Source organism: Melanotaenia boesemani, chromosome 11, assembly GCF_017639745.1.
Source record: "Melanotaenia boesemani isolate fMelBoe1 chromosome 11, fMelBoe1.pri, whole genome shotgun sequence".
NCBI lineage: Eukaryota > Metazoa > Chordata > Actinopteri > Atheriniformes > Melanotaeniidae > Melanotaenia > Melanotaenia boesemani.
Genome location: NC_055692.1, coordinates 1688560 through 1811234, shown reverse-complemented (window position 1 = coordinate 1811234; position 122675 = coordinate 1688560). Strand labels below are relative to the sequence as shown.

Below are 122675 nucleotides of genomic sequence, written 5' to 3'. Positions count from 1 at the left end.
ACCCTCCCTCCCTCCAACCCACCCCCCATATCTTTGTTTGCTGCCCCATGATGGTTGTTGTTAGACAGCACCCCCCGCAACCCTCTCTGCCCCTCCACTCTCTCTTGTAAATTTGTGACCTCCGCCAGCATCCGATGGAAAAAAGAAGGAAGAGCTAGTGGGGGGAAAAATACTTGGCAATTGGTGGTGATGTGAGGAGGGAGGAGGAGGTGGAGGGGGGGAGTAAAAAGGCCAGACAATTGGTGTTGAGGGATGCACAAGAGAGGGATGAAGGGGGGAGAAAGAGGCCTTGAGAGGGCGATCAATGCGATGTTCACCTGCCGTCCGACTCCCCAATTTAAAGACAAGGAGCCCTAACGATTTCCCTGGCCGGCTCCTTCCGACTGATGGAGCCCGGGAGGAGATGCAGAGAAAGTAGAAAAATTAGGCTTTGGAGCAGCAATGCATATAAATTGGAGCGAGATTGTTGGAAAATTAGCTTCTAATGATGGAATGCGTATAGTTAAGACAGAAACAAAGGAGGAAAATGACTTTTAATATGTGTAAGCGAGAGAGGACTTTGAGGCAGAAAGAGGCTCTTAAAGAGGGGCTGCATACAGATGGGGTCAAAATTAATGCACAATTAGGTGTTAATGATGAAATGCATACAGAGAAAGGAATTTAAGTTTAACCCAAGGCGAAGAAAGACGAGCATTTAATGGAGAGCTGAATACAAACAGGAGAAAGGTTGCTGGAGAATAAATGCACATAAACAAGAAGAGATTAGCTTTTTCACCCAAATGTAAGAAACGCTGCGATAATCTGTGATTAAAAACATCCACAAACAGAACCAGAGAGATTATCTTACATTTTAAAGATAAATGAGCAGATTTTCTTTCCTGCTAATTGCTGGGAGGCTCCAGCTTCCCCGCAACCCTGAACTGGACTAAGAAAATTAATTAAGAAATTATTTTCTTCCAAAACTTTACCTTAAAAATTTGCTGTAAATGACACTTTAAAGTTTAACAGAAATGTAAACTCAGTGCAACACTACATTTATTTGTAATGGGCTCGACACTCAGGGGCGACCAGGCGAAACTCATCACCATCCAGGTGAGACCCAACACACAGGACGCAGCAGAAAAAAACACAAAAAGACAACTCTGGGTTCATCCTAGGTTACAAACTAGGAAACAGCATGGTGAACATCGTCATCTGATGGCGGACCTCAAGCCTGATCCAGATAATCGTGAATGAGCGCAACATTTCACATGCACGAATGTCGCCTGTCGCTTGGCTGGAGGAGGGCAGCCATTTTTGCCTCATCGCACAAGTGCCATAAAAAATGATGGAGAAGGAGCAACACCACCTCCTGTGTGTCTAGCACATTAGTTGACTGGTGTAATTTGTGTTGCATGAAAATGACCAGTCATAACCTCACCGTCCACCTTATCACTTCCACCTGCTCTACTTCCTGTTAGAACAAACATCCAACCAGCCAATCACATGGCGGCATGCACATGTGGTGAAGACAACCTGCTGAAGTTCAAAGAAAGAGGATTTAAGAGACTTTGAACGTGGTATGGTTGTTGGTCTGAGTATTTACTCAGATTCTCACCCACAACCATCTCCAGGGTTTCCAGAGATGGTCTGAAGAAGAGAAAACATCCAGAGCAGCAGTTGTCTGGACCAGGATGCAGCAGAAGACACACCGGGTGCCTCCTGCCAGCTAAGAACAGGAAACTGAGGCTACAATTCACACACACTCACCAACACTGGACAATAGAAGATGGAGAAACGTTGCTGGTCTGATGAGTCTCCATTTCAGCTCCACATTCAGATGCTCGGCTCAGAATCTGCTGGAAACATCATGAAAACATGGATCCATCCTGCCTTGGATCAACGCTTCAGGCTGCTGCTGGTGTAATGGTGGGGGGAGATTTTCTTGGCCCACTTTGGGCCCCTTAGTACCAACGTGTCCTGGTTTAACCAGCACAGCCTACCTGAGTATTGTTGCTGACCATGTCCATCCCTTTATGACCACAGTGGAGCATCTTCTGATGCTACTTCCAGCAGGATAATGCACCATGTCACAAAGCTCAGATCATCTCCACCTGCTTTCTAGAACATGACGATGAGTTCACTGGACTCCAACGGCCTCCACAGCCACCAGATCTCAGTCCAGTAGAGCAGCTTTGGGATGTGGTGGAACGGGAGGTTCTCATCATGGATGCAGCCGACAAACCTGCAGCAACTGTGTGATGCTGTCATGTTAATATGGAGAAAACCTCTGAGGAAGGTTTCCACCACCTGCTTCATCTATCACACCAGGATTAAAAAAGTCCGACCCGGTACTAGAAGGTGGACCTGATGAAGAGGACGACCCGGTACTAGAAGGTGGTCCTGATGAAGAGGACGACTCGGTACTAGAAGGTGGACCTGATGAAGAGGACGACCCGGTACTAGAAGGTGGTCCTGATGAAGAGGACGACTCGGTACTAGAAGGTGGACCTGATGAAGAGGACGACCCGGTACTAGAAGGCGGTCCTGATGAAGAGGACGACCCGGTACTAGAAGATGGTCCTGATGAAGAGGACGACCCGGTACTAGAAGGTGGTCCTGATGAAGAGGACGACCCGGTACTAGAAGGCGGTCCTGATGAAGAGGATGACCCGGTACTAGAAGGTGGTCCTGATGAAGAGGACGACCCGGTACTAGAAGGTGGTCCTGATGAAGAGGACGACTCGGTACTAGACGATAGACCTGATGAAGAGGACGACCCGGTACTAGAAGGTGGTCCTGATGAAGAGGACGACTCGGTACTAGAAGGCGGACCTGATGAAGAGGACGACCCGGTACTAGAAGGTGGTCCTGATGAAGAGGACGACCCGGTACTAGAAGGTGGTCCTGATGAAGAGGACGACTCGGTACTAGAAGGTGGTCCTGATGAAGAGGACGACTCGGTACTAGAAGATCGACCTGATGAAGAGGATGACCCGGTACTAGAAGGTGGTCCTGATGAAGAGGACGACCCGGTACTAGAAGGTGGTCCTGATGAAGAGGACGACTCGGTACTAGAAGGCGGACCTGATGAAGAGGACGACCCGGTACTAGAAGGCGGTCCTGATGAAGAGGATGACCCGGTACTAGAAGGTGGTCCTGATGAAGAGGACGACCCGGTACTAGAAGGTGGTCCTGATGAAGAGGACGACTCGGTACTAGAAGGCGGACCTGATGAAGAGGACGACCCGGTACTAGAAGGCGGTCCTGATGAAGAGGACGACCCGGTACTAGAAGGCGGTCCTGATGAAGAGGATGACCCGGTACTAGAAGGTGGTCCTGATGAAGAGGACGACCCGGTACTAGAAGGTGGTCCTGATGAAGAGGACGACTCGGTACTAGACAATAGACCTGATGAAGAGGACGACCCGGTACTAGAAGGTGGTCCTGATGAAGAGGACGACCCGGTACTAGAAGGTGGTCCTGATGAAGAGGACGACTCGGTACTAGACGATAGACCTGATGAAGAGGACGACCCGGTACTAGAAGGCGGTCCTGATGAAGAGGATGACTCGGTACTAGAAGGTTTACAGTGAATGTATTCTACAATTTTCACTTCCTAAACATTGTTAAAAATAAACACTGTAGATATTCACCTACCAGCTTTATTCCTACTTGGGACACAATCAGGCTGTGATGTACAAATTTAATTTTTCAATTTTTGTGTTATTCCAACTAAATACAGTTTAGTACAGTGGTGGCCTGATGGTCTCAGTGTGTACAGCTCCACAGTGTTTGACATCAATATGTCTGTGAAATGTCAACAGACTAATTGCGGGGCATTTATTGGAGCTGATGGCCCCAGTGATCCAGAATCTGAACTGACTCTGTATCATCGTCATATCATCAAATCTACAATAAGGCAAAGTGATACCTCTGCCTGCCGCGCCCCCCCCACTCTGCTTTGACAGATGTGACTATTCATGCTGCTGCTCTCCAGCCCCGACCTGTCAGGCCTGTCAATGTGATCATTCCTTCCTCTAATTGAAGTCAGAGATGAGGAGGAGGCACTAGGTGGGGATACAAGGAAAGGGAATGTGGTATTAACTGTTGTTTTGGAGGACTCGTGGATCAGGCAGGAATGGCACTGAGACGTAAGAACCTGAGTGATACGTTTCTTTATCTGGTCTTTATGAGGACTAGAGCTGCAACTTTCTACATTACTTGCAGTTTTTTTTGTGATTTTTCAGAGATACCTGTAAAACTCTATTACAGTGATCAAGATTACCTAAAACAGATTAATTTTTTTCTAAATCTTGCAGAGCCATCTGTCCCCGTATATTCTTCAAGAGGTAAAAGACTGATCTGGTTTCTGCTTTAATATGGCTGGTAAAATTTAGTTTAGAGTCCAAAATGACACAACATTTTTGGATTCATCCGTTGGTTTCATCTTTGGTTCCAAATGCAGTTATTTCATATGAAAGAAGAAGAAACTTCTGGAACATTCAAGTATTGATTTGAAGGAGACGCAAACAGAAACTTTGACTGGGACCAGAGTTCCCTGGTGAGACAAGAATATAGAGCTGAGTGTTGTCAGCATAATTATGATCAGATCATGGTTTGTTTCCATGATCTGAGCTGGTAGAAGCATGTAGATGCAACAGAAGTGGGCCCAACATGGAGCCTTGGGGAACTCCACATATCATCTTTAAGTAGATCTATAGTTACTATTTGATATAAAATAGTTCCTGTCCTTCAGGTCTGAATTTAACCAGTTCAGAACCAGACCGCAGATGTTCACCCAATTTTTCAGGTTATAACAGGTTGTTAAGGTTGACAGAAGCAAAACACACACGTCACCACCTCTCAGATTCTGTGGTATTTTTTTTATTAGGGCAGCATTGTTTGCATGTTTTAGTTTTTTTAAAAAATAGAAAACGTGGTTTTAGTTGATGAAAATTTGAGCAAGACAATCTGAAACCAACACCTCAATTTTACTGAGTTGTTGTGGACCGAAAGAAGTTGTCAGCCATTCATCTTTTATAGACAGAATTCAATTTAGAGGAACAGATATCTATAAACATCACAGACCTGAAATCTATAGCTAAATATCATCTGCATAACAGTGATAGAATACATTTAACCCTCAGGATCCTTTAAAAAAAATTAGATATTTGATCCGAAGGACCAAAAATGTCATTTCAAAAGAGTCAGTTATATCAGATCAATATGTGTAGTTTTTAACTCTTTAAAGGCCCATTTGTTGACACAACTCTACGATTTCTTATGAAAAACTAAACAAGAAAACTAAAACAAATTCCATATAATACATTTCAATGAATATTTGCTTATTATTAATAGGCCCTAGGATGGGTCAATGATTTGCAGCAACATTAATTTTCATGTGCTGTTATATTTGATAAAGTGTTGGTATAAAAAAATAAAAACTTGTGCATTTGATCCAAACTAAAAAGTCACTTTTGTAAAAACAGCTGTAATAAATTGTATGAATATTTACACGTTTTATAATGATTTTAAAATGTCCACTTTAGTATTTTCAATCAACTTCTGCCTGAAATCAAATAATTATTATAATTTGTAGTTTTTAAGCCTTTAAAGGCCAGGTAATTTACAAAACTCCATAGTTTTCATAGTAAAAAACTAGAATAATTCAGATAAAATGACCTTTCCTTTAAATATGAAATAAGTGGTGCAATCTTATAAACTAATATAGAAATTAAAAATAGAAGGCATGTAGTAAACTTATCCTAATATAAAGGAATGCATTTGTTTATTTATATTAAGAAATAAGGCATCAGAAATGTTTGTCCTCAAGATCAAATGTGTACATTTTTGTGCTGCTTAGCCTGGAAATTTCAGCTATATTCAGTCAGCAGAGCTGCAATGGCGTGGAAATTAAAATGTCTCTAGGATCTCTTCAGGTTTAAATGTGCTCATAAGATTAAATGTGAACAACCCTGGGCCCAGTACAGAACCTTGGGGAACTCCTGAGGACAAGGTCCAGACGATGACTTAAGAGCTCGGTTATCTGACCTCCCAGACCGACTTCACAAAAACCAGGCTTATGATTGGCTGATGGAGCGCCACCTTCTGGATCACAAGGCACTTACAGGCTGTAATTTCATAATTTGAGTGACTTACTTATGTTCATAGATTCTCCACGTTGAGGAAAAAGTGGCATCCCTAATTTGTCTTGCTGACTTCTTTGTACTTTTGGAAAGTTTAAAATCCCATCCAGGGAGCTGAGATAAATTACCAGAGTTTTACTTCTGCAAACGGGGAGGTAGTCTTGGTCACTGCAGCACAATGCTATTAATAATGACAGAGGAGAGGCCTAAGAGTAGAAGAAAAAGAGTTAGTGGTGGTAGAGTGGAGGCGCAGCCTTGCAGTTGTGTGTCGGCTGTGTTGTGGTGGTTTGGTTTGGGATTGTGTGCAGGTTAGCTGTTAGTTCTCAGGGCAACTCTCTCTGTCTGATGATGTTTGCTGCTGACCTTTAAACAACTCTGTCCCATCATCCTCTGCTTCTCCTGCAGAGGCCCACAGGGAGTGAACACACACACATTTACACACTGTTTCACAAAGAGTAAAAGAGAAACCATCTTCGAACTCACACACACTCGTGCATGTAAATAGGCCTCTGCAGGCATGCAAAAACACACTGTACACAGATCCAACTGTGCACACGCAAACACGGCAAACACACAGACGCATCACTGTCTGAGGTTTGGTGGTAATGAGGCCTGTCATCCCTCCACACAGCCTCTCTCCTTCCCTCTTCCTCCTCTTTCTCTTTCTTTCTTCTTTCATTGATCCACTAACAGATCCCCAATATAATAACTAGCATTCGCTGTGGGAGTCTCAGCCCACTCCTCCTCCTCCTCCATATCCTCCACACGCATCCCTCCAGACCATTTAAAAACCTACCAACCACTTTCTTCTCCTTTTCTCTGTCTCTTTATCTCCTTCTGTTTCTCTCTGTGCCCTCCATCTCCAGCGATCTGCTCTGTTACTGGGTTCAGACAGTCCCGTTAAGCCGGCTGCAAACAGAGAGGCTTTTCTGACATGAGCTGAGTGGAGGTGCTGGATGTTTAAGGCGGGAGTTTGTCCGTCTTTCCCTTCATTTCACCTGCTGGTCCGTAGGAAAAATAAAACGAGCAGAAGATATAGACTCAGCTGAGATGTTTCAGAGGCAGGTCAGGACATTTCTGAGGATTTCCATCATCCTGCGCTCCGACAGGCTGCAGCCGACTGGCTCCTTAAAGGGATCATATTAATGCACTTATATGTGTATAAATGCAAGATTAAAGCTGATTTAACCACATAAAACAGCAATATCAACAGAAAGAGGTTAAAATAAATAAAATAGAAAAAACAGAGGAAAAGTAAAAAATCAATAAATGTTGATCTCAGACCAGGAAAAGTACAGCAAAGTTTCCTGTTAGTTTCCTTGTTCGTCCAGATTATTTTCTTATTAACAAATAAAGAAATTAGCTTTTACATTTCTAATTTCTTTTAACGATGTTATTTCTAAGTGAAGAGATATTTTAGTTTTTATAGCGGCCTAAAGAAGGAAATCACTCCGCTCATTGGTATTCTTGGAATACCATCACAATAAAACTTTTCATCCAGCGTTCCATGTGAGAGATGATCAGACCAGCTGCTTGCATTCAGTCAGCATCCTGGACTTTCTACTGGTCGCTGTTTCATTAAACATTTATTATCTATTTTATTTGAGATTTTTTTTTTATTTTTATTTAAAAGTCCAATATTATGCAAACTTCCATTTCTAAAGGTTTTCTAACATTGTGTCCTCGTAGCCTGTATGAGGCCCAGAAATGGTCAAATTCTGTCTCCTCTCGCACTGCTTGCTCTTTTTTAGTGAATGTGCTCAAACAGGCGAGTCTGAGATCTTTCCCTTTGTGACCTCATGAAGGAAAATGACCACGCCCCCCGGTAGTGGATGCTGTCATTGACCTGCCCCCCGGCTAGCTGAGTCTGCTGTCTGAAATCACGAGCAGGCGCCAGCGAAAGCCAGATCTTGTCCCAGAGGGGCGTGGCCAGACGCCACTCATGACCAGTTGAAGGTTCAGACAGAAACAGCCGTTCTCAGCAGAGCTCTCTGCAGCCACGTCTGGAACGGCTGGGAGGAAGGACCAAGGCTGGATTTAGGGAAATCACTGCTGCTGTTCCCGCTGTGATGCTGTTAATGTTTTATGTGAAGCACTTTGAACTGGTCTGTACATGAAACGTGACGTAGAAATAAACTTGCCTCTCAGAGGACAAAAACCTGATCATTGTCTTGAGGAGGGTATCGGATTGTGATCAGACTGGATTTCGTTTGCTTTTTCTGACCCGTTTCTGGTTTTTCTGTTTAATTTTCACATCCTGAGGAACTTGACCACATCTCTGTGCTGTAAACGGTCTCTCAGGGACAAATGAAGTTTTCTGAATTTAATTAAAATGAGTATGTCTATTTGACTGCTTTCAGAGTAAAGGTAGACTGGTTAAGGTGTGTAAACATCGTTGGGGTGAAGAGTAAATGGGGAGGACAGGTGGAAACGTTTCTGGTTTACCTAAAATAAAAAACTTCCGGAGGAAGATGAATCTCTCTGGAGTGATGCAGCCGCCTGAGGAACAACAGAACTTGACCATATCACACGATAGATGTAAAAACCTGGTTTTATTTTTGCTGTGAGAACATGGAACATAAAGTTCAGAAGTATCAGTGATATTCTTCATTAGCTAGTTTTAAGGATTAACTTTTATCTACTCTGGTTTATTGTTGCACACAGTTTGTGTCCTTACATCTGTTATTAAATAAATTTATAAAATACATTTCATATATTTAAAATACATTTTGTGGACTTCATATATTAAATGTATTTTAATTGATTATATACCTATGTTTTATTTTTAGCTGGATAAAGAAGTTTTACCGTTTTTATTTACATTCATCGCTGCTTCCAGATTCCAGATATCTGGAAGTTAAAGTCCAGTATTCCACATGATGATGTGGAAATGTACATACATGTACATTTCCACATGTGTAGTAACCCTGACCACCTGAACGGACTCACCTCATCATACAAGCTGAGTCGCGTCTAGGAAGTCAGATAGATGGAAAACAAGAAGTTTTCCATCTTTTATTTTCCCTCGTCTGGTACCACTGCTGTAATACTGACCCTGGTACTACTGCTGTAATACTGACCCTGGTACTACTGCTGTAATACTGACCCTGGTACCACTGCTGTAATACTGACCCTGGTACTACTGCTGTAATACTGACCCTGGTGCTACTGCAGTAATACTGACCCTGGTACTACTGCAGTAATACTGACCCTGGTACTACTGCTGTAATACTGACCCTGGTACTACTGCTGTAATACTGACCCTGGTACCACTGCTGTAATACTGACCCTGGTACTACTGCTGTAATACTGACCCTGGTGCTACTGCAGTAATACTGACCCTGGTACTACTGCAGTAATACTGACCCTGGTACTACTGCTGTAATACTGACCCTGGTGCTACTGCAGTAATACTGACCCTGGTACTACTGCAGTAATACTGACCCTGGTACTACTGCTGTAATACTGACCCTGGTACTACTGCAGTAATACTGACCCTGCTGACCCTGGTACTACTGCTGTAATACTGACCCTGGTACTACTGCTGTAATACTGACCCTGGTGCTACTGCAGTAATACTGACCCTGGTACCACTGCTGTAATACTGACCCTGGTACTACTGCTGTAATACTGACCCTGGTACTACTGCTGTAATACTGACCCTGGTGCTACTGCTGTAATACTGACCCTGGTGCTACTGCAGTAATACTGACCCTGGTACTACTGCAGTAATACTGACCCTGGTACTACTGCTGTAATACTGACCCTGGTACTACTGCTGTAATACTGACCCTGGTAATAATGCAGTAATACTGACCCTGGTACTACTGCAGTAATACTGACCCTGGTACTACTGCAGTAATACTGACCCTGGTACTACTGCTGTAATACTGACCCTGGTAATAATGCAGTAATACTGACCCTGGTACTACTGCTGTAATACTGACCCTGGTACTACTGCTGTAATACTGACCCTGGTACTACTGCTGTAATACTGACCCTGGTAATAATGCAGTAATACTGACCCTGGTACTACTGCTGTAATACTGACCCTGGTACTACTGCTGTAATACTGACCCTGGTACTACTGCTGTAATACTGACCCTGGTAATAATGCAGTAATACTGACCCTGGTAATAATGCAGTAATACTGACCCTGGTACTACTGCTGTAATACTGACCCTGGTACTACTGCTGTAATACTGACCCTGGTAATAATGCTGTAATACTGACCCTGGTAATAATGCAGTAATACTGACCCTGGTACTACTGCAGTAATACTGACCCTGCTGACCCTGGTACTACTGCTGTAATACTGACCCTGGTAATAATGCAGTAATACTGACCCTGGTACTACTGCTGTAATACTGACCCTGGTACTACTGCTGTAATACTGACCCTGGTAATAATGCAGTAATACTGACCCTGGTACTACTGCTGAACCGACGAAGCTAAAACTGGAGAAACATGATCTCTGATGGTGGTCCTCATCAGAACCCTTGCCGCAGCATCTTGGATCAGATGGAAACTTTTAGAATAATCAGAAACTACAGTCGTCCAGGTTGGAAGGAACAGATCCAGGACCAGTTTTCCTGCAGGTCAGTATTTCAACCAGAGCATGTGACCTGGCGTCACCGCGAGCGGCCTACGTGCCAAGCGTGTGTGTATGTGTCGGGGTTTATAAGCTTCACTCTGCTCAGAAATCATTCATGTTTTCAGACGAATCACAGACAGCTGGTGTCGTCTGGCAGCATCTGTGCAACTGAAAGCAAACTGCTGGACAGCCTGCTGGAAGCAGGAAGCTGCTGGAAGATGTAAAAGCCCCCTGGATATAAAGCTCACCTCTTCGTTCCACTTCCCTCCAACGCAGAAAGGTGGCGTCCAAACCTGAAGGAGTAAAAGCCTGGGAGGCTCAGCAGCTCTGGGTGTCAGGAAGGACGAGTTTTTGCAGTTTAGTTGTGATTTTCGTTTCTATAATTGAACGGGTGGGCGACGGAACAGTTTTTCTTAGTTGGCAGCAGACAGTTAAACTGGCCCTAAAGCAGACGGTAAACAGTGCCGTTCAGACATCTGCAAGATAGAACCGACTCATCTGGTAGAGATGTGATGTTCATGAACGAATCGACTCTTTTAAATGAACGGTGAGAACCGAGTCGTAGTTGTGAGTCGCTGTGTTCCATCGTAGGAGTCTAAGAGTCCAACACACTTCATTCACCTGACCAGCTTATAGAATAATTCCCACCAACAGAGGATGTGCCTGTTTGAATTATTCTGATCTAAGTCTTATGATTGCTAGCAGTAGTTCTGTCCTTAATTAAAATGAGTTACCCTGATCGAATTCTAAATAAAAAGAAGTGTTTTAACTGGCTGTTTGAAAGGAACAGCTCCTCAGGATCCAGTTTCCTTCAAAGATCCATAAATCCCATCTCCTGTAGAGGTTCGCTGCACAATATTAAAAACAATAAATGAATAATACAGTTTAAATCCAATAAAAGCAACTCATATCTCTCATAAATTACAACGAAGTAAAAAAACATCCAGTTTTTTGTGACGATAATGAAAAACATCAGCATTGAAGAAAGTTGTATTTTTAAGGTGTGAAGTTGAGGGAGGACGAGCCGACAGCTGTGATATATTTCAGGGTTTTCCGTTGACTTCCTGTCTTCCTCCAGAGATTTCTGCCTGGCTCTGACCTTTGTGTTCGCTGATGTTTTCCTCTCATGTGTGTTTGTATCTGTTTATCTGCTGTAGAACAGAGGAAAACAAATCACCGCTGTAGTTCTCATTAGCAGCAGTTTCGTGTCAGCGCTGAGAGATCAGCTGTCAGCCTCTGCAGCCATAATTACACCGTTTAACAGCAGCACACACACCGCCTCAAATTAGAGACAGAAACTAGCTGCCTGCGTTATTCAGGGCGAGTGTGAAGATAAAAAAAACCTGCAGAAATCTGAGAAAAGCCAAATGACAACAGGCGTTAAATGAAACTACAAAAAAGGCAGAAAATATAAAAGAAATGTTTTTAATATCTTTATCATAACTTCACTGATTTAACTAAGTAAATGAAGACTTTTAAACTATGATCAAAACATGAATGAAAAGGCTGTTTCTCGTTCCCAATGGACCTGAAACTTATTAGATTAGGGAGACTGGGGATGGTTGTAACATGGGGAGTTGGAACGCCACTATTTTCACCAATCAAGAATGAGACAGGAGTCAGAAGATCATTCCAGTGTTTGCCCACTTCCTTCTCCATCTCACATGGCAGTGAACAAGGCTGAAAACACATGTATGCTGATTTTGGGGTAAGAAAGTTATTTTTTTTACCAACACTTAATTTAGTTTAGTACTTATGTAACTTAAAATAAAACCATATGACTTACAGTAAATGAAAAAGTTGTCTTTTAGGCAGAATGTGATGCATTCCCCCCTAATTTCAAATCACTCTGCTAACACAGCTACCTAAACATTGGCTGACAGGGTGGGTTAAACATTTATGTGAACAGTGTTAAACCATCCCCATCCATAAAATTAGGTTGTTTTTTTATTTTATTATTTTATGTCTAGGCAATAGAAAAAAGAAAGAGAGATGTGTGCCAGCTTTTTTTTTTTAAAAAAAGCATCTGATGAGGTCTCAAAGAAGGGAAAGTCATTCAGATCAGTTACAGGAATCTGTCATGTAACACTGAGCAGATCCTGCAGATCACTGCAGACGCTGAGAGACCAGCGATCCAGTCATCTTCCCAGAGTAAGCTACAATAGAATAAAGAAAAGCAGAAGAAGAAGCAGCAACACCACCCCCACCAATAAATAAATAAATACACACATGAAAAACAATGAAAGGCCATGCTGGAGATTCTGAGACCTTGGATGATGGGAATATTTGTATTATCTACATGGAGCCATCTTGCAGCTCAAGGCCAAAGGAAGTTTGGGGCCACCAAGCTCGTACTCCAGGGTTACCAACTTTCATTTGTCAATATTCTGATTCAGATTAAGAACATAGTCAAACAAAATATGTACAAACTAGCCCTGTTTTCTTTTTTCTTTGTTTTTTATATGCAAAAAGTATGTAAGCTCAATATCACACCTGAATCTTTTTACACAAGTGCAGAGTTATCATGAAGCAGCCATAGTCCTGTTATGGAAGCTTGTTCAAGTAGGCTTATTCACACACAAATTCACACACTTCTGAGTTAAACACTGAACTTTTGAGCTGTGGTCAGTTAAAGAGAGATTTTTTTTGGGATCTTTCTTTTCTTTTAAATAAATCCATTTTTGAAGCATATTATATGGTGTGGCATCTGTTTAGGCTTCTTTTGTCCAGTTGTTACAACCCTCCCCAGTAGTGGGGTAGGTTGTAACAAAGGACGACCATGTGTTTGACATTAACATACGACGTCTGTGATATTCTTGCAGAATTTTGAATTGGTGCATTTTTTAGTGAAGAAATGTGGGTATTTCATATAAAAGTTTGAGAACTGTAGCTCAAAAATTCAATGAGTTACAGGTGTTGCAGCAAAAAGTGTTACAACCATCCCCAGTCTCCCTATAGAATAAAAAACTTTTTTATTTACAAAGATTCTCTCAGGTGTCACCAGATTGTTGCTAACGTGGTTGCTATGGATGGTGCTACGTACATGTCACGTTCCAATCCTATTTTCTGCTGTCTGCATGGGCTTCGTTCCATTTCAAATTACTGTCACCATCCTCACCTACTGTCACTGAGGTAGCTGATGGTCCACGCCAGCCTTCTCCATCTTCCCCTGCAGCAGTAATGGCTGGATGGTGTTGAAAGCACTGAAGAAGTCAAAGAACATGACTCTCATAGAGCTCCCAGGCGACTCCAGGTGAAACAGGACCTGCAGCAGGCCATCATCCACCTCAACGCCAGGTCGGTAGATGAACTGCAACGGGTCGAAGCATAGAGCTCACCTGGGTAGGAAGATGGCCAAGGATGATCCTCTCCATGGTCTTCATCAGATAGTAGGTCAGGGTGATGGGTCTACAGTGGTTTAGTTCCCTAAAGTGGGCTTTTCTGGAAACTGGAACCACACAGGAGGTCTTCCACAAGACTGGGACTTTCTCCCAGCAGGCTCAAGGCGGATTTATGGTTGCGTTTGCGTCAGTGTAACCGCCGTAAGCTCGGCGTAGCTCTGCAGAGGCTCGACGCAAACTCCTCCAGACCAGACGTGCACCCCTGCTTCGCAGACGGCTACGCGGAGGTACTCCATTATGATTGGTCAGTTTGGGATCACATGTTGCCGGATATCGGCATCTTTTCGCTGAATTTGTGTGGTAACCACCGTTTTTAAAAACAATAACCTGTGGATCAAGTTCATGAGAGGCTGATCGAATTATTTCCTCATTTTCTTCCACAAGCTAATAAAGACACTGGACATACTGGACGCCATGTTTTAAAACCTATGGAACTGGAGGTTCGGGGGAGGAGCAGAGCTGACCATGATGAGCTGGGGTGCTGAGAGGAGATGAGTGGAGAGATGGGAGACCGATGGATGGGGACTGAGATCAGAGTCAAATCAGCTGAAAAACAGCTTGTTTGCCCTGAGGTCGTGGCCAGAGATTCAGACCTCTCCAGACATCGTTTTGTTCCTAGCGCTGCTCCAGTTTCTGCCTTTAGGCTGTTTTGCACCTCCTGATGTTGTACTAAAGTTCCCATTGTTCTCTCTGCAGCTCCTCCATGTCTCCTGAAATGAAAGCCATCTTATTCGTTCAGCAGAGCCTTCAGCTCAGGGGTCACCCAGGGCTTGTTTTTCATACTTACATCCTCATTGTTTCCAATCTTGGATTTTCTTCCCTTGGATTTTTCTCCAGGGACGTGGAGGTTTTAAGCCGACAGTAATTTCTGTTCAGGATCTTCAGCATGTTGCTCTTTTAGCTGGAAATCAAACAATCTGATGATAGCTTCCTGCTGGGTGTGGATCAGTACCGGAGAGGCAGCTAACAGGCTGAAGGTTCTGGTAAAGCTGGCTGTGATGCTCAGAGAACGTTGCCTGGATCATTTCTAAATGAACGTCTGCTGAAGGACTCAAATTTAAAGAACCTTCCCTGAACCACCGTTTCCCTTCTTTCTGTCTGGGTCCTCCGCAGCCGCTTCCACCGGATTGTAGAGCTTATTCCTTTAATTCTGTCAACATACAAGTTTCCCTCACTTGTAAGGACAAATATAAGTAAGGAAAAATAAATAAATTCAACTACTTGGTGGGTGTTTTATTTGATAAATAAACGCAGCCCTCATAGTCGGGTACCAGCAGTCAGGACAGGCCGGCTGGCCGAAGGCAGTGACCCTTTCCTGGCTGCATCTCTCAGCTCTTCCATGGTCAGTTTGGAGCATCATCTTCTCTATTAATTTCTTTATTGAGCCATTTTTAGATTTCTGTATTTATTTTTAATTTGGTAGTTTCGTCCATATTTAAGAGCTTTGTCACAGCGGTGACCCAAATTCACCAAAAACATTTTATTTCTGCAGATTGTGACCGTTTTCCAGCCTCACATGCAGAAGAAGCTGCAGGATGACCCATATATCACACATTAACCACTCAGTCGTTGCATCTGGCATTCTGGTCCACACCTCTTACCAGTGAGCTGTAATGGGGTTAGTACTCATACTGGTACTCGGTACTGGCAAGTATTCAAATATAAGTACTTGAAAAAAATGTGGTATCAGTGTATCCCAATTACAAACCCTTGGTAAGTTAAGACCTCTGAGATGTGAATGATGTATACCATTCCCAGCTACAATCATAACTGATAATCTGAATCTGCAGTCTATCTGCAACAAAAATGCTCCTGTTACATCAGCAAAGGTCCAGTAAAATTGTTGCTCCGAAACTAATCTTTGTCAACAAAAAGCCATTTTGGGAGGAAATATAGGATTTTAAGGGTTAACAGGTTGCAAACTGGAGATATTGTTGCTCCAGCTGCACAAAAATAAAGAACATTTGGCTAAAATGACACAATAAACAGGCTTTATTAATGTTGTTGCACAGCTCATTGTGCATGCTGTAGTACAGGATAAATACTGGGAATCTGGTCATCTGTGCTGAAAAAGCAAGGACTCATTAGAGCTGTGTAGTACTGGAAACCCTGGGTGGAGAACTTCAAAAAACTTCTATGAACTTAAATAACTCCCTAATTAAAATGTGGCATGCAAATGTATTAACATAAAAATAAGATTAAATGGATCAAATTTACAGCTGCTAGTCCTAATAAATAGGAATTCCTCTAAATGGGAGATGAGTTAAACCTTCAGTTTTAATAATTCCTGATGGTGCATGTGCTGGAAAATCATTACTCAGATCAACTGGTCATGACAAAAATATATAGCTGTAAAATTATTATAAATTAATATTATTCCACCTTTCAGTCTTCACTTCTAACCCAAAATAAATACCTATTCAATTACAAAAATCCACTAAAAATGATTTTTTCCCCGTAGAACACATTTTTGAGATTTTCTTTTTTTTCTTTTTTTAAAAAAAGGAGATTATAATTCTTTGTAAAACTCTTTTATTTAGCTGTTTGCTACCAAAGACGGCATTTAAATTCTCTGTCTTCCTTCCTCATGTCAATCAAGCGGCTCCAAAAATGGCGTCCTATCGCAGAAACTTGCGATCTCTCAGACCTACACAGCTGTCTGATGAGGTTTACTCTACCCTCCCTTCCCACTCAGACTTCTCCTTACTGTCTGTTAATGAGGCTACAGAAACACTCTGCTCTTCTCTCGCCTCCTCTCTGGACAAACTCTGTCCTCTGGTGTTAAATCCAGCCAGACAAAACCCTCCCAGTCCATGGTTCTAAGGGAGCACAGAGACCTGGACTCAGGGCTGCAGAAAGAAAGTGTCCAGCTCTTTGGCTCAACCAAGTACTGAAGAAGCTGTGTGCCCTATGCCAAAGTTGATATTGTGTGATGAAATCGTGATCCTGTATTTAAATAAAATGACTTAAAAAAAAAAAAAAAATGATATGCACTGCTTCTAGCACTACGTGACAGCACCTGGTCCAACTGGACTCAAAGCAGTCTGACTATCACTTAATTATGACGTCCATCTTGTTTGAATTCATGCTTGTGTTGTTCTTACTCTCAAATGTAAGTCGCTTTGGATAAAAGCGTCTGCTAAATGACTATAGAATAGAACTCTTTGTAAAAGGATTTTCGTCTCCTCCTGCATCTACTCATACCGCGCCATCTTTATTTGGAATGAACTGGTCATGTTACGTTACGTCCGGGACGTGTAAATGTGAAAAAAACTGTTCCTGTTACACTTTTCCAATATATTTCTATATCGACACGTCTGAAAAACCTCATGAGAGCGTAAAAACTTTAGTCATATTTGAGAGGTTTGTCAAAATGTAGGTGTTTCCATTACCAGTTGTTTATTGTGATATTTAGGTTTTGTGCAAGTCACGTGGTGATGGAAACGCAGCCAGTGTGAACCGTAGCCTCAGTTTCCTGTTCTTAGCTGGCAGGAGGCACCCGGTGTGTCTTTTGCTGCATCCTGGTCCAGACAGCTGCTGCTCGCTGGATATTTTCTCTTCTTCAGACTGCATGCATCTATTTAGGACGGAGTACTTTGTCCATCCTGTGGTGGATTTTTTCCTGCTCCCTCTTAATATAATGCATCAGATTTATAGCTTTCTGACACCAGGCAAAGTTGATGAAAATCACCTCAAGGCTGAAGAAAAAGGAAGCCAGAGAAAATGCACATTGGCTCAGATTGTTTTGCATCAGCAGATTTATTGCAGAAAATTCAAGTATATAAATGAAAATGGTAACAACAAAAATCCCAAAATGTCTGTTAAAGAAGTTTTAAATGCTTCACAAACGTTAATGACATCATGAAAGTCAGTTTTCTACATTAGAACACCAGCAAGGAGTAAATGCTAACAAGGTCACAGCAACAGAATACAACATTTAAAATCAGTAATGAGCAGAACTAACATCTACTTTTTAAACATGATTTGTGCTGATATTGTTGCTAAGATATGTTGCATAATGTGTTTGAATGTGCAACAAAAACTCTACATTTTCAGCTAAAAAGCTTCACAAGATAAAGTGGTCCCTGTCACTTGCTGAGTTTTGCATAAGAATATAAACATTCTTTAAACAGATATTTTACTCATTAGATCTGGTTTTGGTAAATAATGATTTGGCAACGTGAGCTACATCTGAAAGTGCAAGTTTCCATGATACACGTCATGTTTAGTTTCACAGCATCCGTCTCGGGTTATGAGCAGACAGAACAGGAAAACAAATGTTGGTAAATCCAACGACTTGTCTGTATATTTTGATGCAAACTGATGATGCTAACTAGCACATCCACTGAATATGATGTATGCTAACATATAAAAACTATTAGCTTGTTTTAAGCTAATGCGAGTTGCTGCCTGATGTGTGATACTCGTGTGCACATCCTGTCCAATTCACTACCAAAAATATTTCTCATGTTTACAATTAGCAAAGTTTAATAAACGAAAAGAATAAAGTGGGTTAAAGTTGAGTTCGGAGACCACGAGCCATATTCTTAAAGATTCTGAGAATCCTCTGAGAGAGCTCCAAACTTAACCTAAAACTTCCTAGCAAGGAGTCTTTAGCTGTGTCCTATTTTACGTCTACAAACTTCGAAGTGCAGGTTTGTCGGCTACAAACGTCACAGTGGCGCTAAGCCCTGTCCCATGTGGAAGGTGCCTCTGAACCCACCCGACGAACCGCACTACTTAGCCGGCAGCGAAGGCGATTGAGCAAAAATGCTCCGAAGTGAACGTTTTTCATTTACATCACTTTAGTAGAAATGTGACAAAACCAAATACATTAAAAATGTGTTTGTTAAACGGCGGCATCAAAATTGTGTAGTATTTTATTAATTTTTTTTTTTTAAATATCCAGTTAAAATTTAAGGTAGAACCAATTTGGTCTGTGTTAACGTTCACTAAGGTGTCCTATGATATGCAAACTTAGAGGTTTGAGTGATTCATATCCTACGTTGCTGCTATGAGAAATTCTTGTCGGCTTGGTAGGCTGTCTCATTTCACAAACAGTAAGCGGCATCGGAGTGCAAGCTACGTAGGATACTCCGTAGACTATGTAGGACACGCCGTAGATTATGAACGACACTCCGTGGACATAGGACACTCCATAGGTTACGAATGACACTACGTGGACTACATAGGACACTCCGTAGGTTACGAATGACACTATATGGACTACGTAGGACACTCCGTAGATTACGAATAACACTCCGTGGACTACGGAGGACACTCCGTAGACTATGTAGGACACGCCGTAGATTACGAATAACACTACGCAGACTATGTAGGACACTCCGTAGACTATGTAGGACACTCCATAGATTATGAACGACACTCCGTGGACATAGGACACTCCATAGGCTACGAATGACACTATGTGGACTACGTAGGACACTCTGTAGATTACGAATGACACTCCGTGGACTACGTAGGCCATTCCGTAGATTACGTAGGGCACTCTGTAGATTATGAACGACACTCCGTGGACTACATTGTCTGTGCACTCCGAAGTGTGCAGACCCTGAATTGGGACACAGCTTTAGCTTTGGACTGATTCCAGAACATTTTCAGGGACTTCTGAGCAAGAAATGGACAGACATCCTTTCTCAATGAGGAGGTGTGATCGACCCTGTTCTAGGTATGAGTCATCATTTCAAAGGCTGTGATTGGTTGATTCTAAAAGCCAGATAAAAATAGACCTTTGGAGATAACGGAGAATGGACTGTCAGATCAACAGACTTAATCACTGAATCTAATCTGTGTGATTCTAAATAATATTTTACATAAAAAAACTCTGTTAAATAAATAGAAATGACCCTACAGAACGTGTAGAAAGTTTATTTGCTTACATTTATTTACCAGGCTCTGTTTAGTATTAAAGAGGGTAAAATGGCTCAGCTTCTATCTGTCTGTGATTGCTAACCGGCCTATAGAAGCAGAGTTGGTCGGCATCGAGATCCTCCACCAACCAGTGAACAGACAAGAAGGAAACCCACCTGGCCGGAGGAGCAGTGTTTGCTCCTGGCTCAGGTGGTCAATGAGCATAAAAGTGTTAGAGGTAGATTTCATGAACAACCACAAACATGATTCCTTCACGATCCAATCTGTAGCGTGTAATTAATTCACTGTGGAGAATATGTCATGTGCTTCTTCTGTCCACCATTTTCTCCTCTGCTTAGGGAAGTGCTAAGCCTCTAAAAAGTCCTCTTCCCTGCTCTTAACACCCTGTCTGAGAAACTCTCTGAAGAGCTGAGATTCTTTAGGAATAGATTTTCTCTTTACTAGGATCTACTCTTCACTTTTGTTGCAGAAATTCTAAGAAAACATCATGATTCTAAGAATTTCCTTCGAATCGGACCACTAGGAGCAGCTCTTTGCATTGAGAATCTTCAGGAACACATGGCAACAGAAAACGTTCAACTGAGCATGTGCAGACCTGATTGCAGCATCTCATGTTGTTCAGAGACGCCATGAACCACAGCGAACCCGATCAATTCTGCGCCCAAAAAATGCAATCAATTTCATGATATCTCCAGGTTTTCATACAGTTTTATGATATCTATCTATCTATCTATCTATCTATCTATCTATCTATCTATCTATCTATCTATCTATATGCAAGCACACATCAAACACCAAACCACTTAATTTTTGCTTATATGTTTTAGTTTCTACTTCATAATAGAAGAATGATAAATTAATAAATTAACTTTACATACACATTTTTTAAATTGACCAATTTCCTGTTTGGCTTTCTAATAATAAAGAAAAATCTAACATATATTAGACTTGCTTCTGCATCCAGTAGAAATCAGACGTCATATACAGCTTTAGCTAGTTAACCCACCTCTGCTAACATTTGGAGCATGATAACATGCTAACATTATCTAGCAGGTCAGAGTGGTTATCTTTCTTTTTTTGGCACTGATATTGTAAGAAACCTGTTTTAAATTTGCACAACAGCCTAAATCCAGACTTTTTAAACCAAAATCACAATAAACCCATGCTAGCATTAGCATGTGAAAATGCTAAAGCCATAAAGTGAATATATAAATTTGGCACTATGAAAATGTGAGGTCTGATTGATCACTGGTCTATAAGAATTTAATTCTGTGTCCAGCCTTCCACCTCCACCACGAAGGGCTCTTTAACGGGGATCTTTCCGCTGTTGACGATCACACACTCGGTGTATGGCAGGTTTCTATCGTTGGTGTCCTGAAGCTCAATGGTGTGAACGACAGACTGCAACAGACACAACCAGACGTTATACAGGAAATGATTTATAACAACATGGATCTTTCTAGAACTGGACACTACCATCATATATTTGTCTTATTTTCATTTCTTCCTCACTACATTTGTTTAACACAAACTAATATACATTGTTTTAATAAGAACAAAATACCAATAAAGTAAGAAATGAAAGGTTTTGAACATTTCAGATATAAGGAATATTTTAGAATTTGTAGCTCAGATTTATCCTGAAACATGAAGCCATCATGAGAATGTTTGAAATCTAACTAACCTTAAATGAGCATATTTATTTCTTCATCAAACCACACCTCACAACCAGGTTTACCACCAGAACAAGCCCAGTCCCCAAAAAGTTGGGACGCTGTGTAAAATATAAATAAAACCAGAAGCTCATCAACACATTTTATTTCCAGTAGAAGATCAACAACATGTCCGAGGATGAAACTGAGACATTTCACCGTGTGATGGAAAATATGAGCTGATAGTGAATCTGATGCAGCAACACGTCTGAAAAAAGTAGTTCCAGGGTGATGTTCAGCACGGTGTAAAAAGTAGTTCCAGGGTGATGTTCAGCACGGTGTAAAAAGTAGTTCCAGGGTGATGTTCAGCATGGTGTAAAAAGTAGTTCCAGGGTGATGTTCGGCACAGTGTAAAAAGTAGTTCCAGGGTGATGTTCGGCACGGTGTAAAAAGTAGTTCCAGGGTGGTGTTCAGCACGGTGGAGAAAGTAGTTCCAGGGTGGTGTTCAGCACGGTGTAAAAAGTAGTTTCAGGGTGATGTTCTGCACGGTGTAAAAAGTAGTTCCAGGGTGATGTTCGGCACGGTGTAAAAAGTAGTTCCAGGGTGATGTTCAGCACGGTATAAAAAGTAGTTCCAGGGTGATGTTCAGCACGGTGTAAAAAGTAGTTCTAGGGTGATGTTCAGCACGGTGTAAAAAGTAGTTCCAGGGTGGTGTTCAGCACGGTGTAAAAAGTAGTTCCAGGGTGATGTTCAGCATGGTGTAAAAAGTAGTTCCAGAGTGTGTTCAGCACGGTGTAAAAAGTAGTTCCAGGGTGGTGTTCAGCACGGTGTAAAAAGTAGTTCCAGGGTGGTGTTCAGCATGGTGTAAAAAGTAGTTCCAGGGTGGTGTTCAGCATGGTGTAAAAAGTAGTTCCAGGGTGGTGTTCAGCACGGTGTAAAAAGTAGTTCCAGGGTGGTGTTCAGCACGGTGTAAAAAGTAGTTCCAGGGTGATGTTCAGCACGGTGTAAAAAGTAGTTCCAGGGTGGTGTTCAGCATGGTGTAAAAAGTAGTTCCATGGTGGTGTTCAGCATGGTGTAAAAAGTAGTTCCAGAGTGTGTTCAGCACGGTGTAAAAAGTAGTTCCAGGGTGGTGTTCAGCACGGTGTAAAAAGTAGTTCCAGGGTGGTGTTCAGCATGGTGTAAAAAGTAGTTCCAGGGTGGTGTTCAGCATGGTGTAAAAAGTAGTTCCAGGGTGGTGTTCAGCACGGTGTAAAAAGTAGTTCCAGGGTGGTGTTCAGCACGGTGTAAAAAGTAGTTCCAGGGTGATGTTCAGCACGGTGTAAAAAGTAGTTCCAGGGTGATGTTCAGCACGGTGTAAAAAGTAGTTCCAGGGTGATGTTCAGCACGGTGTAAAAAGTAGTTCCAGGGTGGTGTTCAGCATGGTGTAAAAAGTAGTTCCATGGTGGTGTTCAGCATGGTGTAAAAAGTAGTTCCAGGGTGGTGTTCAGCACGGTGTAAAAAGTAGTTCCAGGGTGGTGTTCAGCATGGTGTAAAAAGTAGTTCCAGGGTGATGTTCAGCATGGTGTAGCATCTCTTCTTCTAACATGTCTGGAAACATCTGGGAAGTGAGGAGACCAGGTGCTGGAGTTTTAGGAGAGGAATGTTCTCCCATTCTGGTCTGATGCAGGATTCTAGCTGCTCTACAGTCCTGGACCTTGGTTGCTGGATTTCTGCTTCCATGAAGCTCCAGATGTTGTGTACTGGTGAAAGGTCTGGACTGCAGGCAGGCCAGTTCAGCAGCCGGACTCTTCTCCTGTAAAGCCATGCTGCTGTGATGGATGCAGGATGTGGTTCAGCATCGTCTTGCTGAAATCTGCAAGGTCTTCCCTGAAAGAGACGTTGTCTGGATGGGAGCAGATGTTGCTCTAAAACCTCCATGTACTTTTCAGCATTGATGGAGCTTCACAGATGTGGAAGCTGCCCACGCCATAGGCACTAATGCAGCCCCATCCCATCAGAGATGCAGCTTTTCACCTGTCCACTGATAACAAGCTGGATGCTCCCTCTCCTCTTTAGTCTGCAGGACACGCTGTCCATGCTTTCCACAAACTAGTTCACATCTTCATCCAGGTTTCCACTTTGCCTCAGACCATTTTAAATGAGCTTTAGTCCAGAGAAGACGGAAGAAGCTGGTTCTGGATCCTGTTCACATCTGGCTTCTTCTCTGCATGATGGAGCTTTAACCTGCGTTTGTGGGTTTCAGGGTGAACTGTGTTCACAGACAGTGGTTTCTGGAAGTCTTCCTGAGTCCATGCAGTGGTTTCCAGTAGAGAATCATGTCTGCTTTTAATGCAGGAGATCACCAGCATCCAGCCTTGTCCCATGCACACAGAGATTCCTCCTGATTCTCTGAATCTTCTGATGATATTTTACACTGTAGATGGAGGATCTTTAAAGTCTGAGGAACATTTTTCTGAAATTTTTCCAGTTTTAGATCCAGTTTGTCTCAGATTGGTGAAGCTCTGTCCATCTTTCCATCTGAGAGACTCTGCCTCTCTGAAATGCTCCTTTTATACCAGTCATGTTACTGACCTGTTGCCAGGTAACCTGGTTAGTTGTCCAATGCTCCTCCAGGTGTTTCTGGTTTGTACCAGGTACTTTTCCAGCCTTTTGTTGCTCCTGTTCCAACTTTTTCCATCAGATTCACTATCAGCTCATATTTTCATCACATGGTGAAACGTCTCTGTTTCATCCTCTGATGTGTTGTTTATCTTCTACTGGGAATAAAATATGGATGAATGAGATTTAATAATCATTATATTCTGGTTTTATTTACATTTTACACAGAGACTCAACTGGTATTAGAGTTGTAAAATAACGACTTGTCTTTAAAGAGAGAATTTAATTGTTTTGAGTCTCAGGATCAGTTTTATTTCTCATAAGTATCACTTCTATAACAATCTTTGATGTCCAGTGTTTATTTGAGATGGTTTTGTAGGTATTTCTAGTAATTTTATTTGAATTAGTATTGTAAGTTTTGTGACGCGATTGTGGTTTTGCGTTCTTTATCTGAGCATCAGGGGTCATTTTTTATTCGAAACATTTAGCAACTTTTAGGAAAATGCCTGTAATTCCACCCACCATCCCGTCCAGGACTTTTCCAAAGACCACGTGTTTCCCGTCCAGCCACGGTGCTCTGGTAGCCAGGATGAAGAACTGAGACCCGTTGGTGTCTGTACCAGCGTTGGCCATGCTCACCTGGTGCACACAAATTTCACAATAATCAGGATAACTTGGATTCTTCAGTCAAAACTGAAACTATCAACAAAGTAGTAACCCTCACCCAGCTAGCTCCTACATGCTTCAGTTTGAAGTTTTCATCTGCAAACGTTGTGCCATAGATACTGTGACCTGGACAAGAATATTGTGGTTTTTGGGGGGGAAACATATTTTATTTCAACTCTAAAATCTCACCGAAGATGAGTGTACTGTTGTTATTTATTTGACAGACATAAATGCTGCTTGGAGGATATAACTGGCACCTATGTGGTGGATTGGAGAAATTTCTGTGGATTTTTAAAACACTTTTCTTTTAGGTCTGAATGGTAAAACATCGCTCTGAGTTTCCCTCTTACCTCCAGTCCCGTCTCCTGCTGTGAAGTCTCCTCCTTGGATCATAAAATCCTTGATGACTCTGTGAAACTTCGTTCCTTTGTAGCCGTAACCTTTCTGCAGACATCAAACGTTTAAATTAAGACAAAGCCACAACAGATTTCTGGTCAAATTAACAAAATATATCTATTTTTTTCACATTTCCTTGTGTAGAAATTTTTGCATTTAAAATATTATTTGCAGACAGAAATTATTGTAAACAACTTTACATTTAATTTTTTTAATATTTGAGTTAAATCCTGACCAACTGTAAGCTAGAAAATGTCCTAAACTTCTTGTTTAACCCAGCCAGTTTGTATAGAAATAATCGTTTTGAAGTGCTTTAGTCAGCATTCGGAGCACTGAAGTTTGATCTTCCAATGATCTTCTCATGACCTCAGATAACGGACTCCAGTCTGTCCTGGTCCTGCCGGATCTCAGAGCTGCATCCGTTACCGCAGGTCAGAACATTCTAGTTCAGAGGCTGGAACATGTTATTGGGATTAAAGGAACCAGATCAGGCTGGTTTATGTCATGTTTATGGATTCCAGCTTGTTCATGTAAATTAGTCTTCCTTACACAGTCATGGAGTTCCTCAGGGTTCTGTACTTGGACCGATAGTTTTCACGTTGTGCCTGCTTCCTTTCAGAAATATTATTAGATAGTATGGTATACATATTAACTGCTATGCAGATGACGCTCCAATATGATTCTAACTAAAGCCTGATGAAGCCAATTAGTCATAATCCTACCTCCCCTGTTGCCAGGGCAACAAAGTTATTCACAGTGAGAGGGACGACTTCTCCAAACAGACCAATCACGATCCTCCCCACCTCGTGACCCGCCACTGTGATGTCAAAAAACACCTGGATACAGAGATCATTATTATTTTAAAAAATAACATGAATGTCTGGGTCATAAAAGAAAAAGCTGTTCCCATTTTAAATACTGAATAAATGACTCAAGGATCAGATCAAAATCCAAATGACCCAGCTTTTCACCAGCACTTGAACACACCATGTTTTTGTGAAATTGAGTCTCAAAATTCCACATGCACATGCAAGCTGATCCGTGCACATGCATTTCTGATCAGTATACACTGATCAGAAAGAAGAAAGAGGAGCCCTCATTAACTTTTATTAAGGGTCATGAAATCGAGGTGGTTGAATCCTACACGTACTTTGTTGTTCTGGATGATAAATTAAAATTTAAAATGAACAAAGAGGTGGCTCAGATCGTTTAATGTGAGCAGAAACCTTATGTCTGTGTTTCATCAGGGAATTTTAGCCAGGGTTGTTTTCTATGCTGCGTTGTGTTGGGGAAGCAGCATTTGTGAGGATGACAAAAACAGGATTAACAAGTTGATGAAAAAAGCTGGGGCTGTGATCGGCATCACCCCTGACTCTCTGGACCTCACCCTGGCAAAAACAACTGGGTCCAAACTGAAAACAATTTTATTCTTTGAACACCATCCTCTACATGATGTTTTTAATCGTCTCAAAAGCTCTTTTAGTGACCGTCTTGTTATGCCTCAGTGTTCTACTGAACCCTTCGGAAGGTCTTTTGTTCCTGTAGCTGTCAGATTTTTTAATGAACACATGTAGATTTTTTAAAATTATTATGTCTTTAGTATTTTTTACATATTTAAGTTTTTTTTCGTGTTTCACGTTATTGTGTATGTATGAGATGTGTGGTGGCAAAGAAATTTCCCCTTTCAGGGGATAAATAAAGCTTAGCTTATCTTAACCGGCTAATGAAGGTAGGCGGGCTAAAGCTAAGACACGCTGTTAGCTGGCTAAAAACCGCGGTTGTGCTACACTCTCCCTTCTTGCTGCGGATATTGGAGACATGTCAATCAAAAGGACACGCTCCTAATTATGCTGAATTTCAAGATTAAATAACTAATTAAATAAATGGGAGTCTATGGGGATGTGCTCTGTTTTGGAGCAAGCCCCTAGTGGACAAGGGGGGAACTGCAATTTTTTGCTCTTCTGCATAGGCTTCACTTTTAACCGACAGAGGTTACCGCTTGGGTGGGAGGTGTGGGGTAATCAGGTGGTGGAGAGTGGGCGGGTCGGGATACACAGGTAGAAATGATTGACAGGCAGCAGCTCAGCTCACTGGCAAGATGCAAAGTGAGATTCGCAGCTACGCCACAGAGCATCTTTGAGGTGGAAGACTCCCCTCCTGAATCTGCTCAGCTCCACATGAACCAGGTGGTCCTGAACGTATCAGTGTGAGCCGTTAGCGCTGTTAGCTGTTAGCTGCCTGTCAGCAGCTCCAGCAGCTCTGGAAAGCTGTGGAGACTCGCGGCAGGTTGTGGCAGCTGCAGGAAGTTGCTGCTGCTACGATCTGAGCTGCTGTCTGTCGCCAGATGAGGATCAGCAGGTAAAGAATAAAGTCCGGTTTACTTTTACACCCTCAGAAGCACAAATCCGTCCCATCGCAGGAAGATTTCATCAGTAACTCTGTGGAAGAACAGAAGTCTGAAACTAGCAGATCTACACCAGAGAAGTTGTACGTTGGTGGGCGTGGCTTTCTATGCCTGCAAGGCGGGGGCCCGCCTACCTGCATCTGGAGGGAGGGGCTGCGGGTTTTAACATTTTCTCATGGGTAGATAACCTCTCTGTCGGGTTTTACCCTGTAGAGGGCGCTATGAGCCATTTTTAAAATAAATTTTAAAAATATAAATTTTATCAACAGTGTAGTTGGTTTTCATTACGATTAAGTAAAACTGATGGTACAACTCAAATAACACGTTGTTGGGTGTACTACCCCTTTAATGACATCTATCTTTATCTACTGGTGGTGCGTTCACTGTCCCTGCTATCAGGAACTCTGGGATGGAGTCGCCTCCTTTCCTTTCATGAAGGCCCGGCCCTGGTTTTGCTTTGTGGTTTCTTTAGAACAGAATCTGAGCTGGTGTTACCTGCCACACCGCTCGCATGGCCTCAGCTCGTCTACAGATATATTTATAGTTTATATTTCATCTTCAGTTTCTAAGTGAAAGCAGCTGTTCTGGCGCTTTGTTGTGCATCAAACATTCATTTCTTCACAGTTCACAGGAGGTCAGAGCCAACCTGTGTTTATGTGGACGGCCTGCAGGGTCTGAATGGACGACACGTGTACAGCTGTGCACGGCTGTGTGTGCGTGTTTCCTACATGATGGGAACAGTGTGGCTGCACTCCAGCTTAAAGGGACTTCCTGTGAATGTGTAGAAAAATTATTTATAATGGTTGAGACTTGGTTTTAGGGTCCGGATTAAAATTAGATCAGGGTCAGGATTAGAACCTCAGTTCAGGTCAGAATCTGGTCTAGGTCCAGGTTACAATCTGGTCTGGGACCAGGTTAGAATCTGGTCTGGGTCCAGGTCAGAATCAGGTCTAGTTCCAGGTCAGAATCTGGTCTGGGTCCGGATTAGAGATCCAGCTGTGATGGTTCAGGTCAGTCCTCACAATCATCACAAACCAGATGTGTGTGCGTGTCTGTGCGCGCGCGCGTGTGGGCTCTTCCACGTGTTCTGGAAGAATCTGCAGATGTGCACGCAGAGACAAGTGTGCACGCCCCCCTCCGCTAATATGAAGCGCGTGCGGATTTCCGTGTTCTTGCTCGCGCACGGTGTCTCGCTACGCACAGATACCCACGGAGAACGTGGAAAGCGGCCACGGAGAGCGGATTTGGATTAATGCAAATAAATGCGGCAGAAACGCGATCACCCACCTTCTCGGTGACTTTCGGCCCTCTCCGTGAAACCGCGCCGGTCACCGGCTGCAGCGAGGCGGCGGAGAGCACGAGGACAGCGGGCAGGATCGTCCGGAGCTCCATCTTTGTCCAGGAGGAGAGTCCTGCTGGAGGAGGACACGAGCCGAGGCGAGAAGACGGAACCACGGGGGAATCTCAGCTGGGAGGCGGGCCGGGAGACGGTGCTTCAAACCCGGCTACATCACAAGACCACCTCCCCTCTGGGCCGATCTGGATCAGAGACCGCCCACTGAGGAGGAAGAGGAGGAGGAGGAGGAGGAGGAGGAGGAGAGGAGAGGAGAGGAGAGGAGAGGAGAGGAAGGAACAGTTATGGAAGCACTAAAAATACAGAAATAAAATTCTAATGTTTTCTATTAAAAAAAATTACATTATAAAAGATCAGATTTTTCTAAAGTAACAAGATAAATTTTTATTGGAAGAAGTTTTCTAATTTCATTATAATCGACAAATAAATAATCATGAATAAATGATAAGTTACAGAAAGTAAAAGCTAAAAGGGAAAAAGTCATAAATTATACGGAAGTCGGTACAACGACTGAACTTTTTAGGATATAATTATAATAATAATGAAAATCATAATAAAATAATATTTAAATATAAATATTAACATATTTAATTAACTTAAATTTTCAATTTCATAATTATTGTTAATAATGTAATTTTATGTACATGGCAGTTAAAAATAAGTTTATTGCTTCTGTTAATGAAACCATGTGGCGTTGATGTGGTGATAAATAGTGTTAAAACATTCCTGTTGCAGGGTGGTGTGGTGGTGCTGCTCTTTTTCTCACAATCACAACCAAGTTAGCTAGAAAGTCCAGTTTCTACAACACTCCCATTAAAATGATGATTTCTCACCGGTTGTTAAACCGAATGAAAACCAGAGACCAGCATCGATCTGAACATCTTAAATTAGTGAAATAAGTCAAATGTAAATTTGTCAGAAGTCGGCACAGGAAAAATGAGGCTTCAGCTCAGAAGGTTTTAATTTTCCTCCCTGATTGGCAGAAAGCAGCGAACCTGCAGCTTCGTTCCGACATTAAATAGAAGAATGATGCAGCTCCGCTTCAGCTGCAGGAAGTAAAGCTGAAAAACAGAAAAGAATCCCTGCTGAATACACGCCTGTAGAGATGAATTATAATAGTCAGCCTGCCGTGACCTTAACACACACACACGTGCACGCGTGTGGTTATTGGCCTCCTGTCAAACCAGACGTCCATTTGTCTTTTCCTGCCACCATCTGCTGAATTAATTAAGCAGAAATGTAAACATTTTAATTGAATGTCAAAGCGGGGCCTTAACAACATGCTGCTATGTAAATGAATGTGACACGGCTTTAAAGCCGGGTATTTATATATACCAAGGTTACTGGAGCCTGTTCATGTATTTATGGATGTGTGTGTGCTGCTGAGTGTAAATGAACTGCAAATGTTTTAATTGAATTACCGTCACTTGTGCGCTAACTAACCCTCATGGATTTAAACCAATACGGCCTCAATTACCCTGCGCTGGAAATGAACCCTTTAAGCCTCCATAAACTTCCTCTTAACGGCTCCCCGGTTATTTATGACCACGTGGATTACAAAAAAATGAAACCATTTAAAGATTTTGACCTATAAATCTGGCATCTATGTGTTTATTAGCAGATCATAAATAAAAATGATCTCCAGCATCAGTATTTAACCACACTGACACTTAAATGAGACAAAAATCTAAAAGAATAAGAGTCTGTCAGGCTTTCTGCCGGCAGCAATAACCTCACAAATTAGCTGTTATTGACACTTTGAAAGTTTATCCAGATTTTATAATGTTTTTTCTGTGGAAGAACTCAACTCAAACCAGCTGCTGGTCTGGCTGCAATTAAACATTATTATTATTGATTGTCAGTGGAAAGGATGAGGATGATGACTATTGTTTTTATTATTTTTGTTACTACTATTATAAAAGTTGCTTTTATAGTTGTGGTTATTATAAAATTACTGTTTTTATTATGATAAGTCATTTTCGTGTTGTTATTCTGTTAATAGTCATGCTAACATTATAGTTATTATAATTACTGGTTATGCTAGTTTCAGTTATTCATTAAATTATAAGATGCAAAATGAGCCCGGACGAGTTCAGCTACACACATAACAAATTCAACTCATATTAATAATTGTTGTTTATTTATTTGGTTGTTTGTGTTCCTGTATATAACATGTATGTCTTATTTCCATACATTAAAAAAAAAAAACATTTTATAAATAAGCTGATTCTTGTGGCCAAACATCCTACATGTCCAATAGGTTGCTGAATAAATTATAGGTGAGAGGAGCCAGTATTCAGATAGTTCCAGCCCTCATGTAGACGTCATAATCTGATTTCATCATTTAACTGACATTATGAGAAATCGGACTAACACATAAATTTCTCCCCAACATGTCAACGTCTTTGTACATGTCAACCCGTACATCTGATCTATGCAGTTTTTTTTTTTACAATTTTACATCTTCTGTTAAAGACGCGCTAAAAAACGTTTGCTCATCTTCTGTTAAAGATGCACTAGCAAACATTAACGCATCTTCTGTTAAAGATGCGCTAACAAACGTTAGCTCGTCTTCTGTTAAAGACTGACTAGCGAATGTTAGTGCATCTTCTGTTAAAGACTGACTAGCGAATGTTAGTGCATCTTCTGTTAAAGACTGACTAGCGAATGTTAGTGCATCTTCTGTTAAAGACTGACTAGCGAATGTTAGTGCATCTTCTGTTAAAGACGCGCTAGCGAACGTTAGTACATCTTCTGTTAAAGACACGCTAGCAAACATTAGCGCATCTTCTGTTAAAGATGCGCTAGCGAACGTTTGCTCATCTTCTGTTAAAGACACGCTAGCAAACATTAGCGCATCTTCTGTTAAAGATGCGCTAACAAACGTTAGCTCATCTTCTGTTAAAGACTGACTAGCGAATGTTAGTGCATCTTCTGTTAAAGACTGACTAGCGAATGTTAGTGCATCTTCTGTTAAAGACTGACTAGCGAATGTTAGTGCATCTTCTGTTAAAGACTGACTAGCGAATGTTAGTGCATCTTCTGTTAAAGACGCGCTAGCGAACGTTAGTACATCTTCTGTTAAATGCATCTTGAAAAGTAGTGAGCATTGATGGTCACTAGACAGGTCAATGTAGACCACAATGCATTATGGGCAGAAGCTCAAAAGGGCGCAAGGATGCGAAAAACATTTTATCGAATAGATATGCAACAAAGAATAAAATACAACATAAGGAATAAAATAAAAATATTTACACACAACTTTGGATTGGATTTGGAACGACATCTTGATGCGTGTTGTGGTTGCTGTGGTGACGGCTGGTAGTCATGTGGTATGCGGTGAGGGAAAAAAAAGGCAGCTTTGTGTCCAAATTGCCAAAAGAATGAGTCACTATGTATTGTGCTATGTAGTGCAGCCCTATGTAGTGAACAAGGGGTTAGGGAGTAGGGTGGACATTCGGACACAGCCTGTGTCATCATGCGAATCCGGAACACAGAGTTTAAAGGTGGAAAAATTACTCAGGGCGTCTTTTAAGGATGGAAGCTGTTTCTGTCTTTCGTTTACACACACTTGGACCACACATTCTCTCGTTCCTACCCAATGGGTAGTAAGATTTATTAAGTTCAGGTCTCGTTAACATGTGCCCATACTCATTCCTATACACTTCCTGTGTCCGTCCTTTTACTCCGTTCCTCTAGCAACAAGAACACAAGTGGAACTCTGTTGTAGCTTCCATAAAACAATCCTATTGTTACAGAAGCTGTGTAGCCACAATGTGAAGGTGACACCTAAGAACAGGATGGTTAAACCATTCCACATTTCCACAGTCAGTCTGGTCAGGATGCAGTTTGGAGCATTTCTATAGACAGAAACTCTGACAGGTTCAAGAATATCCTGGACCCTTACGTTGGGGTTCTAATCTTACCGATCCGACCCTAAAGGGTGGAGCTTGGCAAGCTGCAGTCCAACAACCATGTCACGCTCAAAGTTGTTTCCACCATGACTACACACTGCCGTGTGATTGGCTGGATAGATATCTGTGTAAACAGGAAGTAGAACTGGTGGCGCTGATGAAGAGGACGGTGGGAGCAGAACTGTCCCGAGCTCTAAAACGAAGTAAATCCCAGGAAAAAGAGGATTGACCTGCCGTTTGACCAGATATTTTATTTTTATTAAGACGTCCTGAAATTCTGTCAACTTATCAGATGGACCTAGAGAGGAGATTATTTTATCAGCTTCATTTAAACAGATGTTGGTATTTTATGTTTAAGATTCATTTGTGGCTGTTTTCCAGCTTCTAAATTAAATTATTTCTGTGCTGCTGTTGACGGTGAAGCTGTAAACATCTGCTGTCCTCTCACATGCAGGAATTCACCGCTTTGCTAAATTAACTCTTGTTAATATAGTGTGTGTGTTTTTTTCTTTTCCTGCAGCCGTCTATATAATTAGCTTTTGTTGTAGAAAATGATGAATTTGGGCAGTTAATTTATTGATCGGCTGGCACCTTAGGATGTGCTTTGCTTTAGAAAGCCATTAATCAATGGATGAAAACTAATTCTAGTCCCGCTCTGCTTTTCTCTGTTCTCCTCGGTTTTCTGTCTGGACCAAAGATCCCTCCGACGGTCGGGAAAAAATGATAAAATGCACTGAAAAATGATGATGACAAATTAGAAAAAGAATTCAGAACAAAAAGGAGCACACGTCTTTGATTATCAGCCATGTTTCATTAAAGGTTTTTGAAGCATGACTGCAGCAGTTATAACATAAACATTAAAACATTAACTCCTGAAAAGGGATTTAAAAAGCTCATTTAATGACTTTCTCTGTCATCAAGTCCACATAAAAACCAAATAATCCAAATAAAATGTGATTGTTGCTCAGCTCACTCATTTTTCTGCAGATATTAAGCGGTGTGTTTTCACGAAATAAATTTGATATTTTTACTAAAATATTATAAATTTCTTCATTATGTCTGTTTAGAGTTGATAAAACAGACATTTTCATGTCTTTCCACCATATTTATTATATTTTTATTACACGTCATCATTTTTGAAAGCCCATCGCTGCCACCTGTAAATAAAATTGACACACACACACACACACACACACACACACACACATACATACATACATACATACATACATACATATATGGATGGATAGACATCCATCCATTTTCTTCTGCTTATCCGGAGTCGGGTTGCGGGGGCAGCTGCCTAAGCAGGAAAACTCAGACTTCCCTCTCCCCGGCCACATTCACCAGCTCATCCGGAGGAATCCCGAGGCGTTCCCAGGCCAGCCGAGAGATGTAGTCCGTCCAGCGTGTCCTGGGTCTTCCCCGGGGCCTCTTTCTGGTGGGACGTGCCTGGAACACCTCACCAGGGAGGCGTCCAGGAGGCATCCTAACCAGATGCCTGAGCCACCTCATCTGGCTCCTCTCGATGTGGAGGAGCAGTGACTCTACTCTGAGCCCCTCCCGGATCACCGAGCTTCTCACCCAATCTCTAAGGGAGAGCCCGGCCACCCTGCGGAGAAAACTCACTTCGGCCGCTTGTATTCGCGATCTCGTTTTTTCAGTCACTACCCACAGCTCGTGACCATAGGTGAGGGTAGGAACGTAGATCGACCGGTAAATCGAGAGCTTTGCCTTTTGGCTCAGCTCCTTCTTCACCACGACGGACCGATGCAGAGTCTGTATCACTGCAGACGCCGCACAGATCCGCCTGTCCATCTCCCGCTCCATCCTTCCATCACTCGTGAACAAGACCCCGAGATACATGAACTCCTCCACCTGGGACAGGACCCTGTTGCAGACCCGGAGAAGGCACTCCACCCTTTTCCGGCTGAGGACCATGGTCTTGGACTTGGAGGTGCTGATTCTCATCCCAGCCGCTTAACACTCGGATGCGAATCGCTCCAGTGAGAGCTGAAGATCACGTCCCGATGAAGCCAACAGAACCACATCATCCGCAAAGAGCAGAGACCCAATCCTGAGATCACCAAACCGGATCCCCTCAACACCTTGGCTGTGCCTAGAAATTCTGTCCATAAAAGTTATGAACAGAATCGGTGACAGAGGACACCTTTGGCAGAGTCCAACCAGCACTGGAAACGATTTTGATTTACTGCCGGCAATGCGGACCAAGCTCTGACACCGGTCGTACAGGGACCGGATAGCTTGTATAAGCGGGTCCGGCACTCCATACTCCCAGAGTACCCCCCACAGGAGTCCCTGGGCAACACTGTCGAAAGCCTTCTCCAAATCCACAAAACACATGTAGATTGGTTGGGCAAACTCCCATGCCCCTTCAAAGAACCTGAAGAGGGTGTAGAGCTGGTCCACTGTTCCAGGACCGGGACGAAAACCACACTGCTCCTCCTCAATCCGAGGTTCGACTATCCGACAGACACTCCTCTCCAGCACCCCTGAATAGACCTTACCGGGGAGGCTGAGGAGTTTGATCCCCCTGTAGTTGGAGCACACCCTCTGGTCCCCCTTTTTGAAGAGGGGGACCACCACCCCAGTCTGCCAGTCCAGGGGAACTGTCCCCAATGTCCACGCGATGCTGCAGAGGCGTGTCAGCCAAGACAGTCCTACAGCATCCAGAGCCTTAAGGAACTCTGGGCGGACCTCATCCACCCCCGAGGCCTTGCCACCGAGGAGCTTTTTAACCACCTCAGCGACCTCAGCCCCAGAGATGGGGGAGCCACCACCAGGGTCCCCAGACTGTGCTTCCTCATCGGAAGACGTGTTGGTGGTATTGAGAAGGTCTTCATTCCCTCCACCGCCTCACAACGTCCTGAGTCATCCCCATCCCCACTGTACACAGTGTTGACGGAGCACTGCTTTCCCCTCCTTAGCCGCCGGATGGTGGACCAGAATCTCCTCAAAGCCGTCCGGAAGTCATTCTCCATGGCCTCTCCAAACTCATCCCATGCCCGAGTTTTTGCCTTAGCGACCGTCGAAGCTGCGCTCCGCTTAGCCCACCGATACCCATCACAGATGTATATGTATATAGCAAGATAGTGAGATGAAGATATAAAGAGAAAGAACGAAGGACAGGAGTGAATGAATTCTTGATAGTTTATCTCTGTGTGGTGCTGATGTCCACAGTTCAGTGAAAAGCAGCAACTGGTTTTAATCGTCTTGTTTTAGTGGGTGAACTCATGTTTAAATCCTCCCTCTGATGGAAAAACGATGATGTGACGTAAAAGGTGCGACTGACGGTGCTTTTCTCATGGGTTGTCTGCTCCTCTGGAAAAAATAAATACTCAGAATTAGTGAAAAAGCAGAAAAGTGGGCTGAGGTGCCCTTTAACTTCTTGTTTAACCATCCGTGGTTAAGTGCAAATGTTTTTCCTCTCATGTTTGCATGTTTCCTCTGAGAGTGCTTAAACTAAATCCTTTTATAATTACAGCTGACACTCTTCAGATGAAATAAATCGGCCCTAAATTAGCTGCTGGTGGAGCCTGGATTTGAACCGGCAACCCTGTGCTCACACAGCTCATGCTGCTCCACATTCCTCTGCTGTGAAAAAGTTGCTTTAAGCTGACAAGAGTTCATTTTCAGACGCTTATGTTTGTGTTTTTGTTCGTTATCAATCCACCAGAGGTCCCAGGGATGACAAATGGGGCCTGTCAGGGCGACGCCAGTTATAACAACACACACAGCGAGGCATTTAGCTGATGTTCTTATCCACATCTCTCTCAGCTCACAATGACTGATGCACACACACTTATACTACGCCTGTGCACGGGGTGTGCACGCAGCAGACGGGTGGGAAATGTTGGGGTCGTGGATAACAAGTCAGACCCAAAACACAATGTGCTGGGCTGTAACTGTCTTATCTGCACACACACATTAAACACACACATTAAACACACTGAATGAAAGTGAGAACGAGGTGATTCAACAGGAGGAAAAACCCCTCCAATAATAAATGTTGTAACGGTGATAATCTTCAGGTTTACAGTGTCTGAACGAACCAGTGAGCTGCAGACATGAACTCGAACGTCTGTATGACACCGTTACATCTGGAGAAAGAATTTGTCTTTGTTTTTGTCTGAAAGATCCTGTCAAGGTTTTGACTATAAGCCCATTTACCCATCAAATCTGATAACCGGGAGTAATAGGAAGATTCTAATAATCGGATGTGGCGCCGCTACCTGAACGTCAACCAGATCTCCATTTTTCAGTCTATTATCTGATTTCTTCTTCCAGTCTTTGTTAAACATGGTGGTGCCCAGTCTTAGCAAAAGCTGGGCTAATGTGGAAGCAAATACGCTAATAAGAGATTATACTCCTTCTTCCTGCAGCTGCAAACCATCCTTGTTTTTCTTCTGTGTTGCGCTCACATTGGACTATGTCGCTTCCATCTTTTTGATTTCTTCTGTTAAGCTAGGATTCCTAAATAAATAAGATATACGGGTCTACATGCACGACGACATCAGAGTATTGGGGAAAATCTGGGTGTGTTAATCCCATTGCTCATAATCAGATTACTGTTATCTGACAAAGCATAATCAGATTATGATGTTTACATGTTCACCTGAATAATCCTGTTACTTCAGAAATCAGAAAATGATCAGATCTTTGGAGTCCATGGAAACAGACTGAATGGCATTAATCTGATTATGAGGAATCAGATGAACACACCTGGCTTTCTCCCCAATACTCTGGTGTGTTTGTGCATGTAGACTATTAAATCTGATTTATTTAGTTTTTTATATATATGCGCAGTTGCAACAACTACCATCGCAATGTGAATGAAGTAAAAAAACAAAATAAAACAGGATGTTGTGCAGCAGCAGGAAGTTGGAGTATAAACAAAGTAAAACGTTCTCATATAAGCTGTGTCCCAGTTCAGGGTCTACACACGTCGAAGTGAAGGTTCGTCGGCTACAAACGACACAGTGGCCTCAAGCCTTGTCCCACGTGGAAGGCTCCTCCAAACCCGCGCTCCCGTTGGCCTGTAGAAGGCTGCTGGTTCTGGATCCAGTTGACCAGTAGAAGGCTGCTGGTGGTGGATCCGGTTGGCCGGTAGAAGGCTGCTGGTTCTGGATCCGGTTGGTCCGTAGAAGGCTGCTGGTTCTGGATCCAGTTGGCCCGTAGAAGGCTGCTGGTGGTGGATCCGGTTGGCCGGTAGAAGGCTGCTGGTTCTGGATCCAGTTGACCAGTAGAAGGCTGCTGGTGGTGGATCCGGTTGGCCGGTAGAAGGCTGCTGGTTCTGGATCCGGTTGGTCCGTAGAAGGCTGCTGGTTCTGGATCCAGTTGACCAGTAGAAGGCTGCTGGTGGTGGATCCGGTTGGCTGGTAGAAGGCTGCTGGTGGTGGATCCGGTTGGTCCGTAGAAGGCTGCTGGTTCTGGATCCAGTTGACCAGTAGAAGGCTGCTGGTTCTGGATCCGGTTGGTCCGTAGAAGGCTGCTGGTGGTGGATTTTGCCTCAGAAAATACTTTATTTTTTTATGTATTTATGTTTTTTTACATCATTCAGATGGAACCAGCTCGGTCAGGGTGAACGTTCACTAAAGTGTCTCATGATGTGCAAAACTTAGGAATTTCAGAGGTTTAAGCAATTCAAAAGTTATTTATCCGTGATGAGTAACGTTAATGTATTTAGGAAGAATAATTTAATAGTTAATTAATAAAACAATAAGATTATTGTATAACTATCGTAAAATTAATATAATTTATTATAATAATTATAAATTTGTATAATTACAACACTGTATTCTAATTATCACATAATAATTTTATATAAATTTATTTTATTATTATTTGTTATTAAATAATTTAATGATTAAGTTAACCTTTTTAATAATAATTTATTAATTTATTATTTATGTAATGATGATTGACAGCTTTTGGTTTTCTGTAAACGTCCCACAAACCAGATTTATATCAGTGTGAAGAACTATTTTATAATTATTACACATATTTTTAAAGTCTTTCAAGGAATCACAATTTTAAAATTTTCAGGTCATTAATTCCAGTTTTACTCCTGTAACAGAAACACAGAGACTTTAATGTTTTAAACAGTGATGTAACGTAGCCGGTTTTATTTTATTTTATGTCTTCAGGGACCAAACGGCCGTTTTATAGAGTTTTCACTGGAGCCGTGTTTTCAGCCAATGTTGGTTGGAAGGAAGTTAACAAGCTCCCTCAGTGTGTGATGGGTGTACGGTGACATCAGCCGTTAGTTATCGTGTATAAATCCTCCAGTAAGAAGCTAAACAGAACCTTCCGTCACCGTTCTTCAGGTGTCTGAATGTCCCATTTCTGTTCCCTTTTTCAGTCAGAACCATCCTGCAGAAAATGGGAGACTTCCGCCCAACAAAGACTAAAACAACCTGAAGAAAATATATAAAGTATGTAAATCATTCTGCAGAATATCTTTTTCCTTTGCTTTTTGGCCAATAAAGATGTGTATATGGTTACCTCTGCCAGGGACTGCAGCTCGGCCCTGGTTGGACGAGGTGTTGGGACAGAGGCCATCCAGCATCCCCCATGACCGTAGCGTTAGCTTGTGGCCTTCTTCATAACAACAAATGAATTTCATTACAAGGGTCTTAACAGCAATATTTTTCATAGAAGTTAACGTTACCTGGACAGGTACGCTCTCAGCTCGAGGAGAGCTCGTCGGGGTCGCCTCCTCCACATGTTTCCGATTCAACTGGGAAGCAGCTGAAGTCTGTTTAACAGCTTATTAGCTCCACATTAGCAGCTAACTGCAGGCGTAGAGACGTCAGATCAGGTTATTAGAGTAATCTGATTACTCCCAGATGACAGATTTTGATGGTCACGTAACCGGGCTCAGGATATCAGACTACATGGTCACTTGAATAATCTGATTACTCCAGATTTGGAATCAGATTAAATGTGCTACACATCAGAAAAAGTGCCAGAATTACCAGCAGAAATCACTAAAGCATCTAAAGAATTTCTAAAAAAAGGTCAAAGAAAATCATAAATCACGCAGCATCACTGCAGCAGGTTGCTAACGGTGACGCAAATGATTCAAATTCACTGATGAGGCTTCAGAAAATGAAGGAAACTGATCACCACAGATAAATAAACAGCATAAGTTTTTATGCTGAGGTTTCTTTTAGTTTGTTTTTTCCTTTCTGAAAAACAGAATTTGCATGTCGAACCGGGATCCTCTGGCCCTCGATGGTCGGTGTCCTAGAAGTTTCTGACTCAGATCAGCGGATCATTAGACATCAAGCTCTGTAGGACACCGACCTTCGAGGACCAGGACTCAGGATCCCTGATATAGGGGGTAAATGGCACCAGTACAGGGAGGTCCAGGTCTGGTCCTTGAGGGTTGTGCAGAACCTGGTCTCAAGCTCTCCTTGCAGCAGGGAAACTTCCAAAACCTGCAGGACACCGACCCTGATAAAGATAAATGGGTCCTAACAGACCTGGACAATAAACGTTTGAGGCTCATTTAAAGTTAAATCGAGTGTGTTGAAGCATCTGTTTCTGCTTCTGGAGTGAAAAACTAAATTCATTCAAGAAACATACAAATATTCTCTTCATTTTTCTCCGGCTCGGACCGAGGCCACCGTTCATGTCTTCCTGCCACTGATGGGAATTTCTTCTGCCACCTGCTGACAATAATGGACACAAGTTTATTTGCTCCAGATGGAAATGAGCTGAGGAGCCTTTTCAAGAAGAATTCTCCGTCTGACAACAAAGAAAACTTTCATTGGACAGAATGAAATATATTCATTTTTCCCAATTACAAATAACTGGAGTGTTTTTTTTTTTTTTTACATTAAATCTTTGTAGAAATCTGACACCCAAAACATGTTTAGTATTTAAATCAGCGGTTTTTTCTGACATTTCACCTCCAACAGACTCTAACAGATCTGTGGGAAGGTTAGGTCATGTTGTCCCACGTGATTCTGTGTTTCTCTGATTTAAATGAGCCAGAATCTGCTGAAACTTTAAGAGATTTACCTGCAGCCACATCCGACCACATCTCCTTCTCACCTAATGACCAGAAGCACCATTTGGATGGGCGGATCTGGGATGGATGTGGAGGAAAGAGACAGAAAAGACAAAGAGGGGAGGAGAAAATCCGAGCAGAGAGAGTGACAACAAAAAGTTTTGTAGGGAAAAAAAGGGAAGGATGGAGAAAAGAGAGCGCGGAGAAAAAGAATACTGAGAGAGGAATGGTACGTTTGGGTTAAGAGGGGAGGGGTAGTAAGAGAGAGGAGGGGAGAGGGCACGTGAAAGAAGGAGCTGAGAGAGAGGCTCGCGCAGCAGCCGCTCCGCTAGTTTTGGCTTCAGAGACGCGCAGGACGCAGCGAACTGTCCCCTCACGGTCCAGAGGAGGTCCCAGCTTCCACCGCTGCGCGTGAGCCGACCGCAGCCGCGAGCCCGCTTCGCAGCAACTTTCACACAAGAGAGAGGAAAGAAAAACGTCACAGCAGCGGAGGCAGCCCGCTTCTCTGCCCGTCGACCGCAGCCTCTGCCCGGGGACGCGCAGCTCGCGGAGCGCCGGTCTTTCTGGGACTTACCGGATCACCCGCTCTCCCTTCAGATGAAACTTTTCCTCACCGACAGGTTCACACTGTAAACGACTCTAAAGAGTGCACGTGAGTGTGTGTGTGTGCACGTTTTAATGATTTTATTTGATGCGTTTGTTGCGCTCAGTTTGAAACCAAAAGAAACAGCTGAGCGGAGGAAAACAGGTCATTTATACCGAGGACCAGAGACCTGGTTCCAGCCTGGTTCCTGGTTCCAGCCTGGGATGAAGATTATTATTATTATTGTTATTATTATTATTATTGTTATTACTATTATTATTATTATTATTGTTATTATTGTTATTACTAATATTATTATTATTATTATTATTATTGTTATTATTATTATTATTATTATTATTATTAATAATTAGGTGAAAGCAGTAAATAAACTTAGAAGTCTGACTATTTCATGCTGTAGTTTAACAAGTCACATTCACCATTTTTATTTCTTAACTATGATTAAATAATAAAACAAATTTTCTGACTTTTTTTAAAAAGCAAATCAGGCTGTAAAAATGAAACTAAGGTTTGAACTCCAGGTCGCAGCTGGGTTTTGTGAGAAGCTGCGAGCTGCTGTCAGACTGAACGAACCGAGCACAAATCTCAGTGTGAAATAATCCGCGCGCGCCTGTTTTTAAAGTCGGTTTAAAGTCTGAAGAGTGAAAAACGGGAGAAAGTTCCAGATAAAAATGCGTTTAACAAAGTTTCATCCTGTCTGATTCATTCCTGAAACATTGACTCTTTTTCTGCTTCTGAAAGCTCAGATTTAACACAACTGACGTTTAAATTTCAAACATTTTCCTTCCAGAACTCAAAGAAATTGTGACAGAATATTTTGGGTTTCTGGTCGAGGCAACGTTTCTGTGCAGACCTGGTTCAGGGTGGACGTGTGAAAACATCTGGACCTTCAGCTCTGCTGTAACCCTGAAAACATGAAACTCGTCAGGCTGAAATGTGTCTTGAACCCGCTGGACGTGTGTTGTGTGTGGACATGATTGACACGTGTTCCTGTGGTGTGTCCCCCCCAGTGCGCGGGCAGCCATGCTGAAGCCAGGTGACCCGAGCGGCTCGGCCTTCCTGAAGGTGGACCCGTCCTACCTGCAGCACTGGCAGCAGCTCTTCCCTCAGGCCCAGCTGAAGGCTCCGCTGGCTCCACCACCTCCCCCTGAGCGCCTCGCCATTCCTGTGGACACCCTGCGCCCGTCCCGCTTGCACAGCCACCTCCTGGCCTCCACGCACTGCACATCCTCTTCATCCTCCTCTTCTTCTTGCACATCCTCCTCCTCAGCAGCTTCTTCCTCTGCAGCAGCAGCGGTGGCGGCAGCCCTCACCCCGTCCTCCTCCTCCGTCTCCATTTCTACCTCCGGGGGTCTCTCCCAGCTGCCCCTCCCACAACAGATCGCACTCTTTGGGCACTCATTGGCGCCGGTGTGCACCGGCCCTGTAGGACCTGCGGGAGGAGCAGGAGGCGCGGGAGACCTGGTGGTGGTGGTGGTTCCCCCAGAGAGCCAGCAGGGTCACAACCCAGCAGCGGGGCTCCTGCATCAGGCCAAAGAGCAGAGCTGTGGGGGGGTGGGGGTGGTGTCATCCAGCGTGAAGAGCGGCAGTGGGGGAGGTGACGAGGGGGGGGGTCAAAGGAGCCACGAGCAGGTTCAAGCTGACGTCGGAGGAGCTGGACTACTACCTGTACGGCCAGCAGAGGATGGAGATTATCCCGCTGAGCAACCACGCGGGAGAGCTCAACAACCGTACGTGCACGCACACACACACAATGCACGCACACATGCGGAGGTTCCCGCGTGTTCCTGTGATCGGGGGATCAGAATTTTAGGAAAGATGAAAAATATTTTCACATTTTTAATAAAAATAAATATTAAATTTATCTTTTACAGCGTTAGAGTTCTACTTTATTATAGAGATTCCAATAACTTTGATATTTTAAATACATTTTAATCATTGTTGTAATTATTTTAACTATATATATATATATATATATATATATAAACTTACTGTTGGGCCGTTTGGTGGAGAATTCTTTAGCGACTTTATTTTTTTAGACATTACTGGAAATAAACCTTCTACTAGTAAAGCCAAAATTAAATGTTTGTTTTACTGTTTCAAGATTTGACCATTTAACTATTAACTAATGTTAATAAAAAACATTGATTCTTTTATCGGTTTCCACAGGAAAAAAAGAAAAAAATTGCAGCATTTTTTTGCCTTTCTTTTTAATATAAACAGTTTAAAATATTAGAAATTAACTTTTAAAATTCAAATGAAAACATTTTCTGTTCTGTTTCTTTTCTGTTAAAATGAATGAGTATAAGAAGAAATAAAAGTAAGAAAATGCGGACATGCATTAAACTGATGCAGAGTTTAAACGCGCGTGAACAGCTGGGGGGGGAGGGGTCAAAGGTCAGACCCGGCAGGGTCCGAACCTGCGGACAGACGCGGTTCAGGTTTCAGCATCATTTCAGTCACAGCAGTAAATTCAGACCAAAAGAAATAAAAATCACATTTATGACTAATGAAGATGATTTTCTTAAGTAAAACTTTAAAATAAGTTTTTTCTTAAGTAATAAAAAAAATCTTTTAAATATTTCCAACACATGCACGCGCTGCCCGTCCCGTCCATCCAGTCTCGAGCAGAAGCTGAAACGCGCGCGGCGCGGGGGGGTCAATGTAAGTGCGTGTGTTAAAGCCCCCCCACCGACCCCTCCCCCAAAGATCAGGCTCAGATTATTTCTGTTTTTCCTCTCTGAGAGTTTTAGGATTTTTTTAAAAATTGAATTTCGATATTTTCTGTTTTGTTAAAAAATGTAATTTTTCTTATTTGATCTCATTTAATTTATTTTTATTTCTGCGTTTCTTCATTAAGTGCGCGTGTAGTGCTCAGATTATATCTGCATTTAAACATTATTATGCTGTAGCTTTTCAGTAAGTCATCCTTTTAATAATCTTGTAATATTAATGTTTTATTGGGCAGTTTTTCTGAATTTATCTGCTTTTAGTCTTTTTCTCTGACATCAAAATGACTTCAGATTATTTGTGTTTCATGTTAAATTAATTAAATTAGCTCTCTAATCGGCAGCTTTATGTCATTCTGTAATTTAAATTTTAATATCTGGAAGTGTGTGTGGAAACTCCGCTGTTGTCTTAGCGGAATCACGAGGCCTCTGTGCGCGCGCGTAAGACGCGCTGCGCATTCTGCCGCTGCAGCGGTGCTACCGCTTCTCTTGTTCCAGGATCGTCGCAGCTCCGCGCCGGCCCCGCTGCGTCGTACCTTCAGGCTTCTACATCGCTGCAGGTTTTATGGCCGCAAACCTTAAATACCATCGAGCGCGCGCGTGAGTGCACGCGCTCCTCGCTGTATATTCCGCGGTGATAAAACGGACCATCAGCAATAATCTGAGTCGATACGCGCCGGCAGGGCCGATGAGGGATGGAGGGACAAGCAGGAATTAATTGCTGTATATAGTTTTGTGTTTGTGGAGGAGGGGGAGGGGGGGGGGGGGGGATGGGGGAGGGGGATCGATCCACCGGCCTACCGGCCCGCTATTTATCATCCCAACACACCGTATTGAGGTCTCTGGTGTGTTTGTGGGTGTAGATAAAGCAGTCACATACACACTCTCACATGTCACAATCTGAACTCCAGTATTAATTACACACTTATTATTATTATTATATTATTATTATTATTATTATAATTAATATTATTAATAACAATAATAATTATTGTTATTATAGAGAAAGAGCTGTTTCTGTTTGTTTGGTTGATGTATTAATGACTTACCAATAATAAATTAAGTTTATTTTGACAACTGCAAGGCCAGTTTGCAGGGCCGCTGCTAGCCAGTGCCATGAGCTGGGCCTGCTCACCGGCGCCCTGTGCTGCCCGGTGCCCCTGCCCTACCGTGTCGGGGGGCTCTGGTCTGGGGGCCCCTCTGCTCTGGTCTGAGTGGCCACTGCTCTGTCTGCTTTGCCTGTCCTGGGCTTGGTGCTCTGTGGACCTGCTGGGCCTTTGGGGCCTCGGGCTCCCTCCATCCCCCCCGATGCTTCGGGGTGCAGCGTGGTCACGGCCCTCTTGCAAGCACACATTTCTTCCTTGTTGCATGGCCACACACGCACGTTCACACGTGCATGCTCACAAACGTGCTCGTCTCTCCATCTGCTTCTGACTGGATGTTGCTGATGTTTGTGTGTTGGTTCGTTTCTCTGCACGCACGTTTGTTGACTACGGTACTTTTTCATATCATTATCCTATTTTCTTTATGTATCATGTAGTACTGTGGTAGTTTATATTGTTTTTTTGTGGTGTGTTTTAGGCAGCCTAGACAACTGTTATTTCCACATTTTTAATCTTGTCCTTTTCTCCCTTTTTTCTCCCTCTTCCTCTATCTTCCTGTCAGGTTCGGCACTGACATATAAAGACTAAAGAAAATAAGATTACAATAAAAATAATAAAAATATCAAGTGCAGCCATGTATATAACATGTCTTCCTTGGTAGAGCAAATCTGTCAAGCAAAATATGGCACACAGACCACCGTTCTGTATGTTAGGATGCTGGACAGGACAGGGTTAATATATATTTATATGTGTGTGTGTGTGTGTGTGTATGGATACTGCCAAAAATTCTCTGCTAACTACTGCATGCGGCTTGTTTAACTAGAAACAGAGGCAGAAAGTTCTTTTACAACCAAAAAAGAGGCATAACTGTTAGATGTTTGTATGGACTCCCACAGCACACAACAAACAAACGATGCTGCTGTCCATGGTGCTGAAGGAAACCTGCGTCGTACGGAAGATTTAATTAAATAAATAAAAGAATAAACAAATTAATGACATTCTTATTTTACAAAACATCTTGAACTTTATGGGAAAATTAAATGTAACCTGAAGGTGGACATTTTTTTAGTATCAGCTAAATGTCTTTAGGGAGCTCCTTTGCTTTTCAGGGGAGCCGAGCTCCCCTCAGCTCCCTTACAGTTGTGAAGAGAGAAACTTTCCTACAGGTAGAATAACAGCCAGATTTAAAGAAAAAATTTACCTGAACAGACAAAAATGTCCACAGTGGTGCAATTTAATGTTCTCTCAGTTCCAGATGTAGCCCATGACCAGCAGCATCAGTATCACACGATCACCCCATAGAACTGGAAGGCAAGAAGATAAAATCTTAATAAATATATAAAAGCTACTATAGCATTAAAGGCTAAATAATTAGGATTTCTTCTGTAAAAATAATTTAAAATGTTCTCATTTGTTGCGAGGGATAAAAGGAAGCTTCCCTATAAACAATCTGTGTCCTACATCAGCAATTTCTTTGTCAAGTTTTTCTCCTTTCAAAATAAAAGTTACATGACAGAATAACTTCGGTGCACTGTGTTGCTCTTCCATACTTCCTGGTTCCTTAACCAATCGTATGCGTTAGCATCTTATGTTACAGCTGTTAGTGGCTGATGTTACAGCTGTCAGCATGTGATGTCACAGCTGTTAGCATCTAATGTTACAGCTGTTAGCATCTAATGTTTTAGCTCTTAGCATGTAATGTAGCAGCTGTTAGCGTCTAATGTTGCAGCTGATGTTGCAGCTGTTAGTGACTGATGTTACAGCTGTTAGTGTCTGATGTTACAGGTGTTAGTGTCTCATGTTACAGGTGTTAGTGTCTCATGTTGCAGCTGTTAGTGACTGATGTTACAGCTGTTAGTGTCTGATGTTACAGGTGTTAGTGTCTCATGTTACAGCTGTTAGTGTCTCATGTTACAGCTGTTAGTGTCTGATGTTACAGGTGTTAGTGTCTCATGTTGCAGCTGTTAGCGTCTAATGTTGCAGCTGTTAGCATCTGATGTTACAGCTGTTAGCGTATAATGTTACGGCTGTCAGTGTCTGATGTTGCAGCTGTTAGTGGCTGATGTTACATCTGTTAGTGGCTGATGTTACAGCTGTTAGTGTCTGATGTTGCAGCTGTTAGCATCTGATGTTGCAGCTGTTAGTGGCTGATGTTACATCTGTTAGTGTCTGATGTTACAGGTGTTAGTGTCTCATGTTGCAGCTGTTAGCATCTGATGTTACAGCTGTTAGCGTATAATGTTACGGCTGTCAGTGTCTGATGTTACAGCTGTTAGTGGCTGATGTTACAGCTGTTAGTGTCTGATGTTGCAGCTGTTAGCATCTGATGTTGCAGCTGTTAGTGGCTGATGTTACATCTGTTAGTGGCTGATGTTACAGCTGTTAGTGTCTGATGTTGCAGCTGTTAGCATCTGATGTTGCAGCTGTTAGTGGCTGATGTTACATCTGTTAGTGTCTGATGTTACAGGTGTTAGTGTCTCATGTTGCAGCTGTTAGCATCTGATGTTACAGCTGTTAGCGTATAATGTTACGGCTGTCAGTGTCTGATGTTACAGCTGTTAGCGTATAATGTTACGGCTGTCAGTGTCTGATGTTACAGCTGTTAGTGGCTGATGTTGCAGCTGTTAGCGTCTGCTGTTACAGCTGTTAGCGTATAATGTTACAGCTGTTAGTGGCTGATGTTACAGCTGTTAGTGGCTGATGTTACAGCTGTTAGTGTCTGATGTTACAGCTGTTAGCATCTAATGTTACAGCTGTTAGCGTATAATGTTACGGCTGTTAGCATCTGATGTTACAGCTGTTAGCGTATAATGTTACGGCTGTTAGCGTCTGCTGTTACAGCTGTTAGCGTATAATGTTACGTCTGTTAGTGTCTGATGTTAAAGCTGTTAGTGTCTGATGTTATAGCTGTTAGTGGCTGATGTTACAGCTGTTAGCGGCTGATGTTGCAGCTGTTAGCGTCTGATGTTACAGCTGTTAGTGTCTGATGTTGCGGCTGTTAGCGTCTGATATTACAGCTGTTAGCGGCTGATGTTGCAGCTGTTAGCGTCTGATGTTACAGCTGTTAGTGTCTGATGTTACAGGTGTTAGTGTCTCATGTTGCAGCTGTTAGCATCTGATGTTACAGCTGTTAGCGTATAATGTTACGGCTGTCAGTGTCTGATGTTACAGCTGTTAGTGGCTGCTGTTACAGCTGTTAGCGTATAATGTTACAGCTGTTAGTGGCTGATGTTACAGCTGTTAGTGGCTGATGTTACAGCTGTTAGTGGCTGATGTTACAGCTGTTAGTGTCTGATGTTACAGCTGTTAGCATCTAATGTTACAGCTGTTAGCGTATAATGTTACGGCTGTTAGCATCTGATGTTACAGCTGTTAGCGTATAATGTTACGGCTGTTAGCGTCTGCTGTTACAGCTGTTAGCGTATAATGTTACGTCTGTTAGTGTCTGATGTTAAAGCTGTTAGTGTCTGATGTTATAGCTGTTAGTGTCTGATGTTAAGGCTATTAGCGGCTGATGTTACAGCTGTTAGTGTCTGATGTTGCGGCTGTTAGCGTTTAAAATTGCAGCTCTTAGCTTCTAATGCTGCAGCTGTTAGTGTCTGATGTTGCAGCTGTTAGCGTCTGATATTACAGCTGTTAGTGTCTGATGTTAAGGCTATTAGCGGCTGATGTTACGGCTGTTAGCAGCTGATGTTACAGCTGTTGGTGTCTGATGTTACAGCTGTTGGTGTCTGATGTTACAGCTGTTAGTGTCTATGTTACAGCTGTTAGTGTCTGATGTCACAGGTGTTAGTGTCTCATGTTGCAGCTGTTAGCGTCTGATGTTATGGCTGTTAGTGGCTGATGTTACGGCTGTTAGCAGCTGATGTTGCAGTTGTTAGCGGCTGATGTTATGGCTGTTAGTGGCTGATGTTGCAGCTGTTAGCGTCTGATGTTACAGCTGTTAGTGTCTGATGTTACAGGTGTTAGTGTCTCATGTTGCAGCTGTTAGCATCTGATGTTACAGCTGTTAGCGTATAATGTTACGGCTGTCAGTGTCTGATGTTACAGCTGTTAGTGTCTGATGTTGCAGCTGTTAGCATCTGATGTTGCAGCTGTTAGTGGCTGATGTTACATCTGTTAGTGGCTGATGTTACAGCTGTTAGTGTCTGATGTTGCAGCTGTTAGCATCTGATGTTGCAGCTGTTAGTGGCTGATGTTACATCTGTTAGTGTCTGATGTTACAGGTGTTAGTGTCTCATGTTGCAGCTGTTAGCATCTGATGTTACAGCTGTTAGCGTATAATGTTACGGCTGTCAGTGTCTGATGTTACAGCTGTTAGCGTATAATGTTACGGCTGTCAGTGTCTGATGTTACAGCTGTTAGTGGCTGATGTTGCAGCTGTTAGCGTCTGCTGTTACAGCTGTTAGCGTATAATGTTACAGCTGTTAGTGGCTGATGTTACAGCTGTTAGTGGCTGATGTTACAGCTGTTAGTGTCTGATTTTACAGCTGTTAGCATCTAATGTTACAGCTGTTAGCGTATAATGTTACGGCTGTTAGCATCTGATGTTACAGCTGTTAGCGTATAATGTTACGGCTGTTAGCGTCTGCTGTTACAGCTGTTAGCGTATAATGTTACGTCTGTTAGTGTCTGATGTTAAAGCTGTTAGTGTCTGATGTTATAGCTGTTAGTGGCTGATGTTACAGCTGTTAGCGGCTGATGTTGCAGCTGTTAGCGTCTGATGTTACAGCTGTTAGTGTCTGATGTTGCGGCTGTTAGCGTCTGATATTACAGCTGTTAGTGTCTGATGTTAAGGCTATTAGCGGCTGATGTTACAGCTGTTAGTGTCTGATGTTGCGGCTGTTAGCGTTTAAAATTGCAGCTCTTAGCTTCTAATGCTGCAGCTGTTAGTGTCTGATGTTGCAGCTGTTAGCGTCTGATATTACAGCTGTTAGTGTCTGATGTTAAGGCTATTAGCGGCTGATGTTACGGCTGTTAGCAGCTGATGTTACAGCTGTTGGTGTCTGATGTTACAGCTGTTGGTGTCTGATGTTACAGCTGTTAGTGTCTATGTTACAGCTGTTAGTGTCTGATGTCACAGGTGTTAGTGTCTCATGTTGCAGCTGTTAGCGTCTGATGTTATGGCTGTTAGTGGCTGATGTTACGGCTGTTAGCAGCTGATGTTGCAGCTGTTAGCGGCTGATGTTATGGCTGTTAGTGGCTGATGTTGCAGCTGTTAGCGGCTGATGTTATGGCTGTTAGTGGCTGATGTTGCAGCTGTTAGCGTCTGATGTTATGGCTGTTAGCAGCTGATGTTGCAGCTGTTAGCGTCTGATGTTATGGCTGTTAGCGGCTGATGTTACAACTGTTAGTGGCTGATGTTACGTTGTTAAAGGCTGATGTTACGGCTGTCAGTGGCTGATGATTTTGTTTTTTTGTTTGTTTGTTGCATTCTCACATTGTTCTGTGTCTTCCTGTCAATAAACCATCACTGGATCACACTTTAATGTTCAGAAGTGAAATCTATAACTTTAAATATGCCGTGATTATAATTACGATCAAAAATTAGCCTGATATTTTAGCTGCCCCCCTGGAACTTGGTGCCGTATGCGCAGTGCATGATATGCATGTTGAATTTAATTTTTTATTCATAAGATAGTTGAACAACAAGCACAGCTTAGTCAAAAATATAAAACAAAGCTGGAAGTAAAATTAGTCAGTTTCAGAACCCCCATTATCAGGGGGTTGGGGTAACGGTTGGGGTGATCAGAGGGTGGGCGGGACAGGATACACAGGCAGAAATGATTGACAGACAGCAGCTCAGCTCACTGGCAAGATGCAAAGCGAGATTCACAAAGCAGCTAAGCCACAGAGCGCCTTTGAGGTGGAAGACTTTCCCTCCTGAATCTCCTCAGCTACACATGAACCAGGTGGTCCTGAAGCGTATCAGTCTGAGCCGTTAGCGCTGTTAGTTGCCTATCAGCAGCTCCAGCAGCTCTGGAAAGCTGTGGAGACTCGCGGCAGGTTGTGGCAGCAGCAGGAAGTGCTGCTGGGACAAGCTCCAGCTCACCTGCGACCCGAATTGGACTAGGCGGGTTAGAAAATGAAATTAAAAATTTAATGAAATTTTCTCTGATCCAGAACATAACCTGCTTCAGAGAAGGTTAGCCGTACGGTGTGAGTTACCATGGTGATTTACCTGGTAAGAAGTGAACCAGCATCACAGTACAGAAACCCTTAAGTTACCTGGATAAGAGAAAATCCAGCTTCCTGGTTCAGGTCCCTGATCTTCTTGATCTAACATTGCTCGTAGTTCTCGTCCAGATTTGTGCAGCAGACATCCCAACATCCTTCTGGATGCTCCAAATACAACAGGAGAAAAACAAGGCCTACTACAACATTATATGGATCAATTTAATTAGTTTCTCTACACTCTGCAGCAGACATGATCACATGACCGATCCACGTTTCCATCTAATGTTTACCTTCTTCTCCCTCTGGGTTGGTCTCCACCAACTCCTACAAAATATAACTTTCACCAAACATGACTTATTTTGTTTGAAAAAGAAGAATCGACAACTAAAAACCTTAAATCTGCCACAATTCGTTCTGGGGGGTTAAAGAGCGGGGTGGGGGGCTGCCTCGCTGTGTGGTCCCTCCTCATCTGGACACCCAGACGCTGCAGCGATGCTTGCACCGAGGAGACATCCACGCGTTTAATGAAGCCCAACCTTATTCCTGCTTAGAGCTGGTGATGAAAGCAGGTTGGGAAAAACTGCTTCACTCTGTAGTCGATCGTTCTGGATCAAAGTGCAAGTTTATGTTGGTTATGAAGTCAGTTAATGCCCAAGCTTAAACAATAATGTTTAATTTAGAACAGAAAAGCTAATTTGTTGTGGGAATAAATCTGTTAAAAAGCTGCAGAACTAAAATGTTTGAACTGGAAACGGCTCAAAGATTAAAGCAGAGCGGGTCTGTCTAAACACTGGAGACGGGTGTCAGAATATTGCGTCTGAATGATGGACAGCTTCACAGCCAGCTGGAAGAGAGGAAGAGGAGGCTTCCCGTACTGGAACAAGTGCGTCTCTGCAGCTGTACCGAGTCTATGTATACCAGTACCAGCACCAGTACCAGTACAACTACCAGTACCACTACCACTACCACTACCAGTACCAGTAGTGTACCAGTACCACTACCATTACCAGTACCACTACCAGTACCAGTACCACTTCCACTACCAATACCAGTACCAGTACCAGTACCACTACCAGTCCCAGTACCAGTAGTGTACCAGTACCTCTAGCAGTACCAGAACTAGTACCACTACCAGTACCACTACCAGTACCAGTACCACTACCACTACCAGGCATTTTTCCCAAGTCACTAAAGATAGCTGCTATTAAGCCTCCTAAAGAAAAGGACTCTAGACGCCTCTATAATGAACAACTATAGACCTGTCTCTAACCTCTTTTATTTCCAAGATTATTGAAAAAGTTGTATTTCACCAGCTTCATGACTTTTTAAATGAAAGTGGAAATCTTGATAAATTTCAGTCCGGCTTCCGACCTCATCACAGCCCTGAAACAGCTCTGGTCAAAGTGTTAAATGACATTAGGTTGAATACTGATTCTGGTCTAGTATCAGTCCTGGTTCTGGTCTAGTATCAGTCCTGGTTCTGTTGGATCTCAGTGTTGCGTTTGATACTGTAGATCACAGAATCCTGTTGCACAGGCTGGAAAACTGGGTTGGACTTTCTGGAGCGGTTCTTAACTGGTTCAGGTCCTATTTAGAAGGCCGGAGTTATTTTGTTACGATCAGCAGCTATGAATCCGAGCGAGTGGCCATGACTTGTGGAGTCCTCCAGGGGTCAGTCCTTGGACCTCTTCTGTTCAACTTGTATATGCTCCCTTTGGATAAAATATTACAGAACTATAGCATTAGTTATCAAAGTTATGCTGATGATACACAACTTTATGTCTCTCTGTCACCAGATGACTGCAGTCCAAAAGACTTATTGTGTCAGTGTCTGGAGCAAATAAACACCTGGATGAAGGAGAATTTCCTACAATTAAATGAAGATAAAACTGAGATTATTCTGTTTGGTAGCAAAGAGAAGAGGGTCAGCATTGGTAAACACCTGGAGACTCGGGCTCTTAAAATCACTGACCAAGTTCATAACCTGGGAGTGTTGATAGACTCAGATCTGACTTTCAGCAGCCACATCAAAGCTTCACTAAGAAGCTTTTTACCAGCTCAGAAACATCAACAGAATTAAAAGTTTAGTCTCCCAGAAAGACCAAGAGAAACTCATCCATGCATTCATCTCCAGTAGACTGGATTACTGTAATGGTCTTTTAACAGGACTTCCTAAAAAGAGCATTAAACATCTGCAGCTCATCCAGATGCTGCTGCTAGAGTTTTAACCAGGACTAAGAGATCTGAACACATCACACCAGTTTTGAAATCTTTATACTGGTTTCCTGTCAGTCACAGAATAGATTTTAAACCCTTCTGAATGTTTACAAATCCCAGAACGGTTTAGGCCCAGAATACATCTGTGATATGTTCAGAGATTATAAACCTAGCAGAACTCTTAGATCCAAAGACTCTGGTCAACTAGTCCAGACCAGAGTCCAGACCAGAGTCCAGACTAAACATGGAGAAGCAGCATTTAGCTGTTATGCTGCAAACAAGTGGAACAAACTGCCAGTGGAGATTAAACTTTCACTAAATGTAGACATTTTTAAATCCAGTTTAATAACATTTCTTTTCTCATGTCTATGCATGAAATCTGCACGTTAACTTTTTTAACTTATCTTGCTTTTAATCATTTTAATGTAATTTATCATTTTATTGTGATTATGTGTTGATGCCTTTTACTATTTCTAAATATCCGTAATGCCTTTGTTTTATGTAAAGCACTTTGAATTGTCCTGTACATGAAATGTGCTGTACAAATAAACTGCCTTGCCTTACCAATACCACTACCAGTACCAGTACCATTACCAGTACCACTACCAGTACCAGTAGTGTACCAGTACCACTACCAGTACCAGTACCATTACCAGTACCACTACCAGTACCAGTAGTGTACCAGTACCACTACCAGTGCCAGTACTACTAGCATTACCGGTACCAGTATCAGTATCAGTATCAGTACCACTACCAGTAGCAGTAGTGTACCGGTACCACTACCAGTACCAGTACCACTACCACTACCAGTACCAGTAGTGTACCAGTACCACTACCAGTGCCAGTACTACTAGCATTACCGGTACCAGTATCAGTATCAGTATCAGTACCACTACCAGTACCAGTAGTGTACCGGTACCACTACCTGTACCAGTACCACTACCAGTACCACTACCAGTACCAGTAGTGTACCAGTACCACTACCAGTGCCAGTACTACTACCATTACCAGTACCAGTATCAGTATCAGTATCAGTACCAGTACCAGTACTAGTAGTGTACCTGTACCACTTACACTACCATTACCATTACCAGTACCAGTACCAGTACCATATGAACTTATTTATGCGTACTTTTAGGATGTCGTGTGCGGCATAAAAACATGTTTATACGTGTTGCTCTTGTTCTGTTTGTTTTGAGGTTTATTTGATCTTTATTTCTACTTTTAACGTTTTTAACACGACTGTTTTCCTTATGGGGTCTTTCATGCTGACAGCTTTGCCTGCTCGGTCTGCAGGGTTGTTGCCATGGTGATCACACTTAGCTGAGTGGTTGGGGGTCCGCACTGCAGTGCTGGTCTGGGAGGCGGATACTGTGGTGACGCCCCTGGGGTGACCGGTGGGGGAATCCTGGTGTGGACGTGTCCCTAAGATGTTTATTTCCTTTTATATTTTTATTTTTTTATCTAGTTAAAGAGACCAGAACATGGGAGTGTGTGTGTTGTGTGTGTAGGAGTGTTAATAGTGCAAAAAATAGTTGTTTTATTATGTAAAGCACTTTGTGCTGCTTTTTTTGTAAGAAGTGCTTTATACATCAAATTTCTCTTTGCAAAGACCAAGTCTGAAGTGAAGCAGGATAAAATGGACGGTTTTCAGGAGGCGTCTCCGTTTGAGCCGTCAGATTTTTTTTTACACGGTGTCCCAACTTTTTTGGAACCATGGTTTTACAACTTTCTCCATCTACACCCGTTCTGACCCGGGATCTGAACCAGCGGTCCATGTGCAGGTCCAATCTGGTTAAATGTGGGAAAGCTGATGGAGCTCAGGCTCGGTCTTCAGACGGAGGAGCGACAGGCGGGGGTTCGATTCCCTCAGGGGATGGATATTAACACCTTCCAGTAAACGCTGCTGCCCTGCCGCCGTAAGTCAGACCTTCTGGATGACTACAATAATATAATGTGTTGGTTCATCTTTAGTCATAAAACAGCAAAAAGATTCACAGCAGCCTCATTTTCATCTGTTCTTTTGCTTCTTTGGGCATCTTGAGGTTCGCTCTTTATTTGCTTTTTGGTTGTTTAGCTTAATTTGGTCAGATTTTTTTTTCTTTGTCTAAATTTAGTCTTTTTCTTGTATTTGTAAGTTTTTTTTCTCCTTCTGGTATGTGTTTGATATTATTTCATTATTTATCTTATTTTCATGACACTTAAAGGTTTTCACTGATGTGAGTTTGTAGAAGTAAATTTAACTTTTATAAATGTGATTTATCTGAGTTTGCTGTTGGTTCAGGAGGTTGAAGAAACTTGATAAATTACAAGAGAAACTTCCCAAGACCTCATTATTTCCACCAGCACCATGGTTTGTAATGCATGGTAACTGAGCAGTCCCTCCAGGATTTCGTGTTTTGTTGGAACCTAAAATGTCTGATGATGTGGCAGCTTTTGTGAAACGTTGCTGTGGTTTTTCCTTACAAAAAACCCTCAAATTTATGTAAAATATTAGTTATTTAATTTCAGTTTTCCTTTCTGAAACAAGCAGATCGGCAGAGGTGTTCTCGCTGAAGCAGCGAGCGTCTGAAGCTGTGGATCTGGGGATGCAGACTCATGGTGATTTTTCTCATCTGGTCACATGATTCAAACCTTCTCTGGAGGAGTTGGCTACAGTCAGCTCCATCGTCCACAAAGTAAACCGCCTGGTCAGAGAAAGAAAGGTCACTCTTCAAACATGGTTGAGTCTCTTTTAGTTCTGGTTAACGCAGCGATGGCTGTGGCGTAGTTTTGATGAGCTTCTGTATTGATATATCCACTAAATATATTCTCTTTAAACCCATGTTTTAGTAGTTTACAGCGTGCATCTTCTGGAGCTGCTGTTATTTCTTAAATGAAAAAATTGTTAAATCATTTTTCATGTCATTTTTCTCAGTTTGTTTCCTTTCAGTTTGCAGTCGTGACTCATTTTATGTCTTTTCTTGTGTTTTGTGGATGTTTTGCATTTAATTTAGTTTCTCTTAACATTTTTTAACATCTCAGTTTGTGTCTTTAGCCTCATGATTGTGTTTTTTGTCTAATTTTTGTTGTTTTTTCATGATTTTCTGGCAGATTTGTCTCATTTTTGTCTTTTCATCATTATTCTCCTTGTAATCAAGAAGGATCTTGATTTTATCTTGATTAAATCTTTTATATGATGGATTTCTGTCTTGCTCCAAATCAGCTGTAAAGATTTTCGAAGACGCCGCTTCGTCTCTGAGCCACCGTTCTGCATCATGGCATCACTTTCTTTATTACATTTTATTTTTAATACAGACAGTTTATTCACTCATATATATTTTTTGATTATAAATGAATAAAAGGATTAATGGTTGATTCAAAGGTAGAAATTAGACCAGTGCTGAGTTATGATGACAAAGTGCTGCTCTGTCTTTCAGTTGTTTCCTTGAAGACTTTTTTTGTCTGATGTGGAACATTTTGTTGATCCTGTCTTCAGTTTTTCTGATGTTTCCTGTGAAATTCAGATGTTTGACACTCGGCTACTGGTTGACAAGTCAACCGGCAGCTGGTTGGATGAGAGGAAACAGGAAGCTACAGAAAGATGGAAACCATATTCAAGGGGGGGGGGGGGGGGGGGGGGGTTGGCCTGCTTTGACCTTCTCACGTTGGGGTACCTAAACATCTCACTTCTGGCTGTTCGGTTTACTTGTTCTTTCTGAATTTAATAAAATATGGCATCCCACAGGGGTCAGTTTTAGGACCGCTCATATTTATTTTTTTTACATGCTTTCTCTTGGACATGTTGCCAGACACATGGTGTTTATGTTCATTTCTATGCTGATGACATCCAGGTGTATCTACCTGTTAGAGCCTCTCATCCTGCTACGTGGCGCTTATGACAGCACTCAATTCAAAATGTTAAAAACCAGATTCTCAGGACTTTGTGCAACTCGTTTAAATAAAACTGAGATAGTTGGAATTGGTCTTCATCTTCCAGCTGCTGTTTCCCACAGGAAGACGTTGTAAAGAAGCTCTACACTGAGTTTTAGTGGAATATATATAAGAACTCAGCCATGTTTTTATTATCTAAGAAAATCTGTCTTTCAAAGCCACAATGAGCGTTTTACACACTTTAACGTCTTCACACCTCCACTGTTCCCACAGCCTTTTTATATCTCAGCAATTAATCTATTAATCATCTACAGATGGTTCAGAACTCAGCTGGACTTTTAACTAGAACAAAGAATCAATTATTTCTATATTTAATTTCATTTTAATTTATTTAAACTGTGAAACATAAATTATCACATGAAAACAATAATTGCCACAGATGGATTTAAATGACTATTATAAACTCAAGTCAATAAATTTCTATTAAAGAAATCTTGGAATTGGACGTACAGTGAACGTTTTCTACGATGGACAGGGGCTGCTCATCAGGACAATAAATTCTAACATTTTTTATTGCAGTAGCTTTTTTTTGTTCTATTTTTGTTCTTTAGTCAATTTCTCAGTTTTTAAAAACGTTTGCCAGTGTTTGTTGTTGCTGTGGTTTGCTGAGCTTTTCCTTTAGGCAACAAACTGAACAAGTTATTACTCGCACCATAAAAATCCGAATTCGGCCTTTTCTCAGCAAGAAAAGCTGATTTTGGGCGTGTAGGCGCCTAGTTACAGCAGCGAACCCAATCCAGTAAAAACCACTTTATCTTCCTTATTTATACTATCACACAGTAAATCAACGCCGGTATCGACATTATCAATTTTTGGATTGATCTGCTCACCACTAATTAATAAGTAATTCAGCAATAAACAAATGGAAAAAAAGAATACTTCAGTGTCAAAGGGACACAAAGCATCGTTTCCTCATATCCACAGAACTCCCTTCGGTAAATTTGTTTCCACGGCGACCAGACCACCTTTCTGCCGCGATGCTGGACAGGACGGGCTGGAGAAAGAAAAGCACCATACAAATATATCATTATTCTTTTATATTTGGGCTACAGATGCCGGGTTTGTGGACGCCTGGGGGTCCCCCAGCTGGTGACCATTGTTGGCTTGTCCTAGAAACCATGCTTCAGAGGTGTTTGGTTGCCTTGTGCTGCCCCTGTCTTCCTGACAGATATTCCCTTCATGTCCAAACATTTGCTGCTGCAGCAGGTTACAAACTCCTGATGTTTCTGCTTGTTGCTCCAGCTTTCTGTTGACAGGGCGTGTTGCTGAGTTGCCGTCATGTATCTTAGACGTTTGTCCCACAGCTGAAATAAAAACAACCTTTTTGTTGCTTTGTTTTAACAAAGTTGAGGAACTTTTTCCATTTACTCGACCGAGAACCTGCATTGTGTGGTCAGTAAATGACCATAATATGATTTGATTAACTTTGATCAATCATGGTGTAAAAGCAGCTGTCAGTCTTTTCAATGACAGATGGATGATTTTGGGAAAAATGGGAAACAGAAGAAAAAACCTGAACATTAACATCATGTTCTTCTGGGTCTCTGTGGGAGTTTTCTGCCCAGATAATAATCTCTCATTATGTTGCTCCAGTCAATTAACATCCATTACTGTCAGACTGCATCTCTGAGTAAATGTTGACACTCGCTAATTCCCAGCATTACGCTGCTCACCACATTTAGTCTGGAAAAACACAGCAGAGGACTTTTTCCCTCATTTGGACTTCATCCTGGAAACTGGACCAGTTTTTCACTCGGACACAGGGAACAAGCGCCTAGATGATTATTTAAATAACAATTCAGATTTATGATTTAAAACTTCAGTCATGAGACAAAACTAGAAACTTTTTACTATGAAAATAAGAACTGACGCGACAACCACAAAAATATAACAATAAACCCGAAAATGAAGAACAAACAAAAACTGACAGATGCAGCGTTTTGTTAGAAAATTAACAAAAACCTGCAAATAAGCACAAAATTATGACAATAATTTTACCAAATAAACAAAGCAAACATTTCACACAAACACTCAAAAGCAAACTAAATTACAATCCAACACAACGAATAATAGAATTTCATATAGTATATTATATTTTTGTAAAATATTTAATTTGTTTGCGTTTGTTTGAAGTTTTAATATGTTTCTAAAATGCTCTAAATGTTTTACTTTTTTGTGTCTTTTCAGAAACATTTAGGTTTTTCTTGCTTTTACATAAAAATACATTTATTTGTTGGTTTTAACTCTTTATTTGTATAAAGTCTTTTTCCTGTAAATCAACCAGTGATGATGAAGGATGATGAAGGAGGCTTCAGTGTGGATTTGCAGCAGCGTCTGGATCAGAGGCCTTCAGATCAGGGCCAGCATAGATGGTTGAAAAAGTTATAGCCGGTTCAAACCATGAGGAGGTCTCGGTTTGTAAAACATCGGTCACCTCCCCGCAGGTCTGCTTCTACAGAACAAAACATGAACGTTTTAAAACAACAGAAAACCCATTAAAAGCTGCGTTCACAGCAGTCCTTCTGAACCCTAGTTCGTTTACTCAGATTGTCTGGTTCGTTTGGGGAGATGTGAATGTGCAAACGAACTTTTGTGCATCAGAGAAGCGAACTCTAGTCCGCCTAAAAACGTAGGTTTGGGTTTGCTTCAAGTGAACCAAATAGAAAAAGTTTAAATTGATGGCTCAGACAGAGAAGTTGTCCTGCATTAACCAAGAGATGAGCCAGTTTTCTTGGTTGTCTTGTCTACAGTAACTCATGATGCAGCGCCCCCGCTGGAGAGGAGGGAAAAACGTTCATTTCACTCGGTGCAGTGTGTAAGAAAACTAGCAGACTGCTGGATATGAAAACAATCTTAGTCTTCAGGTGCTTTTTTATTTAAAAGATCTTCTGAGGTTCAGAATTTCAGCATTAACTTTATTGTTTTATTAAGTAAGAAATTATATTTTACAAAACAGCAAAATGTCTGTTTTATATGGACGAACAATGTTGTTCCTTCACTTTAACTGAAACTTGGAGATCAAACTCGATTATTTATACAACAAGCCCTCCCTGGTTCTGGTCCTGATGGAGGTTTTCCTTCGTGGTTCTGGTTCTGATGGAGGTTTTCCTTCCTGTTTCTGGTTCTGATGGAGGTTTCCCTCCCTGGTTCTGGTTCTGATGGAGGTTTTCCTTCCTGGTTCTGGTCCTGATGGAGGTTTTCCTTCGTGGTTCTGGTTCTGATGGAGGTTTTCCTTCCTGTTTCTGGTTCTGATGGAGGTTTCCCTCCCTGGTTCTGGTTCTGATGGAGGTTTTCCTTCCTGGTTCTGGTCCTGATGGAGGTTTTCCTTCATGGTTCTGGTTCTGATGGAGGTTTTCCTCCCTGGTTCTGGTTCTGATGGAGGTTTTCCTTCCTGGTTCTGGTCCTGATGGAGGTTTTCCTTCGTGGTTCTGGTTCTGATGGAGGTTTTCCTTCCTGTTTCTGGTTCTGATGGAGGTTTCCCTCCCTGGTTCTGGTTCTGATGGAGGTTTTCCTTCCTGGTTCTGGTCCTGATGGAGGTTTTCCTTCATGGTTCTGGTTCTGATGGAGGTTTTCCTTCCTGGTTCTGGTCCTGATGGAGGTTTCCCTCCCTGGTTCTGGTTCTGATGGAGGTTTCCCTCCCTGGTTCTGGTTCTGATGGAGATTTTCCTTCCTGGTTCTGGTCCTGATGGAGGTTTTCCTTCCTGGTTCTGGTTCTGATGGAGGTTTTCCTTCCTGGTTCTGGTCCTGATGCAGGTTTTCCTTCATGGTTCTGGTTCTGATGGAGGTTTTCCTTTCTGGTTCTGGTCCTGATGGAGATTTTCCTTCGTGGTTCTGGTTCTGATGGAGGTTTTCCTTCCTGGTTCTGGTCCTGATGGAGGTTTTCCTTCCTGGTTCTGGTCCTGATGGAGGTTTTCCTTCGTGGTTCTGGTCCTGATGGAGGTTTTCCTTCCTGTTTCTGGTTCTGATGGAGGTTTCCCTCCCTGGTTCTGGTTCTGATGGAGATTTTCCTTCCTGGTTCTGGTCCTGATGGAGGTTTTCCTTCATGGTTCTGGTTCTGATGGAGGTTTTCCTTCCTGGTTCTGGTCCTGATGGAGGTTTTCCTTCATGGTTCTGGTTCTGATGGAGGTTTTCCTTCCTGGTTCTGGTCCTGATGGAGGTTTTCCTTCATGGTTCTGGTTCTGATGGAGGTTTTCCTTCCTGGTTCTGGTTTTGATGGAGGTTTTCCTTCCTGGTTCTGGTCCTGATGGAGGTTTTCCTTCATGGTTCTGGTTCTGATGGAGGTTTTCCTTCCTGGTTCTGGTTCTGATGGAGGTTTTCCTTCATGGTTCTGGTCCTGATGGAGGTTTTCCTTCATGGTTCTGGTTCTGATGGAGGTTTTCCTTCATGGTTCTGGTCCTGATGGAGGTTTTCCTTCCTGGTTCTGGTTCTGATGGAGGTTTCCCTCCCTGGTTCTGGTTCTGATGGAGGTTTTCCTTCCTGGTTCTGGTCCTGGTGGAGGTTTTCCTTCCTGGTTCTGGTTCTGATGTGGATCATATATTGGATTTGTTTTAATAGGATCATAATTGGACAATAATGAGTTCGATGGATTTGGACTGTGTCTGTAAAAGTGTGTGTAGATGGATGTATAAATAAAGTTGAATTAAACAAAGTCTGAAATGAGCTCATTTTACAGTCAGGATTAATATTTATTAAGTTTACAGAAACACGATCAAACAGGAATAATTCATGAGAGCGCGTTTAAAGGCAGCAAGCGGAACATTGAACCTGAGAACAAACCTGAAACCAGACACAGAAGCATTTTTCCAGCGTGTGCGTGACTCCGCTGGTTGGGAGTCGGTTTGTGAGTCCTGTCTTCTGTTTGCTTCCAGGTTGCGACATGTGTGCCGACAACAGGAACGGAGAGTGTCCGATGCACGGCCCTCTGCACTCGTTACGCCGCCTCGTCGGAACCAGCAGCACGGCGACTCCCATCACTCTGCCGGACGTCCCTGATTGGCTGAGAGATCTGCCCAGAGAGGTGACTTCTCCCCTTTAGGGTGTTTGTCCTGTAAAAGGTGCAGTGTGTCAGATAGTGACATCTAGTGACGCAAATCCCAAACTGCAACCAACTTTCCTCAAGCAACAGTGGCAACAAAAACCACTGAGGTGGTGCATTTATTCTATTTACTCTAGTTTATGTTTCCAGCTTTACACATTTGGACTGATGTTAGAGTAAAATTACACACTACCTTTGGTTTGGAAAAATGATAAAATAAATGACAAACTCTAAAAACAGGACTGTTTGTAACTCACTGCTATGATTTGATCTGTGAAGGAACTAAAGAAATGATGCTGAAAATCTGTTTAGTTTTTGTTGCACATTTTTATCTTTCATTGGCTGCAGAGAGCAAAGTAAGAAAAATATTTCTGCTCTTTTTTATTTAAAAAAATCATCTGAAAATAGGAAAAGTGCTCTGAGTGCAGGCCGCTACCGGGACTCATGGTGGAATTCTTCAGCGTAGCACACAACCCACTTCTGACCTTTTTTTAATGCGTTTTTAATCTAACAATTCATTTTACTCATTTATTTGCTTTTATTCACTCGTATTAATGCATTTATGTTTATATTATTTATGTATTTTATTTATTGTTATTAATTTACTTAACATCTAATTGTACTTTCTTTTATTCCAGTCTTTTGGAATTTTTTTCAAAATTTTTCCCTTGTATTTATTTTCTTTTTATATAACTGTAAATAAATTCAGGCATGAAAAGGTTAAAAAGTGAAACAGACAGAAATGTAGATTCTAACATTTGTTTGACCTCCGTGTGTTGTCTTTGTTTGCAGGTGTGTCTGTGCACCAGTACCGTTCCTGGTCTGGGTTATGGGATCTGTGCCGCTCAAAGGATCCCTCAAGGAACCTGGATTGGCCCGTTTCAGGGAGTCCCCCTGATGGTGGATAAACTGCACTGTGGGGCTGTGAGGAATACCAGGCACCTGTGGGAGGTAAGGTGGGAGGGGGAGAGGATGATGAACTGGCTCATACCTTTGTTCATTCATGTCATTGGTGGTCTCATTGAGATCCAAACCCCCACTGCTGGTGTTGCAACTCTAGAACATCCTTAAAAAGTCATTTTGTTGTCATTGTGGTATGGGCTCAATATTAAGTCATAAAGATTTTGCAGTTGTAAATGAATGTTTGCAAATAATTTCAGTTTGCATCTGCAAATCAGCTGGTCACCCTGTGACTGAAAAACTCACGTTTGCAAAGAAAGGGATCTACTTGGCTGTAAAAACATTTGTATTTGTGAAAAAGTTCTTTTGTGAAAACCCTATTTGCAGATGCAAAGTGTCAAGCCCGGCTCGTGAGAGCTTGACATACAAGGAAGCGGGACAACGAGGGATGCCAATTAAAGTATAGTTTATTAAGAAAAGGTGACCAAAGTAAATAAACGAAGCGTAACAGTGTAGCCTATGTGTATAATCTGTAGCATCAGTAGTGTATGGGAGTGTTGGTTGTGGGGAGGTGTTGTGTGGGAAAACTAAAGTGAATAAACTAATGAGTGCACAAACAAAGGAAAAGGAGTGCTGCAGGGGAGCAGGCTGACGCGAGCAGAGAGCCCCGCAGGTGGAGAAGGCCTGGTATTTAAGCCCAAACGGGCCACGCCCCCGCCAGGTACCGCGGGAGAACCGGAGCAGCATACTGGCCACCTGAGAAACGGAGGACAGAGGCGGAGAGAAGGAGGAGGAGGCAGAACAAGAGACAGAGCTGGAAGCAACAAGTAAAGTCCCCAGAGACGGACAAAATACAGCCCGCTCTGGGGTTGTCACAAAAGCAACAGAACCACATCATCCGCAAAGAACAGAGATCCAATGGATTTTCTTAGGAAAACAAATATTTCCTCTACAAATCTGAACAGCTTACTAAATGCCGGACATGGAATGGACTCTTCATCCATCCATCCATCCTTCCATCCACCCACCCACCCTTCCATCCATCCATGCATCCATCCAAAATGATGTTGCTACTGGTTATAAATTATGTTGCTACTGGTTATAAATGATGTTGATACTGGTTTTAAATGATGTTGCTTTTTGTTGCTACTGGTTATAAATGATGTTGATACTGGTTGCTGCTGGTTATAAATGATGTTGATACTGGTTTTAAATGATGTTGCTTTTGGTTGCTACTGGTTATAAATAATGTTGATACTGGTTGCTACTGGTTATAAATGATGTTGCTACTGGTTATAAATGATGTTGATACTGGTTGCTACTGGTTATAAATGATGTTGCTACTGGTTATAAATGATGTTGCTACTGGTTATAAATGATGTTGATACTGGTTATAAATGATGTTGATACTGGTTGCTGCTGGTTATAAATGATGTTGATACTGGTTGCTACTGGTTATAAATGATGTTGATACTGGTTTTAAATTATGTTGCTTTTGGTTGCTACTGGTTATAAATGATGTTGATACTGGTTGCTGCTGGTTATAAATGATGTTGATACTGGTTTTAAATGATGTTGCTTTTGGTTGCTACTGGTTATAAATGATGTTGATACTGGTTGCTACTGGTTATAAATGATGTTGATACTGGTTGCTACTGGTTATAAATGATGTTGCTTTTGGTTGCTTCTGGTTATAAATGATGTTGATACTGGTTATAAATGATGTTGATACTGGTTTTAAATGTTGTTGCTTTTGGTTGCTACTGGTTATAAATGATGTTGATACTGGTTGCTACTGGTTATAAATGATGTTGATACTGGTTATAAATGATGTTGATACTGGTTATAAATGATGTTGATACTGGTTGCTGCTGGTTATAAATGATGTTGATACTGGTTATAAATGATGTTGATACTGGTTTTAAATGTTGTTGCTTTTGGTTGCTACTGGTTATAAATGATGTTGATACTGGTTGCTACTGGTTATAAATGATGTTGATACTGGTTGCTACTGGTTATAAATGATGTTGCTTTTGGTTGCTATTGGTTATAAATGATGTTGATACTGGTTATAAATGATGTTGATACTGGTTGCTGCTGGTTATAAATGATGTTGATACTGGTTTTAAATGATGTTGCTTTTGGTTGCTATTGGTTATAAATGATGTTGATACTGGTTATAAATGATGTTGATACTGGTTGCTGCTGGTTATAAATGATGTTGATACTGGTTGCTACTGGTTATAAATGATGTTGATACTGGTTGCCACTGGTTATAAATGATGTTGATACTGGTTGCTACTGGTTATAAATGATGTTGATACTGGTTGCTACTGGTTATAAATGATGTTGCTACTGGTTATAAATGATGTTGATACTGGTTATAAATGATGTTGCTACTGGCTATAAATGATGTTGCTACTGGTTATAAATGATGTTGCTACTGGTTATAAATGATGTTGCTACTGGCTATAAATGATGTTGCTACTGGTTATAAATGATGTTGCTACTGGTTATAAATGATGTTGATACTGGTTATAAATGATGTTGCTACTGGCTATAAATGATGTTGCTACTGGTTATAAATGATGTTGCTACTGGTTATAAATGATGTTGATACTGGTTATAAATGATGTTGCTACTGGCTATAAATGATGTTGATACTGGTTATAAATGATGTTGCTACTGGTTATAAATGATGTTGATACTGGTTATAAATGATGTTGATACTGATTATAAATGATGTTGCTACTGGCTATAAATGATGTTGCTACTGGTTATAAATGATGTTGATACTGGTTATAAATGATGTTGCTACTGGTTATAAATGATGTTGATACTGGTTGCTACTGGTTATAAATGATGTTGATACTGGCTATAAATGATGTTGCTACTGGTTATAAATGATGTTGCTACTGGTTATAAATGATGTTGATACTGATTATAAATGATGTTGATACTGGTTATAAATGATGTTGATACTGATTATAAATGATGTTGCTACTGGCTATAAATGATGTTGCTACTGGTTATAAATGATGTTGATACTGGTTATAAATGATGTTGATACTGGTTATAAATGATGTTGCTACTGGCTATAAATGATGTTGCTACTGGTTATAAATGATGTTGATACTGGTTATAAATGATGTTGCTACTGGTTATAAATGATGTTGATACTGGTTATAAATGATGTTGCTACTGGTTATAAATGATGTTGATACTGGTTGCTACTGGCTATAAATGATGTTGCTACTGGTTATAAATGATGTTGCTACTGGTTATAAATGATGTTGATACTGGTTATAAATGATGTTGCTACTGGTTATAAATGATGTTGATACTGGTTATAAATGATGTTGCTACTGGTTATAAATGATGTTGATACTGGTTATAAATGATGTTGATACTGGTTATAAATGATGTTGATACTGGTTATAAATGATGTTGCTACTGGTTATAAATGATGTTGCTACTGGTTATAAATGATGTTGCTACTGGTTATAAATGATGTTGATACTGGTTATAAATGATGTTGATACTGGTTATAAATGATGTTGCTACTGGCTATAAATGATGTTGCTACTGGTTATAAATGATGTTGATACTGGTTATAAATGATGTTGATACTGGTTGCTACTGGTTATAAATGATGTTGATACTGGTTGCTACTGGTTATAAATGATGTTGCTACTGGTTATAAATGATGTTGATACTGGTTATAAATGATGTTGCTACTGGCTATAAATGATGTTGCTACTGGTTATAAATGATGTTGCTACTGGTTATAAATGATGTTGCTACTGGCTATAAATGATGTTGCTACTGGTTATAAATGATGTTGCTACTGGTTATAAATGATGTTGATACTGGTTATAAATGATGTTGCTACTGGCTATAAATGATGTTGCTACTGGTTATAAATGATGTTGCTACTGGTTATAAATGATGTTGATACTGGTTATAAATGATGTTGCTACTGGCTATAAATGATGTTGATACTGGTTATAAATGATGTTGCTACTGGTTATAAATGATGTTGATACTGGTTATAAATGATGTTGATACTGATTATAAATGATGTTGCTACTGGCTATAAATGATGTTGCTACTGGTTATAAATGATGTTGATACTGGTTATAAATGATGTTGCTACTGGTTATAAATGATGTTGATACTGGTTGCTACTGGTTATAAATGATGTTGATACTGGCTATAAATGATGTTGATACTGGTTTTAAATGTTGTTGCTTTTGGTTGCTACTGGTTATAAATGATGTTGATACTGGTTGCTACTGGTTATAAATGATGTTGATACTGGTTGCTACTGGTTATAAATGATGTTGCTTTTGGTTGCTATTGGTTATAAATGATGTTGATACTGGTTATAAATGATGTTGATACTGGTTGCTGCTGGTTATAAATGATGTTGATACTGGTTTTAAATGATGTTGCTTTTGGTTGCTATTGGTTATAAATGATGTTGATACTGGTTATAAATGATGTTGATACTGGTTGCTGCTGGTTATAAATGATGTTGATACTGGTTGCTACTGGTTATAAATGATGTTGATACTGGTTGCTGCTGGTTATAAATGATGTTGATACTGGCTATAAATGATGTTGATACTGGTTTTAAATGTTGTTGCTTTTGGTTGCTACTGGTTATAAATGATGTTGATACTGGTTGCTACTGGTTATAAATGATGTTGATACTGGTTGCTACTGGTTATAAATGATGTTGCTTTTGGTTGCTATTGGTTATAAATGATGTTGATACTGGTTATAAATGATGTTGATACTGGTTGCTGCTGGTTATAAATGATGTTGATACTGGTTTTAAATGATGTTGCTTTTGGTTGCTATTGGTTATAAATGATGTTGATACTGGTTATAAATGATGTTGATACTGGTTGCTGCTGGTTATAAATGATGTTGATACTGGTTGCTACTGGTTATAAATGATGTTGATACTGGTTGCCACTGGTTATAAATGATGTTGATACTGGTTGCTACTGGTTATAAATGATGTTGATACTGGTTGCTACTGGTTATAAATGATGTTGCTACTGGTTATAAATGATGTTGATACTGGTTATAAATGATGTTGCTACTGGCTATAAATGATGTTGCTACTGGTTATAAATGATGTTGCTACTGGTTATAAATGATGTTGCTACTGGCTATAAATGATGTTGCTACTGGTTATAAATGATGTTGCTACTGGTTATAAATGATGTTGATACTGGTTATAAATGATGTTGCTACTGGCTATAAATGATGTTGCTACTGGTTATAAATGATGTTGCTACTGGTTATAAATGATGTTGATACTGGTTATAAATGATGTTGCTACTGGCTATAAATGATGTTGATACTGGTTATAAATGATGTTGCTACTGGTTATAAATGATGTTGATACTGGTTATAAATGATGTTGATACTGATTATAAATGATGTTGCTACTGGCTATAAATGATGTTGCTACTGGTTATAAATGATGTTGATACTGGTTATAAATGATGTTGCTACTGGTTATAAATGATGTTGATACTGGTTGCTACTGGTTATAAATGATGTTGATACTGGCTATAAATGATGTTGCTACTGGTTATAAATGATGTTGCTACTGGTTATAAATGATGTTGATACTGATTATAAATGATGTTGATACTGGTTATAAATGATGTTGATACTGATTATAAATGATGTTGATACTGGTTATAAATGATGTTGATACTGATTATAAATGATGTTGCTACTGGCTATAAATGATGTTGCTACTGGTTATAAATGATGTTGATACTGGTTATAAATGATGTTGATACTGGTTATAAATGATGTTGCTACTGGCTATAAATGATGTTGCTACTGGTTATAAATGATGTTGATACTGGTTATAAATGATGTTGCTACTGGTTATAAATGATGTTGATACTGGTTATAAATGATGTTGCTACTGGTTATAAATGATGTTGATACTGGTTGCTACTGGCTATAAATGATGTTGCTACTGGTTATAAATGATGTTGCTACTGGTTATAAATGATGTTGATACTGGTTATAAATGATGTTGCTACTGGTTATAAATGATGTTGATACTGGTTATAAATGATGTTGCTACTGGTTATAAATGATGTTGATACTGGTTATAAATGATGTTGATACTGGTTATAAATGATGTTGATACTGGTTATAAATGATGTTGCTACTGGTTATAAATGATGTTGCTACTGGTTATAAATGATGTTGCTACTGGTTATAAATGATGTTGATACTGGTTATAAATGATGTTGATACTGGTTATAAATGATGTTGCTACTGGCTATAAATGATGTTGCTACTGGTTATAAATGATGTTGATACTGGTTATAAATGATGTTGATACTGGTTGCTACTGGTTATAAATGATGTTGATACTGGTTGCTACTGGTTATAAATGATGTTGCTACTGGTTATAAATGATGTTGATACTGGTTATAAATGATGTTGCTACTGGCTATAAATGATGTTGCTACTGGTTATAAATGATGTTGCTACTGGTTATAAATGATGTTGCTACTGGCTATAAATGATGTTGCTACTGGTTATAAATGATGTTGCTACTGGTTATAAATGATGTTGATACTGGTTATAAATGATGTTGCTACTGGCTATAAATGATGTTGCTACTGGTTATAAATGATGTTGCTACTGGCTATAAATGATGTTGCTACTGGTTATAAATGATGTTGATACTGGTTATAAATGATGTTGATACTGGTTATAAATGATGTTGATACTGGTTATAAATAATGTTGCTACTGGTTAGAAAACTTGAACGGAGCTCCAGCTGTTCTGTGACGTATGCATGTGCTTCATGTTCATGCTGCGTGCTCAGCGTCGTGTCAGCCCTCGGCTCATTGATCAGAGACGACTGTATTTACATACAGTGGCAGGAGAAGTCAGTGTGGCAGTTATAAACAGCTGCATTAGCATTGGTAGGAGGGATGCTGGGAGGCAGACAGAGAGATAGATGAGTCACTTGTGGCTGAGCCAGTAAAGGTCAGTCAGACGTCGGTTGACCGGACATCAGTCCCTCTGCTGTTGACCACAGCGGGATGAAGAGGAAGACGGGAGTCCTGCAGAGGACACTGAAGACATCAGGGGGTCTCAGCCATGTGAAAAGATAGACTTTCATTGATTAGGAACCATGACTGAAAAGTCTCCATCACCTCCAGGCCTGGATCTAAGAACGCCCAAGAGTAGCTGATACCTAAAGATCAGCGCTCTGGAGGCAGTAAAACTATAAAACCAGGCAGGTAAGGTGGCACCATTCCCTTCAGGCTCTCAAAGGCAAGTAATGGAATTTTAAACTGGATCCTGTAACGGACTGGAAACCAGTACAGGTGGGATGTAACCACACCGCTTTTTTCCTGTTAGTAAATCCACTGCTGCAGCCTGGAGGCCACAAAGTGACGACTGATCATCAACAACATTACAGCCCTAGTTCCCAAAAACGTTGGGACGCTGTGCTGAATAAAAGCAGAATCTCATCATCCACATTTTATCCCCAGCAGGAGATCAACATCAATCACAGACATTTTACCATCTGATGGAAAATATGAGCTGATAGTGAATCTGATGGCAGATCCTCCGTCTACAGTGTAGAATATCATCAGAAAATTCAGAGAATCAGGAGGAATCTCTGTGTGCATGGGACTGTGTGCATCTTCTGCATTAAAAGTCTGTGAACACAATTCACCCTGAAACCCACAAATGCAGGTTAAAGCTCCATCATGCAGAGAAGAAGCCAGATGTGAAAGGGAGGCTGAAGAGTGTGATCACCTGTGGCTGGAACACGTCCTCCTCCCCTTACTAAAAAAAGCAAAAAACAAATACTGTACATGTTTATGTTGATCTAAAACTGTGTGGACTTTTATGTGGTTTTATTTGTTATATTCCAAGTTCACTTTCACTGAGGACCACGAGGGACATGATGAAATAGTTGATGTCTGCTGAAAGAACATCATCATTTCTCATAAAAAGAAAAATGTGATCAGTGTGTTTTATGGTGTATTTAAGAAGAAAACATTAGTTTAAATAAAGATGTTTAAATCTAGACTGTGGAGCCGTTATCTGAAATACAACCAGAAAGGTGGCTGGAAAAGGCTGGAAAACTATTTCTGTACCTCAGTGTTTTGAAGGTGGAGCTACAACTTCTTCTTCTCTCTGCAGAGATTCCTTTCCACCCTCTGTGGGTTTCAAACCAGCCTCCTCTGCCCTGGGGAAACGGCGATCCCTTAACCGGCCTCTAACCGTCGGCAGGTTATCGGCTACTGGGCAGAAAGTAGTCATTAGGCCTATTGATAAAGGAACGTTACACACAGATCCCATTACCAGTCACTGGCTGTTAAACTCGCTTATTGATGCTCCCCAAAACAGGAAGAGATGTTTGTCCTATAGCCAATCAGGGAGCTTGTGTCATGTTGTCTATGGCGTCCAGGAAGGGCCAGTTTTAATTAAGACGCTTGCAGATACGTGTGGGTGGAACGACGAAGGATTTTCTGCTGCTGCAGTATTTTAAAGCTCGACAAATTGATCCGCTCTGAGGCAGAATTCAATGGCTGAGTTTATGGAGGAATAATTCTTTCTCTGTCCGACCTGCAGCTCAGCACGACACAACTTTCCTTTCTCTTGTTTTTGGTTTTGGTTTAGTCCATGGATGAATGTATTAGTTTATTTAGCTATTTTTTAAAGAATGATTTGGGGCTGATTAAAACAACAGACTTTCCCTTTAGTTTCAATTTATTTTATAACTTTTTTACTTCACTTTGAAACTACAGTTTAATCAAATTAATTATATATTTTTCTTATTCAATAAATTTATGAAGATAAAAATAAAATAAAAATAAAAAAAAGTTCATTTTTATTTGGATAAAACATTGAGTGCTTTTACGCCTGGTGTCACATGTTTGCAGCACACCACCTCTGGCCTTTATTTTACTTAATTTCTTTTATATTTTCATTTAAATAAATTTAATTTTATTAAAAAAATAAATTAAAATCTAAATAATTTATTTTATTCATTTAATTGCTTTTATTCTGTCTTACTTATGTATTTATTTTTTATATTTATATTTGTTTTTACTTACTGTTATTAATTTCTAAATAAATTTTATCTAATTTTATTCCAGTCTTTTTTTATTTTGTTATATTTTTCCTTTTTCATACTATTTTGTTTTTATGTGTTTTAAAGACCTATTTAAAGGCTGTTTTCTACTACATGCATGGCTGTGGGTGGTATGTTTATAAATTGGCCACTTCACTGGACATCACCGAGCCTGTTTAGACGCACATCAAAAATCTGATCAATACTTTCTAATTCAAATAATTCAAGTGCTCATGTTGGGGTGGATGTTGTAGAGGGATGGGGGCGAAGACATCATTATTGTGGATGAAAAAGGGGCCCTGAAGAAAGAGTTTGGAAGCCACTGAAATAAAAAAAATCACCAATAAACTATTTATAAGCTTATTACCTCCCACATTAGCAGCTAATGCTAAGACCATGGGCTCTCATTATAATAATGGATTAAACTTCTACAGCGTTTTTCAAGGCACCAAAAGCCGAAAGCACTTTACATTGTAAACCCTTGAGCTCCCAGACTTCTGGTAGAGGACCCGAGTTTGGATGGATGAGTGACCGCCCACAGAGGGCGAGGGGACAATTTATTTATATATATATATATATATATATATATATAAACACATTATAATTACCAAGTTTGCATCAGTGATGAACAGGAAAAGAAAATTATTCAACTATATTTTCATAGAATATTTATATGAATCTTACAACATATTTATGTGTATATCATTGAGTAGATAAAAATAAATAAGTCACATATGATCAATGAATTAAAAGCATTATTGTACATGTCTGTAGAGGTAAAATATTGTATGTGAAAAATGTGGCTCTCATGTTAGCCACCAGGCCGAGCACCACGTGGACCTGACGAGAGCGGTGGGACAAAAAGAAAAGAGCGAGTTAACAGAAGAGAAACAGAGAGTAGAGAGAAGAGGAAGAGACAAGGATCCGCCAGATAAAAAGGGTAAACAGGAAAAACCAGACAACACCTGCAACATCTGCAAGAAAAACAGAGCTGACAATCATCAGGAGCACCTATAACATGCCTAAAACATGACAATAAAAACATGAACATAAGTGTAGTTGTTGGTGATTAAACCCACAGGATGACACAGTAACTGGATCAGCAGCTTAGTGGATGTGGAATGAACATCAGGAATGAACAGTGATCAATGATCAGTGATGAGTGTGATTGTGCAAATGTGACCAGGCCTCAGCAAAGATCAGAGGAAGATCAGGTGGTTTTAATGTTATGGCTGATGCAATACAACCATCTATGACCACTCCATCCTGTTGGCTCCTGGATCCTGAATGATAAAGATACTAACCCTGTTATCCTGGTTGTTGCTGTTTGTTTCTCTGCTGCAGCAGGTGTTGAATGACTTCCCAGTCAGCTGCAGAAGTCCTGGTTGTCTCGGCCAGTTAGTCCTCCTCCGCTTCCTTTACCCAGACAGCTTCTCATCGTCCTGGTGCTCCGGACCTGGAGGCCGTCCTGATTGAAAAGAATGTGCAGTAAAAACAGGCGGGCCGACCCGATGCTGGCCGCTCTGACCTCGTCCTGCAGCGTTTTACTGGAGTTTTCTTTCAGACACATCAGTCGGGCTGTCAGAGCAGAGAAAACAGCAGAAAACATGAAAAGAGCTGCTGGAGGAAAATATTTAGTCAGTGTGGGATGTTGATGGGACACCGGTGGATTGAGAAAATTCCAAAGCGCCTGTTGGTATGTCGGCTTGTTCTGCATCATAAACTATTTTCTTTGAGTGTGTGTGAGTGTGTCCGTCATTGAGCTCCCTGCAGATTTCCCTCCGACTTTCTGTTTGGTTTGTGGTCACAGTGTCCAGTCAAGGCTCTGCTATGTTTTCTTGACTTATGTCATTATTTAATGTTTGTGTGTTCTGGGTTTTATTAAAGGCCCGATCGGCTTTGACATCATTACTCTGGTTACATAATCATAAATGGTTTATGTCAAATGACATGAGCTGGTCTTCTTGTTGCTTGGATTTCAGTCAGGCGAACATGTTTTTATCGGTGGAGTTTATGAGGAAAGCAGTAATGATATGATGTAATGCGTCTGAAAAGAGAGAAGTTCAGTTAACAATGCTGGACAGGCTGTTTTTGTCCTTCACTGACTAGAAAACCAACACGTAAAATAAAAAGTTAAAAGACTCAATGAAAGAATGATAAAAGACATGAAATGGATTTAGATAAATTAAAAGGGTTCAGTTTCTGCAGCAGGTGGATAAACAGTGTTTTTATCATATGTGAGACTGGAATCAGTGTTGTGTCCGAGTATCTGTAGGTATCCACAGTTTCAACCTTTTCTCTGTTGAAACTGGCATCAAACTTTAAAGGCTTTTTTTTCTGAGGTCATTAAAAATTTCTTGATTTCTTGATCCTGATATTTGTCTCCACATCATGTGACAGATTGAGACAGAGCTCTGCCATGGCCTGATGCCCTGACGAAGCGGCCGGGTACCTCCTGGCTGGCTCGCCAGGTGTCCGTGCAGCCGAGGCGGGAGAACGCAGCCCTGCGGCGAGCCTGAGCTGGAGGTGACGCCGTCAGACGGACGGCCATTCACTCAAACCTGCTGAACTCTGACAGCTAAAAATGTAAAAGCAACAATAAAATCTGCTCAGAGGTTAAAACAAGATGCTAAACGTTCAGTAAAAATATGTGGCTGCATCTTATTAAAGACAGAACAGAAATCAGAAAAAGAATTCTGACATGGGACCGGGGGTTTGTCCGGGATCAATTTAATCCAACATTAAGATCTTGGCGTCATCCCTCCCTTTCCCGCCTGGTCAAGCTTGCAGTCAATGAGGCCGGCATCATTTCTTTAAGGACTTTCATTACCAGGGATGTGAGGGCTTTGAGCCTGAATTCATTCCGTTCTTTTGGCCTTTTAGATTTAGGAAAGGGAATAATGTCGGAGGTTTATTATCCAAACTGAATCAGTTTTGTGAACGCTCCTCTGAACTGTTCAGCAGAAAGAAATGGAAACAGCTGATCTGGTGAAACCCGCTGTCAGTGATGATTTTATAAAATCCACCTTGTGAAAGAAACTTTCTTTCACATCCAAGGTCTCGGGTTCATTTTATTGTGGTAAATTGTGTATGAAAAGGTCGTTGTGGGTCCCAGGAGGCGAAGCAACCTGCGGGTCAGGCTGCAGGGAAACCAGCAGCCGGCCTGGTTGGGTTCCGTTAAACCCTCTCAGTCACTCTGGTTTCCAGCTCCCTGTGGGCATGGTAACCACGGGGGTCTGAGAACAAAGCCCGGGATTTTCCACCCGGACCTGCATGTCAGAATAACAAGGTTGTGCCCTCTTCATAATCCAGCAGCATGTTTCCTCTTCTTCGTTGGTTTCTGCAGCAGCTCCACCTGCTGCGATGAGCTTTGATAAAGCTGCAGAGGACGACTTTTAACTCTTTAGTCTGTTAAACTGGGAACTGTGTGGAAACTGGAAGCATGTCTCACCGGAGACGCTGATAAAAACAGGTGAGATGATGCACTGATTCGTGTTAACGATGATTTGAAGTGGTCAGACGTCGGGGCGGGTCTGGGAGACAGCTGCTGAAGGGTGGAAAGACGCAAGCAAAGCAAACTATTGATCCAGCTCTTTTCAAAGCAGCCGTACTGAGCAGGAAGAAGGAGGAAGGAATGAAAACACCGGAGAGGAGGAACGCTGAAAAACACCAAGTGTGAAAACGTAGGATGAAGGTAAAGATAATAAATGATGTTGAACATGTGAAGAAGCAGTTCTGCCCATTCCCTCCATCCAGCAAACGGCTAGAAGACTTTTAGAAGAAGTGAAACTGGAAACCAGTGCTGGGCTGATCTGGTCTGCAGAGCTGCACACAGTCAACATGCTCACTCAGATCATCGTATCTTCATGGAGCTGGAATATAACAACATTCCCATCTCACAACACGGCCAAAGAGCAGAAACGCAGTCAGTTTATAATGAGGAATTTTCTCCGTTCTCCACCCAGAAAGTCACACATGAAGAAAGAAAGGATTCATTAATACACGAATAAAATAAATCTCTAATGAATGAATACACAAACAAATAATAACCTGAATGAATGAATAATAAATATTTATTACATTTATATGAAATAAAACATATTTTGGTGTATTCGTTAAAATTAGTGAAATCACAGAGACAAAATAAATTATTCTTTTACTACATCAGGCTCGTTTTCTATTTTCATATCCAGCTTTATTTATACCGCTTCACTGGAAAAAAGAAATGGTAGCGGGAATGATGCTGGGAATAATGCTGGGAATAATGCTGGGAATGGTAGAGGGAATGATGGTATGAAGGATGCTGGGAATGATGCTGGGAATGATGCTGGGAATGGTGCTGGGAATGATTCCGGGAAATGATGCTGGGAATTGTGCTGGGAATGATTCCGGGAAATGATGCTGGGAATGATGCTGGGAATGGTGCTGGAAATGGTGCTGGGAATGATGCTGGGAATGGTGCTGGGAATGATTCTGGGAAATGATGCTGGGAATTGTGCTGGGAATGATTCCGGGAAATGATGCTGGGAATGATGCTGGGAATGGTGCTGGAAATGGTGCTGGGAATGATGCTGGGAATTGTGCTGGGAATGATTCCGGGAAATGATGCTGGGAATGATGCTGGAAATGGTGCTGGGAATGATGCTGGGAATGGTGCTGGGAATGATTCCGGGAAATGATGCTGGGAATTGTGCTGGGAATGATTCCGGGAAATTATGCTGGGAATGGTGCTGGAAATGGTGCTGGAAATGGAGGTGGGAATGATGCTGGGAATGGTGCTGGGAATGATTCCGGGTAATGATGCTGGGAATGGTGCTAGAAATGGTGGTGGGAATGATGCTGGGAATGATGTTGGAAATGGTGGTGGGAATGATGCTGGGAATGGTGCTGGGAATGATGCTGGGAATGGTGCTGCGAATGGTGCTGGTAATAAACATGGGAACGTGTTTTCTAAAGGTGGAGGTTCTGTTTGGTTCTGTCCTCCAGCTGCTGATACGTCCTCATGTTTCTTTCTTTTCTTTTCTCCTGACGGAGATTCTCTTTGATCTCAGATCTCCTGCTGTCTGTTCTCTCTGTAGAGTTTATTGATTTATTTTCGTTTATTAAACTCAGAGCAGGGTTGGGTCCTGGAGGGCTCCTGGCCTGGAGGTTTTAGATGTTTCCCTGCTCCAACACACGTGATTAAAATGAAATGGATTAGACCCCTTCTCATCAAATTCTGCACAAGGACCCACTAATTTGAATCAGGTGTGTTGAAGCAGAGAAACATCTACAACCTGCAGGACAGCAGCCTCCTGGATGGGAGTTTATGTGTAAAACTTTCCTCCTGATAAAGGTTAACTGAACCTGAATGAAAGTAAACGGAGATGTTTGGATGGAAATTTCTTCTTTTTTCTTCTGGACCTGCTCCAGTTTACTTACAGTCAGGGGAGTACGGATGACACAGTATAACTCACCTGACTTACGCATGTTGAAGATCCCAGGGCTTCTGCTTAATATTAGCTCTGCTTTTAACACATCTGTCCTCAGATCTGCTTTTACAGTAACTGACCCAGATGACTGTCAGTCCTTTTATTATTAAATGGTTTTTAACAGGCAGAATTCAACATGCCAGGATTATTAACGCTCTACAGGTTTGGATCTATCAGTACAAGCGTGGCAACATTTCTATGAAAATTTAAAATAATTTCCACCGGTTGCTGTTCTGGGAGGCGGTGCCACCGTCACGGGGCGGGTGGTGTTCGGGGGTCACGCTCTGCTGCTCCTCACTGTTGTGTGAGAAAGCAGCAGCTCTGCCTCCAGACGGGAACGTTGAGGTGAATCAGGGTCGGTTATCCAAATATTACCCGTTTCTCTGAATGATTATTACTCTGATTTATGAGTCAGCTCGGACGGCCGCTAAAAAAAAAAGTTTCAGACGGCGCAGCAGCTCCAGCTCCATGTGGAGGCCTCCACTGTTGCTTTTGGGCATGACAGAAGCGATGGTGATGGCAGCGATGGTGACAAGGTTTATAAGGCTTGCTGCTGAAAAATGAAGCCCTCAGTGATGTATTGTGTTTAGAAAAACTGGATGATTTGATGGACTAAATACCAACGTGTCAGACTGAATGAATGAGGAGTTTTGTGGCTTTATTTAGCTTTTATTTGACCTTCATTTCAATGCAGCTGGCAAGCCCAGCAATGCTGTGGTTCCAGAAGATTTAACACGTGGAGTGACAACGATGAGAACAGTCAGATGCTGTGTGTGAACGTTGGGGTTACTTCTCAATATAATAAACAAACTGAAGAAGAGGATGGAAAGGTGAAAACAAGAAGGAGACATAGCTGTTCTGGAACGTTTCCTCAGTGGTCTGCAAAATTGCTGCTATTAAATTCACATTACGAGAAAGACTGGAGCCACTGAGAATAAAACAAGCACGAAATGTGCTTTAAAACCAAAACCAGGATCTAAAAAAGGCTGAAAATCATTCTGAAGGAGTTCCATGACAGTAGAAAGATCTGTTGACAGAGGAGGTTGTAGAAGGACCCTCGGATAGAGCAACAGCTGGAAGCGACTGTTTTAACAATGGAGAAACAACAACAACAAAACAACCATTAATTCAAATAAATAAACTGTTAAAAACCAGAAAGAGATTAAAACTGACTGTGAAAGCCGCGGGAACACATTCACTGATGATGAATCATTAATACAAACTGAAATTATTGTAAAATTGTCCAACTTCTGGAGCTTCTGGAGGTTTGTAACCTCAAAACTGACAATATGGTGCATTATCCTTCTGGAAGTAGCATCAGAAGATGCTCCACTGTGGTCATAAAGGGATGGACATGGTCAGCAACAATACTCAGGTAGGCTGTGCTGGTTAAACCAGGACACGTTGGTACTAAGGGGCCCAAAGTGGACCAAGAAAATCTCCCCCCACCATCACACCAGCAGCAGCCTGAAGCGTTGATCCAAGGCAGGATGGATCCATGTTTACATGATGTTTCCAGCAGATTCTGAGCCGAGCATCTGAATGTGGAGCTGAAATGGAGACTCATCAGACCAGCAACGTTTCTCCATCTTCTATTGTCCAGTGTTGGTGAGTGTGTGTGAATTGTAGCCTCAGTTTCCTGTTCTTAGCTAGCAGGAGGCACCCAGTGTGTCTTCTGCTGCATCCTGGTCCAGACAACTGCTGCTCTGGATATTTTCTCTTCTTCAGACCATCTCTGGAAACCCTGGATATGGTTGTGGCTGAAAATCCCAGTAAATACTTAGACCAGCAACCATCCTACGTTCAAAGTCTCCTAAATCCTCTTTCTTCCTCATCCTGATGCACAGTTTGAACTTCAGGAAGTCATTTTCACCACGTCTACAGGTTGCCGTGTGATTGGCTGGTTGGATACTTGTGTTAACAGGAAGTTGAACAGATGGAGCTGATGTAGTGGAAGGTGGGTTTATGTTGGTGGAAGAACAGCCTCTTCTCTGTATCTGCACCACAGAAACTGCAGGAGATCAACCATCTTTTTCCTGCAGGATTGTGAATCCCTCTTCCCTCTCCATCTTCCCAGTCTCCAGCAGATTGTTTCAAATGATGTTTTAGGTAAAAAAAAATTCAAATGTATTCAGGGAACTGGTGATGGAGGGCGTGCCTGACAGGTGGGTCCTGGCAGAGTGTTCCTTTCTCTAACACTGGTGTTATAACTGTGGTCACATCAGAGAGACATGAGAAATAAAACGGGTTTACATTAATGATCTGGATCATCACGCAGAAATGTTTTACACAAGTTGCAAAATGTCCATAGAAGGTAAGTTGGTTGTTTTGGGGTGAAGTATGTGGAGTTTAATGTGGTAGTAGGGGGATCAGTTCTGATTTATTGTCTGACAGGACAGGAAGTCTATGTAAAGTTCTGAGTACTGGAGTTCTAGGGTCTACTTTCCTGGTCTTAGTGAGGACTGGAGTTCTAGGATCTACTTATCTGGTCTTAGTGATGACTGGAGGTCTAAGATCTACGTTCCTGGTCTTAGTGATGACTGGAGGTCTAGGATCTACCTTCCTGATCTTAGTGAGGACTTGAGTTCTAGGATCTACTTTCCTGGTCTTAGTGATGACTGGAGGTCTAGGATCTACTTTCCTGGTCTTAGTGATGACTGGAGTTCTAGGATCTACGTTCCTGGTCTTAGTGAGGACTGGAGTTCTAGGGTCTACTTTCCTGGTCTTAGTGATGACTGGAGGTCTAGGATCTACCTTCCTGGTCTTAGTAAGGACTGGAGGTCTAGGATCTACTTTCCTGGTCTTAGTGAGGACTGGCGCAGCAGCGTTCTGGACTACCTGCAGCTGTCTAATGGCCTTTAGAAAGACCTGTAAGGACAGGGTTCCAGTAGTCTAGTCTACTAAAGATAAAAGTAGAAATCCTCCTGAGTTGTCAGTCCTTAAATCCACCATCCTGATGTGATGCTGAAATTCAGGTCTGAGTCCAGGACGACTCACTTGCTTGTTGGTTTTTAACTTAGTTGTTTGATGCTGACTTTTAATCCAAAAACTATTATTTCAGTTTAGTCTTCATTTAACTGAAGGAAGTTCTGGAACATCCGATCTTTATTCTGATCCATGCAGGTGATCAGAGTCTGGATCAGACTGTAGTCTCCTGGTGAGATGGTTATGTAGATGTGTGTATCATCAGCGTAACTGTGGTAACAGGTTTAGTTGTTTCCATAATGTGAGCGAGTGGCAGCATGTAGATGTTGAACAGCAGTGGCTCCAGGATGGAGCCTTGGGGAACTCCACAGGTTATTTTGGTTCGCTCAGATTTATAGTTACCTTTAGACACAAAGTAGTCCCTGTCTTTTAAACAGGACTCAAACCAGTTAACTGCAGAGCCAGAAAGTCCGACCCAGTTTTCCAGCCGGTCTAGTGAGATGTTCTGGTGGATCCAGTAGTACCAGGACTGAAATGTTTATCTGTGCTGAAGCAGATGATATTGATGACCTTAACTAGAGCAGTCTCACTGCTGTGGTGTGAATGAAAACCTGACTGGCCAACAACAAAACAGTTATTTTCATCAGGTTTGCATCAGCCTTACATAGCATTAGTAGTTGTTCCTGCAGAGGGACTAAATCTCTTTGAGAAATGTTGCCACATGGCAATGTCTTTAAATGATTAATAATTAGGAAACTACTTTAATATTTACTTCAAACTGGTGTAATGAGTGTCCAAAGACATGCATTTTTGGTTACCCCCCCCCCCCCCCCCCAGCTCCACCCCTGAAATGCTTTGATTAAAAATCACTTGTGGCAAAAATGACTCATTTAGACTCTTTGTCTCTTTGTTATCGTCTCGTGTTAGACAGTCAGACTAGATGAAGGAGGCGAAGGGAGGCGTAACGTGGAGGAGACATGGTGAGATGAGGAGGAGGTAGATGAAGAGGGCAGATAACTGTGGAATTAGTAGAGTTACATTGATTAGCTGTAGAAATGAAGCGTGTGAGCATTGATCAGTTCTCAGGAGCAGTTTTACTGATTTGGACTGAAAAAGGAAAGCAGGAAGAAGAATAAAATGGTGGGTTTAGTGGAGCGAGAAGGCGGCCAACAACTCAGCTTTTCCGACCGGATGTTCAGTCTGACGAGCTGATAGAAGATGGATCAGTCTGAACGTCTTCTTCTAAAGAGGAAAACAGCTGATTAGATAATCCCTTGGAGACAATATGTAGTATCGTGGACCTGCAGGAACACGTTCCTTTCCAGAGTTCAAGACAGGAAGTGAGAGTCGGGGTATGGACCAACCCCACATTCCCTTCATCCATCACTTATGAACAAGGTCACAACCCAGATAACAAAAAGATGTTTGGCCCAAACCTGGTCTTGACTTATGGGGTTTTTGGCCCACAACATATTTGCCAGTGCTGTAACTGAGCCCCAGCAGGGGCCCGGATTCAGCCCAGACATGTCTGCTACCCTCTCATCTGGAGACCCGAGCAACGCTCATCAGCAAATCCACCACCAGTCTAACAGGATAAAGTCAGAAAGTGAAGCTGTTTGATTTACAAACCCTCACAGATCTGGATGGAAACTGGGAACCTGAGAGGAGAAAGTCCCAGTTAAATGTTGTAGAGCATGGGTGTCGAGGGCCGGTATCCTGCAGGTTTTCATTGTTTCCCTCATCCAACACACCTGACTGAAAGTAATGGGTTATTCTGAAGAAGCTAACAAGATCCATTTGATTTTATTCAGGTGTGTTGGAGCAAGGAAATAACTAAAACCTGCAGGATAGCGGCCCTTGAGGACCGGAGGACCGGATACCCCTGCTATAGATGGTCTTTCTAAGTTCAGAAGATTCTTTTTTTTTTTTTTTTTCAAACTGAAACAGAAAAATCAACAACTTTTTATTATCAGAATCAAAAATACTAAAGAACGTTAAACTTGATCTCTGCGGCCTTTGTCGCATTCACAAAATCATTTAATAATTCTTTGTTCTGACCCATTTGCACAGTTTTCCATCTTCAGAACTTACTCCTTTCCTACTACACATAAAAAAATGGAACCAGTTAGCTAGCTAAAAACTAAACTACAATAATTTTTAACGTATGTTTTTCTGACAAATTTTAAGACAAATTGTGATTTGGAAACATTTTTCTATCATTCAACACGTCAAAGTTTTAATAATCCAGACTGAAAAGTCCTGAGAAGATGATGTTTTATGTCATGTGAGGTAATCGATGAGAATGAGGCTGAATGACGGTGTGTTTTCGAACCCATATAAACCTGCATGTACCCTAAACTCCTCTAACTGTGACGGAGGTCCGGTACATTCCATCCCACCCATGTGAACAGCACGAAAACCTTCTTTCTTTTTGCTTTTTTTTTTTTGGCTGCTGTGAACAGATTTGCTTTTTGGATTTAAGATTCCTCATGAAAATCTGATTATTATTATTATTATTTGTTTTTGTTGTTTGTTTTTTTATTGTTTTTTATTGTTTTATTACTAAATGTACATAAAGTTGCTGGACAGGACAGTTTAAAAAGAATAAGGAGTGAACAGAAAAGGATGGAGGAGAGAAGAAAGAGGAGATAATGATACCACAGCTTCTCTACCTGTACAGAAACAGGAGATCTTACAGCTTTAGCAGGAAAACATGGATCACAGAAACCAAAGAACCAGGAAACCTAAACAAAAGCAGCTCTTTAAACCTCAGCGTCAGCATGCAAAGGATGAAGAATGGGGAGGGATCAGAGATGTGACCATGCCTCTATGGAGGATAGAGGCGGACTAGGGAGGTCCAGAGACCCGGGCCATCAGCAGCAATCCAGGGGTACCAACCAAAGCCCCCCCATGGCCATGGTGAACCTGGCTAGAAAAAAAATGCTTGTTCTTTTCTGATGGTGCAGCAAAGATTGTCAGGTATAAACCCAGCCTGAGGTAGGACGTTTCAACAGAATCCTGTAAATGTGCACTGTTAGCCTAGCAGCAGATTAGCATCCGTGCTCCCTCAGACTGCAAACTACAACAATACTTATATGATAACAACTTAGTCAAAAGCAGACTGCAGACCGGTCTGAGTAAATATCGTATGAAGTGCATGATTTAAAGTTCATGAGGTCAGTTTTAAAAACCCACACAGCATAAATATACAAACAGAGGTAGATGTAAACATACGTATGTGTAAACATGCCCCGCACATGTCTGTCTGTGTGTGTGTGTGTGTGTGTGTGTGTGTGTGTGTGTGTGAGATGGAGTGAGTGCTGAAACACCTTCAGACATGATAGCTCTCAGCTGCACGCTGATAAACACACACCAGCTCGTCACACACACATCGTTCTGTGACGGCGAAGTGGCCATTTACATGCCAGCGTGGGTCCAGAACTGGTTTTAACTGATAACTGGACCCATTCCTGTCTACGTGCACACACACACATCTAAAGCCTCAGCTCAGAGTCCAGACAAGAAGCAGATGTGCTGTCTGAACCAGGTCTAAAGGTCTGGTTGGTGTATCAGACGTACGTGCAGCCAGCCGTCTGCTGATGTCCGGCAGACTGGTGAGCTCTCAGAATAAAACGTGATTAATCAGCACAAACTTCACACGAGCGATTTTAGATTATCTGTATACCATTATGTCAGAAATGATCAGAATATTCTGAGTTAATTTTCCATCAATAAAAACACCAGGACTCCCCAGAGGTATTTAGTTTTATTTATCTCTGTCCTGTTCTGTGGATCCGTGGATCTCAGCTCAGTCTGGTCTCCAGTCTGGACCAGTTCAGTAACAGCATGGTAACCTAGAAATAATGAAAACTCCACATCTTCTCTTTCTTTCAGTAGAAAGGAGTACAAGACGGATGGATGGATGAATGGATAAATGGATGGATGGATGGATGGATGTTCATTTAAATGTACATTTGTGTACATTTCCAAATGTGTGTAGTAAGCCGGACTTAGTTCATCATACAACCTTAAGTGACATCTATGAAATCAGAAAGACGGAAAAGATGGAACAAGTTCTTTCTTTTTATGTGCTCATGGACTCCTGGAGTCTCTCCAAGTACCCCAACCGGCACCTGCACCCGCTTAAAAACACGGATCTAGAAAGTCGTGTTTATCATGATTTATTTTAAACCTACAAGGATTTGATTAATTAAATTAATTTGATTTCCATTTTCATATTCCACTAACTTTGTTATGAAAATTCTGTGTTATGTTTTTATTCGGGTCCCAGCTGGTCCTGATGGAGGATGGACTGAAGTGGAAACTGTCTCATGCATCATATGATCTGTGTTCATGAGCATGTAAACATGTAAGCTCTGTTTAATGGCAGTATTTTTTAAACACGTGGACAAAATTTTTGGTGCCCTTCGGTTAATGAAAGAAAAACTCACAATGGTCACAAAAATAACTTGATTTTGACAAAAGTAATAATAAATAAAAATTCTATGAAATTTAACCAATGAAAGTCAGATGTTGCTTTTCAACCATGTTTCAACAGAATTACTTGAAAAATAAACTCATGAAACAGGCCTGGACAAAAATGATGGTACCCTTAACTTAATATTTTCTTGCACAACCTTTTGAGGCAATCAAAGGAATCCTGTAACTGTCAATGAGACGTCTGCACCTCTCAGCAGGTATTTTGGTCCACTCCTCATAAGCAAACTGCTCCAGTTGTCTCAGGTTTGAAGGGAACCTTTTCCAGACGCCATGTTTCAGCTCCTTCCAAAGATGCTCAATAGGATTTAGGTCAGGGCTCATAGAAGCCACTTTAGAATAGTCCATGTTTTCCTCTTAGCCATTCTTGGTGTTTTTAGATGTGTTTTGGGTCTTTGTCCTGTTGCAAGACCCATGACCTGCGACTGAGACCAAGCTTTCTGACACTGGCAGCACATTTCTCTCTAGAATCCCTTGATAGTCTTGAGATTTCATTGTTCCTGCACAGATTCCAGACACCCTGTACCAGATGCAGCAAAGCAGCCCAGAACATAACAAAGCCTCCTCCATGTTCCACAGTAGGGACGGTGTTCTTTTCTTCATATGCTTCATTTTTCCATCTGTAAACATAGAGCTGATGTGCCTTGGTAAAAAAGTTCCATTTGTGTCTCATCTGTCCATAGGACATTCTCCCAGAAGCTTTGTGGCTGATCAACATGTAGTTTGGCTTTTTTATGATTTGTTTTCAACAATGGTGTCCTACTTGGTCGTCTCCTATTAAGTCCACTTAGGCTCAAACAACGACAGATGGTGCTATCTGACACTGATGTTCTTTGAGCTTGAAGTTCACCTTCAATCTCTTTGGAAGTTTTTCTGGGTTCTTTTGTTTCCGTTCGTATTATCCATCTCTTTGATTTGTCATCAGTTTTCCTCCTGTGACCACGTCTAGGGAGGTTGGCTACAGTCCCATGGATCTTAAATGTCTGAATAATATGTGCAACTGTAGTCACAGGAACATCAGTTAGAAACCAGTTAGAGACCTCATAGAAACCAGTTAGAAACTAGATAGAAACCAGTTAGAGACCTGATAAGAACCAGTTAGAGACCAGATAGAAACCAGATAGAAAACAGTTAGAAACCAGTTAGAAATCTGTTATAGACCAGTTAGAAATCAGTTAGAGGCCAGATAGAAACCAGTTAGACTCCAGTAAGAGACTAGTTAGAAAACAGTTAGAGGCCAGATAGAATCAAGATAGAAAGCAGTGATAAACCAGATTGAAACCAGTTACAAACCAGTTAGAGACCTGATAGAAATCAGTTAGAAACCTGTTGTAGATCAGATAGAAACCACTTAGAAACCACTTAGAAATCAGTTAGAAACCAGATAGAAAGCAGTTAGAAACCAGAGAGAAACCAGTTAGAGACCTGATAGAAACAAGATAGAAACCAATTGGAAATCAGATAGAAACCAGTTAGAGACCTAATAGAAACCAGTTAGAAATTAGTTAGAGGCCAGATAGAAACCAGTTAGAACCAGTTAGAGACCTGATAGAAAACAGTTAGAGACCAAATAGAAACCAATTAGAGGCCAGATAGAAACCAGTTCGAACCAGTTAGAGACCTAATAGAAACCAGTTAGAAATTAGTTAGAGGCCAGATAGAAACCAGATAGAAAGCAATGAGAAACCAGATAGAACCAGTCAGAAACCTTTTAGAAACCAGTTAGAGGCCAGATAGAAAACAGTTAGAGACCAAATAGAAACCAATTAGAAACCACTTGCAAATCAGTTAGAAACCAGAGAGAAACCAGTTAGAGACCTGATAGAAACCAGTTAGAAACCAGATAGAGACCTGATTTAAACCAGTTAGAGACCAAATAGAAACCAATTAGAAACCAATTAGAGGCCTGATAGAAGTCAGATAGAGACCTGATAGAAACCAGTTAGAGACCAAATAGAAACCAATTAGAAATCAGTTAGAGACCTCATAGAAACCAGTTAGAGACTTAATAGAAACCACAGAGACACCAGTTAGAGACCTAATAGAAACCAGTTAGAGAGCAAATAAAAACCAATTAGAAACCAGTTAGAGACCTGATAGAAACCAGTTAGAGACCAAATAGAAACCAATTAGAAACCAGTTAGAGACCTGATAGAAAGCAGTTAGAGACATAATAGAAACCAGAGAGAAACCAGTTAGAGACCTGATAGGAACCAGTTAGAGACCAAATAAAAACCAATTAGAAACCAGTTAGAAACCAGAGAGAAACCAGTTAGAGACCTAATAGAAACCAATTAGAGACTAGTTAGAGACCAAATAGAAACCAATTAAAAACCACTTGGAAATCAGTTACAAACCAGAGAGAAACCAGTTAGAGACCTGATAGGAACCAGTTAGAGACCAAATAAAAACCAGAGAGAAACCAGTTAGAGACCAAATAGAAACAAATTAGAAACCAGTTAGAGACCTGATAGAAACCAGTTAGAGACCAAATAGAAACCAATTAGAAACCAGTTAGAGACCTGATAGAAACCAGTTAGAGACTTAATAGAAACCAGAGACAAACCAGTTAGAGACATGATAGGAACCAGTTAGAGACCAAATAAAAACCAATTAGAAACCAGTTAGAAACCAGAGAGAAACCAGTTAGAGACCTAATAGAAACCAATTAGAGACTAGTTAGAGACCAAATAGAAATCAATTAAAAACCAGTTAGAGACCTGATAGAAACCAGTTAGAGACCAAATAGAAACCAATTAGAAACCAGTTAGAGACCTGATAGAAACCAGTTAGAGACTTAATAGAAACCAGAGACAAACCAGTTAGAGACATGATAGGAACCAGTTAGAGACCAAATAAAAACCAATTAGAAACCAGTTAGAAACCAGAGAGAAACCAGTTAGAGACCTAATAGAAACCAATTAGAGACTAGTTAGAGACCAAATAGAAATCAATTAAAAACCACTTGGAAATCAGTTACAAACCAGAGAGAAACCAGTTAGAGACCTGATAGAAACCAGATAGAAACCAATTAGAGACCTGATTTGAACCAGTTAGAGACCAGATAGAAACCAGTTAGAGACCTGATGGAAAGCAGTTAGAAACCAGTTAGACACCAAATAACAACCAATTACAAACCAGTTAGAGACCTGATAGAAACCAGTTAGAGACCAAATAGAAACCAATTCGAAACCAGTTAGAGACCTGATAGAAACCAGTTAGAGACTTAATAGAAACCAGAGAGAAACCAGTTAGAGACCTGATAGAAACCAGTTAGAGACCAAATAAAAACCAATTAGAAACCAGTTAGAAACCAGAGAGAAACCAGTTAGAGACCTAATAGAAACAAATTAGAGACTAGTTAGAGACCAAATAGAAATCAATTAAAAACCACTTGGAAATCAGTTAGAAACCAGAGAGAAACCAGTTAGAGACCAGATAGAAACCAGTTAGAGACCTGATAGAAACCAGTTAGAGACCAGTTAGAAACCACTTAGAGACCTGATAGAAACGAGTTAGTGACTTAATAGAAACAAGTTAGAAACCAGTTAGATACCTGATAGAAACCAGTTAGAAATTAGTTAGAGGCCAGATAGAAAGCAATGAGAAACCAGATAGAACTAGTCAGAAACCTTTTAGAAACCAGTTAGAGGCCAGATAGAAAACAGTTAGAACCAGTTAGAGACCTGATAGAAACCAGTTAGAGACCAAATAGAAACCAATTAGAAACCACTTGCAAATCAGTTAGAAACCAGAGAGAACCCAGTTTGAGACCTGATAGAAATCAGATAGAGACCTGATAGAAACCAGTTAGATACCAAATAGAAACCAATTAGAAACCAGTTAGAGACCTGATCGAAACCAGTTAGAGACTTAATAGAAACCAGAGCGAAACCAGTTAGAGACCTGATAGAAACCAGTTAGAGACCAAATAGAAACCAATTAGAAACCAGTTAGAAACCAGAGAGAAACCAGTTAGAGACCTAATAGAAACCAATTAGAGACTAGTTAGAGACCAAATAGAAACCAATTAAAAACCACTTGGAAATCAGTTAGAAACCAGAGAGAAACCAGTTAGAGACCTGATAGAAACCAGTTAGAGACTTAATAGAAACAAGGTAGAAACCAGTTAGAGACCTGATAGAAACCAGTTAGAAATAAGTTAGAGGCCAGATAGAAACCAGATAGAAAGCAATGAGAAACCAGAGAGAAACAGTCAGAAACCATTTAGGAACCAGTGAGAGGCCAGATAGAAACCAGTTAGAGATCTAATAGAAACCAATTAGAGACTAGTTAGAGACCAAATAAAAACCAATTAAAAACCACTTGGAAATCAGTTAGAAACCAGAGAGAAACCAGTTAGAGACCTGAGAGAAACCAGATAGAAACCAATTAGAGACCTGATTTGAACCAGTTAGAGACCAAATAGAAACCAGTTAGAGACCAGTTAGAGACCTGATAGAAACCAGTTAGAGACCAGTTAGAAACCAGTTAGAGACCTGATAGAAACCAGTTAGTGACTTAATAGAAACAAGTTAGAAACCAGTTAGAGACCTGATAGAAACCAGTTAGAAACCAGTTAGAGACCTGAAAGAAACCAGTTAGTGACTTAATAGAAACAAGTTATAAACCAGTTAGAGACATGATAGAAACCAGTTAGAAACCACTTGAAAATCAGATAGAAATCAGTTAGAAACCAGTTAGAGACTTGATTTAAACCAGTTAGAGACTAGATAGAAACCAGTTAGAGACCAAATAGAAACCAATTAGAAACCAGTTAGAGACCTGATAGAAACCAGAGAGAAACCAGTTAGAGACCTGATAGGAACCAGTTAGAGACCAAATAAAAACCAGAGAGAAACCAGTTAGAGACCAAATAGAAACAAATTAGAAACCAGTTAGAGACCTGATAGAAACCAGTTAGAGACCAAATAGAAACCAATTAGAAACCAGTTAGAGACCTGATATAAACCAGTTAGAGACTTAATAGAAACCAGAGAGAAACCAGTTAGAGACATGATAGGAACCAGTTAGAGACCAAATAAAAACCAATTAGAAACCAGTTAGAAACCAGAGAGAAACCAGTTAGAGACCTAATAGAAACCAATTAGAGACTAGTTAGAGACCAAATAGAAATCAATTAAAAACCACTTGGAAATCAGTTACAAACCAGAGAGAAACCAGTTAGAGACCTGATAGAAACCAGATAGAAACCAATTAGAGACCTGATTTGAACCAGTTAGAGACCAGTTAGAAACCAGTTAGAGACCTGATGGAAACCAGTTAGAAACCAGTTAGACACCAAATAAAAACCAATTACAAACCAGTTAGAGACCTGATAGAAACCAGTTAGAGACCAAATAGAAACCAATTCGAAACCAGTTAGAGACCTGATAGAAACCAGTTAGAGACTTAATAGAAACCAGAGAGAAACCAGTTAGAGACCAAATAAAAACCAATTAGAAACCAGTTAGAAACCAGAGAGAAACCAGTTAGAGACCTAATAGAAACAAATTAGAGACTAGTTAGAGACCAAATAGAAATCAATTAAAAACCACTTGGAAATCAGTTAGAAACCAGAGAGAAACCAGTTAGAGACCAGATAGAAACCAGTTAGAGACCTGATAGAAACCAGTTAGAGACCAGTTAGAAACCACTTAGAGACCTGATAGAAACGAGTTAGTGACTTAATAGAAACAAGTTAGAAACCAGTTAGAGAGCAGATATAAACCAGATAAAAACCAGTTAGAAACCAGATAAAAACCAGTTAGTGATCTTATAGAAACCAGTTAGAAACCAGTTGGAGACCTGATAGACACCAGTTAGAGACCTGATGTAAACCAGTTAGAGACCAGACAGAGACCAGATAGAGACCTGATAGAAGCCAGTTAGAAACCAGTCAGAGACCTGATAGAAACCAGTTAGAGAGTAGATATAAACCAGTTAGAAACCAGAGAGAAACCAGTTAGAAACCAGATAGAAACCAATTAGAGACATGATAGAAACCCGTTAGAAACCAGTTAGAAACCAGTTAGAGACCAGATAGAAACCAGTTAGAAACCACTTGGAAATCAGATAGAAATCAGTTAGAAACCAGTTAGAGACCTGATAGACACCAGTTAGAAACCAGATAGAAACCAGTTAGAGACCTGATGTAAACCAGTTAGAGACCAGACAGAAACCAGATAGAGACCTGATAGAAGCCAGTTAGAAACCAGTTAGAGACCTGATAGAAACCAGTTATAAACCAGTTAGAGACCTGATAGAAACCAGTTAGAGGCCTAATAGAAACAAGTTAGAAGCCAGTTAGAGACCTGATAGACGCCAGTTAGAGAGTAGATATAAACCAGTTAGAGACCTGATAGAAACCAGTAAGAGACCAAATAGAAACCAATTAGAAACCACTTGCAAATCAGTTAGAAACCAGAGAGAAACCAGTTAGAGTCCTGATAGAAATCAGATAGAGACCTGATAGAAACCAGTTAGATACCAAATAGAAACCAATTAGAAACCAGTTAGAGACCTGATAGAAACCAGTTAGAGACTTAATAGAAACCAGAGCGAAACCAGTTAGAGACCTGATGGAAACCAGTTAGAGACCAAATAGAAACCAATTAGAAACCAATTAGAAACCAGAGAGAAACCAGTTAGAGACCTAATAGAAACCAATTAGAGACTAGTTAGAGACCAAATAGAAACCAATTAAAAACCACTTGGAAATCAGTTAGAAACCAGAGAGAAACCAGTTAGAGACTTTATAGAAACAAGGTAGAAACCAGTTAGAGACCTGATAGAAACCAGTTAGAAATAAGTTAGAGGCCAGATAGAAACCAGATAGAAAGCAATGAGAAACCAGAGAGAAACAGTCAGAAACCATTTAGGAACCAGTTAGAGGCCAGATAGAAACCAGTTAGAGATCTAATAGAAACCAATTAGAGACTAGTTAGAGACCAAGTAAAAACCAATTAAAAACCACTTGGAAATCAGTTAGAAACCAGAGAGAAACCAGTTAGAGACCTGAGAGAAACCAGATAGAAACCAATTAGAGACCTGATTTGAACCAGTTAGAGACCAAATAGAAACCAGTTAGAGACCAGTTAGAGACCTGATAGAAACCAGTTAGAGACCAGTTAGAAACCAGTTAGAGACCTGATAGAAACCAGTTAGTGACTTAATAGAAACAAGTTAGAAACCAGTTAGAGACCTGATAGAAACCAGTTAGAAACCAGTTAGAGACCTGAAAGAAACCAGTTAGTGACTTAATAGAAACAAGTTATAAACCAGTTAGAGACATGATAGAAACCAGTTAGAAACCACTTGAAAATCAGATAGAAATCAGTTAGAAACCAGTTAGAGACTTGATTTAAACCAGTTAGAGACTAGATAGAAACCAGATAGAGACCTAATAGAAACAAGTTAGAAGGCAAGGCAAGGCAAGGCAAGGCAGTTTATTTGTATAGCACATTTCATGTACAGGACAATTCAAAGTGCTTTACATAAAACAAAGACATTACAGATATTTAGAATAGTAAAAGGCATCAACACATAATCAACACATAATCACAATAAAATAATAAATTACATTAAAATGATTAAAAGCAAGATAAGTTAAAAAAAAGTTACCGTGCAGATTTCATGCATAGGCGCATGAGAAAAGAAAAGTTTTTAACCTGGATTTAAAAATGTCTACATTTGGGGAAAGTTTAATCTCCACTGGCAGTTTGTTCCATTTGTTTGCAGCATAACAGCTAAATGCTGCTTCTCCATGTTTAGTCTGGACTCTGGCCTGGACTAGTTGACCAGAGTCTTTGGATCTAAGAGCTCTGCTAGGTTTATATTCTCTGAACATATCACAGATGTATTCTGGGCCTAAACCATTCTGGGATTTGTAAATGATCAGAAGGGTTTTAAAATCTATTCTGTGACTGACTGGAAGCCAGTGTAAAGATTTTAAAACTGGTGTGATGTGTTCAGATCTCTTAGTCCTGGTTAAAACTCTAGCAGCAGCGTTCTGGATGAGCTGCAGATGTTTAATGCTCTTTTTAGGAAGTCCTGTTAAAAGACCATTACAGTAATCCAGTCTACTGGAGATGAATGCATGGATGAGTTTCTCTTGGTCTTTCTGGGAGACTAAACTTTTAATTCTGTTGATGTTTCTGAGCTGGTAAAAAGCTGTCTTAGTGACAGCTTTGATATGGCTGCTGAAAGTCAGATCTGAGTCTATCAACACTCCCAGGTTACGAACTTGGTTGGTAATTTTAAGAGCCCGAGTCTCCAGGTGTTTGCCAATGCTGACCCTCTTCTCTTTGCTACCAAACAGAATAATCTCAGTTTTGTCTTCATTTAATTGTAGGAAATTCTCCCTCATCCAGGTGTTTATTTGCTCCAGACACTGACACATTAAGTCTATTGGACTGCAGTCATCTGGTGACAGAGACACATAAAGTTGTGTATCATCTGCATAACTTTGATAATTAATGCTATAGTTTTGTAATATTTTACCCAAAGGGAGCATATACAAGTTGAACAGAAGAGGTCCAAGGACTGACCCCTGGGGGACTCCACAAGTCATGGCCACTCGTTCGGATTCATAGCTGCCGATCGTAACAAAATAACTCCGGCCTTCTAAATAGGACCTGAACCAGTTAAGGACCGCTCCAGAAAGTCCAACCCAGTTTTCCAGCCTGTGCAACAGGATTCTGTGATCTACAGTATCAAACGCAGCACTGAGATCCAACAGAACCAGGACTGATACTTGACCAGAATCGGTATTCAACCTAATGTCATTTAACACTTTGACCAGAGCTGTTTCAGTGCTGTGATGAGGTCGGAAGCCGGACTGAAATTTATCAAGATTTCCACTTTCATTTAAAAAGTCATGAAGCTGGTGAAATACAACTTTTTCAATAATCTTGGAAATAAAAGAGAGGTTAGAGACAGGTCTATAGTTGTTCATTATAGAGGCGTCTAGAGTCCTTTTCTTTAGGAGTGGCTTAATAGCAGCTATCTTTAGTGACTTGGGAAAAATGCCTGATGCCAGCGAGCTGTTAACTATCAGTAGGAGATCACTTTCTACTGAGGTAAAAACTGTTTTTAAAAAGTCGGATGGTATCATGTCCAGAGTGCATGTTGTTGATTTCAAATGCCAAACTGTTTCTTGTAGGACTTTTAAATTCACCATTTTAAATTGCGACATGACATCAGAATTATTTCCGGGTTTTAGACACAGACTAATTTTCTTGTTTGACTGTGTGGAATTAATATTTTGCCTAATTGTTTTAATTTTTTGGCTAAAAAAGTTTGCAAATTGGTTGCATTTCTCAGTGGAAAGGAGCTCTGGGCTTATCTGTTTAGGAGGATTTGTAAGTTTTTCAATCATAGCAAACAGAGTGCGAGAATTGTTGACATTCCTGTTAATCATTTCAGATAAATGCAGCTCTCTGGCCTTGCACAACTCATTGTTATAGTTACGCAGGCTTTGTTTGTACAGCTCATAGTAAATTTGAAGTTTATTTTTCCGCCATTTCCGCTCAGTTTTTCTGCATTCTCTTTTTAGGCTGGTAACCACAGTGGTGTTTCTCCATGGTGTTTTCTGTTTGCTCAAGTTGCTCTTGATTCTTATCGGTGCAACAGCATCCATTACATTCAAGATTTTCAGATTGAAATTATCCAGGAGTCTATCAACTGACTCTGCACTGGTTGTTGGTAACACCACTATGGCCTCCACAAACTTAGCACTTGTTCTTTCATTAATGTACCTCTTCCTAACGGAGAAGCAGGTTGGTTGAACATTCTGAGTGATCAGTAAATCAAACAAAATACAAAAATGGTCAGACAAGGCCAAGTCAGTGACCGCAACAGAAGAAATATCAACACCCTTTGAAATAACCAGGTCCAGAATGTGACCTCGAATGTGGGTCGGTTCTTTTACATGTTGCCATAAACCAAACATGTCCAATATGGAACAAAATTCCTTGACATTACCATCCGTCATGTTATCTATGTGAATGTTAAAATCCCCAGTTAAGATGAAATGGTTAAAATCAGTAGAGATAACCGACAATAATTCAGAAAATTCATCAATAAAATTTACACAGTGTCCTGGACGTCTGTAGATGATTAGAAATAGGATTTTAGGAATGCCCCTTAAAATAAAACTAAGATATTCAAAAGAAGTAAAATCACCAAATGACATTTCTTTACACTGGAATGAATCTTTAAATAAGGCAGCTTCTCCTCCCCCTTTCCTCCCGTTTCGACATTTATTCATGAAACTAAAATGAGGGGGTGCTGTTTCATTAAGAACTGTAGCACTTGTGTCTTCTGTTAACCATGTTTCTGTCAGAAAAAGAAAATCTAAACTGTGAGAAATGATGAAGTCATTAACTAACAGTGACTTGTTGGACAGAGATCTAACATTTAGTACAGCTAGCTTTATGAAGTTTGCACTGGTCTCTGTTGTATTCTGAGTTATACAAGGTACAGTTAACAGATTAGATCGATTCACCCCACAAGCTGACCGTGTTCGATTCCTTATTTTACTAACTAACACAGGAATCCTACTGGGTCCAGGCTTGATCTCAGAACAGCTGTCAGTAGTAGCAAAACTACAGCAAGGACCCTGAACGCATCATGGCATGTTATCTTTGTTGTGAATTCTGCTGCTCTGGGAACCTCCTCCCATGCCCTGCTCGGTCAGGACAGATGATCTAATAGGAGGATGAGGAGGGGGAGCCCTGTATTTCTTGGTAGATGGTGGTCGCTGGGGTTCAGACCTGGATAGAGACATCCTTTTAAGACCTTGGGTGATGTGGAGAAGAGGGTCTGGTGAGGGGGGAGAGCTGGCAGTTGATCGCTTCTCTGCTGTGTCCTTCGCTCTTATCTGTACACTCATGTTTGGGTTTGCCGTCCCAACAGCATGACGCAAGTGTGCACCAAGTAATCTGCATCCAGTTAGATTTGGATGCACACCATCAGGTCTGAATCGCTCCTTACAGTTCCAAAAGATATTGAAGTTATCAATGAACTTCATCCCATGGGTGATACATGCGTTTGATAACCATGTGTTCAGGCCAAGAAGCCTACTGAAAAGTTCAATTCCTTTACCCGCTGTAGGAATGGGTCCTGAAATGTAAACATGGTGTGCTCCAAACTGACACAGTCTCTCCAACAGCAGAGAAAAGTCTTTTTTCAGGATCTCAGAGCCAATTTTCCTCCTCAGAATATCAAAAGACCCTGTGTGGACAATAATCTTCATACCATCTGGATGTGAAGACAGAATGGTCGGCAACATCTCTGTCAGTTCCCTGACTGATGTATCAAAAAGTGTTAGATTTTCCGTCTTTGCCATCCTCACATGCTGTGTTATAGAGTCCCCAATCAGAATTGTGTCTATTTGTTTTTGTGTGGAGGCGCCGATAGCTTCTCGAGTCCTCCTGTTTGTGGGATTTTGGCCTCTCCTCCTGGTCTGGTTAGCCCTGGGCTGAGTTTTAGGGCTATTTCTTGAATTTTGATAAATCCTTGCATTACATTCATCATCATTCATTTTAATATGACTCAACACATCATATTTATTATGCAGTGAGACTTCAGATGGTGGAGTGAGTGCTGGAGCTTTAAATTTCCTGCTGGATTTACCTCTGCGACGAACAACATCAGACCAGATTCTGGCCGGGGTTGATGACTTTGGTCTGGCACCAACAGTGTTCCAGAAGGAGAGATCAGTCTGATGGTCCGGTTTGGGATTTTCCTCAGCTATTCCAATGTCATTTGAACACATCCAGGGAAGTGTATCAGCCAGGTCTGTAGCGGGAGGCTCCACATTCGACATGCCTTCGCGTATGAAGATGTGACTCAATCCATTTGACAACTCAGTAGCTTGTACAGAAGCTACTACAGAGTCAATAAATTCTTCATTCACACGAATGTCTTGCAGTGTTTCAATCCTCTTCTCCAGCTGTGTTATCCTCAAAGAAAGTTGCTCACACTCAGTGCAGCTCACTGATACTGCAGGGTTAGGAGACATCGTTCCACTAGTTCTCCGATGGAAATCAACTAAATTTATCAAAAAATATATTCGTTCCAGTGATTTATAAGTGACCAGGAGTCCTTGTTCCTAAATTTCTTGCCGGTAAAGATAAGAAAAAAGAAGAAAAAAAGAAGAAAAATGCAAGCAGAAAGGAGAGCAGAGCAGGAAGCGTCCGCACGGCAGCAAAGCAGGAAGCTTTAACTCAAGAAGTCAGTTAGAGACCTGATAGAAACCAGTCAGAAACTATTTAGAAACCAGTTAGAGACCTAATAGAAACCAGTTAGAAACCAGATAAAAACCAGTTAGAGATCTTATCAAAACCAGTTAGAGACCTGATAGAAACCAGTTAGAAACCATTTAGAAACCAGTTAGAGACTTAACAGAAACCAGTTAGAAACCTAATAGAAACAAGTTAGAAACCAGTTAGAGACCTGATAGAAACCAGTTAGAGACCTTATAGAAACAAGTTAGAAGCCACTAAAAGACCTGATAGAAACCAGTTAGAAACCAATTAGAGACCTGATAGACGCCAGTTAGAGAGTAGATATAAACCAGTTAGAGACCTGATAGAAACCAGTAAGAGACCAAATAGAAACCAATTAGAAACCACTTGCAAATCAGTTAGAAACCAGAGAGAAACCAGTTAGAGTCCTGATAGAAATCAGATAGAGACCTGATAGAAACCAGTTAGATACCAAATAGAAACCAATTAGAAACCAGTTAGAGACCTGATAGAAACCAGTTAGAGACCTGATAGAAACCAGTTAGAGACTTTATAGAAACAAGGTAGAAACCAGTTAGAGACCTGATAGAAACCAGTTAGAAATAAGTTAGAGGCCAGATAGAAACCAGATAGAAAGCAATGAGAAACCAGAGAGAAACAGTCAGAAACCATTTAGGAACCAGTTAGAGGCCAGATAGAAACCAGTTAGAGATCTAATAGAAACCAATTAGAGACTAGTTAGAGACCAAGTAAAAACCAATTAAAAACCACTTGGAAATCAGTTAGAAACCAGAGAGAAACCAGTTAGAGACCTGAGAGAAACCAGATAGAAACCAATTAGAGACCTGATTTGAACCAGTTAGAGACCAAATAGAAACCAGTTAGAGACCAGTTAGAGACCTGATAGAAACCAGTTAGAGACCAGTTAGAAACCAGTTAGAGACCTGATAGAAACCAGTTAGTGACTTAATAGAAACAAGTTAGAAACCAGTTAGAGACCTGATAGAAACCAGAGAGAAACCAGTTAGAGACCTGATAGAAACCAGTTAGAGACTTTATAGAAACAAGGTAGAAACCAGTTAGAGACCTGATAGAAACCAGTTAGAAATAAGTTAGAGGCCAGATAGAAACCAGATAGAAAGCAATGAGAAACCAGAGAGAAACAGTCAGAAACCATTTAGGAACCAGTTAGAGGCCAGATAGAAACCAGTTAGAGATCTAATAGAAACCAATTAGAGACTAGTTAGAGACCAAGTAAAAACCAATTAAAAACCACTTGGAAATCAGTTAGAAACCAGAGAGAAACCAGTTAGAGACCTGAGAGAAACCAGATAGAAACCAATTAGAGACCTGATTTGAACCAGTTAGAGACCAAATAGAAACCAGTTAGAGACCAGTTAGAGACCTGATAGAAACCAGTTAGAGACCAGTTAGAAACCAGTTAGAGACATGATAGAAACCAGTTAGTGACTTAATAGAAACAAGTTAGAAACCAGTTAGAGACCTGATAGAAACCAGTTAGAAACCAGTTAGAGACCTGAAAGAAACCAGTTAGTGACTTAATAGAAACAAGTTATAAACCAGTTAGAGACATGATAGAAACCAGTTAGAAACCACTTGAAAATCAGATAGAAATCAGTTAGAAACCAGTTAGAGACTTGATTTAAACCAGTTAGAGACTAGATAGAAACCAGATAGAGACCTAATAGAAACAAGTTAGAAGTCAGTTAGAGACCTGATAGAAACCAGTCAGAAACTATTTAGAAACCAGTTAGAGACCTAATAGAAACCAGTTAGAAACCAGATAAAAACCAGTTAGAGATCTTATCGAAACCAGTTAGAGACCTGATAGAAACCAGTTAGAAACCATTTAGAAACCAGTTAGAGACTTAACAGAAACCAGTTAGAAACCTAATAGAAACAAGTTAGAAACCAGTTAGAGACCTGATAGAAACCAGTTAGAGACCTTATAGAAACAAGTTAGAAGCCACTAAAAGACCTGATAGAAACCAGTTAGAAACCAATTAGAGACCTGATAGAAAGCAGTCAGAAACCTTTTAGAAACCAGTTAGAAACCTAATAGAAACCAGTTAGAAACCAGTTAGAGAGCAGATATAAACCAGATAAAAACCAGTTAGAAACCAGATAAAAACCAGTTAGTGATCTTATAGAAACCAGTTAGAAACCAGTTGGAGACCTGATAGACACCAGTTAGAGACCTGATGTAAACCAGTTAGAGACCAGACAGAGACCAGATAGAGACCTGATAGAAGCCAGTTAGAAACCAGTCAGAGACCTGATAGAAACCAGTTAGAGAGTAGATATAAACCAGTTAGAAACCAGAGAGAAACCAGTTAGAAACCAGATAGAAACCAATTAGAGACATGATAGAAACCCGTTAGAAACCAGTTAGAAACCAGTTAGAGACCAGAGAGAAACCAGTTAGAAACCACTTGGAAATCAGATAGAAATCAGTTAGAAACCAGTTAGAGACCTGATAGACACCAGTTAGAAACCAGATAGAAACCAGTTAGAGACCTGATGTAAACCAGTTAGAGACCAGACAGAAACCAGATAGAGACCTGATAGAAGCCAGTTAAAAACCAGTTAGAGACCTGATAGAAACCAGTTATAAACCAGTTAGAGACCTGATAGAAACCAGTTAGAGGCCTAATAGAAAAAAGTTAGAAGCCAGTTAGAGACCTGATAGATGCCAGTTAGAGAGTAGATATAAACCAGTTAGAAACCAGAGAGAAACCAGTTAGAAACCAGTTTGAGACCAGTTAGAGACCTGATAGAAACCAATTAGAGACCAGATAAAAACCAGTTAGAAACCAGATGTTGGTTCTGGAGTCTGATTCTAGAGTCAATACACATTATTCATTTGATCCCATCCATCCATCAATCCACCCATCCACCCATCCATCCATCCATCCATACATCCAACTGTCCGTCCATCCATCCATCTATCCATCCATCCATCCATCCATCTTGCTTATCCATGGTTGGGCCATAGCAGCAGCAATGTCCCAGACTTCCCTCTCTCCAGCCACTTCTTCCAGCTCATCCTGCGGATCATGAAGCATTTCCATTCCAGCCAGGAGATCCCAAATTCAACCTCATACCATCAGAACCAGGTTTTTGGATCTGTTCCTAACAACAATATGGATGCTATTTTTGCTCCATTTCCCCTGGAAGATCTGGAATCCTGACAGGTCTGAGGTCCAGGTCTCCACTGTGTGATGGTCTATCCCAGACACCTCCGAGTCCAGAGAAGTGGACTCTGGGACTCTGGACCAGGTTAACATGCAGCTTCTTTTCTGCTCAGTAGTCTGAAATGACATCTGTGAACGTAACTCTGGATTGTAGAGCTGATGAATGTTTCCATGGCAACCCTTGATCATGTGGTTGATCAGTTGGTGATGATGACTTATTTTCTTTTTTTACGCTGCTCTGTACAGGTGCAAATTTAAATAGACAAAAGAAAAGACCAGTCAACACAAGTGGACCCAGACACCTCCATACAGCCTTGACTGCATTCTCCGGTTAATTCCTCAGTAAAAAGTGTGTTATGTTGTTGAAAGTGATGAAACAAACCTGCAGATGAAAGCTGGAGGGTCTGTGACGGTGACGGACGTTAAAGTGCTTACATCCAGAGAATAATAAATGAGGCCGTTTCCTCTGATTCTCACAGTCATTTACTGCATTGATTGTTTGTTGGCTGTATGGACAGCACTGAGGCCGGCTATTGGCTCAGGTCATCACCTTATAAACACACTCGACGCCTCCTCAATACAGACACACTGCATCGCCACGGAAGGATGGAGGAATGGATTCATTATGAACACACACACACAGGCTGATCGACTGCTTTTAACAGCTTATGATCACTATTATCTGTCGAGTCTTCAGCTTTCTGTTGATTTATTTCTTCTTTTCCTTTCGGCTTTTCCCTTTAGGGGTCGCCACAGCGAATCATCTGTTTCCATCTATCCCTATCCTCTGTATCCTCTTCTCTCACACCAGCTACCTTCATGTCTTCACCCACAACATCCATAAATCTCCTCTTTGGTCTTCCTCTAGGCCTCCTGTCTGGCAATTCAACCCTCAGCATCCTTCTACAGATATATTCACCATCCCTCCTCAGTACATGTCCAAAGCATCTCAGTCTGGTCTCTCTGGCTTTTTCTCCAAAACATCTAACATGTGCTGTCCCTCTGATGCACTCATTCCTGATCCTATCTATCCTCATCCCTCCCAAAGAGAACCTCAACATTTTAGTCTCTGCAACCTCCAGCTCTGGCTCCTGTCTGTTCTTTAGTGCTACGGTCTCTAAACCACCAACATCGCTGGCCTCACTACTGTCTTGTTTCCTTTCCTTTCATTCTAGGTGATACTCTTTTATGGCACTTCACACCGGACACTTTCCTCCACCCATTCCAACCTGCTTGTATTCGCTTCTTCACCTCTTTTCCACACTCTCCATTGCTCTGAACTGTTGATCCTAAGTACTTTAAATCATCCACCTTTTTTATCTCTACTCCCTGTAGCTTCACTGTTCCACTTGGTTCCCTCTCATTCACACACATGTATACTGTCTTGCTTCGGCTAACCTTCATTCCTCTCACTTCCAGCGGATACCTCCACCTCTCCAGCTTTTCCTCCACCTGCTCCCTGCTCTCACCACAGATCACAATGTCATCTGCAAACATCATAGTTCATGGGGATTCCTGTCTAACCTCATCTGTCAATCTATCCATCACCAGAGTGAACAAGAAGGAGCTCAGAGCCGACCCTTGATGCAGTCTCACCTCCACCCTGAACTCCTCTGTCGTACCTACAGCACACTTCACACTGTCTTACAGCTCTCATACATGTCCTGTACCACTCTAACATACTTCTCTGCCACTCCAGACTTCTCATACAGTACCACAGTTCTTCTCTCAGCACCCTGTCATATGCTTTCTCTAAATCCACAAAGACACAATGCAGCTCCCTCTGACCTTCTCTGTACTTCTCTATCAACAATCTCAAAGCAAATATTGCATCTGTAGTACTCTTTCTTGGCATGAAACCATACTGCTGCTCGCAAATGCTCACGTCTGTCCTCAGTCTAGCTTCCACTAGTCTTTCCCATAACTTCATTGTATGACTCATTAACTTTATATCTCTGTAGTGGCCACAACTCTGCACATCTCCCTTGTTCTTGAAACTTGGCACCACCACATTTCTCCTCCATTCCTTGGGCATCTTCTCACTCTCTAAGATCTTGTTAAACAACCTAGTCAGAAACTCTATGGCTACCTTCCCTAGACACCTCCATACCTCCACAGGTATATCATCAGGACCACCTGCCTTTCCACTCCTCATCCTCTTCAGTGTCCTCCTAACTTCATCCTTACTAATCTTTGCTACTTCCTGGTCCACAACAGTCACCTCTTCTACTCTTCATTCGCTCTCATTTTCCTCTTTCCTCCTTATCACACTTTCAGTATCTGTCAGTACATTTCCAACTCTATCCTTTATCACCCTAACTTGCTGCACATCTTTCCCATCCCTATCTCTCTGCCTTGCCAACCTGAACAACTCATCCTCTCCCTCATTACTGTCCAACCTAGCACACAAGTCATCATAAGCTCTTTGTTTGGCCCTTGCCACGTCTACCTTCACCTTACGCTGTATCTCCCTGTACTCCAGTCTACTCTCTTCAGTCCTCTCAGTATCCCACTTCCTTTTGGCTAACCTCTTCTTCTGTATACACTCCTGTACGTCCTCATTCCACCACCAAGTCTCCTTACCTACTTTCCTTCCAGAAGACACACCCAGTACTCTCCTACCTGTCTCCCTGATCACATTAGCTGTAGTTGTCCAGTCATCTGGAAGCACCTCTTGACCACCCAGAGCCTGTCTGTTCTCTAAAAGCCAAACAACACTCTTCCCTTTTCAGCTTCCACCACTTTGTCCTCTGTTCTGTCTTTGTCTTCTTCATCTTCCTCACCACCAGAGTCATCCTACACACCACTATTCTGTGCTGTCTGGCTACACTCTCACCTACCACTACTTTGCAGTCACTGATCTCCTTCAGGTTACATCGTCTATACAAGATGTAGTCTACCTGTGTGGTCCTACCTCCACTCTTATAAGTCACCCTGTGTTCCTGCCTCTTCTGGAAGAAAGTGTTCACTGTCCTTGTGACCATCTGTCCTTCTGCATTCCTGTCCTGGATACCAAACCTGCCCACCACCTGCTCATCACCTCTGTTACCTTCACCAACATGTCCATTGAAATCTGTACCAATCACCACTCTCTCACTTCTGGGAATATTCTGCTACGCTTCATCCAGCTCACTCCAAAATTTCTCCTTCTCTTCTAACTCACATCCTACCTGTGGAGCATAACCACTGACAACAATGAACATCACACCTTCAATCTGTAGCTTCAAACTCATCACTCTGAGACTCTTTTCACTTCCAGAACATTCTTAACAAAGTCCTCCTTTAAGATAACGCCTACTCCATTTCTCTCCCTATCTTCACCATGATAGAACAACTTGAACCTTGCTCCTATGCTTCTAGCCTTGCTACCTTTCCATCTGGTCTCCTGAACACACAGTATATCCACCTTCCTCCTTGGCACCATGTCAACCAACTCTTTATCTTTTCCTGTCATAGTCCCAACATTTAGAGTTCCTACTCTCAGTTCAAGGCTCTTGACTTTCCTCTTCTCTCTCTGCCTATGGACTCGTCTTCCTCCTCTTCTTCTTCTACCTACAGTAGCCCAATTTCCATCAGCGCCCTGTAGATTAACAGCGCTAATGGCGGACTTTGTTAACCCCGGCCACGGCCAGTCCGGTATGGAAGTCATAGGATGTATTTGCATGTTTTCTTTGGCACATGTTTTATGCCGGATACCCTTCCTGACCTTCTGCATTTATCCAGGCTTGGGACCAGCCCTCAGAGAACACTGGCTCGTGTCCCCCATGGGGCTGCATTTTTCTGTTGATTTATTTATTCTCTTTAATTGTATTGTCATTGTGTTGTTTCAGCAGCCTTTGATGATTTTAATGATCTAAATTTACTTTTAATGTTTTTGATTTTGCTGATTGATGTTTTTGAATGTATTACCTTTAATTCTTGTTTTTCTTGCTGTAAAGTGTCACTAGAGTGTCCTGAAAAGTGCTCTATAAATTACATTATTATTATTATTATTATTACATATTATTATTATTATTATTTATTATTATTATTATTATTATTATTATTATTATTATTACGTATTATTATTATTATTATTATTATTATTATTACGTATTATTATTATTATTATTGTAAAACCCAAGATTTTAACCTGGGCTGGCTGCTCTGACCAGAAGAAATTCAGCTAAAAGCTTCTACCGAGCACTGACACCCAAACGAAACACACTGAAACCACAAAAACTTAATAAAAACCCAAAAAGTCTGTCTTTTTACTGTTTTGTAAATATTCTAGTTGAGAAAATGTGAAGTCTACACCTTAGACTCTGTTTTGGGTAGAAATCACTCACAAATGTCAGATTCTTTACGTGAAGAAGAAACGGGTTTAAACTCGACGTCCTCCTGTAATAACTACCTTTGGGTCCTTCTGGAGCCTCATTGGTGTTTCTAAGGTGAATTTTGTAGCAAGCCCTCATTCTTCCTGACTCTGATTGGTCAATAGAAGTGTCAATTATGAAAATTGAACAATGGATTGCCAACGCCCCCAAGAACACCTCAACCCCTCTTTTTTATAAAAAACATTGCTCTCAGTGCCCCCCAGTAGTTTCTGAACGCTCCCTACTGATCACTTTTATTCACCTGAGCTTTGTGTCTTGTGTTTCCTGCCTGGGATCTGCTTTCTCTTTCTTTTTAACAGCGTGGGTTGTCTCTGCCTCCCACCTGTTAGCTCTCTGTGTGGATGTTATAAACTTTTAAAATCAGCTGGAGGTCTGTCTTTCTGTCTGAGCTCTTCGGTGCTGGTCCATAAATAAGGTCACACTGTTTCTCATCTCTAAATAAATGTATATTCTTGTTTCCTTTGCCATAAATATTCATGTTCTGCTTTGCAGTTGAACCCTTTAACCAGAATGTGTATGAATCCTCTGGAGTTACTGAGAGTTGTATATTCTCAGCTCATGGTTTAATATCTGCTCCTTCAATGAAAAAAAGTGTTTTAAGTGAAACTATGTTGACGGAGTAATTTATGAAAGAAATCAAAAGGGAAAAATGTGGGATTTAAATCTTGTTTTATTCTCTTCAGACTTTTTCTTACCTCCAGCTGTTTATCTTATTATCCATCTTTGTGTACGATGTTATCTTGTCTGCTGTCTATGACACCACATCCTTAAAGATGTGTGGTCATGGTTAAAGATTTTACGTCTTACTCCATATTTTGTGTCTTTCAGATCTATGATACCGAGGGGACGTTACAGCACTTTATTGATGGGAATGATCCCAGTAAATCCAGTTGGATGAGGTATATCCGCTGTGCCAGACATTGTGGAGAGCAGAACATGATGGTTGTCCAGTACAGGTAAGAACCTCACATTCTGGATACCACCATAAGTTGTTCAATGTTCTTTGGAGAAAACAATCAATTTACAGCTGTCCGTAGTTTGATTTGGATTGATAAGCACAGAGCTGTGATCTAACATGTAAATCCAGTATATGAGCCAGAACCAGAGCTTTATTCATCAACATGGTCTGAACCTGCTTAGACAAGTTTTCTGTTTAAGTAGTTTTCTGGAACAGTTCTCCAGGGTCCTTGAAGGTCTTTCATAAGTTCTTCTTTGGATGCTTCTGTCTTTGTTCAGTTCTCTGTCCAGATTATCCCACACTGCTTCAATAATGCAAAGGTCCAGGTTCTGGGAAGGATCCGTCCTCCATCAGACCTGTTGAAGTCTGGGTTCTGGGGAGGATCCTTCCTCCATCAGACCTGTTGAAGTCCGGGTTCTGGGGAGGATATGTCCCTCCATCAGACCTGTTGAAGTCCGGGTTCTGGGGAGGATCCGTCTTCCATCAGACCTGTTGAAGTCCGGGTTCTGGGGAGGATATGTTCCTCCATCAGACCTGTTGAAGTCCGGGTTCTGGGGAGGATCCGTCTTCCATCAGGCCCGTTGAAGTCTGGGTTCTGGGGAGGATCCATCCTCCATCAGACCTGTTGAAGTCTGGGTTCTGGGGAGGATATGTCCCTCCATCAGACCTGTTGAAGTCTGGGTTCTGGGGAGGATATGTCCCTCCATCAGACCTGTTGAAGTCTGGGTTCTGGGGAGGATATGTCCCTCCATCAGACCTGTTGAGATCTGATGGAGGCACACCGGATTATAAGGCGCAATATCAATGAACATGTCTATTTTCATACATAAAGCGCATTAAGCGAAACAAAAAAAAACTCAAATTTTATTTAACTTATTCACAATAACTCTCAACATTGTTCAGTTATAACACAAAATACAAAACTCATTTTTTTAACACTTTACTTTTTTTTTACACTTACCCCCTTTTTTTTAACACAGTATTTTTTCAGTCATTCCTCTACTACAACTCCATCAAATGCTTCATCTTCAGTGTCTGAGTTTAACAGCTTGGTGATTTCTGCATCAAGCATGCCAGTATCCTTCTCGTCATTATCCGAGTCAGTCTCATCACTGTTATTTAGCTGTTCAGTGATGATTCCGGCCTTTGTCAAAGCTCGGACGACACTTGAGACTGATACCTTAGCCCAGGCATCCACGATCCATTGGCAGATAGTGGCAAAACTCGCCTGCCGTTGCCTCCCTGTCCTTATACGTATACACACCATAATATTGTGTTGAAGCACAGTACGTATTGCACCGCGAGACTCCAGACTACTGTAGCCGTAATGCTTCGACAATCCATCAAGCGGTGCAGCTTTGTAGTTTACCAAAGTTGTACTAAAACATTTTGAAAATGGGTTCAAGGTCAGTAACCATAATTAATACATAAAGCGCACCGAATTATAAGGTGCACTGTTGATTTGCTCACCTTATAGTCTGAAAAATACTGTATAAACAGTTTAGTTTTTGTGATATGCTGTAAAAAAGTCAGTGGCTGATATTGCAAAAATTGACGCTCTGTTACAAACCATCCACAAAACGTTTTCCAAAGAGAACTCAGAATTTGAATTTTGAAAGATGCTTATTGAAATGTTGTTCTGTAAAGATTATAGATAACTAATGCTATATAATTAAGTGCAAAAGCTACAACTGGTGTTTCAGGAAGACAAAGGGGCAGAAAAGAGTTAGCATCACACTGCATCATGCTAACATTGGTTCCTGAATTAAAATAAATGAATAAACAAAAGAGTTAGCATCACACTGCATCATGCTAACATTGGTTTCTGAATTAAAATAAATAAATAAACAAAACAGTTAGCATCACAATGCATCATGCTAACATTGGTTCCTGAATTAAAATAAATGAATAAACAAAAGAGTTAGCATCCCACTGCATCATGCTAACATTGGTTTCTGAATTAAAATAAATAAATAAACAAAACAGTTAGCATCACAATGCATCATGCTAACATTGGTTCCTGAATTAAAATAAATGAATAAACAAAAGAGTTAGCATCACACTGCATCATGCTAACATTGGTTTCTGAATTAAAATAAATAAATAAACAAAACAGTTAGCATCACAATGCATCATGCTAACATTGGTTCCTGAATTAAAATAAATGAATAAACAAAAGAGTTAGCATCCCACTGCATCATGCTAACATTGGTTCCTGAATTAAAATAAATGAATAAACAAAAGAGTTAGCATCACACTGCATCATGCTAACATTGGTTCCTGAATTAAAATAAATGAATAAACAAAAGAGTTAGCATCACACTGCATTATGTTAACATTGGTTTCTGAATTAAAATAAATAAATAAACAGAAAAGAGTTAGCATCCCACTGCATTATGCTAACATTGGTTCCTGAATTAAAATAAATAAATAAACAAAAGAGTTAGCATCCCACTGCATTATGCTAACATTGGTTCCTGAATTAAAATAAATTAATAAACAGAAATTAGCTAGCATCACACTGCATCATGCTAACATTGGTTCCTGAATTAAAATAAATAAATAAACAAAAGAGTTAGCATCACACTGCATTATGCTAACATTGGTTCCTGAATTAAAATACATAAATTAATAAACAGAAATTAGCTAGCATCACACTGCATTATGCTAACATTGGTTCCTGAATTAAAATAAATAAATAAACAAAAGAGTTAGCATCACACTGCATCATGCTAACATTGGTTCCTGAATTAAAATAAATGAATAAACAAAAGAGTTAGCATCACACTGCATTATGTTAACATTGGTTCCTGAATTAAAATAAATAAATTAATAAACAGAAATTAGCTAGCATCACACTGCATTATGCTAACATTGGTTTCTGAATTAAAATAAATAAATAAACAGAAAAGAGTTAGCATCCCACTGCATTATGCTAACATTGGTTCCTGAATTAAAATAAATAAATAAACAAAAGAGTTAGCATCCCACTGCATCATGCTAACATTGGTTCCTGAATTAAAATAAATGAATAAACAAAAGAGTTAGCATCACACTGCATCATGCTAACATTGGTTTCTGAATTAAAATAAATGAATAAACAAAAGAGTTAGCATCACACTGCATCATGCTAACATTGGTTTCTGAATTAAAATAAATAAATAAACAGAAAAGAGTTAGCATCCCACTGCATTATGCTAACATTGGTTCCTGAATTAAAATAAATAAATTAATAAACAGAAATTAGCTAGCATCACACTGCATTATGCTAACATTGGTTTCTGAATTAAAATAAATAAATGAATAAACAGAAATTAGCTAGCATCACATGGTGTCATGCTAACATTGGTTCCTCAATTAAAATAAACAGAAATTAACTAGCATTACACTGCATAATACTAACATGTATTTATGAATCAAGAAAAAGAACAAAAATTAGCTAGCATTACACTGCATCAGTGAAACTTTTTTTCCTGAATGGGAAAAAAATAACAGAAATGAGCTAGAATCACATTATGCAATGTTCCTGATTTTAAAAAAGAGCAGAAATTAGCTAGCATTACACTGCATCGTGCTAACATTTGTTCCTTAATGAAGAAAAAAACTTAAATTAGCTAGCATTATGCTGCATTATCCTAACATTTGTTAACTGAAATTAGCTAACATTACTCTGCATTATGCTAACTTTTGTTCCTGAATGGAAAAAATAACAGAAATAAGATATGATCACACACTGCATTATGCTAACATGTGTTTGTGTTTATTCAATATTAGGCACGAGTGATCGGTCTTGTCCAAATGTCTTTCTGAGTTTTCCACAGAGCAGCATGTCATTAGCTTTGTGCTAACATAGTCAAATTGAAGGTTATCTGTGTAGCAGAAGCTCAGCTTGCTGTGTCTGATTAAGACAATCCCTCTGTCATTTACTAAATACCAATAAAAGTATGCGATAGTCACATTCACAGAGGGAGATATCGAAGATCACTCAGTTGTTCGATGATGTTGCTAACTTGCTAAACCAGCAGGATAACAATAACAAAGTTAGATGTAATCCAATCTGACATTTTTGAGATTATTATCTTTTCACTGTTCTGTTTGCACTCTAATGTTGTTGTCAGAGACTAATGGAGGCTGTTTAACCTAAACATTTTTAGTTTATCCTGCTGTGGACATTTTCATTTATTCTGAATCAAAAGTGAAACATTCTTTGTTAATATGACTCACACATAACAGAAGCTATTTATGAAATTTTAGTAAAGTAAGAATGGTTTCTGTGGATATATCATTTCACATGCTGTTTTATTAGGAGGCCTTCTTTCTCCTCGTCTATGGTTTTTCCCAGCGTTTTTGGAATTAGTTTTGTATGTTTTAACAAAGAATGTGGATTAGATCCTTTTGGGAGGCCTGAAATCTGCACAGATGAATCTAAGATAAATTTTGATGGTCAACTAAATTGGTTTTATCGTTCCAATTCAGTAATAATTGCACGTGATAAAAAGAGGATTTAATGTATATTACATTTTTATAATATATATAATGTAAAATATTCAAAAAAGGAGAAAAGAGTCTGTTCTGTCACCTCATACTTGCTTTATTTGTTTTATTACACACCTTTAATCAAGACCACCTATTTTCTAATAATTGAGTTCATACAACAAAGAAATCCTGCTGATCAGATAACCTTTTAAAAAAGCCGAAACAATTATGCAATATATAGATAATACACACAAAAAATGTTAATAGTGTTTATATTCTGCACTTAGACTAAGTCTTCATCAAACCTGACATTTGATTTCTAAATGTGTTAAATACAAAAGCTTTATGAAGGGAAAAATTAAACGTTTAAATAAAAATGTATTTCTCATATTTGCCCAAGCTTTACATCCATTACAGCCTTTATAGAAAAAACACATTTCACATGTGAACCACATATAAACTCTATGCGAAACATGTGAAACACATTTGTAAAATATATGATACACGTGACTTACATGTAAATCATGTGTCAACAATGCGTGATTCACATGTGAAACACATTAGCAAAACATGTCTACTATATGTTAAACACATGGTCCACATGTGTTTCATATGTTCTCACAAATGTTCCAAACTCAAATCATAGCAAATGTGGACCACATGCATGAACATGAGCTTGACATGTTCTTCACATGTTGGTCATATGAAACTGTTTCAAAACCACATATGTTCACATGTGCATATACATGTGAAGCACAGGTGGAGCGTACACAGAGCATGTATGGTTTTTCTGAAAAGAAAGGAAAGGAGTTAATATTTTTTATGTTTCGTCTTCTGCATGCTAACAGACGTGTCATATAACATGTAATTACTGGATTAATGTCGGTCCTGATGGAAGATGCGACCTTATAAAATGCTGCAGGACTTGTCCGAAACTTGCTCTGCAGATTCTGTGATCCAGTCGTTGACTTCTTCCTCGTGTTTAATCTGCAGCTGATTCATTTCCTTCTTCAGGTCTTCTTCACTCGTATCAGTGTGATTGTTCATCAGTTCGTTCATTTCTTCTTTTTGTCTCCTCTTCATTAGATCGAACTCTCTCTGGAGTTTTTTGTCCTTGAGCAGGTTTTTAAGCATCCACTCGTTCCTCTTTTGTTGGTTCTGCTTCATGTCTTCCATTTCTTTGTCATGCTTCTCTGTCAGAGCAGCAAAGTCTGCCATGTATTTCTGTCTGAACTCGTTGAATTCTTCAGCTTTCTTTCTGGCTTCTTCTTCGTTTTTCTTCATTTCTTCTTCCATTCTTTTTTTGTATTTTGCCTGTTCCTCTTTCCATTCTTTCTCCTCTTGTTCTCTTCTCATCACATCTTCTACTTTTCGTTTGTTTTCATACTCATTTCTGTCCAGCTCGTATTCTTCTTTGAGCTTTTGAAGCTGAGCTTGCTCCTGGTGCCTCTGCTGTTCCTCTCTCTCTCTTTTCTTCCACCATTCTTTCCGTTCTTTCTCCCAAGCCTCTCGTTCTCTTTTCATCTCTTCTCTGGTCATCATCAGTTTTCTGTCAGCCGTTGCATTTCTGTCACACTCAGATTCAATTTTCTTCTCTAAAGCTTCCAGCTTTTCTTCCATCTGCCGTCGGTGATGCTCTTCTTTCATTTTTCGATCTGTCTCCTCCTTTCCTCTCTCTTCCTCTTCCTTCTTTCTTTTCTCCTCCTCTTGTTTAATGTATTCTTCCTTTTCTTTAAATGCTTTGTCTTTTTCTGCTCTTTCCTGGTCAATTTTCTTCAACTTTGCCTGAATTTCTTCTTCATATTTTCTTTGCATTTCCTCCTTTTCTCTCTGCATCTCTGCCTCCTTCTCCTTCAGGATCCTCTTCACTTCATTCTGAATGGCTGCTTCGGCCTCTTGGAACATCTTTGAGGTGTAGCAGCCGCCACCATTCGACTTCACCATGGCATCCACCTTGTTCAGAAGCTCTTCGACTTGTGTACGATCAGTGTTTTCTCTGTTGTTGAAGGCGTGGTATCGTCGACCACAATCCTCAATCAGCTGCTTGACGAAGTCATCATTGTGTTCTTTGAGGTAACTGTCTATGTTCTGACCTTCGAGATCGTCTCCTCTGGTGAAAATAACGATGATAAAATCTTTTGACTCCTTGCCGAAGTATTTCTGGATTAGCTGCACGGTGTCTTTTTCCTCCTGGGTGAAGCGACCGATCTGGACCACCAATAAGAAGACGTGAGGACCGGGAGCCAACAGGCTGATGCATTTCACAAGCTCCTGCTTCACCTCATCGTTGGACAGACTCGTGTCGTACAAACCAGGCGTGTCGACCAACACAATGGACCGTCCATTGACGTCCCCTCTTTCCTTTTTGCAAATGGCTGTGACTGAACTTATGGAGGCTTTCGAGTCAAAGGCTTTTGTCCCCAGAATGGTGTTTCCAGTGGCGCTCTTCCCACAGCCGGTCTTCCCGATCATTACCATCCTCACAGACTTATCTTCTGATTCAGAACTTAGCTTTATAAATTTCTTTGCTCGTGGTTTCACAATCATTTGTCTTGTGAAGCACTGAGATCCCAGAGCTGTCATCTTCTCCACGTAGAGCAGGATTTCAGAAACCTGCTTTTTGTCTGTAACGTTGAAGATGACGTAACGTCCTCCACAGATCCGACATAGCCGCTGGATGTCCTGGTTTTCTTTGACTATCTTAACAACATCTGGATCTGTCGGATTGGAGTCCACCGTGAACAGAATTATGATGAAGTCGTTGACTTTAGAGCTGAATTTCTCCTGAATCATCTCCACTTCCTTCTCGTCTTGTTTGCTGAGTGAAGCCAGAGGTCGGACCAGGACGAAGGCGTGGACGCCTTCAGGGTTCCAGAGGGACATGCATCTTTGAGTCTCCCTCGTCGCTTCTTCTGAAGTTTTTCCAGACATGGCGGGCATCTCGATCAGAGACACCAAACGTCCAAACACTTCCACCTCATTCTTAACGCACTCCGAGTCTGCAGTTGGACTGAACTGTTGTTTTCCCAGGATGGCGTTGGATACTGCGGTTTTCCAGAGTCTCTGAGTCCCACACAAGACTAAGCTGAGAGGAGGTTTGAAGGTGTAGGACGGCGCCATGGGATCATGCACGTCTGAGAAGTTTAGATGGCCTAGTTTGTTGTCCCTCAGTAAGTTCTCCATGTTCTTGAAGAGTTCCTGGGGATCATGTTCTGACAGCTTATCAAAGCTGATCTTCTGGTGCCTTTTCCTGCAGTCCTGAATGAGTCGATCCACCGCTGAGTTTTTTCCCCCCTCGCTGTGGGTCAAGATGACGATTGCATAATTAAATGCATCTTGGCCGAAGAAACTCAGAGCGAACTTTAGCTTTTCTCTGTCGTCTGCAGTGAAATCAGAAGGCTTCACTAAGAGCAGCAGAACATTTGGTCCGGGAGGACAGGAAGCCACGCACCTCCTCATTTCATGTTTCACTTTGTCGTCAGGAAGACTGAAGGTGTCTGATGTGTTGATCACCGTTAAATTAGCTTTACCAGCACCTAGGAAGTGTTGGGTCACTTTGGGGAAAGGGAGATCTTTTTTCCCTTTCATGAAGTTGGATAGTTGAGCCTTCTTTGTCTGACTCTTTCCAAATAACAAAACCCGGAGTTCATATGCTGTAAAACACAACAGAAAGACATTTAAAAACATTTATTCCTCACAGGGTCAAATAGGGTCAAATTTATAACAAACTGCTATCACCTTCAAACTTTCATTATCAATATCATTTTTTATATGTTTTCTAACATTTTATCTTTTATTATGCTAATTAGGTATTATAGAGACAAAAATGCGTAAATTTGCATTAATTTGTAGGAAAAATCTTAACAGGATTAAACCAGATTCAAAGATCTTTTTGCATTTTGTTGATATATTAAAGTCAAAGATTTATACAGAAGGGATTTATAATATTTCTATTCATTGTTTAACAATTAAAAACACAAACAAAAAAATGTTTGCCTAAATCTAAATTCTTTTGGGATCAAATATTTTATAGGTCAGGCTGCGAATAAAAAAAATAACAAAAACCTGGAAATTCTTGGTGAGTGCACGTGATGCTGAAGTGGAGATTTTTGATCCAGAGTATGAGGAAAAATGTATATCTATATATCTTTGATCATCATAGCTAATCAGATTAATAAAGGCAACAAAACATTTATTTCACATCAAAGCTGATTAATGCACAACACAGCAACATTATTTATTTGTTTATTGTAAATTGAACACCTAAAATGTGTATTTTTGAAGACATGTTGAGGAAGAAAAAAATAAAAACAAAATCTCAAAATTATAAGAAGATAAAATAAAGTGCTGCCATGTCTCACTTTAATTCTCCGAACTAACCTCGGCTGATTTGGTGAGACACTAACGAATAACAGTATTTTGGGTCGAAGACTCACCTCGTGATGCTGCCATGACCGTACTGTAACAAGAGCTCTGTCAGGATAACTGAGAGAAATTTGTTGGTGTCTGTTGGATTGATGGAAAAACAAAGCAAATTTATTAACAATTTTATCCAAAGCATCAAGCTTTAAAAACTTTTATCTCTTATACGTAACCGGAATTGACAAGAATTTAAGACCTATTTGCTGTGTCAGATTATACACTGGTTACAGGTGCTCGTCATAAAATTAGAGTATCATGAAAAAGTTGATTTATTTCAGTAATTCCATTCAAAAAGTGAAACTTGTATAATGTAGACATTCATTCCTCAGAGACTGACATATTTCAAATGCTTATTTCTTTTCATTTTGATGATTATAAGTGACAACTAATGAAAGCCCCTAATTCAATATCCCAGAAAATTTGAATATTGTAGAAAGGTTCAATATTCTTCTCCTCCTTGAGCCGCCACCTTACCGTGGTGGAGGAGTTTGCACGTCCTGATGATCCTAGTAGCTATATTGTCAGGGGCTTTATGCCAAAGGGTGACCCTGATAACCAGTGGATGAGAGAGTAGCCTCCCTTCACCTTTAGGTGGGAGGACGGGTCTTGACTTAGAGTATCCACCCTTTTTGGAGTCCTTGGAAGGAGTGTTGGAGGGCACTCCTTCCGGAGATTCCCTCATTCTGCTGGGGGACTTCAGTGCCCACCTGGACAATTACAAAGTGACCTGGAGGGACATAATTGGAAGGAATGGCCCCCTTAATCTAAATCCAAGTGGTGTTTTGTTATTGGAATCATCATGGATTGTCCATAACGAACACCTTGTTCAGGCATAAGAGTGTCCACATGCGCGTCCGTCCAGAGTTCCTTAAGGCTCTGGATGCTGTAGGGCTGTCTTGGCTGACACGCCTCTGCAGCATCGCGTGGACATCGGGGACAGTTCCCCTGGACTGGTAGACTGGGGTGGTGGTCCCCCTCTTCAAAAAGAGGGACCAGAGGGTGTGCTCCAACTACTACTCACACTCCTCAGCCTCCCTGGTAAGGTCTATTCAGGGGTGCTGGAGAGGAGGGTCCGTCGGATCGTCGAACCTTGGATTGAGGAGGAGCAGTGTGGTTTTCGTCCCGGTTGTGGAACAGTGGACCAGCTCTACACCCTCTTCAGGGTCTTGGAGGGGACAAGGGAGTTTGTTCAACCAGTCTACATTTGCTTTGTGGACTTGGAGAAGGCATTCCACTGTGTGCCCCGGGGGTTTCTGTGGGGTGTACTTCTTGGAGTATGGAGTGCCGGACCCCCTTGTACGAGCTGTTTGGTCCCTGTACGATTGGTGTCAGAGCTTGGTCCGCATTGTTGGCAGTAAATCAGAATCATTTCCAGTGAGGGTTGGACCAAGACTGTCCTTAGTACCCAATTCTCTTCATAACTTTTATGGACAGAATTTCTAGGCGCAGCTGAGGTGTTCAGGGGATCCGGTTTGGTGGCCTCAGGATTGGGTCTCTGCTCTTTGCAGATGATGTGGTTCTGTTGGCTTCATCGGGCCGCGATCTTCAGCTGTCACTAGAGCGATTCACCACCAAGTGTGAAGCGGCTGGGATGAGAATCAGCACCTCCAAATCCAAGACCATGGTCCTCAGCAGGAAAAGGGTGGAGTGCTTTCTCCGGGTTGGGAATAAAGTCCTGCCTCAAATGGAGGAGTTCATGTATCTCTGGGTCTTGTTCACGAGTGAGGGAAAAATGGAGTGGGAGATCAACAGGTGGATCGGTGCGGCGTCTGCAGTGATGCGTACTCTGCATTGGTCTGTCGTGGTGAAAAAGGAGCTGAGCCAAAAGGCAAAGCTCTCGATTTACCGGTCGATCTACGTTCCTACCCTCACCTATTTTCACGAGCTGTGGGTAGTAACTGAAACAACAAGATCGCGAATACAAGCAGCCAAAATGAGGGGTGGCCGGACTCTCCCTTAGAGATAGGGTGAGAAACTCGGTGATCCGGGAGGGGCTCAGAGTAGAGTCGCTGTTCCTCCGCATTGAGAGGAACCAGATAAGGTGGCTCAGGCATCTGGTCAGGATGCCTCCTGGACGCCTTCCTGGTGAGGTGTTCCGGGCTCGTCCCACCAGAAGGAGGTCCCGGGGCAGACCCAGGACACGTTGGATGGACTACATCTCTCGGCTGGCCTGGGGATCCCCAGGATCCCCCCTGGATGAGCTGGTAAATATGGCCGAGGAGAGGGAAGTCTCTGTTTCCCTGCTTAGGCAGCTGGTGCCACACTCTAATCAGCTCATTAAATCAAATCACCTGCAAAGGCCTTTAAATGGTCTCTCAGTCTAGATCTGTTGGCTACACAATCATTGGGAAGACAGCTGACCTAACAGTTGTCCAAAAGACGACCATTGACACTTTGCTTAAGGAGGGAAGACACAAAAGATCATTGCTAAAGAGGCTGGCTGTTCACAGAGCTCTGTGTCCAAGCACATCAATAGAGAGGCGAAGGGAAGGAAAAGATGTGGTAGAAAAAAGTGTACAAGCAATAGGGATAACCGCACCCTGGAGAGGATTGTGGAACCAAACCCATTCAAAAATGTGGGGGAGATTCACAAAGGGTAGACTGCACCTGGAGTCAGTGCTTCAGGAACCACCACGCACAGACGTATGCAAGACATGGTTTCAGCTGTCGCATCCTTGTGTCAAGCCACTCTTGAACAAGAGACGATGTCAGAAGCTTCTTGCCTGGGCTAAAGACAAGAAGGACTGGACTGCTTCTGAGTGGTCCAAAGTTATGTTCTCTGATGAAAGTAAATGTTACATGTCCTTTGAAAATCAAGGTTCCAGAGACTAAGGGAGGAAAGGAGAGGCTAAGAATCCATGTTGCTTGAGGTGGAGTGTAAAGTTTCCAGTCAGTGATGGTGTGGGGTGCCATGTCATCTACTGGTGTTGGTCCACTGTGTTTTCTTTGGTCCACGGTCAACACAGCCGTCTACCAGGACGTTTTAGAGCACTTCATGCTTCCTGCCGCTGACCAACTTTTTGGAGATGCAAATTTCATTTTCCAACAGGACTTGGCACCTGCACACATTGCCAAAGCTACCAGGACCTGGTTTAAGGACCATGGTATCCCTGTTCTTAATTGGTCAGCAAAGCAGTCTGACCTTAACCCCGTAGAACAGGGCTACTCAATTCGGTCCTACGAGGGCCGCAATCCAGCAGGTTTTCCATGTATCCCTGCACCAACACACCTGAGTCGAATTAGGTGGCTCTGACAGCCACAAAGGTTCTACACAATGACTCATTAATTTGACTCAGGTGTGTTGGTGCAGGGATACATGGAAAACCTGCTGGATTGCGGCTCTCGTAGGACCGAATTGAGTAGCCCTGCCGTAGAACATCTATGGGGTATTGTGAAGAGGAAGATGCGATACGCTAGACCCAACAATGTAGAAGAGCTGAAGGCCACTATCAGAGCAACTTGAGCTCTCATAACACCTGAGCAGTGCCACAGGCTGATGGACTCCATGCCACACTGCATTGTTGCAGAAATTCAGGCAAAAGGAGCGCCAACTAAGTACTGAGTGCTGTACATGCTCATAGTTTTCAAATTCATACTTTTCAGTTGGCCAACATTTCTAGAAATCAGGGTTTTTTATTGGTCTTAAGTAATGTGAGGAATGAATGTCTGCATTTGTTCAAATTCTAGAAGGAGACAACGGTCAGATAGCAATGGATGGAGTTTGTTTCTGGGAACCAGCCACAGAGTTGCACCAGTGTTTGTGACCAGCCCATCACCGAAGGCTGCTGGATTAATAAGGGTTGGTACAAAGAGGGGTTTGCTACCAGGCTTTAGCTGAAAGGAGAATCTGTTCCTACAATCAAGAACTACGTTTCCAATCCTGAGCCACACGCTGTAAGCAAAACCAAAGAAGTTGTCTGTTTTGTTTTGATAGTTAGTGTGTGAGCAACGGTCAAACTAAAGGAATTAACCCACATTTACTTTACCTGATTGCTACCAACAGGTAACACACCTGTAATGATGACCAGAAAGCGATCAACAATGTAGATAGAAATACTACAAATGTAGCAACCAGGCTAAAACACATCCAGCTGATTAGCCACGTGGAACAATAGATGTACATGGAGTGGCTAGAAATACAGGTAACTAAAGTGTAACAATGCATGAAAGTGTTAGCTAATAGCATCATTAGCTTATCTATTTCTTGGCAGCAGATGTTTCTACCTCTGTTGGGATTGTGGTACATTTGGCACATTCACACCTGTTAACAGGGGCATGCCAAGTGGCAACCTCCGCCTGTAAAATGTGAAGCCTATGTGGAAGTGCAGTTCACCCTCACCCCTACCTCCGTTAGCTGGTTAGCTACCATTGCTCGAGGTCAACACAGTTAGCTCTTAGCTACAGGCAGCTCGGAATTTGATGGTTGTCGGTCATCTACCCCCACCTTCACAGTCCCCTCTTAGCTCCACCTTTTTGCTCATTTTTGTATTTTCCGGGAGCAACGGCAGACGTGACTCTGCCAAGATGGCGATGGTAGGAATGCCCAACGAGCTTCACTTTTGCTCTTTAGAAACGTACGAGTGACATCACGGAAGCTCTCTCTATCTTTTACAAGTCTATGGGACATGTACAGATATACAGTATAAGGTGAGTGAAGGACGGCAAACAGCATTATATTGGACTGTAGCTGGCAAGCAAAGTATTTCCCAGACAGGAATGTCTTGCTGCATTCTTTGCTACGAGTTGTCGAGTCACTGCGGGTTGCCAAGTTGCTGCGAGTTGCTGAGTTGTTAATGCTTGTTTTTGAGCTGTGATTTGAGGTTGAACGTACGGCTGTATGTTTTGTGCTGACATTGTTTACTGAGTATTTATATTCCTTCGGTTTGTTTGCGCGTTCTGCCGATGTTTCTGTGACAAAAACAGTGCATGCTCCCGACTACTACTCCCAGCAGTTGACCAATCAGAGGCTGCCTGCATCAGGGGGGGGGGCGGGGCTCAGGGCAGAAGAGTCTGTGCTTGTTTCTGGCAGAGGCTGATCTGAGGGCCTATGGAGAGGATCTGTATGAAATGCATAAAGGGGTATGTGAAAATGCTGGATTGATTCCTGCCCTTGTGGACTCACATATATATAAAATATAAAATTAGGCTGAAAATAGCATATTAGAGCCACTTTAATTTATCAGAGGTTGGCTTCCTGACACAACAGGTTCAGGAGGGAGACCCAGACACCTCTCCACTAGCATCAATCTCCATCAATCAAGTTTCAGATGACTCTAAGATACCAGATTTAAAGCTGGCTACTCCCAGTATTGTACTCCATTGTTGTCTTTATTAACCCGTTAAGGCCCGACCCATGAAAAATGGTAAGAAAAGTCCAATTTTTAAAATATGAGGTCTTTATTTTGCCCTTTAACAAAATGTTTTTTTTAAAAAAACAAACAAAAAAACATGTTTTTGGGGGGGATATCTACCATTTATTACCATGTGATATATTAAAAATATTATAATATGGTTTTCTGCTTCTGGGTATCTATTAGGGGACAGAAGACAAGTATCACATTGTGTTCAACAGGATTTTGAGCAAAGTTTATACCATAAATTGAAGCTAAATGTCTCAGAAAATGTGGATGACAAATATGTCACGTCGGGCTCTTATGAGTTAAAATCCTTCATAATATATTTTGTGTCTGTTAGGTTTTAGGTCTTTCTTAATCAGACTGATAAATACTTCAAATAAGTCAAAATAAGTCAAATAAATAAATATTGAACAAAAAATTAATGAAGTTAATATTTAGATGAGTTGATATTGGTAGATTAAGATAAGACGGATATAAGACCTTTATTCATTCCCAGCCGGGGAAATTCTAGATGTTTAGTTTATTAAGAAATTTTATTCAACATTTTTTTCCAGCTTATGTGAATTTGTAAAGCTTATTTTTTTTTTATCTGAAATGAAGGGATGTTGTTGGACAGGTTGGGCCAGACTGCAGGTACCTGGTCCTTCTGCATTGTCTGATCCAGTTCGATAAAACCTCCAGTTCACCTCAGTATTCAGGTTTTAACAGAAAAATAACATTTTAAAATGCAGTTTTATTCAGATCCACTTGAATAAGTAAAACTTGTCCTGAAGGAGATTTATTTATTAAACTCTATCCATTTATTTATATATTTGTCATTCATGTAAGTATTGATTTTATAAACATGCAAATCTGTTTGATCACAGACAAAAATGGATAAAAAAAATCTGGGGCAGATCTGAGAGATGACGTCATCAATACCAAATCACTTAATTAATAACATTATTTTAAGTCACCTTCCTAAACTTATATTTCAGATAAGTTTCATCCATTTCAGACACGAATCTATCAGATATTCCAGGTGTTTCTCTTTGCTGCATGTCGCCAGTTTGTTTCTGAAGTTAATAAGAAAATAATAATAAAAGTCTGAAGTTAATGAGATAATATTAAAAATTGCATGTTTTTATCTTAGGTGTGAATCTGTAATTTCAGCAGAGCGTGAGGAATATTTTCGTTGCATATTTTCTGTATAATACATCTTCTTTTCTATCAAAACAATAATAACTCTGCACATAATGGTAACGTGGTTAGCACTGCAGCCTCACAGCAGGCAGGTCGCTGGTTCGAGCCTCGGCTGCAGGGAGGTTTGAACCTGGCGGGCGGTGGCCTTTCTGTGTGGAGTTTGCATGTTCTCCCCGTGTATGCGTGGGTTCTCTCCGGGTTCTCCGGCTTCCTCCCACCATCCAAAGACATGCATGTTCGGTTAACTGGTCACTCTAAATTCTCTGTAGGACTGAGTGTGAGTGGTTTTTTGTCTCTCTGTGGTCCTGCGATGGACTGGTGACCTGTCCAGGTGTACCTGCCTCTCACCTACTAAATGCTGGATTAGGCTCCAGCTTCAACGCGTAACGGACGGAGCGGGATAGATAATGGATGGATGGATAATATGAACGTATGAATGAGTTTCTAATGACTAGAAATATTAAAGCTGCATATGCAGTAAAATTTAAAGTGTCATCAGTAAAACACAAGGTCTAGATTTTTAACTTCTTACTAACATTTTATTTATTCTTTTTCTGCTCAGGTTTTCAGAATCTACTAATAGTTTATTCACTGTTGAATTTATGGTAAAAAAAAATACTGTACTCACCTGTGATGCTGGATCAGCTGATCTGCACACC

At 41.1% G+C, this 122675-nt stretch overlaps 4 protein-coding genes across 5 annotated transcripts in view; 2 read left to right on the top strand and 2 right to left on the bottom strand.

Annotated features, from left to right (window-relative positions):
* Positions 1-17863: 17863 nt before the first annotated feature.
* Positions 17864-29255, bottom strand: LOC121649543 (peptidyl-prolyl cis-trans isomerase C). Of its 2 annotated transcripts, none has more exons than XM_042000464.1 (6): positions 29019-29255; positions 26050-26163; positions 25282-25375; positions 24990-25057; positions 24788-24904; positions 17864-21416 (listed from the first exon to the last, which is right to left on the bottom strand). In XM_042000464.1, exons 1-6 carry the CDS (start codon positions 29121-29123, stop codon positions 21279-21281), a joined length of 636 nt encoding a protein of 211 aa, XP_041856398.1. In that variant the 5' UTR covers positions 29124-29255; the 3' UTR covers positions 17864-21278. The 2 variants fall into 2 exon arrangements, with proteins under 2 accessions (XP_041856398.1, XP_041856399.1); XM_042000465.1 differs by having other exon boundaries at positions 25005-25057.
* Positions 29256-41381: 12126 nt separating this feature from the next.
* On the top strand, positions 41382-64149 carry LOC121648517 (putative histone-lysine N-methyltransferase PRDM6). The gene is made up of 6 exons (XM_041998708.1): positions 41382-41689; positions 42652-43187; positions 43231-43371; positions 62669-62817; positions 63628-63786; positions 64123-64149. Exons 2-6 carry the CDS (start codon positions 42665-42667, stop codon positions 64147-64149), a joined length of 999 nt encoding a protein of 332 aa, XP_041854642.1. The 5' UTR covers positions 41382-41689; positions 42652-42664.
* Positions 64150-106404: 42255 nt separating this feature from the next.
* Positions 106405-122675, top strand: part of prdm6 (PR domain containing 6) — a 56483-nt gene continuing 40212 nt past the window's right edge. Inside the window, exon 1 of the mRNA XM_041998707.1 lies at positions 106405-106577. Within this exon, the coding sequence (XP_041854641.1) occupies positions 106405-106577 (173 nt within the window). The remainder of the gene's footprint in view (positions 106578-122675) is intronic.
* LOC121649534 (GTPase IMAP family member 8-like) overlaps positions 111153-122675 on the bottom strand; it is an 11676-nt gene continuing 153 nt past the window's right edge. The window contains exons 2-4 of the mRNA XM_042000442.1: positions 122645-122674; positions 115492-115561; positions 111153-114708 (exon numbers count right to left, since the gene is read on the bottom strand). Of these exons, the coding sequence (XP_041856376.1) occupies positions 111962-114708; positions 115492-115507 (2763 nt within the window). The 5' untranslated portion in view covers positions 115508-115561; positions 122645-122674 and the 3' untranslated portion in view covers positions 111153-111961. The remainder of the gene's footprint in view (positions 114709-115491; positions 115562-122644; position 122675) is intronic.

What these genes read in the sequence shown, in the direction of transcription:
- LOC121649543 (XM_042000464.1), bottom strand. Translation starts at nt 29,123, where the DNA reads ATGGAGCTCCGGACGATCCTGCCCGCTGTCCTCGTGCTCTCCGCCGCC. An exon ending in AGCAGGAGACGGGACTGGAG is followed by an intron (nt 25,058 to 25,281) that starts GTAAGAGGGAAA and finishes ATTCTTGTCCAG; the next exon opens with GTCACAGTATCTATGGCACA. An exon ending in GAAAAGTCCTGGACGGGATG is followed by an intron (nt 21,417 to 24,787) that starts GTGGGTGGAATT and finishes TGTCTGTTGCAG; the next exon opens with TCTGTCGTTCACACCATTGA.
- LOC121648517 (XM_041998708.1), top strand. Translation starts at nt 42,665, where the DNA reads ATGCTGAAGCCAGGTGACCCGAGCGGCTCGGCCTTCCTGAAGGTGGAC. An exon ending in CGCGGGAGAGCTCAACAACC is followed by an intron (nt 43,372 to 62,668) that starts GTACGTGCACGC and finishes GTTTGCTTCCAG; the next exon opens with GTTGCGACATGTGTGCCGAC. An exon ending in TGAGAGATCTGCCCAGAGAG is followed by an intron (nt 62,818 to 63,627) that starts GTGACTTCTCCC and finishes CTTTGTTTGCAG; the next exon opens with GTGTGTCTGTGCACCAGTAC.